Here is a 144,179-nt window from a genome sequence, read left to right on the forward strand (position 1 = left end):
TTCAAGAATCATTGGGTACATTACTTTATAAGTCCAAAAACTGATGTAGCAACTGATGATAGACCCTTTAATTCATGAGGAAGTACAGTATGTAGCATCATCTAACGCTAAGATACAGGAATCTATACTGTATTGGAATGTATTGCCCGGGATTGACCAGGATTCTCCTTTTCTCATCAGCTCTTTGACGATCCGACAAGTTTAAGCAGAATTGTCATAACAGTTCATCTGGTGGGTTTCCTTTATGGGTAAAAGAAACTGGACAAGTAATCACATTTGTGGAGGCCGCAGAGATGCTATTTACCCTCCATAACCTTTAAACATCCTTCTCAGATAGAATGCAATTATATAGTAATGCATTATTCATAATCTAACAACCATTATGGCAACAGAATTATTCTTTTCTTGGGGGGGGTCACAGTTGTTTTCAAAGGAGTAAGTACACACACATCTCCCTTAATTATCTTGCTGTGAATAAGCAGCACAGTAGGAATGTTTGCAATGCAGCATATTGTGTATTATTGTAGGTGGGTGTGGAATAGTATTATGGGCTGTTAAGACTTATTGTCAAATTCAATGAAATGGAAGTAGTGTCATGACACATTATCATTTCAATATGATATATACGACATAGTGTGAGTTAATGGATAAGATCTTACTTGATTATCATTATTCCTGAACATGAAACCATGATTAATATTGTATTGTAAAAATAGCCCAGTAATTCAAATAGGAGTCCCCTCATCGCCTGTTATTATTAAAGACATTAAGGAACGATTTCTTGTTACTTTTTTTATGGAGCTGGGCTCTCCTGGGAATTGATCAAGACTGAGCGGGAAACAAGACCTTTTCACAGCTGATTTATAAATCCCCGGGAAGTGATAAAAAGCTGCACACCAAAGCATTTGGATCCAATTATCATTCATAGAATGGTGTTGTTTCCCAATTAAAAGTTGCTCTGGTCCTCTGATGTAGTTTTGGGGAGCTGTACACAAATTTAGAATGGTTAACTAAAGAAAGAGTTGAAAGACTGTTGGTTACTGTTCTAGTGCCCATATTCAGAAAGCGTCTCAGAGTAGGAGTGCTGATTTAAGTTCAGTTTGGCCTTTTAGATCATAATGATCATGATAATATGGACTGAGGGGACCTAACTGATCATATATCAGTACTCGTACTCTGAGATACTTTATGAATACTGACCCAGAGACTTACCGCAATGGTACTAAGGAGACAACTCCTATGGAACCGGACACATTATACATCATGACACACAACTTGCATATTAATTCACTTATCCAGAATCATTGACCTTTATTTATCAATAAAAATATACACTAGGGAAAATAGTCTCCTTTTTTAAACAACTTCAGGATTTTGGGGGTTTGTTTTTCTCCAAAAATGTTAATACTTTCCCCCACTTCACTTGTCAGAGCCCAGTGTAAAATTACAGTCAATTCCACAACGAAACAAGTTGTATAACTCAAATTAGCTCTGTATTGTTAGGTTAACCTTTAACGGGATTGAAGAGGAGAGATGTTTTACAGGGCTATGGTCTGTTCTGTCTCAGAGAGTTCTGTCTCGAACAGCCTGGACAGTGTGTGACCCTCCGGCTCCCAGTCCTCCAGGTCACTGTAGCTGAGTTCAGGGGGCAGGACCTGGGCCAGCCCCAGAGAGCTGACCGACCCCGTGGGAGAGCCACGGCCCTCGTACGAGTAAGTCTGGAGGGAGTCATAGGGTGGCCCGCTGGTGTCCCTGTCAGCTTCCACCACTTTCTGTCTAATGACATGGTGCATATCCTCTGTATCCAGCAGAACCAGGGATGGGCTCTGGGGCCCACAGGCCACCAGCCAACCCTCTGTCCCAGGCCTTACCTCCCGCCGCAGCCTCCTCCGTTCCGCCCCGGCGGGGTTCCGCAGTGCTGCGATGTCAAACGCCTCTGTGTCCTCCTCGCCCCCGCCCTCGTCGTCGTATGTGACCACGTTCTCCCGGACGTCCTCCTCAGAGATGATTAACGGTTCCTTCTTGCCCTTTTTGCTCCGCAGGATGACAAATAGCACCACGATGGCTGCAGTACAGGACAGAGGAGAGGGGACAAGACCACAACGACTTACAATATGTCATTACAGGCTCAAAATGCACACCCTATTCTCCAATGCATCGATTTGAGAGTGGAATTGTGGCCTTAGCTGCTGGAAACAAATCAGCCAGAGTTACTCCTGCAGCTGGTGTGAAGCTTTTCATTATCTCTACCTCAAGGCAAGAAGGTCTCTCTCTCTCCCCCTCCCCCAGCTCTGGAGTGTGGCTCTAAGCGGCTGACTAAACACATACACGGGCAAGGATATCTCTCCTTTCCCATCTCTATCCCTCCCACTTTCTCCCTTCCTCTTTCTCTTTCCCCCCCTTCTCTCCCATCTTCTCTTTCCTACCATGCCATCTCAACCCGCTCTCTTGTCTCTTACCCAGCAGGATGATGATGCAGAGCAAAATGGCGATGAAGGCCCCGGTGCTCAGGCCTGCTGTGGAGAGGAAGGCCGGGACTCGGCAGGCCTTCACCCTGCTGCTGCCACCTCCTCCTCTCTGGCAGACACACACCCGGAGGTTCAGGGTGGAGGTGCTGCTCAGGACAGGCTCTCCTCCATCCTTCACAACCACAGGAAGTTGGTAGAGATCCTGCTCCGATTGGCTGAACTGACGCCTCCGCGCCATGATGCTGGCAGTGTTGTCTGGAGCAGAATGACAAAATTTAAAATACACTGGATGTATAATTGTATTGACAAAAAGTCCCTATAAGTATTGATACAAACATTACTACAAAATGTAGTGTATTTTCGTCATTTTATCTACTTTTCCAAAATATACCATCTAAAGGAACGTTGCCCTGACCTGTTTTCCCCCTGAAATAACATATGCAACCACAGAGAACAGAAGACCAGTACAACAAATAACTTGCCCTGAGATATGGGGAGTTTTCTCCAACATTGCAGAGGATGCCCATAGTTCCCCATTCATTCCCACTGCTATCTATTAGAAAAGACTGGGGACAGATAGCGACTGCCTCTTCAGGCTTTATTAAAACCGGCCAACAGTATTCTATCCAGCCCAGCACGGCTGTTGCCATAGCTTTTCTCATTCTGGAGAGGCTCTAGCAGATTTTCATTTTCACGGCCCAGAGCCACGCTTTTGTATGCACAATCACGGCCCTCCTCTTCACAATACAGATTCATTTTCCCCCAGGCGCACAGAGCCATGATAAAGCATGTCACTTGGGATGGTAAGAGACAGGGAAAGAGGGGTGGGGGGAGTAGGAGGGGCCAACCTTCTGGATATCAACAAATGTATTCCAACAGAGCGAGCCCATGGGAAGGTGCATAGGAGGAAGCGTTCATTTACATAGGATTCCTATTGGCATGCAGGGGCGCTGGCCCACAAGCTTCAAGTCAAAATTCATTACTGTACCTCCTCGCCCACTGAGAGGAAGCAGGTAAACAAAAAAGACCCAATATATCTCTCCTTCATCCTCCACTTGGGAGACAATAGAATATAAAGCCACCTCCCAGCTTCTTTCTTCCTCCAAATGATTATGATTACAGCAGAGGAAATCATAGATGATTATCTTTCTCTCTAACACATCCTGGAGAGTAAGCTGCTGTAGGTCTGTAAAATTCTACCTCATTCACAAGGCATTTCTGGCAATATCAATCATGACTATCAGTTGGTGAACGTCAGGAAATCATCCAGACTAACCCCAGGGCACTGATTATATATTAAATAATTTTGGAAATCAAAACCTTTCAAAAGCAAAGCATAACAACCACATCTACGAGATTCCACAGCCTGAGGGAGCTAGAGTATCCTACTACCACCCAATCAGTGCACTGATGCAGCAGTGTTCCTTTTAGCTCTAGCTGAGGAGTACTACCTGGTGCTCCTGTGTAAACATAGGCATAATGCACATCAGTGGAAATGTGGTTTCACTGAACAAGCGCCTGAGGGAAAACAGGGCCAGTCGGGGAGGGGATAAAAGCTAAGTGTGAGGCTACACCACCATCGAGAGCACAGAGCGCTGATACAAAACTCAGAGGAAGCTCACTGTCTCTGTCTGGCATCTTTCAGGTTTTTGTCATCCGTCTTGGAAGTCTACCTTAATCTCGAGATTTTCCCTGATCTGCCAATGGAGCTATTGAGCTTTCAGACAAGGAAAAAAATTAAAAAACAGTGTTCTCTCTGAATTCAGCCAAGTAGCTTTAAGCTAAAATAAGGACGAGGAAAATTATTGTCTGTTACCAAGGAAACACCCCTGCAGGTCCTTCGCTTTTATATTAAAATATGTCTCGAGGGAGGAGAAAGTGTAAACGGGGCTGTTAGACAACAAACGCCACTAGATATATTTGTGTTTGTAATGCCACTCCAGAGTATCTGACACAAATATCTGTCCACACCCAGAATCCCTGGTGGTGGTTGAACAAAATGTTGTGCACATTTTTTTAATTGCCACACAAAGCCACAATAGCCAGCCTACCTTCGTTATCCTTCAGGGTGAAATTAGGATTGACTGGAAGGTCAATTGGCAGGGCAAACGAGAATCGGCCATTTGCAAAGTTGTCCTTGTCTGATGGCCTCACTGTCTGGATCACCTGTCAGAGAAGAGGGAGAGGAGTTTGGGGAAGAGAGGGAGAGGGAAATGGGTGTGTGTCTATATGTATGTACAGTATATATATATATATATATATATACTGTATATATATATAGTACCAGTCAAAAGTTTGGACACACACATTCAAGGGTTTTTCTTTATATTTAGTGTTTTCTACATTGTATAGTAAAGACATCAAAGCTATGAAATAACACATATGGAATGATGTTGTAACCAAAAAAAGTGTTAAATCAAAATATATTTTATATTTGAGATTCTTCAAACTAGCCTCCCTTTGCCATGATTACATCTTTGCACATTCTTGGCATTTTCTCAACCAGCTTCATGAGGCAGTCACCTGGAATGCATTTCAATTAACAGGTGTGCTTTGTTAAAAGTTAATTTGTGGAATTTCTTTCCTTCTTAATGCGTTTGAGCAAGTCAGATGTGTTGTGACAGGGTAGGGGTGGTATACAGAAGATAACCCTATTTGGTAAAAGACCAAGTCCATATTATGGCAAGAAAATTTCAAATAAGCAATGAGAAACGACAGTCCATCATTACTTTAAGACATGATGTTCAGCCAATGCGGAACATTTCAAGAACTTGAAAGTTTCTTCAAGTGCAGTCGCAAACACCATCAAAAGCGATGATGAAACTGGTTCTCATGAGGACCGCCACACGAAAGGAAAACCCAGAGTTACCACTGCTGCAGAGGATAAGTTCATTAGAGTTACCAGCCTCAGAAATTGCATCCCAAATAACTGCTTCACAGAGTTCAAGTAACAGACACATCTCAACATCAACTGTTCAGAGGAGACTGCGTGAATCAGGCCTTCATGGTCGAATTACTGCAAAGAAACCACTACTAATGGACACCAATAAGAAGAAGAGACTTGCTTGGGTCAAGAAACATGAGCAATGGACATTAGACCAGTGGAAATCTGTCCTTTGTTCTGATGAGTCCAAATGTGACATTTTTGTGAGATGCAGCAAAGGTGAACGGATGATCTCTGCATGTGTGGTTCCCACCGTGAAGCATGGAGAAGGTGGTGTGATTGTGTGTGGGTGCTTTGCTGGTGACACTGTCTGTGATTTATTTAGAATTCAAGGCACACTTAACCAGCATGGCTGCAACAGCATTCTGCAGCGATACGCCATCCCAGCTGGTTTGTGCTTAGCGTGACTATCATTCGTTTTTTAACAGGACAATGACCCAACACACCTCCAGGCTGTGTAAGGGCTATTTGACCAAGAAGGAGAGTGATAGAGTGCTGCATCACATGACCTGGCCTCCACAATCACCCGACCTCAACCCAATTGAGATGGTTTGGGATGAGTTGGACCGCAGAGTGAAGGAAAAACAGACAACAAGTGCTCAGCATATGTGGGAACTCCTTCAAGACTGTTTGAAAAGCATTCCAGGTGAAGCTGGTTGAGAGAATGCCAAGAGTGTGCAAAGCTGTGCAAAGGGTGGCTACTTTGTAGAATCTCAAATATAAAAAATCTATTTGGATTTGTTTAACACTTTTGGTTACTGCATGATTCCATATGTGTTATTTCATAGTTTTGATGTCTTCATTATTATTCCACAATGTAGAAAATAGTAAAAAAAACTTTTGACTGGTACTGTATATATATATATATATATAATATACATAATATACAGTACCAGTCAAAAATTTGGACACACCTACTCATTCCAGGGTTTTTCTTTATTTTTTATTATTTTCTACATTGTAGAATAATAGTGAAGACATCAAAACTATGAAATATATATATATATATATATATATATATATATATATACACATAGTACATTATGTACTGCTCCACAAGCAGCTAAATATAATAGGAATAAGTTAAGTAAGTCAACTCACAATATACTTTCGTATCATAGTAAAGACTATCTGACTGAACAGGTCTTTAACCCTCCCTCCCTTTCTGTTAGCTATTCCATTAGCACGTGCCATTGTTCCACATGCAGCCTTTTTCCAGACAGGAGTATAGATCTGAGCTAGGGCATATGAACTGTCTCTAACAGCATTGTTCCTGATGTATTGTCAGTTCATAAAAAAGACTGGCTTCCTTCAGCAGGTGACCTGAGTGAAAAACTCTCATATGGACAATTCACGAATTGTAGTGGTTACCAGGTCCATGCACAGATAGGAGTCTACCTGTGCCGATGTAACAGTATTGCTTCCATCCCTCTCCTCGCCCTAACCTGGGCTCGAACCAGGGACCCTCTGCACACAACGACAACAGTCACCCTCAAAGCATCGTTACCCATTGCTCCACAAAAGCCACGGCCCTTGCAGAGCACGGGGAACAACTACTACAAGGTCTCAGAGCAGTTGACGTCGCCGATTGAAACACTATTAGCGCGCACCACCGCTAAATAGCTAGCCATTTCACATCGGTTACACATTTGCCCTCCCACTCGCCAAGTGACCTTTTGGGTGGTGGTATATACGTATATGTGGACACCTGCTCGTCGAACCACTTTGCTGCTACAACAGCCTTCAGTCTTCTGGGAAGGCTTCCCATTAGATGTTGGAATATTGCTGCAGGGACTTGCTTCCATTCAGCCACAAGAGCATTAGAGAGGTCAGGCACTAAATTTGGGTGACTAGGCCTGGCTCGTAGTCGCCGTTCCAATTCATCCCAAAGGTGTTCGATGGGGTTGAGGTCAAGGCTCTGTGCAGGCCACTGCTCCAGAGTCCAATGGTGGTGAGCTTTACACCACTCCAGCCGACGCTTGCATTGCGCATCGTGATCTTAGGCTTGTGTGTGGCTGCTCGTCTATGGAAACTAATTTAATGAAACTCCTGATGAGCAGTTATTGTGCTGAAGTTGCTTCCAGAGGCAGTTTGGAACTTGGTAGTGAACGTTGCAACCCAGGACAAACAATTTTTATGCATTTCAACACTCGGCAGTCCCGTTCTGTGAGCTTTTGTGAACTACCACTTCGCCCGTTGTTCCTTCTAGAAGTTTCGACTTCACAATTACGGCACTTACAGTTGACCTGAGGCAGCTCTAGCAGGGCCAAAATTTGACTAACTGACTTGTTGAAAGGTGGAATCCTATGACGGTGCCACGTTGAAAGTCATTAAGCTCTTCATTAAGTCCATTATACTGCTAATGTTTGTCTATGGAGATGGTATGGCTGTGTGCTTGATTTTATACACCTGTCAGCAATGGGTGTGGCTGAAATAGCCGAATCTACTAATTTGAAGGGGTGTCCACATACTTTTGTATATATAGTGTGTGTTATGAATTGCAGCCTTTTTTTCATTTCAAGCTCCAGCCCTCTGAATGGTCTCTGCACGGCCCTGGTGGCAGTGGTGGAAAAAGTACCCAACTGCCATACTTGAGGAAAAGTACTTTTCAAGTATCAAAAGTAAATGTAATTTCAAATTCATTTTTTATTTTACGGATAGCCAGGGGCACATTCCAACACTCAGACATAATTTACCAAGAAGGAGAGTGATAGAGTGCTGCATCACATGACCTGGCCTCCACAATCACCCGACCTCAACCCAATTGAGATGGTTTGGGATGAGTTGGACCGCAGAGTGAAGGAAAAACAGACAACAAGTGCTCAGCATATGTGGGAACTCCTTCAAGACTGTTTGAAAAGCATTCCAGGTGAAGCTGGTTGAGAGAATGCCAAGAGTGTGCAAAGCTGTGCAAAGGGTGGCTACTTTGTAGAATCTCAAATATAAAAAATCTATTTGGATTTGTTTAACACTTTTGGTTACTGCATGATTCCATATGTGTTATTTCATAGTTTTGATGTCTTCATTATTATTCCACAATGTAGAAAATAGTAAAAAAAACTTTTGACTGGTACTGTATATATATATATATATATAATATACATAATATACAGTACCAGTCAAAAATTTGGACACACCTACTCATTCCAGGGTTTTTCTTTATTTTTTATTATTTTCTACATTGTAGAATAATAGTGAAGACATCAAAACTATGAAATATATATATATATATATATATATATATATATATATACACATAGTACATTATGTACTGCTCCACAAGCAGCTAAATATAATAGGAATAAGTTAAGTAAGTCAACTCACAATATACTTTCGTATCATAGTAAAGACTATCTGACTGAACAGGTCTTTAACCCTCCCTCCCTTTCTGTTAGCTATTCCATTAGCACGTGCCATTGTTCCACATGCAGCCTTTTTCCAGACAGGAGTATAGATCTGAGCTAGGGCATATGAACTGTCTCTAACAGCATTGTTCCTGATGTATTGTCAGTTCATAAAAAAGACTGGCTTCCTTCAGCAGGTGACCTGAGTGAAAAACTCTCATATGGACAATTCACGAATTGTAGTGGTTACCAGGTCCATGCACAGATAGGAGTCTACCTGTGCCGATGTAACAGTATTGCTTCCATCCCTCTCCTCGCCCTAACCTGGGCTCGAACCAGGGACCCTCTGCACACAACGACAACAGTCACCCTCAAAGCATCGTTACCCATTGCTCCACAAAAGCCACGGCCCTTGCAGAGCACGGGGAACAACTACTACAAGGTCTCAGAGCAGTTGACGTCGCCGATTGAAACACTATTAGCGCGCACCACCGCTAAATAGCTAGCCATTTCACATCGGTTACACATTTGCCCTCCCACTCGCCAAGTGACCTTTTGGGTGGTGGTATATACGTATATGTGGACACCTGCTCGTCGAACCACTTTGCTGCTACAACAGCCTTCAGTCTTCTGGGAAGGCTTCCCATTAGATGTTGGAATATTGCTGCAGGGACTTGCTTCCATTCAGCCACAAGAGCATTAGAGAGGTCAGGCACTAAATTTGGGTGACTAGGCCTGGCTCGTAGTCGCCGTTCCAATTCATCCCAAAGGTGTTCGATGGGGTTGAGGTCAAGGCTCTGTGCAGGCCACTGCTCCAGAGTCCAATGGTGGTGAGCTTTACACCACTCCAGCCGACGCTTGCATTGCGCATCGTGATCTTAGGCTTGTGTGTGGCTGCTCGTCTATGGAAACTAATTTAATGAAACTCCTGATGAGCAGTTATTGTGCTGAAGTTGCTTCCAGAGGCAGTTTGGAACTTGGTAGTGAACGTTGCAACCCAGGACAAACAATTTTTATGCATTTCAACACTCGGCAGTCCCGTTCTGTGAGCTTTTGTGAACTACCACTTCGCCCGTTGTTCCTTCTAGAAGTTTCGACTTCACAATTACGGCACTTACAGTTGACCTGAGGCAGCTCTAGCAGGGCCAAAATTTGACTAACTGACTTGTTGAAAGGTGGAATCCTATGACGGTGCCACGTTGAAAGTCATTAAGCTCTTCATTAAGTCCATTATACTGCTAATGTTTGTCTATGGAGATGGTATGGCTGTGTGCTTGATTTTATACACCTGTCAGCAATGGGTGTGGCTGAAATAGCCGAATCTACTAATTTGAAGGGGTGTCCACATACTTTTGTATATATAGTGTGTGTTATGAATTGCAGCCTTTTTTTCATTTCAAGCTCCAGCCCTCTGAATGGTCTCTGCACGGCCCTGGTGGCAGTGGTGGAAAAAGTACCCAACTGCCATACTTGAGGAAAAGTACTTTTCAAGTATCAAAAGTAAATGTAATTTCAAATTCATTTTTTATTTTACGGATAGCCAGGGGCACATTCCAACACTCAGACATAATTTACAAATGAAGCATTTGTTTTTGGTTAATCCGCCAGATCAGAGGCAGTATGGATGACCAGGGATGATCTCTTGACAAGTGTGTGAAATTGATCATTGTCCTGTCCTCTTAAGCATTCGACATGAAACGAGTAAAAAATACATTATTTTCTTTAGGACTGTAGTGAAGTAAAAGTAAAAGTTGTCAAAAAATCAGTTGTAAGTACAGATATCCCCCAAAACTACTTAAGTAGTACTTTAAAGTATTTTTACTTCAGTACTTTACACCACTGCCTGGTGGTTAATCACCTGGCTACTGTACCTACACTCCACTATAGCATTGTCAGTCTATAAGAAGCATTCCTAAACTTTTGGTAGGATACAGTAATACACTAAGCTTTGGAAATACAGAATTAGCTGTCGAGGCAATGATTGTGTGTGGCCCTAAAAAAAGTACAATTAGTTCTCAACTAAATAATAATTGACTTCCTTTCGATGAACATAACAACATATTTTACCATACATCAAGCCAAATTTCCTGAAAGTTACTTTAATTTAATGTAATTTGTTGCAGTTTTGGAAAAAGAGCCTCGGCATCTTAGCATGCATCATCTGTCGCCTTCAGCCAGCTAACTGATTATATGCTGCAGCCTGTTTAGTAATCTTCATTCAAGGGGAAAAATATGAAGAGAGAATGCTATTGCGATGTGAATCTGAGCAGTCGTGGTTTGCTGGACACGGGCCAAATTTGAATGCGAGATGATAAACATTTTCTGCAATCTGGCTCTGTTGCGCTTAATGCAGCTCCTATCTGCTTGTGGAGAAATTGGTACATGCTGAATAATTTATGGGTTCAAGAGGCTGCAAAAGTCTGCAGCACCACAGATAAATCCATTCCTGATGGTGTCAAACACACAACAAAGGCAGAGAGGGTATGTGTGTGTACTGTGTGTGTGTCTGTGCGTGTATGTCTGTGGGAGAATGTGTGTGACTGCATGCATGTGAGTTCGTGATAAGAGGTTTTAAAAGACAACAGTTGAAGAAGGGAGAATATGATCTCACGGGAGAGAAGGTGGGAGAGAGAGGGGGTGTAAAGTGGAAAAGAGCTGAAAAGATGGAGGGAGGTGTGTTTAATGAAAGATACTCACCTGTCCTGCCCTGGAGGTTTCACACACAATGATCTCATCATCTCTTGCTATGTAGGGAGCGTTGTCATTTACATCCAACACCTGGATTGTTATAGGAACATGGCTGACGAGACTCGGATTGTCTGAAAATAACAAACAAAAAAACTGAATAGAACACTTATATTGCATAGCTACTGTCTGTATAAAACACATCTAATAACCCCCTATGTAAAACAAATCTAAAAAGCACATCACAAGCCATAGTTACGTTACAGCCTTATTCTAAAATTGATTAAATAGTTGTTTCCCCTCAATCTACACACAATACCTCATAATGACAAAGCAAAAAAAAAATTGCATTTGTTGCAAATGTTTTCAAAATAAAAAATGTATATTACGTTTACATAAGTATTCAGACCATTTACTCATCTTTGGCAGTGATTATAGCCTCGAGTCTTCTTGGGTATGACGCTACAAACTGGGCACACCTGTATTTGGGAAGTTTCTCACAATCTTCTCTACAGATCCTCTCAAGCTCTGTCATGTCGGATGAGGAGCGTCGCTGCACAGCTATTTTCAGGTCTCTTCAGAGAGGTTAGATTGGGTTCAAGTCCAGGCTTTGGCTGGGCCACTGAGGGACATTGAGACTTGTCCAAAAGCCACTCCTGCGTTGTCTTGTCTATGTGTTTAGGGTCGTTGTCCTGTCCTGAAGGTGAAACGTCGCCCCAGTCTGAGATCGTGAGCGCTCAGGAGAAGGTTTTCATCAAGGATCTCTCTGTACTTTGCTTCATTCATCTTTCCCTTGATCCTGACTAGTCTCCCAGGCCCTGCCGCTAAAAAAACATCCCCACAGCATGATTCTGCCACCACCATGCTTCACTGTAGGAATGGTATTGGCCAGGTGATGAGCAGAGCCTGGTTTCCTCCAGACGTGACACTTGGCATTCAAATACTTCAATCTTGGTTTCATCAGACCAGAGAATCTTGTTTCTCATGGTCTGAGAGTCTTTCAGGTGCAAATTCCAAGCAAGCTGTCATTTTCCTTTTCCTGAGGAGTAGCTTCCATCTGGCCACTACCATAAAGGCCTGATTGGTGGAATGCTGTAGTGACAGTTGTCCTTCTATAAGGTTCTCCCATCTCCACAGAATAACCCTGGTGTTTGTCAGAGTGACCACCTGGGTCCCTTCCTTGACCAAGGGCCTTCTCCCCTGGCCAGCACTAGGAAGAGTCTTGGTGGTTCCAAACTTCTTCCATTTAAGAAAGATGGAGACCACTGTGTTCTTCGGGACCTTCAATAATGCAGACATTTTTTGGTACCTTTCGCCAGATCTGTGCATCTACACAATCCTGTCTCGGAGCGCTACCGACAATTCCTTTGACCTCATGCACTGTCATCTGTGGGACCTTATATAGACACGTGTATGCCTTTCCAAATCATGTCCAATCAATTGAATTTACCACAGGTGGACTCCAATCTAGTTGTAGAAACATCTCAAGGATGATCAATGGAAACAGGATGTACTTGATCTGAACTTCGATTCTCATAGCAAAGGGTCTGAATACTGATTTAGGTCATGTATTTCAGTTTCTTTTTGTTTGTACATTTGCAAACATTTCTAAAAACCTGTTTTCACTTTGTCATTATGGGGTAGTGTGCGTAGAATGATGAGAAAATAATAATATTTAATCCATTTTAGAATAAGGCTGTAACGCAACAAAATGTGGAAAAGTGAAGAGGTCTGAATACTTTGCGAATGGACTGTATATACAGTTGAAGTCGGAAGTTTACATACGCCTTAGCCAAATACATTTATACTCAGTTTTTCACAATTCCTGATATTTAATCAGAGGAAAAATTCCATGTCTTATTTCAGTTAGGATCACCACTTTATTTTAAGAATGTGAAATGTCAGAATAATAGTAGAGAGAATGATTCATTTCAGCTTTTATTTCTTTCATAGCATTCTAGTGGGTCAGAAGTTTACATACACTCAATTAGAAATTAGTAGCATTGCCTGTTAAATTGGTTGACTTGGGTCAAACGTTTTGGGTAGCCTTCCACAAGCTTCCCAGAATACATTGGGTGAATTTTGGCCCATTCCTCCTGACAGAGTTGGTGTAACCGAGTCAGGTTTGTAGGCCTCCTTGCTCTCACACAAAATGTGTTCTTCCCACACATTTTCTATAGGATTGAGGTCATAGCTTTGTGATGGCCACTCCAATACCTTGACTTTGTTGTACTTAAGCCATTTTGCAGCAACTTTGGAAATATGCTTGGGTCATTGTCCATTTGGAAGACCCATTTGTGAGCAAGCTTTAACATCCTGACTGATGTCTTGAGATGTTGCTTCAATATATCCACATAATTTTCCTACCTTATGATTTTGTGAAGTGCACCAGTCCCTCCTGCAGCAAAGCACCCTCACAACATGATGCTGCCACCCCCGTGCTTCACGGTTGGGATGGTGTTCTTCGGCTTGCAATCCTCCCCCTTTTTCCTCCAAACATATGGCCAAACAGTTCTATTTTTGTTTCATTAGACCAGAGGACATTTCTCTAAAAAGTACAATCTTTGTCCACAAGCTACTTGCAATTGCAAACCGTAGTCTGGCTTTTTAATGGCGGTTTTGGAGCAGTGGCTTCTTCCTTGCTGAGCGGCCTTTCAGGTTATGTCAATATAGGACTTGTTTTACTGTGGATATAGATATTTTTTTACCGGTTTACTCCAGCATCTTCACAAGGTCCTATGCTGGTGTTCTGGGATTGATTTGCACTTTTCACAACAAAACTTGTTTATCTCTAGGAGACGGAACACGTCTCCTTCCTGAGCAGTATGACAGCTGCGTGGTCCCATGGTGTTTATACTTTCGTACTATTGTTTGTACAGATGAATGTGGTACCTTTAGGCGTTTTGAAATTGCTCCAAAGGATGAGCCAGACTTTTTCTGAGGTCTTGGCTGAATTATTTTGACTTTCCCATGATGTCATGCAAAGAAGCACTGAGGTTGAAGGTAGGCCTTGAAATACATCCACAGGTACACCTCCAATTGACTCAAAATATGTCAATTAGCCTATCAGAAGCTTTAAAGCCATGACATCATTTTCTGGAATTTTCTAAGCTGTTTAAAGGCACAGTCAACTTAGCGTATGTAAACTTTGGACCCACTGGAATTGTGATACAGTGAATTATAAGTGAAATAATCTGTCTGTAAATAATTGTTGGAAAAAATACTTGTGTCATGCACAAAGTAGATGTCCTTACCGACTTGCCAAAACTATGGTTTGTTAACAAGACATTTGTGGAGTGGTTGAAAAATGAGTTTTAATGACTCCAACCGAAGTGTATGTAAACTTCCGACTTCAACTGTAAATATTTCTGTCCAGTGTTCATGTCAGGCAATTTTAGCGCATGTGATGTTCATCCCTCTTTTGTCAGAGTATCTCTCCATCAATTAAGGTTCCATTCCCACTGAGCCTCCATCCATTGGTATATCTCGTGTTTGTCTGTGTCCTGAGGTTCGCCATGTTACCTGGCGACACTTGAAAGGTGACCCGGTCACTTAACTATACTATACTCCCTTTCATCATTGGATAAGAACCGGCAGCTGCCACTTCACATTCTGTCACTTGTGGATTACATATACACATCTGATCCACTACCACACAGACTTAAGGGTTCCTTGAGGATCAAATCAAATGTTATTTGTGCCGAATTCAAAAGGTGTAGACGTTACAGTGAAATGCTTACTTACAAGCCCTTAAGCCTTTAAGAAAATACAGTTAAGAAAATATGAACTAAATTAACTAAAGTAAAAATAAATAAAGGAACACAATAACATAACAATAACGAGGCTATATACAGGGGGTACCGGTACAGAGTCAATGTGGAGTCTATATACAGGGGGTACCGGTACTGAGTCAATGTGGAGTCTATATACAGGGGTACCGGTACTGAGTCAATGTGGAGTCTATATACAGGGGGTACCGGTACTGAGTCAATGTGGAGTCTATATACAGGGGGTACCGGTACTGAGTCAATGTGGAGTCTATATACAGGGGGTACCGGTACTGAGTCAATGTGGAGTCTATATACAGGGGGTACCGGTACTGAGTCAATGTGGAGTCTATATACAGGGGGTACCGGTACTGAGTCAATGTGGAGGCTATATACAGGGGGTACCGGTACTGAGTCAATGTGGAGGCTATATACAGGGGGTACCGGTACTGAGTCAATGTGGAGTCTATATACAGGGGGTACCGGTACTGAGTCAATGTGGAGGCTATATACAGGGGTACCGGTACTGAGTCAATGTGGAGTCTATATACAGGGGTACCAGTACTGAGTCAATGTGGAGGCTATATACAGGGGGTACCGGTACTGAGTCAATGTGGAGTCTATATACAGGGGGTACCGGTACTGAGTCAATGTGGAGGCTATATACAGGGGGTACCGGTCCTGAGTCAATGTGGAGGCTATATACAGGGGGTACCGGTACTGAGTCAATGTGGAGGCTATATACAGGGGGTACTGGTACTGAGTCAATGTGGAGGCTATATACAGGGTGTACCGGTACTGAGTCAATGTGGAGGCTATATACAGGGGGTACCGGTACTGAGTCAATGTGGAGGCTATATACAGGGGGTACCGGTACTGAGTCAATGTGGAGGCTATATACAGGGGGTACCGGTACTGAGTCAATGTGGAGGCTATATACAGGGGGTACCGGTACTGAGTCAATGTGGAGGCTATATACAGGGGTACCGGTACTGAGTCAATGTGGAGGCCATATACAGGGGCTACCGGTACTGAGTCAATGTGGAGTCTATATACAGGGGGTACCGGTACTGAGTCAATGTGGAGGCTATATACAGGGGGTACTGGTACTGAGTCAATGTGGAGGCTATATACAGGGGGTACTGGTACTGAGTCAATGTGGAGGCTATATACAGGGGGTACCGGTACTGAGTCAATGTGGAGGCTATATACAGGGGGTACCGGTACTGAGTCAATGTGCGGGGTACCGGTACTGAGTCAATGTGCGGGGTACCGGTACTGAGTCAATGTGCGGGGTACAGGTTAGTCGAGGTAATTTGTACATGTTTGATAGGGGTAAAGTGACTACGCATTGATAATAAACAGTGAGTAGCAGCAGTGTAAAAACAAAGGGGGTGGGGGGGGGGGGGGTTCAATGCAAACAGTCTGTGTGGCCATTTTATTAATTGTTCAGCAGTCTTATGGCTTGGGGGTAGAAGCTGTCAGGGATAGGGGGCAGTATTCGGAAGTTCGGATGACTGACATGCCCAAAGTAAACTGCCTGTTACTCAGGCCCAGAAGCTAGGATATGCATAATTGGAAGTATTGGATAGAAAACACTCTAATTCTAAAACTGTTAAAATAATGTCTGTGAGTATAACAGAACTGATGTGGCAGGCAAAAACCTGAGGAGAATCCATCCAGAATTTTTTTGTTGTTGAGGTGACCACCCATTGAAATGCCTGTCTATGGGAAAATCAAAGGAAATCCTGCCAGATTGCAGTTCCCATGGCTTCCACTCAACGGTCTTTAGAAAGGGTTTCACGAGCCTCCCGGGTGGGGCAGTGGTCTAGGGCACTGCATCGCAGTGCTAGCTGTGCCACCAGAGACTCTGGGTTCGAGCCCAGAACTAGGCGCACAATTGGCCTAGTGTCGTCCAGGTTAGGGAGGGTTTGGCTGGTAGGGATATCCTTGACCCATTGCACACTAGTGACTCCTGTGGCCGTCCAGGCGCAGTGCGCGCTAACCAGATCGCCAGGTGCACAGTGTTTCATTGGTGCACATTGGTGCGGCTGGCTTCCAGGTTGGATGCACGCTGTGTTAAGAAGCAATGCGGCTTGGTTGGGTTGTGTTTCGGAGGACGCATGGCTTTCGACCTTCGTCTCTCCCGAGCCCGTACAGGAGTTGTAGTGATGAGACAAGATAGTAACTACTAACAATTGGACACGACGAAATTGGGGAGAAAAGGGGGTAAAAGGGGAAAATGCTTGTTTTTTTTTAAATTAGCTAGAATTTGTAGTTTCTCAAGGTGGCTCTCATTTTGCCTGTGGTGCGCGTGCATGAGGGCTCGCACTTCGTTATTTATATCCGATATTGAACACACTATTCTCCGTCTTAAATTGTATAATTTATTTACATATTAGGGTAAAAGAGGATTGATTAGAAATGTTGTTTGACTTGTTTGGACAAAGTTTATTGGTAACTTTTGGGATTCCTTTGTATGCATTTTGAACGAGTGGAACAGGTGGATTACTGAATCAAGCACGCCAACTAAATAACTTTTTTTGGGTTATAAAGGACTTTATCGAACAAAACTACCATTTGTTTTATAGCTTGGACCCTTGGGATTGCAAACAGATGAAGATCTTCAAAGTTAAGTGATTTATTTTATCGCTATTTCTGACTTTTGTGAAGCCTCTGCTGGTTTGGAAAATGTTTTTAATGCTTTTGTACGCGGGCGCTGTCCTCAGATAATCGCATGGTATGCTTTCGCCGTAAAGCGACAAAGCGGCTGGATTAACAAGAAGTTAAGCTTTTGAATGCTTTTAAATGATGTATGACACTTGAATATTCATGACTGTTCAATATTACACATTTTGTATTTTGAATTTCTCACTCTGCAATTTCACCGGATGTTCTCGAAGTGGGTCGCTAGCGGCAGGTCTAGCCCAAAGAGGTTTTAAGGAGCCTCTTGGACCTAGATTTGGCGCTCTGGTACCGCTTGCCATGCGGTAGCAGAGAAAACAGTCTATGACTTGGGTGACTGGAGTCCTTGACAATTTCTTGGGCCTTCCTCTGACACCGCCTAGTACATAGGTCCTAGATGGCAGGAAAGTTGGCCACACGCACTCCCCTCTATAGCACCTTACGGTCGGATGCCGAGCACTTGCCATGCCAGGCGGTGATGCAACTGGTCAAGGTGCTCTCAATGGTGCAGCTGTAGAACAATTATTTTCAAATTATTTTTGTGTACTCTTCTCCCCCCCCCCCCTTTCTCCCCAATTTCGTGATATTCAATTGGTAGTTGTCCCATCGTTGCTCCCGTACGGACTCGGGAGAGGCGAAACACAACCTGGAAGCCAGCCACACCAATGTGTCGAAGGAAACGCCATACAACCGGCGACACGAGTCAGCGTGCATGCGCCTGCCCTCCACCAGGAGTAATATAACCTAAAACACACGGTTTTGACTTATATCGGCTTGAAAATCTATGGCAAGACTTGAAAATCCCTGTCTAGCAATGATCAACAACCAACTTGACAGAGATTGAAGATTTTTTTTGTACAATCCAGGTGTGCAAAGCTCTTATAGACTTACCCCAGAAAGTACATTTGATATTTCTGTACTTCATTTTTAATAAATTTGCAAACATTTCTATAACCATGTTTTCACTTAATCATTATGAGGTATTGTGTATAGATGGGTGAGAGAAAATCTATTTAATCCAGTTTGAATTCAGGCTGTAACACCACAAAATGTGGAATAAGTCAATAGGTATGAATATTTTTTTGAGGGCACTGTACACTATGAAGGCACTGTACACTATGCACTATATGTATAATGTTTATGTAAGTCATGAATCCCTCATTAACATACACCAGTCTACAGAAAGGTGCGGACTGGTTTTCCCATTAATTATGGTGACTTAACATCATCAGCACAGTGTCAGCTGACATTTATCAGTGGCTAGTTCAGTCCATTAGCTGAACAGTATTGTGCGGAAAAGGGTAAAGTAAAGGGTAATTGCTTAGATAAGCATCAGTGGAAAAAGAGAGGGAAAAGAAAAAATGATTGACCCGACCACCTTCAGCATCACACTATGATGTTACACGCAGCCCCGGCATCAATCCCAGAAGCCACTGCTGGCTGTTCATTTTGGTGAGCCATGTGTTTAATACTGATACATATTATTAAAGTGACATCATTAATGCATTCAAGCAGGGTCATGAGCATATTTATCCTCCATTTTGAAAGCCATGATAAAGTAATGTTATTTGAAAGAGAAATAAGGGAAGATGATCCTCTGTGTATTATGGTACTTACCAACCTCTGATGCCATCACAGTGATGTTGTGCCAGGCCACATCCTCTCTGTCCAGACTCCGGGTGGTTTTGATCACCCCGTTATTCAAACCAATGGTGAAATACACCTGCTCCTCTTCACTGTGGTCTATAAAATACCTAAATGTAGCAGAGGGAACAATTAAAATAGAATGAATTAAGTTATTTGAATTTAATTGAATTCAAAATCAGATGATGCTGTTGTATCTCTCGTTCAAAACATATCTGACTTTCAACATGCATAGGTAGAAGCTTTGTGTAACGTCTGCTTCCAACTCACACCCTCATCCACCTAGATCCCCTGAACGCAGCTCACTTTCCAGCTCACACTCTCAAACACCTAGATCCTCTGAACGCAGCTCACTCTCCAGATCCCAATCACCAGATCACACACCTGTATGTCATTATCACACACTATTTAGTTCAGTTCTTTGCACCCCATCACTGTGAGGTATTGTTTGTTTTGTGACACACATCTTTCGGGGGTGCTGTTTTTCCCGTGATTTACGCCTCCCGTGTATGATCGTTTTTGCCTTCCTCACTAATGACGCCTATTCCTTATTGGATTTCCTGTTATCTACCTATTGCCTCATCTCCCGGACTACGTTACTAGCCTTTTCCCTGCCTGTACTGTTGCCCTTTTGGACCCTCTGTGTATGACCTTCTGCCTCCTCCTGTGGTCCTTTGCAATTAACACCTGCTGCGCCCTGCGTTTGAAACCAGCTCTCTGTCTCCCCTCGTGTTCATTACACTTGGATTCTTGTGATGGTGTTTTAAATGCCCACAAAATGTCAGCCACATGCATGTAATTTACCTTACAGGGCTTTTGGTACTGTCAGGGTCCTGAGCCGTCACAGTGCCGACCTCTGTTCCCACGGGGGAGTTCTCGTATACATCCATGATGTAATAGTCTATGGAAAAGACAGGCGGCTCATCCACGTCTCCAATGATGATCCGGAGGGTGGTGGTGTCTTTGAAGGCGCCCAGGTGGGAGAAGCGTGGGTCCCGGTGTGTGTTCACTCCTTCTATGTGAAGCGTGTGGACTTTCCTCTTCTCATAGTTCAAAGGCTGCGGAGGAAACCGGAAAGCAATCCTCTTTTCAAAGTAGTGCTTTTTTTGTCCCCTTTCTGCTAGTATTTGAGAAGGTACGTGGTAACAATGGGTACTTACTAATAGTATTTAACATTTGGTTACCTCCTGGCATATTTATCAGGCAATTATGTAATTACCATATTATCTGATTTCCCAGGACATCCTTAACTAACCTGTACACATTGACTCAGTACCGGTACTCCCTGTATATCGCCTCGTTATTGTTATTTTATTGTGTTACTTTTTTTTTTTTTTTTACTTTTAATTTAGTAAATATTTTCTTAGCTCTATTTTCTTAACTGCATTGTTGGTTAAGGGCTGTAAGTAAGCATTTCACAGTAAGGTCTACACCCGTTGTATTCAGCGCATGTGACAAATATATTTTTAAACTGATTTGATATCCATCTTTAAAAAAAGGGACTATTACATGAACCATAAGCACAGGTGTTGTTGTTGTGATGGAATGAAGGGGAGCATCAGCACTGCACTGTACTGTACCAGTCTTAGTGATATGATGCCTTCCTTTTGGTCAGCGTCTGTAGTGATGGAGAACATGGCCTTCCCCTCTGCATTGGTTATGCTGTACCTCATCTCTGCATTAACGCCCAAATCTTCATCATTGGCTTTAATTTTTCCCACAGCTTTTCCAATCTGAGCAGACTCTGGAACGTACAGCTGGTAGTTTTCTTTAATGGGAGGAGCACATGAATAAGGAAGAAGTTATTATCTTAGCATGTATGATAAAGCATTTATGAGTAGATGGAGGAATAATTAGCCTACTGTTTATGCATACCAGCTAGCTGTAAATGTGAATAAATTGGTTAATTAATCACATTTCCTGCCTGCTTGCAATTCAAAGATCATCAACACACTACATCATGTTTGTATCACTTATAGCCACACCCACATTAGCAAAACATCTATTATAGGCTACAACTTTAGAAGTAACATTTGGCTGTGCATTACACATCAACAGAATCCCTGATTATATGATTCTACTTACATTACTCACAGTACAAGCATCTTTGTGTTTTAAACTCCTATATAGCGTTCGATATAGCGCTATATAAATATTGTTTTTTATTACAGCAGAGAATCCATCTGTAAGGACAAACAGTGAGGTAGAAAAACAAACAGTAAGACGTCTGTCTACATACTCTGGGGGAATTTAGGAGGATTGTCATTGACGTCTGTCAGTGTGACATTGATGGTGGTGGAGCCTGACAACCCACCCACCGATCCGGCCATGTCTTTGGCTTGGACCACCACAGAGTACCGTTCCCTGGCCTCTCTGTCCATGTTGGATAGGGCTGTCCTGATGACACCTGGGTAATGATAAGACAAGAATGCTCATTATATCACACAAATAACCATAAATAAACATTGTCTGTTAGAGTAGATACTGTATGTATTGATGATAATAACAATAATAATAATTTGGTGGGTGCTTATTATATTTGTCCTGTTTCATACATGTATGAATACGCATGTATGAATTGTAAATTCGTTTTTTGCAGATCCCATCTCTCCCTGAGACACCTCTTGGATAGTGGGGTCACAGCCAGGGTCTAGCAGCTGTGGACAATCAGAGATTTTCTTCCTCAACAGCATTATTCCAATTCCAATCTTGGATGGATAAGATGCCGGTCACTTTCATTCAGGTTGAAGGCAGGAAAAGAAAGTCTGACTTGTTGTACAGGAGAAGGAACATTGATTTCTTCAAATTGAGTATCACTTCACATTAATAAATCAGTCTTAAAGGGTTTCTAAATTCAGCCATAATTACAACCAGCTTTAATACAATGTTCGTCAAAAACCCCTAATGTCTCCATTCCCATGCTTCACCCCTGTGCTGGTTCATTACCTCATTTGATATGCTAACACATAAGCAAGCTTGGCTTACCCCTCTCTGAACTATCAGCTTGCCACCCCCTCCTCTCCTACCTCCTCTCCCTTCAGCTAGACCCGCACCTAAACACCGTGCTCTGGCCAGAGGCACTGCTATGCTGCATTACTCGCTTCACAGCGTTACCAAGGAGAATCCCATCTGCCCTAATCTTACCCTGAAGACTGAACAAGGGCTAGAAGGAAGACAGAACAGATTGACCATGCTGTACATTGTGCACCTGAACAAGAGGAAGGCCAAGGGGACAACAGCCAGGACATAGCTCACTCAGTACTGAAGCAAGGTGTCCTCGGTGGAACATTGGCTGGAACAACCACCACTAAACGGAAGAACACAGGGTCTGACATGCCATAGTTAACTGCGGGTGGTGTCACACTGTGGGGGTTAACTAGTTATTCTGGAACACTCAGGCATTTGTCAGTTATTGGGATCACATGGATTACAGTAAGACGACTCGTCTCAAAGAAGGTTATTTCCCAAGCTTTTTGAGATATGATAACCTTAATTGAAAATACGAGTCAACCCATCCCAACATTGAATCAATGAATGTGTGGATTAACCAATGTAATGTTGGTTCTGTGCCCTATATGTTTATCAGGATAATTAGTACAGTATGTCTTGTCAACGAGTACAGTGACATTCAATGGACAAACAAAGAGCAGGATACGTTTACTCAGAACAGAAAGGAGATAACATTTTAGAGCACCTGCGTGAAATGGCTTCACTCCAATGTATGAATGAGTCCTTATAACTTATTTGATTGTCCTTCACATTTTGTAGCGGTTACATCAGTCTGCTTTTTACCCTATGTATCCACACTTCAAAAGACCAAGGTTAGCCTACAAGTACATACTTATCGACAAGCTCCCAGTCATTTATTGGGTGAACCACCAACGTTTCAGCATCACTGTACCTTCTTCAGGGGTAATGTCATGAATGCTTGAACCAGGTTATGTAGACAATAGTGAGGGGTGTGTCATAGTCATTAGGGTGATGTGAATGAAAACAACATAACTGATAAAAGACAACATTTACAGAATGTTGAATATATTAGGCTATTATCATATTGCAACATAATTAGATATTGTACATAGTAATAGCATCAACTTACATTATTATTTACATACCGATGATTTAATTTAATATACACATTACATATTTCATTGTTTCCATGTCATCTTTGTTACATGCAATCTTTTGGTTCAACCGTAATGCATGATAATTGTTGATGATGCCTATTATGCATTACCCTTCAATCAAAAGATCACATGTTACAAAGATGAAATGAAAACAATGTAGCAGTATGATAACAACAGCCTAATATATTCAACAAGCTGTAAACTATTGTCTTGCTATGGTGATGAGAATGAAAAAAAATGTAACAACGACACACCCCTCATTATTGTCACTGGGTGCACTAATTGCACTGTTTGTCTACATAACCTGGTTCAAGCATTCATGACATTACCCTGAAGAAGCCACAGTGATGCTGAAACGTTTGTCTATAAGTATGTACTTGTAGGCTAACCTTGGTCTTTTTTTATTTAACTAGGCAAGTCAGTTAAGAACAAATTCTTATTTACAATGACGGCCTGCCTCAGCCAAACCCTAACCATGCGGGGCCAATTGTGCGCCGCCCTATTGGACTACCAATCACGGCTGGTTGTGATACAGTCTGGAAACAAACCAGGGTCTGTTGTGATGCCTCTAGCACTGAGATGTAGAGCCTTAGACCGGTGCGCCACTCAGAAGCCCATGTTGGTGGTTTACCCAATAAATTACTGGGAGCTTGTAAAAGAGAGTCGCACACTATAATTTATTTCTATAGCATACAGTTTACTCGTTGTTAGTCAGCACCTCGACCAGCGTTTTTGGGGTGTGCGCCAGCTCATGCTTTTTATCAGTATACTTATACAACCATGAAGGCACTGAAATACAGCCTCCCAAGGCTACAGTTAAATTACTGTATATTGTAACAAAACAAATAAAAACGTTTTTTAGAAAACCTTGCCAATGCTATGGTTTATCTTATGGGCAACAATTCACAGGGTTGTTTTCCTTTCAGAAACAAAAACACTCTGTCGCTGAATTCTCAACAAATGACTTGCTGTTCTTTAATGAATGAATGAATGAACAAATGAATGCATGAATGAATGAATGGTGAGAAAGTGAGAGAAAGAAAAACATGCTAACAGATAGCTCAACCTGCCAGAACAAATGAATACAGAGAAGTGTTCCGCCCCAGAGAATGTCATAGAGATTGCACCAAACACATTGTGGCCACAAACCACCTGCCTGGACAAGTAAGTTCAGCTGTCAACACACCAAAACCACAATAATGCTTAAAAGCCTCTCAGTATTCAGCCAGTGGAAGAAGAAAAAAAATTGTCTGAACATGAATACACTGAATTTAGCCCGACCAAATAACAGAATTCAGCAAATGGATTATACTCCGGTCTCTCTTCATTCTCATTCTGTCCAGGGTAAGGCATTACCATAGAACCAATTTGTTCAGCTTCCATTCTCATTATATGGGAACAATTAGTGCTGGGAATTGCCAGGGACCTCATGATATGATATGATATGATCAACGATTCGGTGCCAATACAATATGTATTGCGATTCTCAGAATTTGAGATATTGTATTGTAATACAATACTGTGAGTTTATATGCGATTCCATGGTCCAAACATATCACTCACCATATGTCTGCTGTAGAGGGACAAGAGAGGGCCATGAGAAAATTCATTTTGATCAGTCACGGAAATAAAAGTGCTGAAAACAAACTGGCTCCCTATTTTTTGTTGTTGAATGTTACCCCCTTTTCGTGGTATCCAATTGTTAGTAGTTATTATCTTGTCTCATCGCTAAAACTCCTGTACGGGCTCGGGAGAGACAAAGGTCGAATGCCATGCGTCCTCCGAAACACAACCCAACCAAGCCGCACTGCTTCTTAACACAGCGTGCATCCAACCCAGAAGCCAGCTGCACCAATGTGTTGGAGATAACACTGTGCACCTGGCGACCTGGTTAGCGTGCACTGCGCCCGGTCCGCCACAGGAGTCGCTAGTGCGCAATGAGACAAGGACATCCCTACCAGCCAAACCCTCCCTAACCCGGACGATGCTAGGCCAATTGTGTGTCTCCCCACGGACCTCCTGGTCACGACCAGCTGCAACAGAGCCTCGGCGCGAACCCAGAGTCTCTGGTGGCACAGCTAGACCACTGCGCCACCCGGGAGTCCTGGCTCCCTTTTAAAAATAAGTTGGAGAACAAGCTATGAAGGAAAAATAAGTTTTGGTGCAGGTACTAGCGCAAAAATAATATTGCGATATTGTCAAAACGATATGATACGATATATCATAATAAATATTATTACGACATGTAAATGTGCTTATTCCCCCCCCCCCATCACTAGGAATAATGTAGTGCCACTGTGACAAGGGATAAAAGGCTGTTAGGGCCATGTTGTTGTGCTGTTTGCTTTCCAATTGACCTTGGGATTCCCCAGTCATTTTCCCTCATTTTCCCTGAACTACATATTATTAGAGAAGACTGACAGTGAAAATGTAAATATCAATCAAATCCAAAAGAACAGCTGGCAATTCCTTCAATTGATCAAAAGTTAAAAGTTGTATAATCCCTGCTCACTTTAAAATGTACACACGTATCAGCCTTTCAGTACGTGGAATGGACGGTATCCCCTGACTGCGTGAAAACAAACAAAAAACCTATCCTACTTAAAAGGCAAACGGGAAAGTTGCTGTCCTCCTTACTGTCTACCAGTGGTGTAAAGTACTACTAAAGTCATTTTTTGGGGTATCTGTAATTTATTTGACTATTTATATTTTTGACATTTATTTTTACTTCACTACATTCTTAAAGAAAATAATATACTTTTTACTCCATACATTTTACCTGACACCCAAAAGTACTCATTACATTTTCAATGCTTACCACGACAGAAAAATGGTCTAATTCACGCATCAAGACAACACATGGTCATCCCTTCTGCCTCTGATCTGGTGGGAGACTGACTAAACACAAAAACATATTTTGTAAATGATGTCTGAGTGTTAGAGTGTGCCCCTGGCAATCCATACATTTTCAAAACAGTAAAATGGTGCGGCCTGCTTTGCTTAATAGAAGGAATTTGAAATTATTTATACTTCTTTAACTTTTGATACTTAAGTATATTTTAGCAATTACATTTAGTTTTGATGCTTAAGTATATTTAGAACCAAATACTTTTACTCAAGTAGTATTTTACTGTGTGACTTAGACTTTTACTTGAGTAACTTTCTATTAAGGTATCTATATTTTTACTCAAGAATGACCATTGGATACTTTTTCCACCACTGCTGTCTATATAACTATATAACAGGAGTATAATGGAGGAAACACCTGTAGTTTACTGTAATTATGTTAGTCAGACCAGGGATGGGTAATCAATGCCATTAAATGCAGGTCTTATTGTGAAATGTTCCTCTGGGTCCTTTATTTACACCAGTCAATATTTCCTGCCAGACTTTTGTTGTCTATTGGAAGATACAGGTAAACTGTTCATGCTGTTTTAGTATCATATCCTCTCAGGCCTTTTATTCAACCTCCTAATCCATGTCAGATTGACTATGCTAACAATCTAGCTTTTTACAGCTGTATAACGGTCGATTATACATAAGAAAGGCTTCATGTTTCATTTGCATGCTCACTACGTCCAAATATTGCTTTTTGTAATGGTTATGATTAGCTATGTCTGAAAAGGAAGCATTTCTGTAAATGTGTGTGTGTGTGTGTGTGTGTGTGTGTGTGTGTGTGTGTGTGTGTGTGTGCATGCATACATAGGTGTGCATGTGTGCTTTTCTGCATGTCAGTGATCACAGGTCAGGAGCTGAACACCTCACTCCCTGATCACAGACAGATGATTGTAGTGTAGAGGCAGCTCTGATTCTGCTCTGATTATGGGCTGAGTGACCGGGTCTCCTGCTGATGGGGCCCCAATAAGCTGCTGGAGAGAGGCAGGAACAGCTGGCATTGCCATGGCTATGGCCCAGTATGCACTGAAGCTGGCATGGCCACAATCCAGCCAGGCTACTTCACATCTATGCCTCAAACCAAATCAGAACCACTCACTCAAGTAGCTAAGCAGTGCAACATGGACATCGATAAAACATACTTTTAAGATGATACAATGACAAAACTAGACCCATCATAGTGGTAATACCAGTGCTTGGTTACATTCATGGCACATGGGGTTGATGGGTGTCAATAGCACTTGAGCATATGTGACGGGAACATGGCTGGGACTATCATCTTGAGTATTGACAGATGGCTTATAATACAGTCTCACTGCCAGATTCACTCTGCCTTCTCAACACACATTGACTGTTGAAGCAAAGAAAATAACTTATGTCTATATGTATTCCTTGTTCTCTTTAGGTGTGCATATCACTGTAACACACACTTATCCAGAGCATCTTAAAGTAGTAAGTGCATCAATGTTTCATACTGGCCCCACATGTGAATCAAACCCACAATCCTTTCATTGCAAGAGCAATGCACTACCAACTGAGCCACATGGGACCCAGGATCAGGATGTACTGCGTACAGACACACACTACAGACACATAAACATTTAGCAATTTCTAATCTAACTATTGTTATTACACAGTCTTAGGGATTCAATTCCTTTGGTCTCCACTAAGTTAGGTAAATCAGCTTTTAGTTTTTTTACACAGTATTTGTGGAACAATCTTCAAAATGTTCTTCAATTTGATGTTTTGGTGCCTCTAGGGCAATTCAGAAAGCTGATTGAGGACCGTATTAGTGACGAATGTGTTTGTTTGTATTTTTGCTTGCATTTCGTATTTGTATTTAGATGGGTGTATTTCTGTATTATCTGTAATTCAGGGCTCATCTGTAAAATAAACATTGATCTCAGTATGTCTACCTGATAAAATAAAGGTGAAATAAAACGTTTTAATATTACATTGACTGGAATCCTTTGAAAAGCATCCTCACAGAATATGTACACTTTATGTACAAAACTATGTGGACACTCCTTCAAATGAGTGGTTTTGGCTATTTCAGCCACACCCATTGCTGACAGGTGTATACAATCGCAAACACAACCATGCAATCTCCATAGACAAACAGTGGCAGTAGACTGGCCTTACTGAAGCATACACTGACATTGAAGACAATTCTGTGCTTCCAATGTTTTGGCAACAGTTTGGGGAAGGGCCTTTCCTGTTTCAGCATGACAATGTTCACAATGCGAGGTCCATACAGAAATATTTTTTTGAGATCGGTGTGGAAGAACTTGACTGGCCTGCACAGAGCCCTGACTTCAACCCTATCGAACACCTTTGGGGTGAATTGGAATGCCAACTGCAAGTCAGGCCTAATCGCCCAACATCAGCGCCAGACCTCACTAATCCTCTCGTGGCTGAATGGAAGCAAGTCCCCGCAGCAACGTTACAACATCTAGTGGAAAGCCTAGATGATGTTATAGCAGCAAAGGTGGGACCAATATTAATGCCCATGATTTTGGAATAACATGTTCAACGAGCAGGTGTCCATATACTTTTGGTAATGTTGTGTATTTGTCAAGGGTGGATGCTTTGTCAAAGTTATTCAAGGCTTTTTTATTTCTCTTATGTCTTCAAAGCAAAGAACAAAATGTCTGAGAGCCTTTATACAATGAGCGGGAGGGGGATTAAGAATTCTAGAATACAGAACAGTTGGCAGGTATCTCTTTTTAAGACCGAGGAACACTATTGCTGTCTTTTTCCCTCGACTATGTAATTTATTGAACACATATAGTACTGCAGCCTTCTCTAAAACTAGACCCAATTTGAGCTTATTGCCTCTGTAATCAGCTGTGTCATTAAACATCATCATGAGGCACTTTGGCCCTTTTCACAGTTTAACAGCCTGATTACAACAATCAACATCTAATAAAACCTATACTGTAGAACAAAGCTATTTTCACTTGGCAGAAGCAATTCACACATGCAGCGTTATATTGCAGTGAATGTTAAGTAGAAGGCAGGCGTCTCACCGGTTTTGGGATCTACAGAGAAGTAAGGCTGTCCCTGTAGTATGCTATACACAATCTTGGCACTGTTCCCATAGGTGGGGTCGTCTGCGTCTGTAGCTGTGAGCTGAAACACTGATGTGCCTGCATGGAAGGAAAGGTTATATCAGTAGTGTATTTCCAAACACAACCCATTTAACTACGACCACACGAACTCACAGACAGTACAAGTACAACGTGCCATGATCACTGTAAAAACTACAATGGCTTACTGTAGCACAACTCACTATATTGTCGTGGTTTTCTTATAGTAAAACTACATGCAAATCTAAAAATACCACAGAGTGTTTCTGTATCGCATAAAGTGAGGCCGAAATCTGTTATCTCCCAATTAATCCAAACCCATTTATCAGGACTGTCAAAATCCATTTACAGAGTTGTGCATTAATGCCTGACTGCCTCTGGATGCAGTAGGGATCTGTAGCAATACTGATGACCCAGCTAATGATGTGACTGCTCTCACAGTCAGGGTACAAAGCCAGCTCCCTACAGCCAGGTGCACCCAGCATTTCAAAAATATGTTGTCAGTATTCTGCCTTACCAACATCGGCCATCTCGGGAACAGCAGCAGCAAATGGGCCATCTGGAAACTTGGGTGCATTGTCGTTGACATCCTGGACCTTGATAATGAATTCGGACTCAGGCTCTAGAGATCTATTGGTGAAACGATCGATGGCCTGGGCATGTAAGACATAATGGCCCTTCTTCTCCCGGTCCAGGCTCTTGCTGGCATGGATGTCCCCTGTGACCTCATTGATGACAAATATAGTGCCAGCGCCCTCTCCCGTCAGCAAGTATCTGACGGAGCCGTCTCCTTTGTCTGAGTTGGAGTGCAGCTGGGAAGGAAATTACAGAAATTTTACACACAGATATAACAATACTCATTTGAACATAGAAAACTATACCCATGGATTTCACCACCATGGTTGACCATGTGTTGGAACCGGTTCAGGGAACAGAACCAAATACCCGGAAAATAAGGACATTTTTCAATGAACAGAAACGGAACCTGGAAGGAAAATGATCTATACTGTTCCGGAACAGAATCATTATGTTAAAAGCATGGGAACCGGTTAATAGCGTTATTTTACATTATATATTTTTTTCTTCTAGTCCCACAACAAAGCAGAACAAAGCTCTCTCTTGTGCTCTCCCCACCCGCAAAATTGCAGTCGCATCTTGCGCCATAGTCCATCATACATGTAATCAACTAGATTAGCTGCTCTGACTGCACTGATTGGTGAAGTAACTTAATAAGCTAAAGGTAAACAACTTGATTTTACAGGTTAAAAAGGAACAGATAGGAACGATATAACAAATACTTTTGGGGGGTTCGTTCTGGCTCAGCACTTTATTCTGCTGGTCGGAACAGTGTAAAGGGAAAAAATGTATAGTGGTTCTGTTCCGAATGAAACGATTGGAAAATAATGTTGGTTGCAACCCCTGGGGTTGAGGTCAATTCTAGTTCAGTCACTTCAGGAGAGGAACAAAAATTGCCCCTTATTTTCCATGAGCATTTCTAATGGTAGTAACTTAACCATAACTTAAAAATAAGTTTACCAGAGGGGTACTGTACCTTCTGTATAAATCTACAGAATGTTAGGGTGTGTTGCACCAACATGGTTTAAATTAATCTAGGATTAGAGCAAATCTAGGATTTGTAAATCTAGGTTTATAATTAATCAGAGATGTGTTGCACCTCTTAATTTTGAATCTGGATCTGTTAAACTATGATTAGTGACATGTTACACCAATATCTATCTAAGGTCTTCGAAAGCCAAGTCAACAAACAGGTCACTGACCATCTCGAATCCCACCGTACCTTCTCCGCTATGCAATCTGGTTTCCGAGCCGGTCACGGGTGCACCTCAGCCACGCTCAAGGTACTAAACGTTATCATAACCGATAAAAGACAGTACTGTGCAGCCGTCTTCATCGACCTGGCCAAGGCTTTCGACTCTGTCAAACACCATATTCTTATCGGCAGACTCAGTAGCCTCGGTTTTTCTAATGACTGCCATGCCTGGTTCACCAACTACTTTGCAGACAGAGTTCAGTGTGTCAAATCGGAGGGCATGATGTCCGGTCCACTGGCAATCTCTATGGGGGTGCCACAGGGTTCAATTCTTGGGCTGACTTTTCTCTGTATATATCAATGATGTTGCTCTTGCTGCGGGCGATTCCCCGATCCACCTCTACGCAGACGACACCATTCTGTATACTTCCGGCCCTTCCTTGGACACTGTGCTATCTAACCTCCAAACGAGCTTCAATGCCATACAACACTCCTTCCGTGGCCTCCAACTGCTCTTAAACGCTAGTAAAACCAAATGCATGCTTTTCAACCGTTCGCTGCCTGCACCCGCACGCCCGACTAGCATCACCCCCCTGGATGGTTCCGACCTAGAATATGTGGACATCTATAAGTACCTAGGTGTCTGGCTAGACTGTAAACTCTCCTTCCAGACTCATATCAAACAACTCCAATCTAAAATCAAATCTAGAGTCGGCTTTCTATTCCGCAACAAAGCCTCCTTCACTCACGCCGCCAAACTGACTATCCTACCAATCCTCGACTTCGGCGATGTCATCTGTAAAATAGCTTCAAATACTCTACTCAGCAAACTGGATGCAGTTTATCACAGTGCCATCCGTTTTGTTACTAAAGCACCTTACACCACCCACCACTGCGACCTGTATGCTCTAGTCGGCTGGCATTCGCTACATATTCGTCGCCAGACCCACTGGCTCCAGGTCATCTACAAGTCCATGCTAGGTAAAGCTCCGCCTTATCTCAGTTCACTGGTCACGATGGCAACACCCACCCGTAGCACGCGCTCCAGCAGGTGTATCTCACTGATCATCCCTAAAGCCAACACCTAATTTGGCCGCCTTTCGTTCCAATTCTCTGCTCCCTGTGACTGGAACGAATTGCAAAAATCGCTGAAGTTGGAGACTTTTATCTCCCTCACCAACTTCAAACATCTGCTATCTGAGCAGCTAACCGATCGCTGCAGCTGTACATAGTCTATCGGTAAATAGCCCACCCAATTTTACCTACCTCATCCCCATAGTGTTTATTTATTTACTTTTCTGCTCTTTTGCACACCAGTATCTCTACCTGTACATGATCATCTGATCATTTATCACTCCAGTGTTAATCTGCAAAATTTTTATTATTCGCCTACCTCCTCATGCCTTTTGCACACAATGTATATAGACTTTCTTTTTTTTCTACTGTGTTATTGACTTGTTAATTGTTTACTCCATGTGTAACTCTGTGTTGTCTGTTCACACTGTTATGCTTTACTTGGCCAGGTCGCAGTTGTAAATGAGAACTTGTTCTCAACTAGCCTACCTGGTCAAATGAAGGTGAAAAAAAAATATATATATATGAAGTATTTTGTGAGTTGAAACGAAGTAGCTAGCCTACTTGACAAATGAGGCCACAAATGTTGCTGTTCCTTGATAAAATAATAACAATGTGATGTTTGAACTACTGCATCGCCATCTTGAAAGGTTCTCATGTGATAGCTGATTTGAAATTTGCCAATGCTAAACAGAAAATAAATGTGTTAGTTAACGTTAGCTACTGTAGCTAGCTAGTTTATAAACCAAGCTAGCTAGCATACAATATTATTAATTATTGTCATTACTTAATGTTATTTTGCCATTTTATTATTTGTCCGCTAACCACATGACCATGGCACGTCAAATAAGTTCATATTTCTCCGCTTATGAAAAAAACTCTTGTCGGAGCTGATGGAGGAATTCAGTAATGAACTGGAGGATAAAAATACTGGATTAAAGAGAAGATGATTCCCCAGCAGTTTTCCACCCTCCATAACCCCTATGATGATGACGGACAACTTGACCCATCAATATTCAGTAAGCTATACTCGGCTTTGTTTCAGGATGGTAACCTGGGGGCTGTGCTTTGGCAAAGTGAGTGGGGTTACATCCTAGTTTATGTGTAGGGGGCTAGGGTATATCGGGAGTATTTCTCCTGTCTTATCCAGTGTCCTGTGTGAATTTAAGTTCTCTCTCTCTCTCTCTCTCTCTCTCTCTCTCTCTCTCTCTCTCTCTCTTTATCGCTCTCTCGCTCTCTCTCCCCCCTGAGGTGCTGACCTGCACCCTCGACAACCACTGTGATTATTACTATTTGACCCTGCTGGTCATCTATGAACATTTGAACATCTTGGCCATGTTCTGTTATGATCTCCACCCGGCACAGGCAGAAGAGGACTGGCCAACCCTCATAGCCTGGTTCCTCTCTAGGTTTCTTCCTAGGTTCTGGCCTTTCTAGGGAGTTTTCCCTAGCCACCGTGCTTCTACACCTGCATTGTTTGTGGTTTTAGGCTGGGTTTATGTACAGCACTTTGTGACATCAGCTGATGTAAGAAGGGCTTTATTAATACATTTGATTGATACTACACTACAATGTTACCATTATCAGGCTCGTTACAGCATGTTGCATAACATCAGCATTCGTACCAAGGCTGGACATATCATAAGCCCCAATTCAATTGTTGTACAAAATGGGCACGTAAATAGCCTACTAATAATGAGTTAATTATCATAAACTCAACAGGATTCAACCTGTCTCTAATTATTCTCAGAGGAACTCTGTTGTTTTGGTCTCTCCACAGAAGATATGCTGCCATTTGATCAGTTAAACCACCTCAAGTGGCAGTTTAGAATTAATCTCCAATGTAAATGTATATAAATATTTTTTACATTCTTTGAGCAACAGGCTTAAAATTAATGAAGTGAAAACTACATTTAGATTAGAGGAACGATTTAATTGAACTAGGATTCATTTAAAACTTTGTTCAACATTTGGTGCAACACGATTAATAGATAAACCTTGATTTAACCCAGTTTAAGAGTTAATCCATGTTGGTGCAACCCACCCTTAGTGTACAAGTAGCCTGCATACCCGACTGTTTTTGCATTCACTTAAATCAAAAGCAGACTGGCAGAATTATTTAAAAAAAATCTCACATAGCTGCATAAATCTATCACTATGCCATTTTAGTGTTCAGAGGTTAAAAAAGAATCTGTTTGTTGTGTAGACATTACTAATTCATACAAATCCTGAATGGGAAAGTCTCTGCTGTACAGCTGATACAGCTCTCCTGCCTCTAGGTCACCAGGCAGCTCGTTAGGGCGCACACCTGTCACCAGCATTAGGAGCATAATGACATTCACCTGGACTCCATCACTTCGTTGATTACCTGCCCTTAATGTGTCACTCCCTTTGGTTTCTTCCCCAGTTGTCATTGTTTCTGCTTTCGTTCCATGTCGGTGTGCTGTTTGTGTTACATTTATTTATTAAATGTATTCAGTGCCTGAAATTGCTTCCCAATTTGCAGTGTACATCGTTACAGAATGACGCCTCAACAAAGGGAAGCATCGGGGAGTGTATTATTTTTTTTTGTCTGGGGTGATGTCGAGTCCGGGTGTTGGAGCTGGACCTACCTGGGAGGCTTCAGCCGGTTTGGAGTGGGTTCGATAGGCTCCCATGCTGAAGCTGGGTGAACAAGTTCCCGTGCCTCAGCCGAGGCAAACGGGGAGGTCTCAGCCGGCTCATCAGGTTCTCTCCTCAGCTGGTTCATCAGGTTTCTGCGCCTCAGCGGAGGCGACCGGTCCGCTCCGGATGCCCGGGATCTCCCTGTGGTTGGTGTCCTGCGGCTGGAGCTGAACGCGCCGGGGAGGGGGTACTGTCATGTATGCTCTCTCTCCGGCGCTCTAGGTCGTCATACTCCCGTGCCTCAGCCGGATCGACAGGTTCCCGCGCCTTAGCAGAGGTGACCAGTCCGCTCCTGATCCCCGGGATCGTCATCTTGGTCGGTGTCCTCCACCCAGACAGAGCCGGGTTTCAGGGAGGGGGTACTGTCATGTGTGCTCCCTCTCCGGCCTCTAGGTCACCAGGCTGCTCGTTACGGCGCACACCTGTCACCAGCGCTAGGCAGATCATGACATTCACCTGGACTCCATCACCTCCTTGATTACCTGCCCTACATGTGTCACTCCTTTTGGTTTCTTCCCCAGTCGTCGTTGTTTCTGTTTCTGTTCCATGTCAGTGCGCTGTTTGTTACGTGTTTGTTTATTTATTAAATGTATTCACTCCCTGAACTTGCTTCCCGACTCGCAGCGTACATCGTTATCTAAAAACAAATCATGCATCATTGTTGTTGTGACATATCACATGCAGCCTATGTTGATGCAAAGAAAATCCACACTCTTTTAGCTAGGCTAAATCATTGGGGTATCATATGATACTGATCTATATAAAAATGCTGTGTCAACTCTGATGTAAAACGTTGAGAACAAGAAGAACAGTGTTTCTAACTGCCTTGACATTTTGATACTGATGTATCCCCCTTCGTAGCCTAGCAGAACAAAGCCAATGCAATGTGTGAACACACAAACGGGTTAATCCAGCTCTATCCAGATTAGTTGTGCTACACCGAGTTGCATCATTGCATATTAAATCTGTTGTTCCTTGTTGACGTGTCATCTGAATATTTCGTGGTTGTGCCTGCGTGCCTGGCACATGGCTTTTTACAGTCTTAAACAAGTCAAGTGGTGTGGAAGGTTGTTTGAGAGAGGTGTAAAACACCCCCCCCCCCCCCCCCATTAACTTTAAAATGGATCTGATAGAATCTCATAAATATAGCAACCAGAGTATGACTTCTCCATTCATATCAATACACCACTTCTTAAGAACATGGGCTGAATTGCAATAATCGCTTGTTATTCACTTGCCCTCATGCATAAAAAAAAAATGCTGGTCTATGGAAACTCCCTCTAGCACATGCCTTCATCAATCCAATGCTTTTACATTTTGGGGGAGTAATGAACAAGTGCACACATCAGGAGGAAGGAGAGATTATTGGGATGCACCCAAGCCTCCATGTTTCCAGACAGCTGTGGTGCTGATGCTGAGGGTGGTTCTGTAAGGATGAAAGTGAACAAACCATTAAAGAAAAGCTGTGAATCCCTTGACAGCACCAACGCTGTTGGAGCTGGCTTGCATCATCTGTATAACAACACAACTGGCCAGCCAACTCAGTTATCCTATTATGAATTCAAGTGTTTGCTCTTTGGCAGAATGCTATTTTCTCTACAGACACTGAGGGGAAATGTCCTGAATGAAGAATAAAGCCAGCAACTGTTGGCAGTTACAACCACAAAGCTGTATTTGATACATTCCTCAGTGTATGGTTTTTATTGCCTCCACCTTCAACCCTTCAGACGCACACACACACACACACACACACACACACACACAGTCTTATACAACGAACCTTGTGGGGACACACAATTCAGTCACGTTCAAAATCCTATTTTAGCTAACCCCTAACCCTAAAGCTAACTCTAACCCGTACCCTTACTGTAAACCGGAAATCTAACCTTAACCCTAACCCAAGCTCCTAACCCTAACCCTAAAACTAACCCTCTGGTCCCCGCAAGTATAGTTAAACACACACACACACACACACGCTGCTCTTAATTCTTGGCAGTGAGTGTGATCCCTTAGCAGAGAGCAATTAGCAAAGACAGTGTTCACCTCCACACCGCCTCCCATGCCTGAAGAGGGTACAAGCAGCAACCCTGTTTGCTACAGAATCATATGGAGGGTGTCCAAGACATAAAGCACCACATTTACAACATGTGCATTAAGTAGTGGACTTTATTGTCCTCTTAGGACACTCCAAAACACAGTGTAATAGGCTACGACACAAGAATAAATGTTATTGCGTAGTACGCAGTAGGTGTAATATACAGTACATAAGAATCCAAGGCCGATATCATTCAGTGGAAGTTGGTGGAACTACTGTGATGATAACCTTGGCTTTCTCAGGAAGGTTGGGCTGGCGCAAGCATTTACACTGGCCCAGAATACTGCTCTCACTCACAGAACACGCTGCCTGCAGTGAGAGAGTAGCATTCATTTATCTTTCGCTATGGTGCCTTTATTCACTAGCAGGGTAATGGGAGTACAGCTCATGACTGATGCTTACCCTAGGCCCTGCATTATCAAAGAGATGAAAGGATAAAAAGAGCCATGGGGGAAAAACCCCAAACAGATAAATAGATAAATAAATATATGGAACTATCCACTTTGGTAATATATCACCAGGGGCCTGGTTGCAGAATGCATGCAGAGCATGATCTGATTTCACGATATGCAAGCAGCCTGTGTGTCTGCTGTCCACTTTTTCCATATGGTGAGTTTTTTGTCACTCTTTGTGTAAGAATGAGTTATTGTGCTTGGTACGCCTTTACTTCATAGAATTTCACATAAGGGAAATGCTAAAAACAGAAACATCCCTTTTTCAGGACCCTGTCTTCCAAAGACAATTCGTAAAAATACAAATAACCTCATAGATCTTCATTGTAAAGGATTTTAACACTGTTTCCTTGCTTGTTCAATGAACCATAAACAATTAATGAACATGCACCTGTGGAACGGTCATTAATACACTAACACCCTACAGACTGTAGGCAATTAAGGTCAGAGGTATGAAAACTTAGGACACTAAAGAGGCCTTTCTACTGACTCTGAAAAACACCAAAATCAAGATGCCCAGGGTCCCTGCTCATCTGTGTGAATGTGCCTTAGGCATGCTGCAAGGGGGCATGGGGACTGCAGATGTGGCCAGGGCAATACATTGTAATATCCGTACTGTTAGACGCCTAAGACAGCGCTACAGGGAGACAGGACGGACAGCTGATTGTCCTTGCTGTGGCAGCCCACGTGTAACAACACCTGCACAGGATCGGTACATCCGAAAATCACACCTGCTGGACAGGTACAGGATGGCAACAACAACTGAATGAGATACACCAGGAATGCACAATACCTCCATCAGTGCTCAGACTGTCCCCAATAGGCTGAGAGAGACTGGACTGAGGGCTTGTAGGCCTGTTGTAAGGCAGGTTCTCACCAGACATCACCAGCAACAATGTCGCGGTTTTGTCTCACCAGGGGTGATGGTTGGATTCGCGTTTATCGTCGAAGGAATGAGCGTCACACCGAGGTCTGTACTCTGGAGCGGGATCAATTTGGAGGTGGAGGGTCTGTCATGGTCTGGGGCAGTGTGTCACAGCATCATCGGACTGAGCTTTTTGTCATTTCAGGCAATCTGAATGCTGTGCGTTGCAGGGAAGACATCCTCCTCCCTCATGTGGTAACCTTCCTGCAGGCTCATCCTGACATGACCCTCCAGCATGACAATGCCACCAGCCATACTGCTCATTCTGTGTGTGATTTCCTGCAAGACTGGAATGTCAGTGTTCTGCCATGGCCAGCAAAAAGCCCGGATCTCAATCCCATTGAGCACATCTGGGACCTGTTGGATTGGAGGGTGAGGTCTAGGGCCATTCCCCACAGAAATGTCTGTGAACTTGCAGGTGCCTTGGTGGAAGAGTGGGGTAACATCTCACAGCAAAAACTGGCAAATCCGGTGCAGTCCACGAGGAGGAGATGCACTGCAGTGCTTAATGCAGCTGGTGGCCACACCAGTTACTGACAGTTCCTTTTGATTTTGACCCCCCCCCTTTGTTCAGGGACACATTGTTCCATTTCTGTTAATCACATGTCTGTGGAACTTGTTCAGTTCATGGCTCAGTTGTTGAATCTTGTTATGTTCATACAAATATTTAAAAAATAAAAAAAAGGTTTGCTGAAAATAAACGCAGTTGACAGTGAGAGGATGTTTCTTGTTTTGCTGAGTTTATATCTACAGGGAGAATAAATAAGCTCAGTTGCTATACTGCAATATTTCACTGTAAAATCCCTCCACTACTACATCCAGTTATAGACTTTCACAGGCATACTGTAGACACTTCCAGTTTTAGAAGCAGTTTTTGGAATAAGAAGTGTGTATGCACAGGGAGGCAATAGCCTAGTTTGCAAACAAAGACTGCATAGCCTACACATTTCTTTTGTAGGATTTCATTGAATTACACAATGATGCCATTTAGAACGCTCTTAAATAATGACACAAAACTGTCTTCCCATACACTGGCAGCTATCCACTCACTAAATTCCCATGGAGCCAAGTTCACTGGTATAGGCTTGTACATAGGCTGATAAACTGACTACGCTCCAAGAACCCGCCGACTGATTAAATCAGGAATCTACCCCCTCTGCTAACCACAAATTACATGAGGCACGCTGATGGAAAGGTCAATTTTTATGCTGCAGCAAGAGCTCACTGACAATAATTGTTTTATACCCAGTCTTGGTATTAGTGAGCCGGGGTGAAAGATTTTATGTAATATTTGTCTCTGAGGTCTGGTAAGGGATATTTAATCATATTATCTAGCTCTACACTCTTAGAAAAAGGTGCAATCTAGAACCAATAAGAGATCTTCAGCTGTCCCCATGGGAGAACCCTTTGAAGAACACTTTTGGGTTCCAGGTAGAACCCTTTTAAGGGTTTTACCTGGAACCAAAAAGTGTTTGCCTATGGGGACAGCCGAAGAACCCTTTTGGAACAATTTATTATTAAGATTGTAGTGAGAGGTGATGGCACTGCTGCCTGAGAGACTTGGTAGTATTAACGCTGTGCAACTATATCAACCATCTCTGGCCTCCGCTGCACCAACACCACCTCTACACGTCAATCCCATTGATTGATAAGAGGTTGGGATTTATGTGGACTGGGGCTGTAACCTTGTTATCTAAATCAGAGGAAAGTGTAGTTTCAACACTCAGTGTGCAGTACATGTCTAGCCTATACAGAGAACAGCTAGGTATATATAGTCTCTGTGATGTAGGAGAAGGTTGTATAGCTAATTAGTCACAGCAGAGCAGAGTTGAGAAAATTCAGATACATGTGGCCATTTTTCATCCTTTCATCATGCTGACACATCTGAAGCCATGAAAAGTATAACAGTTTTCTAGGTCAGGCCCAAATCGGTGCGCCTGACACCTACTACCATACCCCGTTCATTATTTTCCAAGATGGCATAGCACTTCAGATGTCTTTGTCTTTGTCTTGTCGTGCCCCATGTATATATATATTTTTTCTTTGTATATATTTCGGATATATATTTTTATATTTTGAACCTCAATTTCAACATACTCTCCTGCAACCCGCCTCATCCAATGTGGTATGGATCTGCTATTTTCAATACTTTAGAACCCCCAACAGAACTACTTGCTAGAAGTGCTTGCGGTCATCAGCTAACCATAGCCCCGTCAACTCCTGCCAGTCTGCACAGCGTGATTCAACCCAGAGCATACCGGACTGCTTTTTCTTCACATCTCCGGATTCCTACTGCAAGCTCTGAACCTTTTCACCTGGACCATCGCAGCTAGCTAGCTGCTGTCCGAGTGGCTACCCCTGGCTAACGTCTCTGTCCCGAAGCAAGCAGCAGTTAACCTGGAACTAGCCTCGTGCTAGGCCCATCTCCCGGCTAGCTGAAGAGGTCCATCAGCCACTCCTTGGGCTACAATACCTATATTGCCAAATTTGCCTGGATCCCTTTGACTGCCCACACGGAGCCCCGCCGATCCATCACGACTTGTTTAAACAGGCTCCTCCGTCGCGACGTCCCCTGAAGGCCCAACCACTAGCCTGCTAGCCGTGGTCCGCTAGCGGTCTAGAGCATATCGGACTGTTACCTGAAGAGGTCCATCAGTCAATTTCTTGGGCTACAATACCTATTTTTCCAATTGGCCTGGACCCTTTTACTGCCTACACGGAGCCCTGCCGATCCATCACGACTGGTCTGCTGACGTAATCGTCCAAGGGTGCTACAACAGACTCATCCGTCGCGACATCCCCCTGCTAGCCCCGGCCCGCTAGCTGTCTGAATCGCCGTGTCTCCAGCTCACCTAGCTTCCCACTGGTCCCTATGATCACTCGGCTACGTATGCCTCTCCCTAATGTCAATATGCCTTGTCTATTGCTGTTTTGGTTTGTGATTATTGTCTTATTTCACTGTAGAGCCTCCAGCCCTGGTTAATATGCCTTAGCTAGCCCTTTTGTTCCACCTCCCAGACATGTGGTGACCTCACCTAGATTAAATGATCTCTAGAGACTAAACCTCTCTCATCATCACTCAATGCCTAGGTTTTCACATCCTACCATACCATTGTCTGTACAATATGCCTTGAATCTATTCCTTCATGCCCAGAAACCTGCTCCTTTTACTCTCTGTTCCGAATGCACTAGACGACCAGTTCTTATAGCCTTTAGTCGTACCCTTATCCTCCTCCTCCTCTGTTCCTCTGGGGATGTAGAGGCTAATCCAGACCTTGCAGTGCCTAGCTCCACTCCCATTCTCCAGGCTCTCTCATGTGTTGACTTCTGTAACTGTAAAAGCCTTGGTTTCATGCATGTTAACATCAGAAGCCTCCTCCCTAAGTTCTTTAGCACACCCTGCCAACCCGAATGTCCTAGCCATGTCTGAATCCTGGCTTAGGGAGGCCACCAAAAATCCTGAGATTTCCACCCAACTACAACATTTTTCATCAAGATAGAACTGCCAAAGGGGGCGGAGTTGAAATCTACTGCAGAAATAGCCTGCAGAGTTCTGTCACACTATCCAAGTCTGTGCCCAAACAATTCAAGCTTCTAATTCTAAAAATCCACCTTTCCAAAAACAGGTCTCTCGCCGTTTCCACTTGTTATAGATCACCTTCTGCCCCCAGCTGTGCCCTGGATACCATATGTGAATTGATTGCCCCCCATCGATCTTCAGAGCTCGTACTTTTAGGTGACCTAAACTGGGACATGCTTAACACCCCGGCCGTCCTACAATCTAAGCTTGATGCCCTCAATCTCACACAAAATATCAATGAACCTACCAGGTACAACCCCAAATCCGTAAACACGGGCATCCTCATAGATATCATCCTGACCAACCGGCCCTCTAAATACACCTCTGCTGTCTTCAACCAGGATCTCAGAGATCTCTGCTTCATTACCTGCGTCCGTAATGGGTCTGCGGTCAAATGACCACCCCTCATCACTGTCAAACGCTACCTAAAACACTTCAGCGAGCAGGCCTTTCTAATCGACCTGGCCCGGATATACTGGAAGGATATTGACCTCATTTAATCAGTATGGGATGCCTGGTTATTCTTTAAAATTGCTTTCCTCACCATCTTAAATAAGCATGCTCCATCCAAAAAGTGTAGAACCAGGAACAGATATAGCTCTTGGTTCACTTCAGACCTGACTGCCCTTTACCAGCACAAAAACATCCTGTGGCGTTCTGCATTAGCATCGAATAGCACCCGCGATATGCAACTTTTCAGGGAAGATTGGAACCAATATACACAGGCAGTTAGGAAAGCAAAGGCTAGCTTTTTTAAACGAAAACATGCATTGTGTAGCACAAACTACACAAAAGTTTTGGGACATTGTAAAGTCCATAGAGAATAAGAGCACCTCCTCCCAACTGCTCACTGCACTGAGGCTAGGAAACACTGTCACCACCGATAAATCCCCGATAATTGAGAATTTCAAGAAGCATTTTTCTACGGCTGGCCATGCTTTCCACCTGGCTACCCCTACCCCGGTCAACAGCCATGCACCCCCCACAGCAACTTGCCCATGCCTCCCCCATTTCTCCTTCACCCAAATCCAGATAGCTGATGTTCTGAAAGAGTTGCAAAATCTGGACTCCTACAAATCAGCTGGGCTAGAGAATCTGGCACCTCTCTTTCTAAAATTATCCGCCGCAATTGTTGCAACCCCTATTACTAGCATGTTCAACCTCTCTTTCGTATCGGCGGAGATCCCAAAGATTGGAAAGCTGCCGCGGTCATCCCCCTCTTTAAAGGGGGAGACACCTTAGACCCAAACTGTTATAGACGTATATTCATCCTGCCCTGCCTTTCTAAAATCTTCAAAAAATCTTCAAAAGCCAAGTTAATAAACAGATCACCGACTATTTCGAATCCCACCGTACCTTCTCCACTATGCAATCTGGTTTCCAAACTGGTCAGTGGTGCACCTCAGCCATGCTCAAGGTCCTAAACGATATCATAACAGCCATCGATAAAAGACAATACTGTGTAGCCGTATTTTTTATTTTTTATTTTTTTTATTTTACCTTTATTTAACCAGGTAGGCAAGTTGAGAACAAGTTCTCATTTACAATTGCGACCTGGCCAAGATAAAGCAAAGCAGTTCGACAGATACAACAACACAGAGTTACACATGGAGTAAAACAAACATACAGTCAATAATAAAGTATAAACAAGTCTATATACAATGTGAGCAAATGAGGTGAGAAGGGAGGTAAAGGCAAAAAAAGGCCTTGGTGGCAAGGTAAATACAATATAGCAAGTAAAACACTGGAATGGTAGTTTTGCAATGGAAGAATGTGCAAAGTAGAAATAAAAATAATGGGGTGCAAAGGAGAAAAATAAATAAATTAATTAAATACAGTTGGGAAAGAGGTAGTTGATAGGGCTAAATTATAGGTGGGCTATGTACAGGTGCAGTAATCTGTGAGCTGCTCTGACAGTTGGTGCTTAAAGCTAGTGAGGGAGATATTCATCGACCTGGCCAAGGCTTTCGACTCTGTCAATCAACACATTCTTATTGGCAGACTCAACAGCCTTGGTTTCTCAAATGACTGCCATGCATGGTTCACCAACTACTTCTCAGACAGAAATCAGTGTGTCAAACCGAAGGTCTTGATGTCCGGACCTCTGGCCGTCTCTATGGGGATGCCACAGGGTTCAATTCTCTGGCCGACTCTTTTCTCTGTATACATCAATGATGTCGCTCTTGCTGCTGGTGATTCTCTGATCCACCTTTACCCAGGCGACACCATTCTGTATACTTCGTGCCCTTTTTCGGACACTGTGTTAACTAACTAACTTCAATGCCATACAACTCTCCTTCCGTGGCCTCCAACTGCTCTTAAATGCAAGTAAAACTAAATGCATGCACTTCAACCGATCGCTGCCTGCACCTGCCCGCCTGTCCAGCATCACTACTCTGGACGGTTCTGGCTTATGTGGACAACTACAAATACATAGGTGTCTGGTTAGACTGTAAACTCTCCTTCTATACTCACATTAAGCATCTCCAATAAAAAATGTAATCTAGAATCGGCTTCCTATTTCGCAACAAAGCATCCTTCACTCATGCTGCCAAACATACCCTCATAAACTGACTATCCTAACGATCCTTGACCTCGGCGATGTCATTTACAAAATATCTTCCAACACTCTACTCAGCAAATTGGATGCAGTCTATCACAGTGCCATTCGTTTTGTCTCTAAAGCCCCACCACTGCGACCTGTATGCTCTCGTTGGCTGGCCCTCGCTTCATATTCATCACCAAACCCACTGGCTCCAGGTCATCTATAAGTCTTTGCTAGGTAAATCCCTGCCTTATCTCAGCTCACTGGTCACGATAGCAGCATCCACCCGTAGCACGCGCTCCAGCAGGTATATTTCACTGGTCAGCCCCAAAGCCAATTCCTCCTTTGGCTGCCTTTCCTTCCAGTTCTCTGCTGCCAATGACTGGCACGAATTGCAAAACTCATTGAAGCTGGAGACTCATATCTCCCTCACTAACTTTAAGCATCAGCTGTCAGAGCAGCTCACAGATCATTACACCTGTACATTGCCCAGCTGTAAATTGCCCATACAACTACCTCATCCCCATATTTTTTTATTTTTTTGGTCCTTCGCACCTACTTGCACATTCATCTTCTGCACATCTATCACTCAAGTGTTTAATTGCTAAATTGTAATTACTTCGCCACTACAGCCTATTTATTGCCTTACCTCCCTAATCTTAGCTCATTTGCTCACACTGTATATAGATTTTTTCTATTGTGTTATTGACTGTACGTTTGTTTATACCATGTGTAACTGTGTTGTTGTTTTTGTCTCACTGCTTTGCTTTATCTTGTCCAGGTCGCAGTTGTAAATGAGAACTTGTTCTTAACTGGCCTCCCTGGTTAAATAAAGGTGAAATAAAAAATAAAGAAATGCACTTCAATCTTTTGTCTTGCATATTTACCCCCTGAATGGCACACATAAAAAATCCATGTGTCAATTGTCTCAAGGCTTAAAAATCCTTTGGTAACCTGTCTCTTTCTCTTCATCTACACTGATTGAAGTGGATTTAACAAGTGGCCTCAATAAGGGATAATAGCTTTAACCTGGATTCACCTGGTCAGTCTATGTCATGGAAAGGACAGGTGTTCTTCATGTTTTGTATACTTAGCGTGCCGACAAGAATCAAGCTCATAAATGTAGGCCTATGTGCTGTTGAAAATGGCTACTTGATACTCTATTACCTGCTGTTTTCCTCATGGCCAAATCAATACCAAGAGAGGTGCCATCTTAGTGGAAGAAGAACACACAATTCAACTATCACAGCATCTTTGAGGAGAGTGAATCACGCACTCAACCCCGCCCCCCCCTCCCTCAGGGGATGTGTGTGTGTGTGAGCCATCTCTTACCAGCCTTTCACTTCCCACATCTCTCACAAGCCCCATTTTAACCCTCACCTTTGGTACATACTGTAGTGTCAATGTCATACAATGTCAGTTTCACAGTGGATTACAACTTGTGCATTTCAAGAAGCCTCTGCTACACAATATCAAAAGATCTGGCTCCTGTGGTAAGCTGTATCATAAGTCAGTTAGGTAACACTGCTTTCAGCTCATAATGTTGCCATGTTTAGATATTCAATAAGAACGAATTATCCTGACCATGACCATACAAACAATTGATCAAATGTATCCCCCAAAAATGTATTCTTCATTCAAATTCATACAGAAAATGATTAATTTAGATACCTTCTTCAGGTTGTATCGTCATGTAATAGGTTAACCAATTTGGGTTATTTATCATATAAAGTAGAAATATATATATACATTTGCTGAAAATAAGCTGAAAATCTTTTCCAAAAGAAAGAAAAGTGCTCTAAACCTTTGTAAACGTACGGCTCTAATAACCTGGTACAAAATTGCTCTCAAATGACTGTTACTGTGCACTCCCAGGCGCAGTGACAATCATCAACTTTGTATCATGCAAAAACACCTACAGACTGCAATATGTAGGCCTACTGTTTTCTTCTCAGCATGCAAATACCTCACATCAAAAGAACGCCATTAAAAGTGAACATGAATAGCGTACCTTTCCAACATGCTGTGCTTCCGGTCCAATATGTTCCTCTAAAACGAAGAACTGGTTCCATATCCAGCCCCTCTTGGGCCGGTGGTGCACGTCTCTCTCGCCGTCTGGGTGTTTGGTTTGGTTACTTTGTGCTCTGACGTTGGGCCTGAGCTGGGACGTCCCATAGCTCTTCTGGATAAAGCACAGGCAGATCAGCAAAGGGCAGAGGCATGCTGTAGTAGCAGGAATTCTCATGGTAGAGAACGTATGCTTCTCTAAGTCCTCCACTGTACCTTAGGCACACAGTGTACCCAGAGGCCACAAAGACGTCTCAATAGTAAGACAGTACTAGGTGTAGATAAGACCAGTCCAGGTTTCTCTTAAATTCCATGGTTTGTTTCAGTCTGTCCATTAGGGAGTAGAACCAAGGTCCGTTTCCATGTCGGATGGAGGCGGAGGGGAGAGGCCGGTTGTTAATTTGCTAAGAGGATCCTCAGAAGATTTCACCAGTGGTCTTGTCTGAGCAGGTTGCCATGCTGTTTCCCCTTGAAAGATAAGAAGAAAGAACATTAAGGAAACACAGATAATGAGTCATGTTTTTCTTTCTGTGAAATCCCCCTATGCAATTTGATGGAACGGGTACTCTGAAATTACACGTTGACTCATTTTTAAAAGCACAATGTTCTTTCCTGATGAAAACTGTCATTTTGACTTGATTTCTGAGAGGCAATTTCCGCTGGGTGCATGAATTGAGTATTTCCGTCCGCTTCGGATGCAAACCAGAGTATTCAAAACTACATTGCTGAGTCTGAGCTCAAAAGGCTAAGCCGTCTCTGACATACCTCACAACTGAAAGACATTCAATTTAACATGGTTTTATGAAAGCAGGAGAGCCATAACTGTATCTCCATAGGCCAGAAGAGCATTTTGGGGACATTATTTTGTGCGTTCTTTGTCAGAGTCTATCACAATGATAAGCTGCTTTTGATCATGTGATTCTCACAGTCTATTACACTGTTACAGAACGTGTGTCACTTGGTAAACACCCTCACACAAGCATAGCTGTGGTTCTATCCTCCAGTTTCTGTCAATATTGTACTTGAAACACTTGAATAATTCCGTTGTTTGGATATTCTATGAGAAAACAATAAAAAACCTTCAATCACTGTTTTTAAAAAGGATATTGCCATGGCATGTGAGAAGACATCTGCTACTCAGGAAAGCAGTGAAGGCTGGTGGTAAGAGCTATAGGAGGACAGGCTCATTGTAATGGCTGGAATGGAATAAATGTAATGGAATCAAACATGTGGTTTCATATGTTTAATGTGTTTGATACCGTTCCATTAATTCCATTACAGCCATTACAGCCTCCTATAAATCCTCCCACCAGCCTCCACTGCAGCAAAGCATTTAGTGTTTTCCTTTCCTTTTGACAAGACCAATATCTCAATATACAGTAAACATATTTGTCATACAAAAGAGCCGAAACTCTGAGTGATGTTTCAAATGTTTATTCAGCAAAGATGAACCAGCTGAATACATCCATTTTATACAGTGCAGTGTCCACTTTCACTCTTAGCTCTCGCCCTCTCCCTTCCACAAAGGTCCCAGACCTCCGGGAGGTATGTCAAATGTTATCTGTTCACAAAAAAAGGAGGAGAGAGTAGTGGCGTTGAGAGTGTCGAGCACAAAACTCTGAGTCACGTGCAAAAAAAACTTGGAGATAATTGGTTACAGTAATCAAATTCAACATATCACAACAGCTTGAGTGTAGAGTTTCAATAAACCGGTAGACCATACTTGGCTAAGCTTCCAGGTGACGAACTTAACCATTACATCAGTGTTGTTGACATGAGACCACAGATACAAGTAGCTTGTTAGAGGCTGGAGAATACAACAGGTCCTTCTCTCTCGACCTTGGAGGAAACCCTCCCTAACTTAGACTCAATGGATTCTTAACAAGATTGAATTCATTTCAGAAACCAACTGCAAGATGACCCCATATTCTATGATAACACCACCCTTGGCAGTAAAACTTAATATTACCTCTGAATAATGAAACAAATCTGAACAAATATAATTAATTACCCACGCCGAATTAGAATTACAACCCTTGATAAATTCATAAGGAAATCATTTTTCATCCATAAAGGAATTCAAGGAATAATCAAATAGACTAGATAGAGGTTTCTCTCACACCTCTCATATGCTGTTGTGAGTAATGCACCCGCCCCTCCCTTTGCGATTTATTTATCGTTCAGGGGCAGCGCTCTGTCTCTCCGTCTTGCCTGTCCAAAGAGAAATTAAAACTATTGCTAAATTATCCAACCCAAATTTAGAATGACAGTCCCTTATCCCCGTGCACAACATCTCAATCTCCTTATATACATCTGGTATTCCCTGAGCGGGGGCTTTGCACAGCGCTTGTTTTAAATTGACACTCTGGTCTCCAGTCTACTGGGTCACGTCCCTGCTTCCCCCCTTCTGTCAAAACATTCAACCTCGTAGCCATTGACGAGAATGACTGAATAAAACTACGGATGTAGCCAAATACTGTAGACCCAGTTCTTAATTTAACTGTCACACAGCCGAAATTGATGAACCCCATGAAAGGGTGCTTCACGTTGAATTTATCATTCGATTTAGCCCTAACAGACACTGGCAGAACATACATTTACAGAAAGGGAAGCATTTATCCTGCTAACGTTAGAATAAACCTGATTTATTTTACATTTCTAGCATTCTTTTTTCTCAGTATGGTCCCCATTTGTTCTTGTCTTATACTGTTGTGAGTGGTATCAGTATCTCAATGCATTTTTTAAAGTCTAGATTACTATACATTTTCCAGTGTGAGGAAGCCCACAATCAACCCAATACCCCAGATAAACTATTTTGGCAATCCCAAATCAATTAAGGGCACTGTTGAGCCCCTTCCCCCAACACTCATTCTTCTGGTATCTCTAACTTTTCTTCTTCTGATAGCTTTAAAGTTCATTTTCACAATGGCACACATGTAACTCATGCCTGTTGAAGTGGGTGGCCCTTGATGATGTCCCAACCAGTATCTGGGGGATAGTCAGATTTTCCCAACCAGACGAATCGCTCACCTTAGCCGCCACAACCATCCTTTAATGTCAATTCTGTCTCACCCATTTTTTTATTAGTGCCCCAGCAGCATGAGAGAAGTTTAGAAGTGATCTCTCTCCATGTGCTCGGTCTCAGGACTCATGCCGCACTCCTGATAGAAAAGGCAGTTGATATATGACTGAATGCTGTACACAGGTTGCTGGCTCGGTCTCAGGTAGAAGTGTTGAGGGACAGGGCTGCAGTGGACGCCATTGCCACCATTACTTCAGCCGGTTATAAGGGGTGGGGCTCACACTGATTTCAGTCAAATTATCCCTTCCATGCATCAAGATACCATCCAGAGTCACAATCGCCATAACCTCGAGAGAAGAAAGACCAGAACAACAGTTAAGGGCATTTCTGATTCAAGAATTCATGACAGGCTATTCACTGTATGACTAATTATTACATTTTCCAACATTATTAATACAAAAGAGAATACTAAAACACTTTTGAAACTATTTTGCAGGTTGGCTTATACTTCCCTATCATATTTGGCGATCTCACCGGGGAGTTACAGGGTCAGGGATTTAGAGGGCTCACCCTTGGGGAGAAATCTCAACAGTACCCCAGACCCAATCTGGTGAGTTTTGTATTGAAGCAAATACAGTAAACAAAACAAACAAAACAACAGCAATACACTTCTTCATAATGATCAGCATGTACATATTATATTTAAATTTCACCCAGTGTCTATAATCTTTTTAGTGAGGGTGATCAGGACTCCCTAGAATGTCAGAACAGAGGCCCACAACATTAAATTAGTTTGTTCTTTCCCTGGACTTCAGACTCATTGTTACAAACATACTCTCTACCAGGTATTATTTTCTACATTGTAGAATAATAGTGAAGACATCAAAACTATGAATGAACACATATGGAATCATCTAGTAACCAAAAAAGTGTTAAACAAATCAAAATCTATTTTATATTTGCCTTGATGACAGTTTTGCACACTATTGGCATTCTCTCAACCAGCTTCATGGAGTAGTCACCTGGCATGCATTTCAATTAACAGGTGTGCATTGTTAAAGTTGTTTTGTGGAATATCTTTCCTTCTTAATGCATTTGAGCCAATCACTGTTTTAGTGAAGAGATAGGGGGGTATACAGAAGATAGCCCTATTTGGTAAAATATCAAGTCCACATTATGGCAAGAACATCTCAAATAAGCGAAGAGAAATGACAGTCCATTATTACTTTAAGACATGAAGCTCAGTCAATCAGGAAAATGTCAAGAACTTTGAACATTTCTTCAAGTGCAGTTGCAAAGAAACATCAAGCGCTATGTTGAAACTGGCTCTCATGAGGACCGCCACAGGAAAGGAAGAGCCAGAGTTACCTCTGCGGCAGAGGATAAGTTCATTCCAGTTACCAGCCTCAGAAATTGCAACCCAAATAAATTCTTCACAGAGTTCAAGTAACAGACACATCTCAACATCAACTGTTCAGTGGAGATTGCGTGAATCATACCTTCATGGTCGAATTGCTGCAAAGAAACCACTAGAAACAAGAGACATGCTTGGGCCAAGAAACACGAGCAATGGACATTAGACCGGTGGAAATCTGTCCTTTGGTCTGATAAGTAGGTGAACGGATGATCTCTGCATGTATGGTTCCCACCATGAAGCAGGGGAGGTGGTGTGATAGGGTGGGGGGTGCTTTTCTGGTGACGGTGTCAGGGATTTATTAAGAATTCAATGTACACTTAACCAGCATGGTTACCACAGCCATCCCATCTGGTTTGATCTTAGTGGGACCATCATTTGTTTTTCAACAGGACAATGACCCAACACACCTCCAGGTTGAGTAAGGGCTATTTGATCAAGAAGAAGAGTGATGGTGCTGCATCAGATGACCTGGCCTCCACAATCACCCGACCTCAATCAAATTGAGATGGTTGGGATTATTTGGACAGCAGAGTGAAGGAAAAGCAGTCAAAAATTGCTCAGCATATGTGGGAACTCCTTCAAAACTGTTGAAAAAGCTTTCCAGGTTATGCTGGTTGAGAGAATGCCAAGAGTGTGCAAAGCTGTCATCATGGCAAAGGTTGCCTACTTTGAATAATCGAAAATCAAAAATAGTAAAAATAAAGAAAAACCCTGGAATGAGTAGGTGTGTCCAAACCTTTGACGTGGTACCATATGTGCAACCAAAATTCAGTCACAATATACTAGAGCATTGTATTTGTGTGTCCTTTAAGGTGCATCCTTTCTCACCCGTGAATAACCTACTAAAACCAAATAAAAAGACCACACACAACAAATCAGACATGGTATTAACACTACTAACAAATATTCATATTTGTAGATGGGTGTGTGGATGCAGTTGTGGGTGGGGGGATAAAACGTAGGGGCAATAAACAAACAAATGGCATTTCTTAATTTGGGAGCTCCCTTAACGGACGGATTCGGTTACCTTTACACTTGTAGAATTTCAATAACTGCTCTCACAAGGCAGCAGGCTTCAGGAAGTATTTCAAAGGGAGAGATACAGAATCATTGTTAAACTCTTGATAGGGGACACCCCATCCTCTCTTGGAATAGAGACGAAACATTTTGTTAGTTTTCCCTATGCTAAATCTTAAATCAGTCCTAAAAATGTAAAATCAGTCCTAAAAATGCAGTATTAGGTACTACTCGGCCTATGTACAGTACATTCCTCTATTTTCCAATCGAGCTTATTGAATCTTGGCAGGAAGCCTTTATTAAACCCACTCTGTTTTGTTTCACAGCCCTTTTATTTGGATCTTCTTCATTTCAATTTTGGATAAAGTTTCATGTAATAGGAACATATTATTTTACATGAAATGACTGTCTTATTTAAATCACTGGTGTTACTCCAACTCTATCTAATTAGAGAAATAATAATAATAATTATTATTCAATTATTCAATTATTCATGCCTCTGTTCCAATTGTTCTACTGTCACTTATAGCATGTTTATGTTCACAACACAAAGGGCACATTTTATCTTTAACTCAAACACCAGATGTGCCGGGGTGGAGGAATAATGGTGAGCTTGGATTTAATATCAGTCCCTAAACTCAATCCCTCTGTTCACTGAGGAGCATATCAAACAATAGAACGCAGAAGATGTCAACACTCGTATTTATCATGTGACCTTGTATTGAGAACCTTAGCTTCAAATTGCTAAAATATTGTATCATTAGAGTGCTGGCTGAAAGCTACATACTATTATGGCAATACTCATTACAATACCATGAATATTTCCATTTTACTTTCCATGTCCTTCCTTTCTACTCACAATACACTTTCTTCATGTTACTTTCACTAGTCTATTTGTCTGGTTCCTTCAACTCGGACTCTTCCACTCTTCCCAAAATGAAAGCTCTCTCTCAATCACTATCACCCAGGACATTTCTCTTCCACTCTAACACTTGTTTAACTATGTGAACAAAGATGTTTTAATCACAGGGAGGCAACTGTCCCCCCTTTAACTCTAAAGTTTTTACTGCATATATGCATTACCAGTCTCCGTTGGATATTCACCATTTGCGTCTCACTCATTAATGTCTATTATTTTGAGATGAATATGTTATGTAACCCAATTATAAAATACATCAGCCAGATACCAATGCTAACCAAATTCAAATGTATTGTATCGATTGAACTACTCTTTGCAGCTTTCTGCATCGTTTCCCATTTTGGTTTAAGTCTCTTTTAACTCTTGGGTGAAGTGGTGTGTTATTTTAATTGAGGACTGTTGTCTAACAACAACAACAAAACATCTCAAAAATCTACTTCTCAAAGGTTTAATGTATAGGTTGAATGAACTGAATAGTCACTACATCTACACTATGTCTCTCATTCCCATCATATTCGTAAATTGGAACCCACATTCTTTACTCCTTTTTCTAAAACTATTATACTTTCATTTCAAATTGTGGGTTATATTGTGCTGGTTTTATAGTGTATCCTTTGATAATACTTTGATTGTCGCTCACTAATGGTGTTTCTTGATTCATTAATTAATTTAGGAATATTTTGTATATGCACAATATTTTCTCCTCCGGTTAGATACAATTCCCACTCCAGAACCATACGCTGTTAAGTACTAAACAAACAGGCTACTTCACCCACCTGTCCACAACGGCACATGCCAAAACCACCTCCTACATTTTTATGTAGGGATCTACACTGAGTGAACAAAATACCAGGAACACTTTCTCTTTCCATGACATAGACTGAACAGGTGATTCTAGGTAAAAGCTATGATCCCTTATTGATGTCACCTGTTAAATCCACTTCAATCAGTATAGATGAAAGGGAGGAGACAGGTTAAAGAAGGATTTTTAAGCCATGAGACACTTGAGACATGGATTGTGTGTGTGCCATTCAGAGGGAGAATGCGCAAGACTGAATATTTATGATGCCTCCACCAGTCTCACACACCTGTGATTTTTCTAAATGGCCATACTGAATTCGCTTACACATTTGAAACTTAACTCTTAGCAGATACTTTGATTCAGCAGTCTCAAGGCTCACAACGGGTTTATAGTGGAGTTATATTTGCATATTATATTGTGTATATACCTCACATGTACCTCAAGTATGTGTTATGATTATGTGTTTAGATGACTAAGATTAAAGGATGGTCATGAGAACGGAATTCAAGTGTATTAGTTAGTTACAAGGCCATATAGACATTAACAAATAATTATTCTCGGCATACAGCAGGGTCACCCTTCCCAGCAGTCAAATGACCTAGTGGCCCCATGGGTGGAATGTAATAAATATTTTTCATAATTTCATAATTAATCAACATTATAAAAAAACAAAACGCTGAAAATCTTCTGTGATGTACACTGAGCAAAAATATAAATGCAACATATAAAGTGTTGGTCCCATGTTTCATAAGCTGAAATAACATATGTTCCATATGCATAAAAATGTATTTCTCTCAAATTTTGTGCACACATCTGTTTACATCCCTGTTAGTGATCATTTCTTCTTTGCCAATATAATCCATCCACCTGACAGGTGTGGAATATCAAGGAGCTAATTAAACAGCATGATCATTACACAGGTGCACCTTGTGCCGGGGACAATAAAAGGCCACTCTAAAATGTGCAGTTGTCACACAACGCTACCACAGATGTCTCAAGTTTCGAGGTAGTGTGCAATTGGCAGGCTGACTGCAGGAATGTCCACAAGAGCTGTTGCCAGAGAATTTAGTGTTCCTTTCTCAACAATAACCTGTCTCCAACGTAAGACCTTTAAACAGGTCCACATTCACAAGGCCGCAGGGCCAGACGGATTACCAAGATGTGTACCCCGAGCATTCGCTGACCAACTAGCAAGTGTCTTCACGGACATTTTCAACCTCTCCCTGTCTGAGTCTGTAATGCCAACATGTTTCAAGCAGACCACCATAGTCCCTGTGCCCAAGAACACTAAGGTAACCTGCCTAACTGACTACCGACCCGTAGCACTCACGTCTGTAGCCATGAAGTGCTTTGAAAGGCTGGTCATGGGTCACATCAACATGCCCTTTTTTTATACCGGGACAAAAGGAACACCTATGTGAGAATGCTTCATTGACTATAGCTTAGCATTCAACACCATAGTGCCCTTAAAGCTTATCACTAAGCTAAGGACCCTGGTACTAAACACCTGCCTATGCAACTGGATCCTGGACTTACTGACGGGCCACCCAAGAGTGGTAAGGGTATGTAACAACACATCCGCCACGCTGATCCTCAATACGGGGGCCCCTCAGGGATGTGTGCTCAGTCCCCTCCTGCACTCCCTGTTCACTCATGAATGCACGGCCAGGCATGACCAACACCATCATTAAGTTTGCCGATGACACAACAGTGGTAGGCCTGATCACCGACAACGATGAGACAGCCTATAGGCAGCCTATAGGCTGATCCTCAACACTGGGGCCCCACAAGGTTGCGTTCTGAGCCCTCTCCTGTACTCCCTGTTCACCCACGACTGCGTGGCCACGCACGCCTCCAACTCAATCATCAAGTTTGCGGACGACACAACAGTGGTAGGCTTGATTACCAACAACGATGAGACGGCCTACAGGGAGGAGGTGAGGGCCCTCGGAGTGTGGTGTCAGGAAAACAACCTCACACTCAACGTCAACAAAACTAAGGAGATGATTGTGGACTTCAGGAAACAGCAGAGGGAACACCCCCCTATCCACATCGATGGAACAGTAGTGGAGAGGGTAGCAAGTTTTAAGTTCCTCGGCATACACATCACAGACAAACTGAATTGGTCCACTCACACAGACAGCATCGTGAAGAAGGCGCAGCAGCGCCTCTTCAACCTCAGGAGGCTGAAGAAATTCGGCTTGTCACCAAAAGCACTCACAAACTTCTACAGATGCACAATCGAGAGCATCCTGGCGGGCTGTATCACCGCCTGGTATGGCAACTGCACCGCCCTCAACCGTAAGGCTCTCCAGAGGGTAGTGAGGTCTGCACAACGCATCACCGGGGGCAAACTACCTGCCCTCCAGGACACCTACACCACCCGATGTCACAGGAAGGCCATAAAGATCATCAAGGACATCAACCACCCGAGCCACTGCCTGTTCACCCCGCTATCATCCAGAAGGCGAGGTCAGTACAGGTGCATCAAAGCTGGGACCGAGAGACTGAAAAACAGCTTCTATCTCAAGGCCATCAGACTGTTAAACAGCCACCACTAACACTGAGTGGCTGCTGCCAACACACTGACACTGACTCAACTCCAGCCACTTTAATAATGGGAATTGATGGGAAATGATGTAAATATATCACTAGCCACTTTAAACAATGCTACCTTATATAAATGTTACTTACCCTACATTATTCATCTCATATGCATACGTATATACTGTACTCTATATCATCGACGGTATCCTTATGTAATACATGTATCACTAGCCACTTTATACTATACTATGCCACTTTGTTTACATACTCATCTCATTTGTACATACTGTACCCGATACCATCTACTGTATCTTGCCTATGCTGCTCTGTACCATCACTCATTCATATATCCTTATGTACATATTCTTTATCCCCTTACACTGTGTACAAGACAGCAGTTTTGGAATTGTTAGTTAGATTACTTGTTATTACTGCATTGTCGGAACTAGAAGCACAAGCATTTCGCTACACTCGCATTAACATCTGCTAACCATGTGTATGTGACAAATAAAATTTGATTTGATTTGATTTAGGAGGAAGGACAACAACCTCAACATGATCAAGACAAAGGAGATGATTGTGGACTACAGGAAAAGGAGGACTGAGCACGCCCCATTCTCAGAGAGAGCCTTGCGGCCTCCGACCGCAAGGCACTACAGAGGGTAGTGCGTACGGCTCAGTACATCACTGGGTCCAAGCTTCCTATCTTCAAGGTCCTCTATACCAAGCAGTGTCAGAAGAAGGCCCAAAAAAATTCAGCTATCCTAGTCATAGACTTTTCTCTCTGCTACCGCACAGCAAGCGGTACCGGAGCGCCAAGTCTACAGTAGGTCCAAGTAGGCTTCTAAACAGCTTCTACCCACAAGCCATAAGTCTTCTGAACATGTAATCAAATGGCTACCCAGACTATTTGCATTGCCCCCCCACCCCCTATTTTACACTGCTGCTACTCTCTGTTATTATCTATGCATAGTCACTTTAATAACTCTACCTACATGTACATCTTGCCTCAATTACCTCAACTAACCGGTGCCCCCGCACATTGACTCTGTACTGGTGCCCCCTGTATATAGCCTCCTCATTGTTATTTTACTGCTGCTCTTTAATTATTTGTTACTTTTATTATTTTTTTAGTGCTATTTTTCTTAAAACTGCATGGTTTGTTAAGGGCTTGTAAGTAAGCATGTCACAGTAAGGTCTACCTATTCAGCGCATGTGAGAAAGAACATTTTGTTTGATTTTCAGATTTGTAGATTTTGGCAGTACATCCAACCAGCTTCACAACTGCAGACCACGCGTATGGTGTCGTGTGGGTGAGCGGCATGCTGACGTCAATGTTGTGAACAGAGTGCCCAATGGTGGCAGTGGGGTTATGGTATGGGCAGGTATAATCTATGAACAAATAAAATGCTATTGTTTTCATTGATGGCAATTTGAATGCACAGAGATACTATGACGAGATCCTGAGGCCCATTGTCGTGCCATTCATCCGCCGCCATCACCTCATGTTTCAACATGATATGCATGGCCCCATGTCGCAAGGATCTGTTCACAACTCCTGGAAGCTGGAAATGTCCCAGTTCTTCTGCATACCTGCATACTCTGCATGGCCTGCATACTCACCAGACATGTCACCCATTGAGCATGTTTGGGATGCTCTGGATCAAAGCGTACGACAGTGTGTTCCAGTTCCCGCCGATATCCAGCACCTTCCCACAGCCATTCAAGAGGATTGGACAATATTCCACATGCCACAATCAACATCCTGACCAACTCTAAGCGAGGAGATGTGTCACGTGTCATGAAGAGTTCCGGAAGACATAATGCATAATAGTTTTTTTTATTAAGCCACAAATTACGGCATGCCATGTAAAGGCACGGTGACGAACACCAAACAAACACGTATACAAAACACAGGTTGAATGAGGAGTACGACGAATAAATACACACGCGCACAATGATTAACACACGGGACGAGACCCGTAATCATCTGCGCGATCCACAAGGGCATGAAAGCCCAAAACACACAGCACAGGTACTCACATGAACCAACGGACATTGTAACAATAATTGACAAGACCATGGTGAACAAAGGGCACATATATACAAACACAATCAGTGGGAATAGGGGCCAGGTGTGCGCAATGAAAGTTCCGTAGGGACCCGTGATAAGATGTTGCACTGCATGAGGCAAATGAAATTCATAGATGATGGCCTAATTCATTCATTTCAATTGGCTGATTTCCTTAAGAACTGTAACTCAGTAAAATCTTAGAAATTATTGCATGTTGCGTTGATATTTCTATTCAGTACAATTAAAGTATAATATTGGGATGCAAACTCAAAATGTAATACATTCCAATAAATTCTGACATGGTACAGGTATCTTATGTTTTTAAGCCCATAAAAATGTGTGTGAAGTGTATAATTTTGTTTCAAAGTAGATATGTTTGAGACCACCAAAAAAACACTCTGTGTGACCCTAATTTAGCCCACTGCAGTACAATATTAACTTACAAGACAAAGAATGAACAAAGAAATGCCTACTAGGCCAAAGGCCTAGAAGCCTAGGAAATGAGAATTGATCATACAACCTTCCTCCATGGACTGGAAACAGGATAAAATAAACAACAAAGGCATTTAATTCCATTTATAGCATCTGACGGTGTAACCTTTCAACCCAAAACCAACCACCATAATCTGACCGTCAAGGCCCAATCTCCACAGGGTGCCACAGCATCTAAGAGCTTGTGTGGGGATGAGACCAATGTAAATTAGACAGAATTTCTGAGAGGACCATAAAAACTCTTTGCATAGAGTTATTTAGAGTTCAACGTGTACAGATACACATTAACACAGAGATCAGAGATCAGACATCCATATAGATAGTATCGGAGTTATCCTCATTGAGCAAGATTCAGGTAGATACCAAACATGGATACTATAACACTCAGGCTATCACTCAATAGTCAGTCCTCTGAATACTGTAAAAAATAGATACATTTTGGCCCCTCAGAGGGGGAAGGGCAGACTAGACCTTGGGCATTGTCCTGTGCTTTCCTTGTGTTCCTGGACCATTTGCCATGAAGCTCCAGGTGACAGAGAGCACATAAATTAGGGCCGAGCATACAGTTGGTAAGACTTGGTAAGAAACAGAATTGGTAACAAACAAGCTTACCTTTATTTTTTGCCCAGCCTCTTCTAGTACCGATTATTCTCCAAAATCTGTTCCTTAAGTGTGAATTCCGGTTCGGGACGCCAATTGACAAGACCAATACCTCAATACGCAATAAACATATTTATCATTCAAAGGAGCCCAAACTCAGAGTGAAGTTGCAAATGTTTACTCAGCGAAGATGTACCAGCTGAATGCATACATTTAATACAGCACAGTGTCCACTTATAACCTTAGCTCTAACTCCTCCCTTCCACAAAGATGTACTTCAATACTTTTCCATCACTCAGGATTTCCCCGTGCTCCTCTTTTCATATCTCAGGACTTCTTATCAGTCAGGAGACACTGAGTTATTTGAAATACACATTATTAGTCCACTACAGTCCATACACAAAGAGCTTAAACCTAATTCTACTTTCAGTCTGTTAATACTAAGATGATATAATGATACAAAACAGTAATGATATAAAACGGTAATATAAAACAGTAATTTACAATCTATCACTTTTCTTAGGGCTTGATTGGTAACTCAACTTTGCTATTTTCGGAAGCATTTCCAAAAACCTTCCAAATAAATCAGCCCACCTGTCAGCAGAGTACCAGCCATCCAACAATAAACAATTTGCAAGTGATAAATGTTTCATGTGAGGTGTCATAGAGGCTTGTCTGAGGATGCTATTGTCATGTCTTCCTTGTTTCTCTGTCTGCATTGCAATAAGCCAAATGAACTCTGAGATGTCAAAGATAAATAAAAACAGATTGTGTGACCATCCTTTGAAATGATTTATGGCTTAGCAAGTATTTGGATATTCTTTTTTGAAAATATTAACTCATTCATAGACCTTTAGCGCCTATTGACGATAGTATCTTCTGACCAGGGGAGTTTTGTTGAGTCCCGACGCTGATTCGGAATGTTAAAACGCATCACTTGCGGAATGTTTTTGGAAACATAATGAACGTATCTTTCATATCAGTGAGAAATCCTTTTCAAAAGGTTAAATGACTACACACCTTTTATAGGGTTAGTATTCCCACACGGCCATATCTCCATGTTACACTGCTTGTTTACAGAAGACAGAAGAAATAAATAAGTGGCCACCTTAGATAATTAGTTAAGTAACGTGCTCCAAACACCTGTGTGTAAGTGTAACAGGGGACTTATAGTAAGTGTCTGTTTTTCATTTGGAAGATTATTTCTTACTGATGTGAAATATAAGAGGTATATCAGCATATGTTTTGAAAACTGTTTAGCAAGCGATGATTATTGCTGTTTTTAAACATTAAAAACAGCGTCAAGATTGTAATTCAACGCAGCCAGACATGGGCGAACCGAACCTCTGAAAACCCTACGGATAAGAAGGGTTATGAGTAGATTGTGTTGAAAAACGTTTCTTAAACGGAAGCAAATGGGAATGAAACGGGGATAAACATACCTGAATTTGTACAACAGAAACATTTGTTTGCAACTGTTGGACTAATGATTACACCCTAGATCAGCTAGATGCAGGCAAGAGTGTGTACGGCGGTATTGAATGTGTCACTGTCTGTCACCTTGATTACTCACATTTTTCCTCTCGACCTGTGCACCTACGTTGTAAACTTCATTCATAGGTTAGGTTGTAGCAACCTCATAATGGGTATAGGGAAAATTAGAGTATCATGTAATAGCCTGAATCTATCTGTGTTGCATTGAGCTGGTTGAATGGAATATAAATGATAGTCGCCCAATATGCTTTAATAGAAATGAGGCCATGCTCATTAGAAAAATGATCATCCTCCCTTGTCTTAAATGGCACCGACCGCCACTGATTTCTATGTTACTTGGTTATACTATACCAAGCACGGAAATCACAGTATCTGTGTATTGCAAATACTGCATTCATACATTTTGTAGATACAGCTTTTAATTTTCTAATCATTAACTACAGAAAACATTTCATTTCAACTTGGCACACCATTAGGTTGATGTACATATCAATCAATAATTCTCTATGTGTGCGGCTTCATGTGTCAAGAGTGGGCACAGTATGGGCACAGTATCACCTGAATTGCTCCACTATCTCTTCTTATGTGATTATTTACGTTCGTCAACATCCACAATCATAGATCTTCTGAAATCAAGGTAGCATTTGCTCTGTGAGATTATAGCCATGGGAAATTATTGCTATAAGCAGTAGGTTCACGTAGGATATTCACTCTATCGCTATATCCCTCAACATGGTTTTATTTATTAAGAATGACAGCAGAAATGCATGTAGCTATAAATAACAGTCAGTGAGATATAGTGGATATTGCTCTGCAGGTTTTCTCTCTATAGTAAATTTCAAAGGAAATATATAACTTATACCATGAAAACACCCACATCTGTGTTGTACGGTATAGCTAAACATGCTTCCAGGCTATCAGCGTATAAGTCAAATATCCAATGTTTCCAAGGTAAATTGATTGTCCGTGTATGAAATACAAGTTAAGGGTGTTACAACTATTTGTTCTGGGTAGTTGAGGGCCACTCAACAAATTAACAATTGATAAATATTTCACGTTGCTAATTATAATGCTAATTGGAGAGAAAAACTTTGTGGATCTTGAGACCACATCTGAGGCCGTAGCTTAGACCCGTGCATATGCCTCCCCTTCCCTCCTACACTATGTTTAGGAGTCATGTTGGTAAAACTTATGTTACATAATTAGCCATGCTGTACAGTTTAGCCAAGCTGTAGCCTGGCTCTAGCAAGCTTGCTTGCCGGCTAAATTAGCTTTTAGCTTGAAACCTGTGAAAATTGTGCTTTTAGCATGCAACGTAATCTTACCCTAGAATTAACATAATGCCAAACCAGCACAATACAGTTAGATTTATGCTAGAGAAATTCAATTACCGGTCACTGCACTACAGTATCTATGTCTTTTGAGAAGGCTGGCCTTACACTTCACTATCAAGTCACTAGCTAACACAGCTTTGGGCATGTCCCTCAACAATAGGCTACTGGGGGATACACCAGATAGCTAGGCTTAAACCTCACATTCATAAACTCAACATGCTACTTCTATGCTACCAAGCTTGGACCCTTGCATTGCTGGAAGTCCAGGAGTAGGCTAGCTGAGACTTCTCAAATCCACAACATATACATCACATCTCAATGGAATTGAGTGGCGATAAGTTTTGGCGGTTCCAGCCCTCCGTTGAATTTCATAATCCTAATGAGGCCCTCGAGCCAAAAGGTTTGCCCACGCCTGCTGTCAGTGCAGCTTTATTCACATTTACATTTTATATCATGAAGTCTATACTACAGGTCTTTTCGACACCAAGGTCTGTCATGTTCTGTTCATCAGGCCATTTGCTAACAAATCTGCTAACAACTGCACTCAGTCAAGACACAATTTCTAAAATGCTACATCCTGCTTGGTGTTTGATAACAATGACATTTATGTCGACAACGCATTAGCTATCTTTACTGACAATACATACACTATATATACAAAAGTATGTGGACACCCCTTCAAATGAGTGGATTCGGCTATTTCAGCCACACTGGTTGCTGCCAGGTGTATAAAATCGAGCACACAGCCATGTAATCTCCATAGACAAACTTTGGCAGAAGAATGGTCTCACAGAAGAGCTCACTGACTTTCAACATGACACCGTCATAGGATGCCACCTTTCCAACAAGCCAGTTTGTCAAATTTCTGCCCTGCTAGAGCTTCCTCGGTCAACTGTAAGTGCTGTTATTGTGAATTGGAAACGTCTAGGACCGGCAACGGCTCAGCCGTAAAGTGGTAGGCCACACATGTTCACAGAACGGGACTGCCGGGTGCTGAAGCACCTAAAAATCCCATAGATTTTTGCAACACTCACTACCGAATTCCAAACTGCCTCTGGAAGCAACATCAGCGCAAGAACTGTTCGTCAGGAGCTTCATGAAATGGATTTCCATAGCCGAGCAGACAAACACAAGTCTAAGATCACCATGCGCAATGCCAAGCGTCGGCTAGATTGCTATAAAAGCTTGCCGCCATTGGACTGTGGAGCAGTGGAAACACGTTCTCTGGATTGATGAATAACGCTTCACCTTCTGGCAGTCCGATGGACGAATCTGGGTTTGGCTGATGCCAGCAGAACGCTACTTGCCGCAATGCATAGTTCCAACGGTAAAGTTTGGTGGATAAGAAATAATGGTCTGGGGCTGTTTTTCGTGGTTCGGGCTAAGCCTCTTAGTTCCAGTGAAGGGAAATCTTAATGCTACAGCGTACAATGCCATTCTAGATGATTCTGTGCTTACAGCTTTGTGGCAACAGTTTGGAGAAGGCCATTTTCTGTTTCAGCATGACAATGCCCCAATGCACAAAGCGAGGTACTGTACATACAGAAATGGTTTGTTGAGATCGGTGTGGACAGAGCCTTGACCTCAACCCCATCGAACACATTTGGGATGGATTGTAACGCCGACTGTGAGCCAGGTCTAATCGTTTAACATCAGTGCCCAACCTCACTAATGCTCTTGTGGCTGAATGGAAGCAAGTCCCCGCAGCAATGTTCCAACATCTAGTGGAAAGCCTTCCAGAAGAGTGGAGGCTGTTATAGCAGCAAAGGGGGGACCAACTTCATATTAATGGCCATGTTTTTGGAATGAGATGTTTGAAAAACAGGTATCCACATACTTTTGGTCATGTAGTGTAGCAGGTTACAGTGAGAGTAAAACATAATGGGACCACCATGAGTTCCCCACATAATGGTCAATGGGATTAGCTCAGACATGTTTTTCATAAGACTCAACTCCCAGTGTTTGAGATCTGCAAAACCTAGCAGGTGGTTTTTGCTCTCCACAAAGAGTCTCACGTGACTTTACTTCCGGTAGAGGAAAGGAGGAAAGGCCACCCCTTGTTGTGTTTTAGTAAGGATCAGGAGACGATGGTGAGAATGATTGCTCATTACTGATTATAGGATTAGCGGTGGCCAGAGAATGACTCAAGGGAGGGATTGACGTGAGTCTGGCACATTGAAATCCCCACTGCATAAAGAATTAGTGAAGAGGTATCTAGCTAGCCCATTTAGTTTTAAACCTCCCCCTCTGGATCAAATGGAACTCAGGAGAATTGCTTTGGCATTTCAAATGGAGGGAATTATGCATACATTTAGCATGGATCTCTCTAATCATAAAGTAATGAGCAGCAGCTGACAAATGCACTGCATTACATTTTAGAATAGAATTATATACAAATCAGCACTTGCAGAAACTACAGTTCTTCCTCTACATATTAGGTAGACATTGTTTGCAGAAACACCACATATTTTCCAGTTCTTTAGCCAGCTACACCTAGTGAGGCACTAACATACAGTAGCTAATTGCTAGACTGCAGTGAACTGAAATTGTTTCTACAGGATTTCAGTCTCTTGTTTAGTTCCATCTTAGAGCTGGAGCTATGAGTGGCTACGAGAGGTCCAATTGTAATTTGATAGAAATGTACATTGGTGATAATAAAAAGAACAACACTGCTCATTAAAGCTCAAACAATAAAACCCATTTAACATGTGTCGTCAGGGCTTTCGCACTCCCCTGGACGTATAGAGAGGCTCTAAAGCAGCGTGAATAAAACATAAATTAACTCGCGCTTTTTCACAGAAGCAGTGCTCACCACAGACAAAAGCAGCTTCAGAAGATCCAACAGCAGAGGTAGTAGCAGCACAAACAGTGGCCCCCATCTGTCTACTGCTGCTCAGTGGTGTCATCTCCCAGTCCGCCAGGTTGCTGCCTCATTTGCCTGCTGCAGCTCTTGGGTGGGGCTCTACAGTAAGTGGCTGACTAAACTGTGGCTCACACACACACACACACACACACACACACACAGGCATGGAGACGCACACAGATGCTCTCTGTCTCTCTCTATCACACATGCATATGTCAGATGTTGCTCACCCTTAAATCTTCCCCAAATTGGATACCAGCCCTTTCTGTGTGTATTTAATTTGTATTTGAGAGTTTACATGGACTTTTTTTTTACTTAGCATGATTTACCTTGGTTTGCTGTGCTGCTCTTCCTTGTTATCTTAATTGATTTGTTATAGACTCCTCCCCCTCTGACTCCCTGCATGCTTTCCTCTAATCTCTCGGTCACCTGCACAGGACTGGACCATGGGCTGGGTGCCACAGATGCTTGATGATAATGGATGATGAGGAACGACTGCCAAATGGCTACCGATGAACAAACAAACGTACCAGCGGCAGATGAGCAACTGACGTATGGTTGGCGTGAATGCTTGTGTGAATGGTGTGAACCAGATATTGTTTTATTAAACACTTAACCTGTATAATATTACCTGTGTGGCGGGCTGGGATCTCAAATAAACCTGTTTTTGACACTTGGCGTAGTCAGCAGGATCCCAGCACCCCACACATTCATACACATTACACACACACTTTTAATTTACTGCTGCTACTCTGTTCTTTATTTTACTTGTATTATTTATCCTGATTCCTAATGTCTTACCCTGCCTTCATGTGCATATCTACCTCAAACACCTTGTACCTCTGCACATTGATCTGGTACTGGTACCCCCTGTTCATTATATAGCTTCATTCTTGTGTATTTCATTTTATTCTTATTTTACATATTTTATTTTTAAACTGCATTGTTGGGAAGGGCTCGTAAACAAAGTTACCAGTTGTATTCGGCGCATGTGTAAAATAACATTTGATTCAGTATTTGATTTGATTTAGGTTTCTAGATGCCTGGTAGCAGTATTTTAGGCCTAAGCAAAAGTAATTTTAGGCGTATTTTAGTGGAGGGAAATGTCGGAGGTGCCAACCAGTTATTTGTCCGGGGGTGTCCTCGGATGGAGCCACAGTGTTTCCTGACCCCTCCTGTCTCAGCCTCCAGTATTTATGCTGCAGTAGTTTATGTGTCGGGGGGCTAGGGTCAGTTTGTTATATCTGGAGTACTTCTCCTGTCCTATCCGGTGTCCTGTGTGAATTTAAGTATGCTCTCTCTAATTCTCTCTTTCTCTCTTTCTTTCTCTCTCTCGGAGGACCTGAGCCCTAGGACCATGCCCCAGGACTACCTGACATGATGACTCCTTGCTTTCCCCAGTCCACCTGGCCGTGCTGCTGCTCCAGTTTCAACTGTTCTGCCTGTGAGTATTATTATTTGACCATGCTGGTCATTTATGAACATTTGAACATCTTGGCCATGTTCTGTTACAATCGCCACCCGGCACAGCCAGAAGAGGACTGGCCACCCCACATAGCCTGGTTCCTCTCTAGGTTTCTTCCTAGGTTTTGGCCTTTCTAGGGAGTTTTTCCTAACCACCGTGCTTCTACACCTGCATTGCTTGCTGTTTGGGGTTTTAGGCTGGGTTTCTGTACAGCACTTTGAGAGATCAGCTGATGTACGAAGGGCTATATATGTACATTTGATTTGATTTCAATCAACATTTTTTGTGTGATATTCTTAGTTTCAATTGCAGTAACTATTGTGCTTAATTGTACTTTGTGTGATAACTTTAGTTTCCTTTTCTCTAACTTTGTGTTTCCCTAATTTATTTATTTACTTCTCCTTTTTGTCTGGTCTCCTGGAGACTGACTTAACCCTGGCCTGGCGCACCTGTGTGCAATCACTTTAACAAGCAATAGACTGCTGAAAAGGGAGCAGAGAGCTCAGTTCCAAAGGAGCTACTACTGTGGAAACACAACTGCCTCAGAGCTGCAGCTGCTGCCACGGTGCTCTTCTCCCACCATTACAGCCGCCTGGACCCAGAGGGAGAGCACAGAGCTGGACCGAAGGATGTGCTACGATGCAGAGATGCTGCTGCAAAGTATGTCACCTTTCAGATGAGTGAGACTGAATAGTAAGGCGAGAATGGCCTACTCCTCTTCCACTCATCTGTGTGTTTAGTATCCATTGAAGTGGCGGGCTGCCGAATTCAGCATTGGTGTGGCAGTCGGGCAGCAGTGGCAATGCCCAAATGGACCTGTACCGAGCCACGACTACAATGCCGCCTACCAGGACAAATAGACTTTGATTGTATTATCTGTTGGCCTTTGTCTTGTAAATGTTTTGGGTGGTTCTGTGTTGTGTTGCCTGTAATATAATGTGAATGTCCAGTCAGTACTTTTCAAGTTAAGTTATTTTAATGCACGCCTCACCAGAATGCCTCAACAAAGCTGCTCTACGAAATCCCAAAACACTGTTGCGTAATACTGACAATTCCCCCTTTAACTTTAACACACTTTTTTTTACTTTTAACACCTTCTACAAGTTAGTGTAACCATAATGAAAACAACCATACTTCAGAATAGCGATAAACAGAAACAATGTTACAGTAAAGGTTTTGAAAGAACACTAAAGCAACGCAATATTTCACATGTACGTTATCACCACTACAACCCCCCCCCCCGACAGTCTATTGACCTGTAGTTTCTCTTTTCAATGTTCCTTGGTGTCTATAGTTGTTCTTTACAGGTACAGTCTGACAACTGGTTTGTTAACCCTACCAGACCTGGTAAGTAACCGTTCTTGACCACTAGTCTGTGCTGTCACTCAAGGTCTCTTGTTGACCATTGTCTGAAAGTACACTATTTTCTGTTCTTTCAGGAGAGGCAGGTGTAATGCCTTTAGTTGGGCTAGGCACTGCCTGGAGGTGGCAATTGTTACGCAAGTGTTCCTCCTTTCTGCATCTCGACAACGTAAGACCTGGGTTTGGTGCTTTCACCTGTTACCTTTGTAGGTGTAGTCCACTCTTTTTGATGATCGAGCTTAGTAAGCATGGTTTCTCCCGGCAGTAGCAACTGTAATGGTCTTGCCCTGTGACGCTGGTTGTAGTAGAGGGCTTGTTCCCTCTTTTCTGCTGCACCCTTTAGCCTGATGTGTTTTTTTTGTTGGGCCACTTAGGTTGCAGGTTTCTCTCCAAGGTTGGGAGTGTCATTCTGATTTTTCTACCGATGAGAAGCTATGCTGGGCTCGCTCCCGTTGTTGTGCATGGGGTTGACCTGTAGCACATGAGGAACCAGTGGATCTTTCTGCAAGAGAATCCTATTTGCGGTCTGCACTGCCATTTCTGCATGACCGTCACCCTGAGGGTTGTGTGGGCTAGAAGTAATGTGCTTAAAGTCAAGCTGCTTTGCCATTTCTTGGAACTCGGAACTAGAGAATTGGGGCCCATTATCACAAAGTACCTCATCTGCAATGCCATACCTTTCAAAGGTTCCTTTCAGCTTCAGGGCGACCTGTGTGCTGTGGTTGTAGGTGTGTGTAGTATTGTAGTAGTCGGAGATTATCGGATAGTTTTGTTTGTTATGCTCACATAGATCCAGAGCAATTAATTTCCATACCTGCCACGGAGTGACGTTGAGATTAGTGGCTCCTTTTGCTGTGCCTTTCTAAGCTCACAAAAAGACAGGACCTTTTTCTTTATCCCTGAGATCCCTGGCCCCCTTACTGAGACGTTGGCCCTCTCTTTGCATTTAGTCACAACCTTGATGTCCAATGTGTATTCTATCAAGAATGTTTACTGTCTGTGGTACTAGTATGTGGTTCCCCCTTGTGACCATACCATTGTACTCTGACAGTTCACTTTTCACTGGGAAAAACGGACTGTCTGGGGTTTTACTCACATGTTCAGGACAGCCTGACCTGATGTCCTTGATCTCTATCATCTGCTGCGGTGGCAACTCTGATGCTCTCCGTGTGTGTGTCTGTGTAGCAGGTATGTTGATTATGGCTGCGACGTAACACTCCACTTCCGTATGTGTGTCTGTTTTATTTTCTGTGAGTGTCAACAGACTTCATTACAGTGTCCGCCAAAACCAAAATGTTGACTGACGCGTACTCCACTGTGGGTTGGAACCTCATAAGCTGCAAGAGTAGTCTCTGGCACCGTAAAGGTCCATTATCCAAGTCTTGCTGTTCATTAGTGGGACCAAGGGCTTGTGGTCTGATACAAGCTTGAAGTCATCCAGGCCGTACAGATGTTTCTTGAACTTCACACAGGCCCAAGCACTCACCAAGCACTCTTTTTCAATCTGCGTGTATCTGGTTTCTGCCCCCGTGAGCTGCTTGTGGCAGTACACACTGGGTTCCAGTCCTCTCATTGGAGCTGAAGTAGTAGAACACCTAGCCCAAAGATGCTTGCATCTGCCGAGACTTCGGTGGCTCTGTTGTCATACAACGTCAGAACATCAGTTCTTTGAGGCGCTGGATGGCTGCCTGCTGTGCGTGATCCCAAGTCCAAACTGTCTTTGACCTCAGGAGCTCATGCAGTGGTTGACCTACTATGGAAAGGATGGGGATATACTTCCCTAGTTAACCATAACTCTCTTCAGCTCTTACACATTCTCTGGTGGGGCTTGGGGCAAGTTGCCTTTTTTTTTAACTTTATTTAACATTTTCCAACAAGAAAGAACTGCCAAAGGGGGCGGAGTTAGCCTGCAGAGTTCTGTCATACTATCCAGGTCTGTGCCCAAACAATTCAAGCTTCTACTTCTAATAATAATACACCTTTCCAGAAACAAGTTTCTCACTGTTGCTACTTGTTATAGACCCCCTTCAGCCCCCAGCTGTGCCCTGGACACCATATGTGAATTGATTGCTCCCCATCGATCGTCAGAGTTCGTGCTGTTAGGTGACCTAAACTGGGACATGCTTAACACCCCAGCCGTCCTACAATCTAAGCTAGATGCCCTCAAATTATCAAGGAACCTTCCAGGTACAACACTAATCCGTAACCATGGGCACCCTCATAGATATCCTCCTGACCAACTTGCCCTCTAAATACACCTCTGCTGTCTTCAACCAGGATCTCAGCGATCACTACCTCATTGCCTGCATGCGGAATGGGTCCGTGGTCAAACAACCACCCCTCATCACTGTCAAACGCTCCTAAAACACTTCAGCGAGCAGGCCTTTCTAATCGACCTGGCCCGTCGGGTATCCTGGAAGCATATTGACCTCATCCCATCAGTAGAGAATGCCTGGTTGCTCTTCCAAGGTGCTTTCCTCTCTATCTTAAGTAAAATGTAGAACCATGAACAGATGTAGCCCTTGGTTCACTCCAGACCTGACTGCACTTGACAAACACAAAAACATCCTGTGGCGTTCTGCATTAGCATCGAATAGCCTGTGCGATATGCAACTTTTCAGGATGTCCGGAACCAATATACCCAGTCAGTTAGGAAAGCTAAGGCTAGCTTATTCAAACAGAAATTTGCTTCCTGTAGCACTGATTCCAAAATGTTTTGGGACACTGTAAAGTTCATGGAGAAGCTGCCCACTGAGCTGTGGATAGGAAACACTGTCACCACCGATAAATCTACGATAATCGATCATTTCAATAAGCATTTTCCACGCCTGGCCATGCTTTCCACCTGGCAACCTCTACCCCGGCCAAAATCTCAGCACCCCGGCCTGGCTAGGCCACTCCAGGACCTTGAGATGCTTCTTACGGAGCCACTCCTTAGTTGCCCTGGCTGTGTGTTTCTGGTCGTTGTCATGCTGGAAGACCCAGCCACGACCCATCTTCAATGCTCTTACTGAGGGAAGGAGGTTGTTGGCCAAGATCTCGTGATACATGGCCCCATCCATTCTCCTCTCAAAACGGTGCAGTCGTCCTGTCCCCTTTGCAGAATAGCATCCCCAAAGAATGATGTTTCCACCTCCATGCTTCACGGTTGGGATGGTGTTCTTGGGGTTGTACTCATCCTTCTTCTTCCTCCAAACACGGAGAGTAGAGTTTAGACCAAAAAGCTCTGTTTTTGTCTTACGAGACCACATGACGTTCTGCCATTCCTCCTCTGGATCATCCAGATGGTCATTGGCAAACTTCAGACGGGCCTGGACATGCGCTGGCTTGAGCAGGGGGACCTTGCGTGCGCTGCAGGATTTTCATCCATGACGGCGTAGTGTGTTACTAATGGTTTTCTTTGAGACTGTGGTCCCAGCTCTCTTCAGGTCATTGATCAGGTCCTGCCGTGTAGTTCTGGGCTGATCCCTCACCTTCCTCATGATCATTGATGCCCCACGAGGTGAGATCTTGCATGGAGCCCCAGACCGAGGGTGATTGACCGTCATCTTGAACTTCTTCCATTTTCGAATAATTGCGCCAACAGTTGTTGCCTTCTCACCAAGCTGCTTGCCTATTGTCCTGTAGCCCATCCGTCTGTTCCAGCGTAAATTTTTCATTTTCAGGTGATGCACCACTGAGAAATTGCACTGTCCGTTGGTCATCACTCCTACCGGCATTGCTAACGGATGCCAAAAAATATGCTTAGTTGTAATATTCTGTAACTTCACTAACCAATTTTGTGGCACATTCTTTCCCAATATCTGGTTTTCTGACACTTGTTGCATGTTGACTTGAAAGCTAGACATCTTTCCTGCTTTTTATGTTGCATTTTCCAACACAGGGTTGCATTTTCCTTCTGCACGCTCTGTGTCCCTTAAATCTCTGTTTTCATTCCATTTTATGCGCCATTTTGCGTTCTTGTGCCCCCTTGTGATCTCCTGCACATCACGCAGCTTCTCCCTGCCTGCTTAGTTGCATGCTAACTTCCTCTGACGGACTTCTTGTACAATAGTTGCTAACGTGAGATCTGAAGTTTGAGACGGTCCTTTATCCAGTATGCCGACGACAATTCGGTCCCGAATATATGCTCATCTCTATTCGCACCAGTCACAATGCTCTGAAGGCATGTAAAGGGCTCTGATAAATGCCTCTGTACTCTTTGATTAAAAACAGGCACGTCCTTGAATAACATCCTGTTTGTGGGGAAAAAAAGTAGTAATTATATTTCCTCATGCCAATTTCAAAGTCTTCTTTCTCATCCTCCGATGCAAAGATTAATGATTTGAAAATGTTCTTTGCCTCGCTGCCCATGGAATATGAGGGAACTGACCTGTGCATCACCATCTTCCTGATCCAACTTGGACCTTGTTTCCATTCTGTCGGCTTATCAAAGCTAAGGTTTTGCGGTGGGTCAAACTTAGCCATAGTCAACTTTCTTAGTAGGATGTGAGCCTGTCATCCCGCTTCTGACACCATGTAATATAATGTGAATGTCCAGTCAGGAGTACCTTTCTAGGTAAGTTGTTTTAATGCCTCACCAGAATACCTCAAGATAACTGACAAACTGCTTTATGACATCTCGTAACACTGTTGTGAATACTATGACATTGCCCTGAATATTATATACAGTAATTTCATTTCAACAAAAACCTTGTATGTGTGGTGGCCTGGGACATTTTAAAACCTGATTGGCACATACAGTCATCTCAGCATTTTCCTTAAATGTTTTACTCTCGCACACAATCTTTTTTTTCTTCTCTCTATCAGCTGCGTAAGGGACAAACTCAACGCAGAGGGCTGAATTCGCTTTAAGTCGAGTGTCGCTCCTAAAGGAATCCTAATAAATAATATAAGAGTGAGGGAAAAGTGATGTGACATTAAACACAAAGGCTAGGAAGTGTTGCGCCTACTATTGTGGAAGCAAGCAGACACATTTGTGTGATACAACAAAGGGTTTATGGGTGGAAAGAGGTTTACATGCTAGAGCCCCAAAGTCATTAAACCTTCAGTTGACTCATGCCATCCATCACTGATCCCAATCATCATTGATTATGACAAACAAATCGGTCAATCTGTGCGGCCCTCTGGCATTCAGCATCCTGATGAGGCCCTCGAGCCAAAAGGTTTACCCAACCCTGCTGTAACTGCAGCTTTATATTTTTAAGTTTATACTGTAGGTCTTCAAGACCAAGGTTTGTCATGCTCTGTTCATCTGGCCATTTGCTAATACATCTAACAATTGCAATCAAGAAACACTTTCTTAAATGCTATGTCCTGCTTGGCAATAATGATATTTTGGTAGACAATGCATTCGCTATCTTTACTAGAACACACACTGACACTGGTTATAGTGGGAGTAAAACATTATGGGACCACCATGGATCCACCACGATGGTCAAATGGGATTTACCCAGAAATGTCTTTCATAAAACTCATCTCCCAGGGTTTGAGAACTACAAAACCTAGCAGGGGATTTTTGCTCCCCACAAATAATCTCATTTGACTTTGCTTCCGGTTTCCTCTTCCCTCTGTGGAGACTGGAGGGAGAGGAGAGGAAAGAAAGAAAGAAAGACCACCCCTTGTTTTAGTAAGGCTCAGGAGCTGAGGGTGAGAATGAATGCTCATTACAGGATTAGGAGAGTCCAGAGAATGACTCAAGGGAAGAATTGATGTGGGTCTGGCACATTGACATCTCCACTGCATGAGGCATTAGTGAAGAGGTATCTAGCTAGCGGAGACGGGCTGTCCCAGTGAGTCTTAAACCTCCCCTCTGTAGATTAAACGGAATTCAGGAGAATTGCTTTGGCATTTCAATGGAGGGAATTATACATACATTTAGCATGGATCTCTCTAATCAAAAAGTAATGAGCAGCAGCTGACAAATGCATCTTAAAATAGCAGCTTACATACACGCTTATAAATTCTATACAAATCAGCACTTGCAGAAACTACAATTCTTCCTCTACACGTTAAGTGGATATTTTGTGCAGAACCGCCATCTTTTCCAGGTCTTTTGCCAGCTACACCTTCTGAGGCACTAACAAAGTCAATTGCTAGACTGCAGTGAATTGATCATGGAGCAGTGAAATTGTTTCCACAGGGTTCCACTCTCCTGTTCAGTTCCATCTTAGAGCTGGAGCAATGAGTGAGGAGAAGTCCAATGGTAATGTGATAGATACCTTGGTGATAATAAAAAGGACACCACTGCTCATTAAAGCTCAAACAATAAAACCATTGAAAATGTGGCGTCAGGGCTCTTGCTTAAGCACACCCCTGGCCGTATAGAGAGGCTCTAAAGCAGCGTGAATAAAACAAATTAACTTGCACTTATTCACAGAAGCAGTGCTCACCACAGGCGAAAGCAGCTTCAGAGGATCCAACAGCAGAGGCAGCAGGAGTAGAAGCACAAACAGTAGCAGATGTGAAGGCTATGACAACAGAGATGGATTGAAAGTGCTGAACAATTTCCCTTTACCTTTCCTCTCCAAACAGATGATAAGGTATGTGAACAGTGAGCTGTGATCAGACTCTCCCTCTTCATTTTGCTTCCCACCCCATCTGTCAACTGCTGCTCCCAATCCACCTCAGTGGAGTCATCTCCCCAATCCGCCAGGTTGCTGCCTTACTTGTCTGCAGCAGCTCTGGAGTGGGCTTCTGATTGGCTGACTAAACACACACACTCTCTCTCTCTCTCTCTCTCTCTCTCTCTCTCTCTCTCTCTCTCTCTCTCTCTCTCTCTCTCTCTCTCTCTCTCTCTCTCTCACTCTACATCTGCTGCATCAGTGACTAAGGTGGAACAAGCTCAAAGCAGAGGGTTGAATATAGGTGAGTGTTGCTCCTAAAGGAATCCTAATGAATAATATAAGACTGAGAGTGAATGGGAGGGAGGGAAGAGTGATGTGCAGCAAAGATCGTGAAGCCCCTCCAGACCATAGGGCATTTTTAACTGAGATGAAAGCGAATGTGTCGGCACATAAAAAAATACAGGGGAGGGAGGGTTGCGCATAGTATCATGGAAGAAAGCAAAGAGTTGAGAATGTGATAAAACAAAGGGCTTATGGGAGGAAAACTAGGTTTACATACCAGAGCCCCAAAGTCATCAAACCTTCACAGTTGACTCCCATGCCATCCATCATCTATGCCCGGTATCCACCCACATCTTCAAAGGATAGGGAGGTGATTTATCTTTTCAGACTCATTTATTTATTTACCTCTGCCAACATTATGAGTGGCCCTGTTGGTGGGCCCCAGGTTGAGTTATGTAACACTGTTGGGGAGACCGGGGTTGGTTGTCACACTGTTTACTCTTGTGTGTATTTCTCAGCACCAGTATAACTTACAAGACTATTTTTAATATTAGGAGAAATACCAAGGTCCTGGGTTGGAATGGGGAACATTTTGATCCTCATATCTTATTCCAACATGGCGTTATAAGCCATCAAATACAATCTGTCCACTTGTGACAACCAGCCCAATCGCGGGGTTGGATGTCACACAGTGCATTGTTGGTTGTCACAATGTTTATTGTGACTTTTGTCACAGGAAATTAATCAATATAGCATACAATGTTTTAGAAATAGCTTTTCTCTGACAAAAAACAGCATTTTATGCAGTGAGAATACAATTGTGTGTACTGTATGTGTGTGTGTTTGTACACACACATACTCTTCAACAAACATAATTGTTCATGGATACTCCCATAATTCAAAGATTTACAAAGAAAATACAGAGATTTTTATTTTTACCTTCACCTATGAAAAACATACACTGAGTGTCCAAAACATTAAGGATGCCTGCTCTTTCCATGACACAGACTGACCAGGTAAATCCAGTTGAAAGCTATGATCCCTTATTGATGTCACTTGTTAAATCCACTTCAGTCAGTGTAGATTAAGGGGAGGAGACAGGTTAAATAAGGATTTTTGTGTCTGTGCCACTCAACATTAGGAAGGTGTCCTTAAATTCCCCTCACCTCAATGTTTTGTCATGCTGACATGAAGAGTTATTTTAAAGAATTCACAGATTTTAATTATGCTAGAAAATATTTGATCCACGATGATGAGGCGTTAGGCTATAACTGCAACATATAATTGAATGAGAGGGTTATACTATTGGGAGGCCCTTTTTAAAAGCATTTTCAATGTATGGGGATACTGCATGGCATCTACATCAGCATATCACAAAGCATGATCGCTCATCAAATAAATCAATGATTAATGCAAACTGGTTTAGCAAAGCCCTTGAGACAGTAATTCCTTTAAAATGAGTGGACCTGACAAGGTCCCATTATCCAATATCTTAATTCGGCATCAGTGTTACATGGTGTCAGGGAGACTTTTGCCTAAGAGGAAGACATCAATTACATTAACTGACTTAAATATCACAATTTCAAATCATTTGTATTTGACGAGCCAAGTTACAGAAATTATGAAAAGAGAGAGTGTATGTAATATCTTCCAAATGGAACATTGGAACTATACTACGTGATATTTGCACTGTGTGGCCCATAGTTTTCCTCATCTCATAGTCAGCAACAACAACAAAAACTCCTGGCTTTGGTAATTATATGCAATACGCCTGTGTATCCATACCATGGCTCATGTCTTCTTTGTCTAAGCTTTGACAAGGGCTTTAGTAATTTAAATGAATGCATTACAATGGGTTTAGTGATGAAAGCTTTCCCCCGTGCTCATTTTCCATCCAGAAATGCACTTTCTTTCCAGGCAGCTAGGCAGCTGGCAATTTAGAAGAGGAGGGCATGCACATGGTAGAGCCTTCTCTTATCTTTTGAAATTGTGAATAAATGTCACATTGCAATTCCACAGTTGGGCATTAGTCAAAGATGACGAATGGGCACTGATACTCGTCATTTATTTTCATGGCTGTGGTAGTGGTGGTGTGTGACTGAGATTACAAAAGGGGTGGCATTAATCTCGGTGAGGCAGTCACTTTAGTGGGCCAGAACTACTGCAAGGTCAACATCATGGGACGCTCAAGCATGCAGGGGTTCAAGAAAGCACAAGCTGGGCTCTGATATAGGGGGGCAACCAGAAAATCATATCTACTATATTGAGTTCATGGTAAAGCACTTATAACTGTTATTTGAATGGCAAACTTGAGCAGGGCAATGTATTATTACATCTTGGAACTCTATTTGATTCTCTACACAGTTTAGAGAAGGGTAACTCATTTTCCTCTCCCTGTCATACTAACACATCTCTGGCTAAACATTTACTACGGTATCTTAGAACATCATCTATCTGACGGGTCATTGTCATGTTAAAATCGTTCCAATTTACCCTTCCCATGAGGTAGGTTGTCGTCTGAGATAATTTCTCTCTCTCTATTTCAAGCTAAACTAGGAAACCGCATCAGGCATTTGATGGAAACTTCTTTTAAAGTTTCTTTCTTCTCCTCCACTGACTCTGAGCACTTGAGTGAGCCACTTACATCACATAGAGTTCCCATCATAACTTCCCTCTCTTTCTTCTTCACTCAACTTCATATGCTTCATACTTCTCCTTGCACATAAAAGTGTGCTCGCTCTAGGTTTCTCCTCAGGAGCTACCAACGTATAACCCTTCCGAATCCACCAAACTGCTCTCAACATTTGGGGACTGTTATATTATTTCCAATTTCCTGTCACCCTACATTCCCTCATCCTCTGACACTGGGGTGTCAGATAAATTAGGAATGGAGGAATGGAGCCTTACAGAGACTTGACAGTCTTCTATCTCATCAGCTTGTTATTTCTGTGGCCACATTTTCATCGCTGTCTGGGATCACCGGTATAGGTCCATCAAATATTCCTGTGGACATTCTCAGTGACAGGGCGCCTTTCTGAGTAAGTGATAGAGTGGCTAAAGAGCAGATAACTGGCAGGCGGCATCAGCATCAATCTGTTGTTATTCTGACTGGGTGCCTGGGAAGCTGTGGGTGTAGTGGTGCTGAAGCAAGGGAGTTATTTTTTTCTCTTCATGTTGCTCTGTTCTCAATGTGTTCTCACACAATGACCTGATGTCTGTTTGGTTTTGTTAGAGTTTTTTTGTTGCAGTTTGATGGGTGGCTGTGTTAGTTTAGTTAGGCCTGTCTAAAAACATGAGTACTAATCCACATCATTCTAGTAAAAATCATTCTACTAGATGTGTCAAGAAGTGCCATAGGGAGACGAGTCATAGTTTTGGGACTATGTGAATGGAATATAATCATGTGTCCCTCTATACACATGCATGTTCATGCTAGTAACCGACACACAATTCGACAATGAAGCTTTCCTTGAAACATCCAAGTCGAATATGATGCACTATGCATTCAAGTTGCACACAGTATCTATTCTTAGACTACACCACTGTTGGTTCATCCTGGGGAATGGGGAATGTGTGTTACATAAACACCATTTTGGAATGTTGCTGAAATGACCAGATCGGTTTGGGATTGTCTGTTGTGTAAATGTTACCTCTGCAAATGTTTTACTTTTGCTGAGCACACTCCTGGTAGGCCATAATTGCCTGGAATACTCTGGAGAGCATGCCTTAATATTATATAGGAATGCCAGTGGAGCTGCCAAAGCTGGACAGAAACAGGGCAGCCAAAGTAACAGGTCATATACCAACTACAGCAGTACGATAAATCACATTAAGTACAAAATTGCATATGTTGCTATCTGTCAATATCAAAATGGTCTTCCAATTTTGGTAACATATCCCATAACAGCACATAATAGTTATCAACTGTATGGCAGACCTTTCATGTTATGACTGATAAGTCTGACAATTATCCACACGTCATGATGTTAACATGAAAGTGTTATGAAAGTGTCTAGCAATTATCCCCAATGCAATTACCTTTGGTCATTAGGATTTGGGGCTTGAGTACAATGCCAGTCTGAGCCTCATCACACATAGTCATTACTCAACTGCAGACCCTGATGAGACAGTGCTGTAAAGATGGATGTCTGCATATCAGCATACTGTAATATTGAGATGTCCACGTTTGTGCCTTAGCCTACCCTCTCCTGAAGGACAGCTTCTGAACTACTTTGTGAGCTAAATGACAGTGGAATTGTCCCCATTATAAACATATTAAAAGAACAGCTGCTGTTCATTAAGGGATACTTTGGGATTTTGGCAATGAATCCTTGTATCTACTTCCCCAGAGTCAGATAAACTAGTGGATGCCATTTTTATTTCTCTGTGTCCAGTATGAAGGAAGTTAGAGGTAGTTTTACGAGCCAATGCTAACTAGCGTTAGCGCAATGACTGGAAGTCTATGGGTATCTGCTAGAAACTACCTCTAACGTTCTTCATACTGGACACAGAGACATAAATATTGTATCCACTAGTTCAGCTGGGGCAGTAGATAAAGAGCGTCATTGCCAAAATCCCAAAGAAACCCTTTAACAGAAAGACAGCTGCTTGATGGGTTCTGGAGAGAAGATGGGACTCTACTGAGAGACAGCTGATAAAAGGTAAGATTGAACCAAACCTGATAAGATGGGAGATGAAAGCTGTTGAGCTGCTAATCTCCCAAAATGTGCTAAACTAGTTTATTATGGTGGGCATTTCTCTGGACTGCCAGTCAGTTGGTAGAGTTCCTCCTCAGATGTCAGAGGGAGATTTACACTCTAAGCTGTCATGCTGAGAAGCTGCAACTGAAGTCAAATAAAAACCACATGTGATCAAACCCACAGCACTTTTAATGGTGGACAACTTCATTAACAGTCAGTTAGGTCAGGCCAGAGAATCATCACTCGAGGCTGGTTTGAGTAGGTGTTAGACTGTTATATGATGCCTGTGTCCCAAATGGCACCCAATTCCTTATAAAGTGCACTACTTTTGGCCACATTACAGATGGTGTAATATCCCTGCATTATTCTACAGTACATTCTCCACATGATTTGAGATCCTGTTGTCTGTCTGAGGTATACCAGAGATACTGGATACAATTATGAGATGCTTGTGTCTCCACCATAACAATGAGATTCATTGTCCACAGAGCGGAACAGCGGGCTGTCAAACTGGTGGATACATCTTGTTATTTGAATACTTTTTTGAATATTCAATGAGGGGTGTTGACATCAACCGTCTGTATTCAATGGAGAGTGAGATGCTAGCCTCATGAATATGCATAGACTTCAACAGGGACAACTCCGATATAAAGTGTTTTATCTTTAAGGTTTCTGGGATGTCACGTGTTCTACTTATATCAGTACACTAGTAACAACCTAATCATCATGAAACTTCCATTAGATCAAATAAGCCTCACATGTCAAAATAGAAATATACATTTTTATCTTGACTAAATTCAACTCTCTCTTATTGCCCCCCATATAAAAACTCAGCTGAACAGTGAATGATCTGCTTAACGTGGACAGATTTTGGGCAGAGTAAAAACCCTCACGCTTCGCCTCTTCCTCTCTGGGTATACTGCCTTATGCGGTGTGAAAAGCGATTCACAAGCCAGCTGCAGCTGTCAGTGCTGGTGCATCCAGTCTAAGAGCCTCAACAGACAGAGGAGCACTCCATACCTGTTTGGAATAGAGGTTATTGATGCCCCAATGAGTCATACCTAGCTGTACAATTAACACTTAAGATACACTTTATTCTGAGGTCAAGTATTTCCAGGATATTGCTGAGAAACTAAGTAAGCATAATTAAATGTTGCCTGTATATGTTCACCAATTATTTTGTGTTTTCACACTGTGAATGAAGGTGCACACATGCATGCATTATAATGAAATACATAAGAGTGTAGTACACCACCCTGCCAATACACACACATGCCTGGTCGCACGCATGTGCACACACACACACACACACACACACACACACACACACACACACACACCACACACACACACACACACCCCTATCGACAGCCTCAGAACCTTGAAGTTATCCAGACATGCTAACTGAAACTGAATTAAGTGAGCTATCTGCCCTTACCCTCTGATGTTTCTTTTTGATGTGCTCCTCACTAGTCTGTCAGTTCATGTAAATGGCTGTTTTCACTTCAATTGCTTCATCACTAAAGACCCTCATTGTACACAGCATTTCTAAATACTTCTTACTGCCTCTTCTGAATTCCTCTCTTACATGTTATTGTCGGTCTTCTCCACCGCATCCTCCGTACATTCCATGCCTATCCGATGTATATGACAATAAAACATATTTTTTCCCCTCTCAATGTCTCTTATAAGACAACACAACAAAAGCCATCCCTTATGAGTGAAAATTCCGTCAGCCGGAAATAGCTCTCTTGACAGTCCCACAAAAAACATTCTTTAAAAGTAACTGAAAACAACATTTTCTATCAACTAGAAAATCTCAGGAGTGTTCCGCCCTACCTGTTTCACTTTCATTGAAATCTCATGGCTCCATCTCAAAGGCGCGTGACTCAGGTACAGAAACCACAGGCAGAGAGAGGAATGCAATGCACACGCTGCATTCAGGATGCTATAAAGAATGAACAAATCCAGAGCTCCAGTCACCCACGAGACCTAGGGATGTGCATTGTCCTCATTTGATCACCGCCACAAACAGGAAAAAATGTCCATTACAAGGAAATGTTTAAATATACAGAGGAAAAGAAGAGTATGACAGCACATGACTCTGGCAGTCTGCTCTCTCCCCCTCTTGCTCTTGGTTCTCCTCTTTCTCACTCTCTTTCTTTCTCGGTCCCCCCTCTCTCCTCTCTATTGCTCTATTTTTCTCTCTCTGTCCCTCTCTCTATCCCCCCCCCCCCCCCATCTCTCTCACACACACACACTCAGACTCTGCTGTGCTCTTGCACTCCCACTACTGTTGTGTAATCAATTGGGTTTGATGGAAAATACGTTTTTTTTTTTTTATCGCTTTGGTGCAATTTTCACAAGTATGTGGTACATTTTCACAACTCAGTTCAAACTGTAAACAGATCATCAAAAAGGTAGTTGACTAAGTACAACACACAAAACATAGTCATCTAGAAATACTGTACATGTTTCACATTGCCATACATGTTCATATGAAGTAATTGCCTTTCACAATGCAATGCTCACATTTCTTTTCATTTGACTCTCTTCTCTTTTGTTAAAGGCATTTTACTATTACTTAAGCCCACTGCCGTTAATTGATGATCACTTAAACGTTTGGTAAACCTAGAGATTTGACATGTCAACTGCTTTGTCTACTACAAACTTGGAGAACTACACTGAACACAAATATAAACTCAACATGTAACGTTTTGGTCCCATTGTAGCGGTCGTCGATGGTGGAAGAAGAAGAGGATATGGTATGTGTCCATATCTTTTAATAAAGAACTTGAGCACAGAACAAAAACAATAAACCGGCAACCGAAAACAGTTCTGGCTGGTGCAGACACAGAACAGAAAACAGAAAATAATCACCCACGAAACACAATAGAAAACAGGCTACCTAAATATGGTTCTCAATCAGGGACAACGATTTACAGCTGCCTCTGATTGAGAACCATACCAGGCCAAACACAGAAATAGAAAATCATAGAAAAACTAACATAGACAACCTACCCAACTCACGTCCTGACCATACTAAAACAAAGACATAACAAAATAACTAAGGTCAGAACGTGACACCCATATGTCAAATTTTCCATATACAAAAAAAAGCTTATTTTACATGTTAGTGAGCATTTCTCCTTTGCCAAGAGAATCCATTAAACAGCATGATCCTTACACAGGTGAACCTTGTACTGGGAACAATAAAAGGCCACTCTAAAATGTTCAGTTTTGTCACACAACACAATGACAACAATCACAGTTTCAACTGTGCCGGGCAGATGGCAGTCATGGCAATGTGTGGGTGGATGGTTTGCTGGTGTCAACGTTGTGAACAGAGTTCCCAATGGTGGTGGTGGGGTTATGGTATGGGTAGGCATAAGCTACGGACAACAAACACAATTGCATTATATCAATGACAATTTAAATGCACAGAGATACGGTGATGAGATCCTGAGGACCATTGTCGTGCCTTTCATTTCCCGGCCATAACCTCATGTTGCATGGCCCCATGTTACAAGGATCTGTACAGAATTCCTGGAAGCTGAACATTTTCCATTTCTTCCTTGGCCTGCATACTCACCAGTCACCCATTGAGCGTGTTTGGGATGTTCTGGATCGAAGTGTACGACAGCGTGTTCCAGTTCCCGCAACTTCGCACAGCGATTGAAGAGGAGTGGGACAACATTCCACCTGCCAAAGTCAAAAGCCTGATCACTTCTACGCAAAGGAGATGTGTCGCGCTGCATGAGGCAAATGGTGGTTACACCACATACTGACTGGTTTTCTGATCTGCGCACCTACCTTATATTTTTATTTAAAAAATCCCAATTTTCTCCCTAATTGGTAGTTACAGTCTTGTCCCATCGCTGCAACTCCCCTACAGACTCGTGAGAGGCGAAGGTCGAGAGCCGCACCAATGAGTCGGAGGAAACATTGTCCAGATGGCGACCGTAGTTAGCTTGCAGGTTCCTGGCCCACCACTTAGAGTTGATAGAGCACGATGGGACAAGGAAATCCCGGCCAAACCCTCCCCTAACCCGGACGACGCTAGGGCAATTGTGCGCAGCCTCATGGGTCTCCCGGTCATGGCCGGCTGTGACACGCCCTGGGATCGATCCCAGGTCTGTAGTGACGCCTCAAGCAATGCGATGCAGTGCCTTACACCACTGTGCCACTCGGGAGGCTCACCCTACCTTTTCTTTTAAGGTAAAAATGACCAATCCTGTTAAATCCATAGATAGGGCTTATTGAATTTATTTCAATAGACTGATTTTCTTAAATGGACTGTAACTCAGTAAAATATTTGAAATTGTTCCATGTTGCGTTTATATTTTTTGTTCAGTGTACCTAATGAAAAGGTATGTCTGTAAAGTAGAAACATAAAAGTATAATGTACAGTACCAGTCATAAATGTGTGTCCAAACTTTTGACTGGTGCTGCAGGTCAGACATGGCTTTTCCCCAGGTGCATGAACAATGAAGATATTTACTGCAATTCTGATGCAAACTAGTGCCTGCTAAACATTGTTTCTTTCATTTCTTTCACTTGATTACACTGTGAAAGATTATAACACCTTTTGATCACACCTGGAATAGATGTTATGGAAATGTGATGTTCACTCCTTTTTTATGAGTAGTGCCTAATGTGAAAACAGTGTGATGTATTGTAGTTAATAGTACTGGAGCATACTACATGTTTTGCTATTGGATTAAATGGTTTTTTTAAATGAGAAGATGTAATATCATTATGTTGTGTATTTGTGATTAAACCAATGTACTCATTATGTTTCACATTAAACAAATATTTTGGATCAAAGGTTGTGTGGTGAAAGATGTCTACAAACAAAATGAACGCACAATGAAAGGGTTTGAATGTAAGACTGTCTGCGTTACAAGTGTTACCTATTTGTACTAAGAGTATTTTTTTTATTCATCACATACTTGTGAAAATTGTACCAAAGCGAATAATAAAACTGTAATAGGACTCAATTTAACAAGAAAATCAATATGAGGCTGCTGCTACTGTACTGATTGGATTACATTACACCAATCAGACATTTGGCAGAGAAATTTGGCAACCCCCCACCCCCAAAAAACCTGCAGCATGTATACCATTGAGACCGCCCAAATTGATGCATATGAGCATCTAAAAAAATCTATTTAAAATGCAAAGGGTGTGAAGGGGACTGACTGGTACCATCCTTAGGAAATACTGTAGTCCTCCTTAGGGAAAATAGTCTTGAAATTCTTCACCATTTGATACAAAACAGAATGTAACTCCCCACTGTGTGCCTTCAGGTCATGTAGAAATTTAGACAAATATAACAATAAGCCCATGCAAACATTGATGCGTCTCACGTTCTTCATAATTGTTTACCCATGAACAAGCTAAAGGTGGCTGAAAACAGCAGGAGTAAAACACATTACTATGACTGTCTCCGGTTTGTTTTCGCTTGGTCTGACTTCCTCTGCTACCTCCATGAATACATTATGAATCAAAAGAAGGCACAGCAATCCATTTTCTAAATCCTGTTTCTCAAACTGAGTTTTTTAAAATAATTTGCCCTTTTTTGTCTCGACAAAGTACATTACTTTCCCCTGGAAGCTAAAACTACGAATGATATACTTCACTTGGGAAGAAGAATAGGGAAAGGACTTTAATGGGGGTATAGGCTACTGTGTATGTGTACTGTAGCATATGCCCATCTAAAAGCACTTCAATCAATGTCTTGTCTGGGTCATTATTTTTGTTCAAAAATCTAATACAGTAGAGTAACAGGATTTGACCTGAATCATTATTACATGAAACCTCTGAAAATAACCTTGAAGGAGTATTGAAGAGTTCTTCAGTTTATAATAGTATTAACAATAAAAAATAATAATACTTACAGCACTAAGACATTATGCAACTGTTAATATATTTAAGGCTACAGTATTTCCAGATATTTTATCAGAGAGTGAATTATCCATGTGGAAATGAAGTATTAAAAAGTAGGAACCCCAAGAGATACACAGATCCCCCCCCCCCCCCCCCCCAATTAACCTTATATCTCATACATTGAGTCAACATGCAACAATCATCTTCACAAGATAACTGAGACAATCAGATGTCAAGATTCAGCCCCTGCTTTCCATAATTATTCTTATTGAGCTAGTTAAAGTAGTTAAAAGAAGAATTCTGATTTTGTGCTCGTTATGCATTGGAAATGACAGTTTGCCAACAAGTGGACAAAATAAGTGGTTTTGTGGAGAAAGAGAAAGAAAGCACACACGTAATTAACATCTTGGAGGATTCATCAAAGAGGAACTTTTTATGATCTATCTATTTCAACATAGAGAAGGGAATTCCTCAGAAAATGCCATTTCAACTGCCTGAGTAAAACAGGTCTTTCTAGACCTCTGCTGGTGGTATAGTGTTGAGGAAAAAGAGATTTTCTTAAATAGCCACAATGAATGTCTTTGCACGGAATTAGGATGGCCAATAAAGGCCCCAGCATGTGAGCAAGGAACATAATATTGTGTAGTGGGGGGGGTATCGGTAGTTTAGCAGCCTGATGATGATGTCTTCATCCATGTTCTCACTTCCAGAGGTGTGGCTGCCTCTGGCCTGGGGGTTACTGCTGTATATGTGAATAACATAACAATGATTTAGTATGATGACATGTTGATTAGGGTCAACGTGTATGTCATGTTGCTCTCTGGGAGTAGAATAAATTCGCTGTGTGTGGATATTGGATATGTTGAGCCACACACTTACAAATCATCCATATTGTTTTTACCAGTACAATAAAAAAGGAATTACCGTAAATCTTTTTATGTCACCTTCAAGATGCGACAATAAACTGATTGTACAAAACATTAGGAACACCTTCTCTTTCCATGACATAGACTGGCCAGGTGAATCAAGGTGAAAGCTATGATCCCGTATTGATGTCACTTGTTAAATCCACGAATCAGTGTAGATGAAGGGGAGGAGATGGGTTAAAGAACGATTTTTAAACCTTGAGACAATTGAGACATGGATTGTGTACGTACGTGTGTCATTCAGAGGGTGAATAGGCAAGACAAAAGATTTAAGTTCCTTTGAATGGGGTATGGTAGTAAGTGCCAGGCACACAGGTTTGAGTGTGTCAAGAACTGCAACACTGCTGGGTTTTTCACACTCAACAGTTTCCTTTGTGTATCAAGAATGGTCCACCACTCAAAGGACATCCAGCCAACTTGACACAACTGTGGGAAGCATTAGAGCCAACATGGGTCAGCAATCCTGTGGAGCGCTTTTGACTCCTTGTAGTCCATGCACAGACTAATTGAGGCTGTTCTGAGGGCTTAAGAGGGTGCAACTTAATATTAGGAAGGTGTTCCTAATGTTTTGTACACTCAGTGTAGGTTCACAACCTATTTGCTTACTTCAACAAATAAAACACACGCTAAAACAATTAACTGTTTATCACTTGCCTACTCAAGGATTGTGTGTTTAGTATTATAACAATGTAGGAGATAAAAGGAAACATGTTCTTTGTTAATGTATGCATTTAGGTAGATCAACATAGGCCTACATTGAAATATGTTAAACATATTGTAGATGAACAAATCAAATAATGCTCTGAAACGGTCTGAGCTTACCCTGCTGACTTGCTGTAAAGTAAATGTATACATCCGACTGCTTAATGCAGTTTGTGTGTGGTTAAGTCGAAAGCTTGTATTTCTCCAGATAGTCTCATCCTCATGGTCTTCAACAAGAATTGCATTACAATAAAAGATGCCACTGCAGTTGACATTTAAAAATCACTTGACATTTAATTTGACAAGAATAGAAGGGGATGAAAACGTGTAGCTCCTCACTGATGCACAAGACAAACAAGTCCCATTGGTTGGGTCTTGTTTTCGATGGAAACAATTTGCCTATTGTGATTAGCAGTACCGTCAATTCGAGCTCGGTCATCAGAATCCAAGGATAAGAGTTTTTCACAATTGCATGCTTTTGAAGGTTTATTGTCTAATGGCCAAGTTTAGCACAATTGTGTAAGTGCAGCTGGCCTATGTGAGGATGGTTGAGAGGGACTCTTTTAAATATACTTTTTTTTAAAGACATTTTGTAGATTCTGGATATTCGGGCAAACTTTTTAGTTACATACAAACAGAGCAGTTCCTGAGGCACTTAGAGAGGGTTATCAAGTTTATTTTAATAAAACATTTCAAATGTTCTGTCTTCTAAATAAACAACAATAACAGCCACCACAAAATATGATTAAAACTGAACGGAAAGGCTTGATTTTATTCCCATTGTCTTTAAAAACAAATCTACCATAAAAGTAAGACATTAGTCTTTTCTGCTTGTCTTGTCCTCACAAGTACTCTCGGCTCTCCTCCACTTCCGCCACGGGAGGATCTGTTTTGTCTTTGTCTAATATCCCTGCTACAGTTTTAAAGGGTGGCCCCCACTCGCTGAAGTATTTGAAGTCTTCTCCTCCGTCTGCCATCCACGACTCGATGGAGCTTAGCGACTCGCCCACCGACCCATCCCCCTCGTAGGCATACGTGACCAGTGAGTCATACGGCGGAGCAGAGAAACCCAGGTGGTTCTCCTGGAGACGCTGGTGGATGTAGTCCCTGATGATGTCTGCGCTGCCCTCTGTGGTGGGGGATGACTCATTGATCTCAGTTTGGGCGGTGACCTCTGACCCTGTGCCCCTGCGGAGCATTTTTTCCTTGATGGCTTTGGTGTTCCTCAGAGTGCCCATGTCGAAGGCGTGGGTGTCCTCCTCGCCGCCCCCCTCATCATCGTAGTGGATCACGTTGTCCCGGATGTCCTCCTTGGATGACATCAACGTCTCCCTCTTCTTCTGCCGTCTCAGGCCGACATAGAGTGCAAAGATCGCTACAACATAAAAGAACCAAGCACACACACACAGTGTGTTATCTTTTACATACATAGATGTACTGCAGTGAAAATATACATTGACGTGCATTTCAAGAGCCTTTCAAGGTACTGTAGGAGGGTATGGGAAGAGAGACAGTGGGATGTCATGTGTTAGGAGCCATTAGCTAATTTCCTTATTTCTCCAGACATGCTATCTGTCACTATTGTAGTACTGAGACAGGATGAAAGGCTGTTTCACCTGGCTTTCATCTCCCTCTCCCTCCCCTTTTCCTCTTTCCCAATGGCAGACAGTAGAGACTACAGCACAGCAGCCTACTCCATACTAATGAAGTGCTCACTGTGTTATGCAACAGCAAGAGATACTTTAGTAGGAAAAAGTAGGGGGGAATGGCCAGACCAAGAAAAATGAGCTAAATCGACCTATAAGTATGATTATGATTATGGGACTGTTTCAAGGGCCATTTTTCAAATTGTGACATCAATTTAATGAAGTTACTGTACGTTAGGACTTCAGCTCCCCCTAGTGTAAAATGATACACTTTAACATTCTGATTAATTGCATTTACAGAGTTTATACTGTAGTTGGAAATAAATACTTGGGGTAATCATTATTACTCTCATTCTCAAGGTGTCAGATGAAAAGTTCAGAAATACTCTGCCTCTGCACCAGGATCGCAGTCTGAATGATAGACAGGACTTACCCAGGAGTATGACCATGCACAGTAAAATGGCCATCACTGCCCAGGTGCTGAGGCCCATTGGTAGGAAGACTGCCTCTGCCGTGCAGGACAGGAGTGACCCTTCAGTCACACAGGCACACACTCGGACAGTGAGGGTGCCGGTGCTGCTCTGGGCTGGATACCCATTGTCCTCCACCACCACAGGTATCACGTAGTACTCCTGGACCCGCCTCTGGAACCCTACACGCTTGGTCACTATCCCCGCCGTGTTGTCTGGAAACCAAATGACACAATCCTTAACCCTACATGTCTCAAATCAATCAATAAATCCATCCTGGAACCCTAGACATCTGGTCACTATTCCCGCAGTGTTGTCTGGAAACCAAATGACAACTATTAACCCAACATGGCTGAAACCCCACACGTCCATTAACGATTAACTCTAAATATCTGACTGAAATCCTATACGTCTGTCTGGTCACGATCCCCCCAGTGTTGTCTGAAAACCAAATGAGAGACCATCAGAGAGTGTTCACTTGTAATACAACTGAGAGTACATACATGCAGTACTTCCTTAGTTCTTATTTAATCCTCTTCGTTCCAGGAGGAATATAGGGGCCTGTACTAAAGATCTACAACGCTGCCGGTCTTGGGCTACATGCATTTGCTGATGTCTAAGCCCGACCTTTATCAAGCCCAATGTTTCTTCAGGGGAGATGTATAATTGTCACTTTTACCGCTTTTGGTTTTTGGCTTATTTGAAATAAGGTGAAGGTGTGTACTTAGAATGTACAACAGAAACCAAATAGAGCCAGCAGCACAATGCACGGCTCTGAGAAACAAACACAGGCCTGCCGTTTTTACGGCTATACAGAGATGAAGTGTCGAGATGTGCCCTGCCTCCTCTCCTCTCCAGCACCAGGATAGTGGTTGTGAACTGACTCTGTACAGCCTTCCCTCTGCCTGGATGGACAAAGATCTCACTTGACAAGTAGGAGCCATTAAAGCACACCTTGTGCCTGTTTTCTGCGATTGCCTTGAGCGCTGCTGTCCCTCTGAATCAAGCCAGATATTTATGCGTTATTGTGTTAGAAAAATACTAACAGAGGTTGGTGAGATGGTAAGGCTCTAGGGCAGGGGTGTCAAACTCATCTTGCCCCGGTGTGCCGCATTCGGACTTCAGTGAGGCCTTTCCTCTACATAAAATGAAAATAATTGTTCTCCATCCATCGTTCTGGGAATTTTCTATGTCTAGCTTTCATTCTGGTGATTATTAGCGAGCTGGGCACAATCTACAAATTGTTTGTTTCAATTGATTTTAGTCATTTTAAAGTATACTGACTTCATTTGATTTTTCACTCAAACCACACGCGGGCCTGATTGGACACCCTCGTGGGCCGGATGTTTGCACCCTGGTATCAGTGGCGTAGTGCAGTTTCGAAAAAAATAAAATGTCAAGCTATTTTACGCATTTTGCCATGAGGCTGAGAGAAAATATTGTTGTTTTAGAGATCATTTCCTAGGGGGGTGGGGGGCTTGTGGGGGCTGCAGTGCCTGACATCCCCTGGGTCGTGACAAAAACTCTAAACAATACCAATTGTTTGTGGATATTGTAGGGAGCTAGTATCAAGGAAAAAGATTTGGAGTGAGTCACTGGCACTGCATCATAATAGATAGTCCCTGTATAATATTATTGTATAAAGAAACTTTCTATAAAAATATCCTTATTGAACATGCCTCTCTCTCTCTCTCTCTCTCTCTCTCTCTCTCTCTCTCTCTCTTTCTTTTCCTGGAGGGAAAAAATGTGGCTTACTTCCAAAGTCTCGCACGGTGAAATTCCTGTTTCTGATTTCCCTAGGGGACTTGAAGAAGAACCTCTGTCCAACAGCAGGAAGATCCTTGTCCGTAGCACTGATGGTCTGAATTACCTGGCAAAGCACAAAGAGCTTTCAACTTTAGGCGTAGAACCAAGTAGAGAAACTATTTATCACAATTATTCTCTTTCATTCTCTCTCACACGCACCGGCACTCCACGCACGCACACAGTCTTTCTCACAGTGGAACTGTACTTGCCTGGCCTACTTCTGCATTTTCACAGACAAAAGTGTCAAAGGGAACGGCAAGCTCCGGAGGGAACTCGTTGACATCCAGCACATTGACTGTGACTGTGACCTTGTTGGATAGGAGAGGGTTGTCTGCAGGATCAAAGAAAACAGTAATCATACAACACATAATAAATACACCATGCACATAGTGGACCTCAGTGAGCATCACAAATGAGTGAGCATTGCAAAAGCCCTTTCTCTTATCATGTCTGAACTGCTTTTTAAAACAATCAGTATTGTGGTTTATTGGGCACATGTTAATTCTAGCTTGATAAAATATGCAACAGTGACACTCTCTGTTTGCATTTGGATTTGCATGCCTCATTCAATCAATATGAAATTGACAATGAAATAACACAACACTTAAAAGCCATAGATTTTTTTTTTTATTAATAGAAAAACAAATGGCAGCACAGACAAATTATAAGATATTAATAATATGTGTTGATAGTATTGGGTGATTTGCTTATCAGGCTAATTATTTTTTTCCAATTGAAAAGCTTCCCATATAAAAAGCCGCCCTTCCAGTGGAGAAATAGCATTAGTTCATACAGTATAATCTGTCAGTCTGCATTACTTTGAGTATAAGTCAATTCCACTAGATGGTGCCAAAAGAATGGAACATTGTGTGTGTGGGTGAACTACTGCAAACTCCATCCAAGTTATTTGCTCCAGAGAAGTCTTAGAGAATTGCTGATCTAGGAGCATGGCCCCCCTCTTGTTCATGATGATTTAAAAGGGAAAAAATGATCTTAGATCAACAGTTCTACTGTGAGAGGCTTTGTGAATACGGCCGCGGTGCACTCGGTTTGTATTCAGACCCCTTTTTCCACATTTTGTTACGTTACAGCCTTATTCCGAAATTTATTAAATTGTTGTTTTTCCTCATCAATCTATACATAACACCCCATAATGGCAAAGCAAAAACAGTTTTGAGAAATGTTTGAAAATGTATTAAAAGTAAAAAACTGAAATATCACATTAACATAAGTATTTAGACACTTTTCTCAGTACATTGTTGAAGCACCTTTGATAGAGATTACAGCCTAAAGTCTTCTTGGGTATGATGCTACAGATTTGGCACACCTGTATTTGGGGAGTTTCTCCCATTCTTCTCTGCAGATCCTCTCAAGCTCTGTCAGGTTGGATGGGGAGGTTGGATGCTGCACTGTAACGATTTCCTTCTTCCTCTGACGAGGAGTATGAAATATCGGACCAATGTGCAGCATGGTAAGTGTCCAAAATATATTTAAACTGAACACAGAATACAAAAGAACAAGAGAAATAAATGAAAACGGAAACAGTTCTGTATGGTAAAACACAAACACAGAAAACAACTACCCACAAATCATAGTGGATAACAGGCTGCCTAAGTATGGTTCTCAATCAGAGACAACGATAAACAGCTGCCTCTGATTGGGAGGCAAACTAAAATAGAAACATAAAACACAAGACCAAACTAAAATAGAAACTTAAAAAGGAACTAAGGCCAGGACGTGACAGTACCCCCGCAAAAGGTGCAGACTCCGGCCGCAAAACCTAACCTAACCAAAACCGGCTCCGGCTGCTCCTGACTGACGGGCGGCTCCGGCTGCTCCTGACTGACGGGCGGATCTGGAAGCTCTGGACAGGAGGGCGGCTCTGGCAGCTCCGGACAGGAGGGCGGCTCAGGCAGTTCCGGGCAGGAGGGTGGCTCTGGCAGCTCCGGACAGGAGGGAGAACCTGGAGGGAGGAGTCGGAGAGACAGCCTGGTGCGTGGGGCTGCCACTGCATCCACCAGGCTGGGGAGACCTACAGGAGGCCTGGTGCGTGGAGGAGGCACCGGAAGGACCGGGTTGTGGGGGAGCACTGGAGCCCTGGTGCGCAGCCTCGGCACCACTCCTCCAGGCTGGATGACCACTTTAGCCCGGACCCTCCAGAGTGCAGGCACAGGTTGAACTGGGCTGTGGGGGAGCACTGGAGCTCTGGTGCATACCACTTGCACCTCTTCCTTAGGCTCAATGCCCACATTCGCCCGGCACGTGCGGAGCGCAGGCATAGGGCGAACTGCACCTTCCCAGTGCCCCGGAGACACAGCACGCAGAGCCGGCGCAGGATACCCTGGGCCGAAATGTCGTAACGGAGACCAAACATGCTGGGCCGGCACAATCGCCCTGTCTGGATGCCCACTCTCGCATGACACTTGCGGGGGGCTGCGATGTAGCGCACCGGGCTATATATGCGCACTAGGGACACCGTGCGCTTCACCGCATAACACGGTGCCTGCCCGGTCACTCTCTCGCCACGGTAAGCACGGGGAGTTGGCTCAGGTCTCCTACCTGACTTTGCCAATCTTCCCGTGTGCCCTCCCCAACATTGCCTGTTGTGCTGCCTTACCTCATATCGCTGCCGCTCAGCTTTCGCTGCCTCCAGTTCTTCTTTAGGGCGGCGATATTCCCCAGCCTGTGCCCAGGGTCCCTTGCCGTCCAATATCTCCTCCCAAGTCTAGGAGTCCAGAACCCTCTGCTCCTGGTTACCACGCTGCTTGGTCCGTTGGTGGTGGTTAGTTCTGTAACGATTTCCTTCTTCCTCTGACGAGGAGTTTGAAATATCGGACCAATGCGCGGCGTGGTAAGTGTCCATAATATATTTATTAAACTGAACACAGAATACAAAAGAGCAAGATAAATAAATGAAAACCGAAACAGTTCTGTATGGTAAAACACAGGCACAGAAAACAACTACCCACAAATCATAATGGGAAAACAGGCTGCCTAAGTATGGTACTCAATCAGAGACAATGATAAACAGCTGCCTCTGATTGGGAACCATACCAGGCCAAACTCATAAATACAAAAACATAGAACACATAGAATGCCCACCCCAACTCACGCCCTGACCAAACTGAAATAGAGACATAAAAAAGGAACTAAGGTCAGGACGTGACATGCACAGCTATTTTCAGGTCTCTCCAGAGATGTTCGGTCGGGTTCAAGACTAGGTTCTGGCTGGGCCACTCAATTCAGAGACTTGTCCTGAAGTCACTCCTGTGTTGTCTTGGCTGTGTGTTTAGGGTAGTTGTCCTGTTAGAAGATGAACCTTCGCCCCAGTCTGAGATCCTGAGCACTCTGTAGCAAGTTTCCATCAAGGATACCTCTGTACTTTGCTCCGTTCATCTTTCCCTCGATCCTGACTAGTCTCCCAATCCCTGCCACTGATAAATATCCCCCAGCATGATGCTGCCACCACTAGGCTTAAGGATGATGCCAGGTTTCCTCCAGATGTGACGCTTGGCATTCAGGCTAAAGACTTTAATCTTGGTTTCATCAGACCAGAGAATCTTGTTTCTCATGGTCTGAGAGTCCTTTAGGTGCCTTTTGGCAAACTCCAAGTGGGCATTCGTATGCCTTTTACTGAGGACTGGCTTCCGTCTGGCCACTCTACCATAAAGGCCTGATTGGTGGAGTGCTGCAGAGATGGTTGTCCTTCTAGAAGGTTCTCCCAACTCCACAGAGGAACTCTAGAGCTCTGTCACAGTGAACATTCGGTTCTTGGTCACCTCCCTTAGCAAGGCCCTTCTCCCCCAATTGCTAAGTTTGGCCGGGCAGCCAGCCAGCTCTAGGAAGAGTCTTGATGGTTCCAAACTTCTCCCATTTAAGAATTATGGAGGCCACTGTGTTCTTGGGACCTTCAATGCTTCAGAAATCTTTTGGTACCCTTCCCCAGATCTGTGCCTCGACACAATCCTATCTCTGAGCACTACGGACAATTCCTTCAACCTCATGGCTTGGTTTATGCTCTGACATGAACTGTCAATTGTGAGACCTTCTATAGACAGGTGTGTGTCTTTCCAAATCAGGTTCAATCAATTGAATTTACCACAGGTGGACTCCAATCAAGTGTAGAAACATCTCAAGAATGATCAATGGAAACAGGATGCATCTGAGCTCAATTGCGTGTTTCATAGCAAAGGGTGTGTAGATTGACGAGAAATAATGAATATTTAAGACATTTTAGAATTAAGGCTGTAACGTAATGAAATGTGGGAAAGTCAAGGGGTCTAATTACTTTCCAAATGCATTGTATATTAACCAGAGGAGGCTGGTGGAAGGAGTTATAGGCGGACTGGCTCATTGTAATGGCTGGAATGGAATAAATTAATGTTACCAAACACATCAAGCACATGGAAACAACGTGTTTGACTCCATTCCATTCATTCCAGTCCAGCCATTACAGTGAGCCTGTCCTCCTATAGCTCCTCCAACCAGCCTCCTCTAATATTAATATATATTATATACATATTAACTCTTTGTCCCAATACTTACTAACTTTAGTGGCCACTACAGAGATATTGTGCTGCCTATTACTCTCTCTGTCCAACATCTCGTTGGTGGAGATGGTCCCTTCCACAGTATCAATGTCAAAGCAGCTGTCCACAGGCCTCTTCCACTCAATAGAGTACCTACAAAACATGCAGAAAACATATAATAAACATATACATATGATTCCCTCAACCTCACATGGCATCTCTCAATCAAGACTTATTTTTGCCATACCTTTTCTACGTAATAGATCTATAGCGATAGATCCATATTTTATTGGTCCCCAAGGAGAAATGTCAGAAAGACCAATCAAATAAAGACCAAGGCTATGACAGCAAACATTACACAGACGAATAATCATTTTCTTTTCATGTAGAGACTAAGGATTTGTCCCAAATATCATCATATTCCCTATCCCCAGGGCCTGGTCAAAGGAAGTGCCCTACATAGGGAATAGGATGTATTTTGGGATGCAGCCTGGTTGTGTTCTGATCAGCGTTTGAGTACCTTTAAGTGTTCCATATCCCAAAAGGACGATGACAAATGTAATGCTCTAAAATATTAAGCAGCCATCACGAAGACTGCCGTTCCAGCAAGGTGAATTACTTCCATTTGTAGTAAGCCATGACATATTCATAGACAACAAAAAACACACAGCTGGGCTACAAACTATTTGGATGGTCTTGTGCAAGACATGTCCTGCGTCTCACATTCCCGCTCTCAACACTAACAGAGTGGAAGTCAACTGTACTTGAAAAACATTTGAAAGATGACGATAAACAACAGGCCAAATGTGATAGTAGATCAGTGTTCATGTATACCTCTGAAGAGCAGAGCGACAGGTGGGTCTTAAGATGTCAGAGATAGGTGCCCAAATGTAAAGTAACTCAGCCCATGATGGACCCATTTCTCAACCCCAGCCGTGATGGAGCTCACCCTTAAGTAAACATACAGTAGGCAAATAACACTTATTAAATACAGTACCAGTCAAAAGTTTGGACACACCTACTCATTCAAGGGTTTTTCTTTATTTTGACTATATTCTACATTGTAGAATAATAGTGAAGACATTACACCTATGAAATAACACACATGGAATCATGTAGTAACCAACAATTGTTAAACAAATCAAAATATGTTTTATAACTGAGATACTTCAAAGTAGCCACACTTTTATGGTTACTACATAACTCCATATGTGTTATTTCATAGTTTTGATGTCTTCACTATTAGTCTACAATGTAGAAAATAGTCAAAACCAAGAAAAATCCTTGAATGAGTAGGTGTGTCCAAACTTTTGACTGGTACTGTATATATAATGTATAAATGTATGCATGATGACGAACCTAACTGCACTGCTGCTTGCGTCTAGGTCCTGTGCAGTAACTGATCCAATAATTGTGCCCACAGGAGTATCCTCATACACATCTATGGTGTAAGAGGTCTTAGTGAACACAGGGGGTTCGTTCACATCCAGCACATTGACCTTGACTGTGGTGGTGTCTTTGAAAGGGCCCAGGTGGAGGAACCGGGGGTCCAGGTGAGCGTTGGAGGCCTCCACTTTAAAGGTGTACGACCTTTTGTTTTCGTAGTCGAGATGCTGAAACATAATGAGTGAAGGAGTAATCAGCAAAGTGAAATGCATTTATTATTCAGAAATATCAATCAACATAGAATGATTGAATTAACACCTTCAAAAAAGCGAACATTTTACACGAACACTGAATATACTGTGCAATGGTCAAATACAAAGTTTAGGGGGACATACTTGTCTTGGTTCAGTTTGTTAACACCTCTGTTCGGTTTATGCTCAACAGAGACGGAAGTCAAGCACTTTGATATGGAAATGTCACCATTAACTGCACCAACCAAGATTGATTAATCTAAAATTAACCAAAAGGTTTGGTTTCCATGTGCTTTTTCCAAAAGAGATTCATGTTTTTCAGTGTCTCAGCTTTTAAGCCATTTGAGACATGAAAAGTGAGTGCTTAGGTTTTGAAAGATTTTCAGGAAGAGACTTTGAGAACAGCTTTCTAACCCTATGTTACAGTCTTACATTATCTCAGCTGGGTTCCTAGTTTGTGCTTACAGCCAAACAGTTCTCACTGTCAACACACACACACACAGCAGTCCCTGTCTGAGGCACATGCATGCAAACATCTGGTCATCTGTGAAAATGGCAGCCACCCTGCTGACTAGATAACAACCAGACAGACAACAGGAGTGGGCCGGTGATGCAGGAGCACAGGCACCACAGCATGTGTGCCATCCCATCCTAAAAGCACCGTTCAGTGTTACATGCAGGGAACATAATTCCTGCAACACTGCATAAATGTAAATTAGCAGGGAAAATATGAATGATCTGGAAATTGAACCCACCCTTTGTTAGTTTGGGCCTATATCCTGCTACTCTACCTTCCACCACAAATCCGCAACCTAGTGGAATGTCTTATCATCCGCACAGAGGTGTCAATTACAGTATTTGTGCGAGGAAGCTCCTGCTGTTTTCACTTGCCCTCCTGTGTGCCTGACGCACCTCCCTTGCCTCATCATCTAGGAGATCAATGGGATAGCAAAGTGCCTCAACCTACTACTTAAAATGAGAGGGGAGACTTCTTTTTAAATTCACTGATAATCCACATGGTAGTAATATACCAGAGCTCAGCTTGGAAAGAGATCATATTATCTCAAATCAATCAAAAGTGGTTGATAGTCTAACGTATAAAGGTTGGAACCTTCCAGATAATAACTACTGGAGTCTTGAAGCATATCTTAGATTAGGTTGCGCTTTCAGACCGAAACTAAATCCAGCAAACTGTCCAATGTAGAAAGACCCCGATATCTTGACACACAAATACATGTTGAGGGCATTCAAATCCCACAGGCAGTTTACCTACCATTTCACTATAATCTTTTATTTTGACGGAGCCGATTATCCCTTGAACCCATTATTCCAAATCCTCTTATCACACTGTGGCAAACGTTGGCTGAGCCCTCCCTAAGTCAGAGACGGGAGTAAAATAACATGTCTCAGCAATTTTCTATACTTTCCTCCAACACCTGGGCTTTCACAGTGGGTGGTCAGGTGCTGTTTTAGCAAATGTTCACAAGTCAGGTATATGGTTTGTCATTTTGGGCTACTTGTCAGGACCTTGTAGATGTCTCACAGTTAGAGGGTGGGAGCAATAGACAGAGCAATAAGACAGATGGCTGTGATACAAAGATCTACAAAACGATGGCCCTATAATAATTTCAATTTCAGAAGACAACGAAGCATTTACATATAATTCCCACTATGTATTTGCAAGAAAGTGCCGAATGCTTTGAAGTTTCATTGTCACACAAATGCAAGTGGCACTTCGGGAGACATCTATCTATCAAAGGACGTCCTCCAGAAACAGAAAGACACAGTATTTGCGACGTAACTCGCACAGCTGCAAGATACAGACCCCATCTGTGAACAAGTAATAATATCATCCCAGAACAAACGAGAGGTGCAGTCAAACCCAGTACAAAAGCTTTTTTTTTTCCCAACTATCCATTTATGTGAAGATAAGAGTTTGGAAGTCTGTGGGTTACTGAGAGAAGAGCTGCTGCAAAGACGATGTCTAAAGGGGTTCCTGCTTGTCACATCCCATCAGGAGGTGTGTTTTCTGATCCTAGCCTTGGAGGCATTTATTTATTCATGTCAGCTAAATCCAAAAACATTGCCCACTGGGCACACACTGGTTGAATCAACACTGTTTCCACATAATTTCAATGAAAGGACGTTGAACCAATGTGGAATAGACATTGACATGACGTCAGTGCCCAGTGGGTGGGCACTTTCCTGCAAAAAATATCACAAAACATTTTTAGACTTCCAGAAAATAGGGATCATCAAGTTCTCCATACTTCCTCCTGGTTAGGTTCTGAGGGTGGTTTGTAGCTGTGATAAGAGGAGGTATGCAGAAACAATCTATTAATATTCCAAGGCCCAAGTAGTCCATTATTTTAATTATCTATGTGAACTGCATTGCTCATGATCTATCATAACTGATCTGAAATTCTCATGGAAGGAAATTGAGAAACTGTCCCATAACCAAGAGCAATGGATATCATTTCTGGACCTACAGTATCCTCATCACAGAGAAAAAGGGTGCAAGTTAAATTAAGTGACTGGTGAAGGGTTGTGAATTCCTACTTTTCTAAGGACTATGATTCCCTCCTGACTGTGCCCGTTGTAGGTGATGTCAAACATGTTGCCTTCATCACCAGGAACTATAGAATATTCCACCTCTGCATTCTTCCCAGAGTCCAGGTCATGAGCTCTGACCTTCCCTACTGCTGAGCCCACAGACGATGATTCTGGGACCCTGAGGTGGAGAATACCTGCCAGAAAATAAAGACGGACAAGAAGGTTTAAAATACAACCTGTTATTGGCTGATTTTTGTATGTGTCAAGTCCCGGCGGTAGTGTTAAGTAAGGACAACAGACTCACATTATCCTCTGTGCAGTTATCTCTTCTCTGGTCATTTTAAACAATTGATTATGTATAGACAGTGCATAACCTCATTATAATTGATTTACACTGATTAACATGAATTAATCATTAGATTAAATTGCCTAGAGATATAAGGTGACATTCAGCACACACAATTTACACAGGCATTCAACTTTCATACTAGTTAGACTTACTAGATTTATTGGCTAACAGCAAACAAAACCGTTGTCATTTAAATGCAATGTGGCACACTTTTTGAAAACCTGGGGGGGTTGTCGTTGACGTCGCTGAGGGTGACGTTGATGGTGGTTGTTCCGGCTAGTCCCCCCAGCTGCCCGCCCATATCCTTGGCCTGAATAAGGACCTGGTACAGCTCCTTCATTTCACGGTCCATGTTGGGTAAAGCAGTCCTTATCACCCCTGTTCGAGGTCACAGAAACAAACAGGGAAGATGTAAGTGTGTGTGAGGGAGAGAAACAAGAGAGAGAGAGAGAGAGAGAGAGAGAGAGAGAGCGAGAGAGAGGCAGAGAGAGAGAGAGAGGGAACACAGGGGTAGAAAGAGAAATGAGTTGTGACTATAAGAGATCGTATCCACTTTGATGTTACTGGGGGGAATTAAGAAGAGGTGGATTTTGTGTAAATAGTGAATAGTGTTTGATCAGGAGTCAGTCCATGGTACAGGTACAACAGGGTCACAAGTTGCCACTGACAATGAGTAAAAAGGTAAAGGAATTGCACTGTGTTGTCAAGCAGGGTGTTTCCCTATACTCTCAGTCCAACTTTATCTGCAAAAAAGGCTATCTCAGTGTACACTACATATACAAAAGTATGTGGACACCCCTTCAAATTAGTAGATTTGGCTATTTCAGCCACACCCGTTGCTGACAGGTGTATAAAACCGAGCACACAGCCATGCAATCTTCATAGTCAAACATTGGCTGTAGAATGGGCTTACTGAAGAGCTCAGCGACTTTCAAAGTGGCACCGTCATAGGATGCCAAATTTCTGCCCTGCTAGAGCTGCCCTGGTAAACTGTAAGTGCTGTTCTTGTGAAGTGGAAACATTTAGTAGCAATAACGGCTCAGCGGGCCACAGAAGATCACAGAACGGGACTGCCAAGTGCTAAAGCGCGTAGCGTGTACAAATCATCTGTCCTCTTTGCAACACTCACTACTGAGTTCCAAACTGCCTCTGGAATGATGAACAGCACAAACACAGTTCATTGGGAGCTTCATGAAATGGGTTTCCATGGCCAAGCTGCCGCACACAAGCCTAAGATTACCATGCACAATGTCAAGCATCGGCTGGAGTGGTGTAAAGCTTGCCGCCATTGTACTCTGGAGCAGTGGAAACTCGTTCCCTGGAGTGATGAATCACTCAGTGTATAAGAACTTGACAGGCCTGCACAATGCCCTGACATCAACTCTTTCGAACACCTTTGGGTTGAATTGGAACGCCGACTGCGAGCCAGGTTTAACTGCCCAACATAAGTGCCCGACCTCACTAACACTCTTGTGGTTGAATGGAATCAAGTCCCTGCAGCAATGTTCCAACATCTAGTGGAAAGCCTTTCTAGAAGAGTGGAGGCTGTTATAGCTGCAAATGGGGGACCAACTCCATATTAATGCCCATGAATTTGGAACGAGATGTTCGACGAACCGGTACTTTTGGCCATGTAGTGTATCTACAAAAATCAAATACATAAAAATAAGATATTGCAGTGGTCAGGGCTCTAAAGTGTGACCAATTTGGTCGAACATGTTTGTATATTGCTGTGCAACCTGGAGTTTTAATTTGGTTACACCAGTGGTACAGCTTTACATTTTGCCATTGTAAAAGCCAGTCACATAAAAGCCAGTCACATTTGGTTTTCAAATCTCTCCATGTGACATTGTGGATGTGCCTTGATTTGAACTGTGTTGTGATCTCACCAGTTTTGGAGTCGACTGAAAAGTAAGGCTGTCCATGTAGGATACTGTACACGATCCGTGCACTATTCCCATAGGTGGGGTCGTCAGTATCGGTGGCAGTCACCTGCATAACAAAAGTACCTGTGTGTCAGACAAAGGGGAGGAAATTGTTAGAAATACTGTTCTTTTTGTGACTTCAAGCATTACGCTTTAAGAATATCCGTATGGTTTTGGAGTTATCAAGAAAAACGTAACGACATAATCAGACACATTCCGACATGCAATGTAACCTACGTAGACTATAGGATTTCTGATGTCATTCAAAGCAAGACAATTTAGCTGGACTTTTTGGATGAATGCTGGTGTCTGAATCTTTCACATGGTTTAAACTTTATGAGAATTAAGAGATTTATGGTGTTATAAACCTCACCTCACAGGGGCCTAGCCGCTCCATCCCTAATTTAACCTTCTTATGTAGATCAATGTGTAGGCCTTGTCTATTAATTTCACCCTGTAGGCTAAATAATGTATTTAACATTGACACTTTTCTAAGACCTTACCCAATCATTTACAGCACAGTGTTTTGTTAAATTACATGGTTTCAGTACGCTACTATCACCGAAATGCCAGTGTTGTTTTGTGTCATACTGACGTTTAGCCATTTCGCTCCTTAGAATGTGTTTCTTTCATTATTCCATGTCATTCATCTGTTGCATTTTCCTGTGTGTGCAGTGTTCATGAGCTCATGAACACTTGGAAACACCTGTGATGTATATGTTGTCTTTACTGAATCTCATTTTTCTTTTGTTTGTGTTCTCTCACTTCCATTGACTGGTCATGTGCTCTCTGTATTGGTGCCAGTGTTTGCGGCGATAGGGGCACGAATGTTAAATACCTGTGTGTAACGTTTTGTTGGGTTTCGCTGGTTATGGGCAGAGCCTGGTACCCCACCTGTGCTCAGTGATCGAAGGTTGTTGAATCTACTTAGGCCTTGGATTTGATATGAATTCAGGGGAGTCATTTGAGGTCTAGTTAAAAGTAGTACATCGTTAGCAATGTTGTTGAGTTGACTTAATGTTTTGTTATTCAACCCCGTCGCAGCCCAGTTTAGGTCTTTAAACAACGTCTCATTTCATTATCTTCAGCATGCGATGCAAGCATTTAGAATATGGTGCGGTTTGTTCGAGATGACCAACACTGGGCGAGTCCACTGCAATTTACTGTGAATGAATGTTGCTGGCTTTCAATGTGTGTTTTTGCGGCAAATAGTGTACTTCATTCCCTTCAACTGCAAAAACATTTACAACAGAAAACATCAAGGCCATCTGCCTGCAATGACATAAAACCAACCTATGCCGGTCTCAATCATATGATTCTATGAAGATGAAATCGTAGACAGTATAACTAGGCCTGTACTGTAGTCCTAAAGGATACCTGTCAAATATCATAGTGTAGCGCACTGTCCAACATTGTCACAGTAGCTTTACCCCATATGGATTTGTACAAGCCAAAAAATACAGTATAGGTGCCTTTCTTACCTCCTGGTGACATCTCTGGGACACTGGCTGTATATGGACCCTCTAAAAACTTTGGTTCATTGTCATTTATGTCTTGAACTTTTATGATGAATTCAGACTCAGGCTCCAGAGGCCTGCCTGTGTGCATGTCCATAGCCTGAGCTCGTAATGTGTAGTAAGACTTCTCCTCTCTGTCCAAACCCATCAAGGCATGGATGTCGCCCGTCGTCTGGTCTATGGTGAAGATGGTGCCTGCTCCTTCTCCTGAGAGAGTGTACTTCACCTCACTGTCATCCCTGTCCAGGTCTGTGTGAAGCTTAATAGAGAAAACATGTTGTATTTGTAAATTAATCAAAGTATGTATATATGTACTAGGCCTAGTTATTTATGTGACTTTAGTTGTATTCACATTTCCCCAACCTTCTCCATGAGCTAGATTTCAGCCATGTCACAACTGTGTTGTACCTCTGTTATACAACATTATGTTATTCAAGTAAGTGAGGAATCTCAGGGTACTTTACTACTCTAAAAAAAATGGTCTGTCCTCGGTTGCAACACTCACTATCGAGTTCCCAAATGACTCTAGAAGCAAAGTCAGCACAAGAACTGTTCGCCGGGAGCTTCATGAAATGGGTTTCCATGGTCAACAGCCGCACACAAGCCTAAGATCACCATGTGCAATGCCAAGCGTCAGCGGGAGTGGTGTAAAGCTGGCTGACATTGGACTATGGAGCAGTCTGGTTTTGGTGGATCCAGGAGAATGCTACCTGCCCGAATGCCTGCCCGAATGCATAGTGCCAAATGTAAAGTTTGGTGGAGGAGAAATAATGGTCTAGGGCTGTTTTTCATGGTTTGGACTAGGCCCCTTTGTTCCAGTGAAGGAAAATCTTAATGCTACAGCATACAATGACATTCTAGATGATTCTCAAATAAAATGTTATTTGTCACATGCGCCGAATACAACAAGTGTAGACTTTACCGTGAAATGCTTACTTACAAGCCCTTAACCAACAGTGCAGTTCAGAAGAAGAAAAGATTTAGACTAAAATAAAAAGTACTAATAAAAGTAACACAATAATAATAACAATAACGAGGCTATATACAGTGGGCACCAATACAGAGCCAGTGTGTGGGGGTACAAGCTAGTTGAGGTAATCTGTACATGAAGGTGGGGGCAAAGTGACTTTGCATACAGTAGGTAACAAACAGCGAGTGTACAAAAGAGGGGGGGGGGGGAAATCACAGTAATTTGTCCGGTGGCGATGTTCTGAATTGTTCAGCAGTCTCATGGCTTGAGGGTAGAAGCTGTTGAGGAGCCTTTTGGTCCTAGACTTGGCGCTCCGGTACCGCTTGCCATGCGGTAGCAGAGAAGACAGTCTATGACTTGGGTGACTGGAGTCTCTGACAATTTTATGGGCTTTCCGCCTATTATTTAAGTCCTGGATCGCAGGAATCTTGGCCCCAGTGATGTATTGGGCCGTTCGCACTACCCTCTGTAGCTCCTTACGGTCAGATGCCGAGCAGTTGCCATACCAGGTGGTGATGCAACCGGACAGGATGCTCTCGATGGTGCAGCTGTAGAGCCTTTTGAGGATCTGGGGACCAATGACAAATCTTTTCAGTCTCCTGAGGGGGAAAAGGTTTTGTCATGCCCTCTTCGCGACTGTCTTGGTATGTTTGGACCATGATAGTTCGTTGGTGATGTGGACACCAAGGAACTTGAAACTCTCGACCCGCTCCACTACAGCCCCATCGATGTTAATCGGGGCCTGATCAGCCCTCCTTTTGTGCTTCCAACTTTGTGACATCAGTTTGGGGAAGGCCCTTTCCTGTTTCAGCATGACAATGCCCCTGTGCACAAAGCGAGGTCCATACAGAGATAAAACATCGGTGTGGAAAAACTTGACTGGCCAGCACTTAGCCCTGACCTCAACCCTATCTAACACTTTTGGGATGAATTGGAATGTCGACTGCGAGCCAGGCCTAATCGCCTAACATCAGTGCCCAACCTCATTAATGCTCTTGTGGCTGAATGGAAGCAAGTCCCCGCAGCAATGTTCCAACATCTAGTGGAAAGCCTTCCCAGAAGAGTGGAGACTGTTATAACAGCAAAGGGGGGACCGAGTCCATATTATTGCCCATGAGTTTGGAATGAGATGTTTGACTAGTAGGTGTCAACATACTTTTAGTCATGTAGTGTATTTACAGACTTGGCCTACTGCCATTATCAGTTTAATATTTAATTATTAGTGTGCATTTAAATATACTCATTGTAAAGGAGCATGAAAGATGCAATGCATTGTGCCAGTATCCAGCACATACAGTTGAAGTCGGAAGTTTACATACACCGTTTTTAAAACCACCCCACAAACTTCTTGTTAACAAACTATAGTTTTGGCAAGTCAGTTAGGACATCTACTTTGTGCATGACACAAGTAAGTTGTCCAACAATTGTTTACAGACAGATTATTTCACTTAAAATTCACTGTATCACAATTCCAGTGGGTCAGAAGTTTACATACACTAAGTTGACTGTGCCTTTAAACAGCTTGGAAGATTCCAGAAAAGATGTCATGGCTTTAGAAGCTTCTGATAGGCTAATTGATATCATTTGAGTCAATTGGAGGTGTACCTGTGGATGTATTTCAAGGCCTACCTTCAAACTCAGTACCTCTTTGCTTGATGTCATGGGAAAATCAAAAGAAATCAGCCAAGACCTCAGAAAAAAATGTGTTGACCTCCACAAGTCTGGTTCATCCTTGGGAGCAATTTCCAAACGCCTGAAGGTACTATGTTCATCTGTACAAACAATTGTACGCAAGTTTACACATCATGGGACCACACAGCCGTTATATCGCTCAGGAAGGAGACGCGTTCTATCTCCTAGAGATGAACGTACTTTGGTGGGAAAAGTGCAAATCAATCCCAGAATAACAGCAAAGGACCTTGTGAAGATGCTGGAGGAAACCAGTACAAAAGTATCTATATCCACCGTAAAACGAGTCCTATATCAACATAACCTGAAAGGCCGCTCAGCAAGGAAGAAGCCACTGCTCCAAAACTGACATAAAAAAAGCCAGAGTACGGTTTGCAAATGCACATTGGGACAAAGATCGTACTTTTTGGAGAAATGTCCTCTGGTTTGGTGAAACAAAAATACAACTGTTAGGACATAATGACTTTTGTTATGTTTGGAGGAAAAATGGGGAGGCTTGCAAGCCAAAGATCATCATCCCAACCGTGAAGCACGGGGGTGGCAGCATCATGTTGTGGGGGTGCTTTGCTGCAGGAGCGTCTGGTGCACTTCACAAAATAGATGGCATCATGAGGCAGGAAATTTATGTGGATATATTGAAGCAACATCTCAAGACATATGTCAGGGAATTTTTACTCAGATTAAATGTCAGGAATTGTGAACAACTGAGTTTAAATGTATTTGGATAAGGTGTATGTAAACTTCCGACTTCAGCTGTAAGCCCAAACATGGATTTTACTTTAGGTGAATGACGGAAACTGCAGGAAGCAGTGCTAAAGCTAGAATAGGGATTAAAGTTCTCTGTTAGTGTTTTGACTTTGATTTTAATTTACATTGCATGGAGTATGTGACATTCCTGCATTTCTAACAACTGCATACTAGAGAATAGAGAATACTTGTCATATTCCATAATCAAGTAGAATTGCTGTTACCTCTTGACAGAAGGAAATGCAACCTGTATTCAAAGTTTTAAAATGATCTAAAGTTTGTAATTTCCACTTTAAAATATCAGACTTGGTTTGCCCTAACAAAAAATGTATCAACCCCTACAAACAATGTCTGTTAATTATAATCCACATAATAATTCACATTTCCTGTTGCTGCAGGATCATTGTCCTGCTGTAGCAAATGAAGATCCTATATCTGTAGCATATAATCCATGAGCCACAACAACAGAGCAATAAAATTCCCCACTCTTTTCGCTATGTACTGCATTACTTCTGACCAGGGCCCATAGGGATCTGGTCAAAAGTAATGCACTATATAGGGAATAGAGTGCCATTTGATTATTATAGGGAATAGAGTGCCATTTGGGACATAACCACTGTGATTCAGTTTCAGCATGCAGAGGACCATAAAACCTTTTCCATGAGATGAATGGTTTATTTAGAAAGTCACTGAATTGAATGTAATTAAATCAGAGGGCGAAATCTCAAGACACATTTGCTCATCACATTCTTTTATGTGCATTTACTGTCTGATGTACCTAACACATTCAGCAGGCGGAACACGATTTTTTGACGGTGAGTTTGGATATAATGAGTTTTAAAGTGAATCAAAAATTGAGGCCATTTGTGGTAAAAACAATGAGATCTCCACAGGAACAATGTCTGGCTTAAAATAAATCGGGAGGAAATACATATTTGAATAGAATTATTAAAAGTATCCATCCAGTGCTTTTTTTGCAGAGGAATAGCTTGTGCCCTGAGTACAAATCAGTGCTGGGATGGAGAAACTGTCTGGCAGTAGCGCGGTTATAGAATAGAATGTGGTGTTGATATTTAGCCGAATCCATACAATCTGATGCATGATGTGGTTATTTGAGTGTCTGAAAGTCACGCACAGGGGCACCTGTAAGATAAATGAATGTGTCATTGTAAAAGGTTATCCAGCAATAAGGAATAGGGGGCAAGGGGGTGATATATTCTCCTTCAAAAGGGCATGAGAGGTGTGCTCTTTTCCTGATTAAAACAAATGATGATCAGTTTATCATCTCCTGCAGCAATGGATAGTCATGGACATGGGCGGAGCTTTTGTTTTAGAAGTGCGGGGGACATATATTTTTTGAGTTATTATTTAAAAAATTATCCAGTCGGAAAAACACTCCAAACAGCCTACCCGACCGCTCGGAAGCGTACGCATGGTCCTAAAGCACACGGTTGCCTTGTTTTGTATCACATTCCAATTATAAAACTGGGGGGGGGACAAAAATGCAATTTCAGAATGTGAAAGTTGCCCCCTGGTCATGGAGGCCAGTGGCGCTGCATGCATATACAAAATGCTAAATGATATGATAACTGGAGTAAAATGTTGTAGTTTAACCTGAGAAGTGGCTGTCCTTGAGAGACTCAACCAGCATGCTATAATGATCATAAGCACCACAGACAATTTAACCCAGGGATTTAGACTAGAGAGAAGCTTAGTGTGTTTTGGCTGAGACCAGACTAGCCCACTAGCCCTGTCTTCCTTGCAGATGGCCTTTGCTCAGTATGGGGGCCAGAAGTAGATTGTTTAATTGTACAGAGTACGGTTGCACATAGTCTTCCTCTAAAGCTTGCTGAACGTCAGATCCAGGAGCATAAGGTAAGCTAGTGTTTAAATGTGGCTCTTTCACTCTGCTGGTCAGCTGTGTCTGTGTCTGCCTCTACGCTTGCATAATGCATGGGGACAAACCCAGCAGAGGAGCTTTCAGCAATGTGGAACAGTGGTGCAGTCATTTTATTTTTTAAATGTTCACACAAAGGTGTTATGGAAGAATATGCTTGTTTTCCTGTTTTGCTAGCAAAGCTGTGGTCATTTACCTGTTGGTAAAGTTGTCCATTTTGAATCTGTTTATAAATAATAGTATTGCCTCGCTAAATCTCATTACAAAGGTGATATTTAGAAACAATAACCACAGCAGTGGCTGAGAAAAGTCTTCATGTGCAAATTATCATTATATACAACAATATGCCTCCATAGAGTTATGGATGCCATTAGACAGCGCTCCCTAGCTGAATGCGAATCCATGGGAGAATTTCAATTGCATACTCCTTGCGTCCTCTTGTCTCGCATCCTTCTCAAACCCATTGGTCTCTCTCCCCTCTGACCTTCTCCTCCAATGGGTTTAGAGAAGAATGCTAGGCAAGAGAAGTATGCAATTAGGATTCTCCCAATGACCTGGCAGTCACACTGTTTCCAAGCCAGATTTGATCTATGTTCCCATTTCCAAAAATATAGCTCACAGTGATAATCAAGGTCCTGATCCTTCACACTGTCCCCTATTAACTGGCAGCAGATTAATCTGTGGTCTCGGGGCTGGCCATGCACGGCTCGATGCTGTCGTCCTCATTCTCAACACAAAAACTGCGTATGTCCCAAATGGCACCCTTTTCCATGTATGGTGCACTGTTTTTGACATGAGCCCTATGGCCGCCCTGGTCTAAGGGAGTGTGCTATGTAGGAAATAGGGTGCCATTTGGGGGACACACACTGTGAGGAGTGAATCACTCAGTAATTTTAAAGCAGCAGCGGTAGCATCAGTTTGACAATGTGTCCCATCCCTCCTTTCTCAGCCAACGGAAACACATCCAGCGGGACCGTGAGTACTGAGAAAGGCCGTAGTAGATTGCCTTGGCATCAGCAGCTGACAAGTCAATCTAAAACATTATCCCATTTGAGCTGGAAGTGCCAGATTCCAGGATGGTTCTTAATGCCTCTTGAAATTTGATTTAGAATGGCACAAAACACTCTTTAACCTCCTTTGTGTGTGGATAATTAGAGATGATACTGAGAAAATTGCAAAAGTCACAGCCAGAACTGATCAAGCAGCCCAAGCAATTAGATGTGATTTGTGTCGTGCTGCTTATTGGTATATTCTTTAAGTCTTAAAGAACAGATGCCCAAGCGTTTGAACTCCTCTTCTGTTTGATTTCTTACCTCAAACTCTCATCAGAGGAGTGAAGGCAGAGGTTAAACAGAGGTGTACAGTTGAAGTCGGAAGTTTACATACACCTTAGCCAAATACATTTAAACTAATTTTTTCACAATTATTGAAATTTAATCCTGGTAAAATTCCCTTTCTTAGGTCAGTTAAGATCACCACTTTATTTTAAGAATGTGAAATGTCAGAATAATAGTAGAGAGAATTATTTATTTCAGCTTTTATTTCTTTCATCACATTCCCAGTGGGTCAGAAGTTTACATACACTCAATTAGTATTTGGTAGCATTGCCTTTAAATTGTTTAACTTGGGTCAAACGTTTTGGAAGGTCTTACACAAGCTTCTCATAATATGTTTGGTGAATTTTGGCGCATTCCTCCTGACAGAGCTGGTGTAACTGAGTCAGGTTTATAGGTCTCCTTGCTCGTACACACTTTTTCAGTTCTGCCCACACATTTTCTATAGGATTGAGGTCAGGGCTTTGTGATGCCACTCCAATACCTTTACTTTGTTGTCCTTAAGCCATCTTGCCACAAATTTGGAAGTATGCTTGGGGTCATTGTCCATTTGGAAGACCCATTTGCGACCAAGCCTTAACTTCCTGACTGATGTCTTGAGATGTTGCTTCAATACATCCACATAATTTTCCTTGCTCATGAGGCTATCTATTTTGTGAAGTGCACCAGTCCCTCCTGCAGCAAAGCACTCCCACAACATGATGCTCCAACCCCCGTGCTTCACGGTTAGGATGGTGTTCTTCAGCTTGCAATCCTCCCCGTTTTTCCTCCAAACATAATGATGGTTATTATGGCCAAACAGTTCTATATTTGTTTCATCAGACCAGAGGACATTTCTCCAAAAAGTACGATCTTTGTTCCCATGTGCATTTGCAAACCATACTCTGGCTTTTTCATGGTGGTTTTGGAGCAGTGGCTTCTTCCTTGCTGAGCAGCCATTCAGGTTATGTCGATATAGGACTCGATTTACTGTGGATATAGATACTTTTGTATCGGTTTTCTCCAGCATCTTCACAAGGTCCTTTGCTGTTGTTCTGGGATTGATTTGCACTTTTCGCACCAAAGTATGTTCATCTCTAGGAGACAGAACGCGTCTCCTTCCTGAGCGGTATGACGGCTGTGTGGTCCCATATTGTTTATAATTGCGTACTATTGTTTGTACAGATGAACATGGTACCTTCAGGCGTTTGGAAATTGCTCTCAAGGACGAACCAGACTTGTGGAGGTCTACAAAAGGTCTTGGCTGAATTATTTTGATTTTCCCATGATGTCAAGCAAAGATGCACTGAGTTTGAAGGTAGGCCTTGAAATTCATCCACTGATACACCTCCAATTGACTCAAATGATGTCAATTAGCCTATCAGAAGCTTCTAAAGACATTACATCATTTTTTAAAATCTTCCAAGCTGTTTAAAGGCACAGTCATCTTAGTGTATGTAAACTTCTGACCCACTGGAATTGTGATATAGTGAATTATAAGTGAAATAATATGTCTGTAAACAATTGTTGGAAAACTTACTTGTGTCATGCACAAAATAGATCCTAACTGACTTGCCAAAACTATAGTTTGCTAACAAGAAATTTGTGGAGTGTTTGGAAAATTAGTTTTAATGACTCCAACCTAAGTGTATGTAAACTTTTGACTTCAACTGTATTATGATCAGTGTTAGAGTACCAGAACCCTAAAATGGTGCCTTACCTTTCCAACGTACTGTGGTTCAGATCCCATATATTCCTCCAGTACAAAGAACTGGTTCCACACCCATCCTCGCTTTACCCTCTGAACCCCTGACGCCCCAAGTCTCCTCAGTCCCAGTCCTGCCATGCCCCTCAGGTGGTGCTCTCTTCCTATCCTGCTTTGGGGTGGAGAGTGAAGGGGAGCCAGGAAGCCTTTGTCCAAGAGAAACCAAAAGACCAGCAGGAGACCGTTCCTTGTGATCATTGGCAATCTGGGCAGTGGAGGATCTCTGTTGAATTTCAGTGAGAGACTGTGAGTTAGACAATAACAGCTGGGTTGTAGACCCAAGGTAGAAGGGGATTGGGGGGATGTTGTGGTGACATTGTTAGATTTGCCTCCAGGATCTTTGGTTTCTCACTCAACTAGTCCTCATTGACCTTAGTCTGCTGGTGGAAAGAGGAGTGACATGGTCTTACTTTACACTGCAGTTGAAGTAGTTACAAGGTAACATGGAAAGTAGTCTCCTCCACCAACAGACTCTCTCTGTCAAACCTGTCTCTTAGTCTATGCGGTAATAGAGCCTAGGACGAGGCTACGTAATACATTGTAATACATTTTTATAAGCAGCAGTACTTCAAACAGTCCTATCTCATAACTGCCCGATCAGCAACTCATCAACATTGTTTAACAAAATGTGTTCAGGCTGTGTCTACTCCAATTTATTTCATAATTGAGGTCATAATACACTTTATATGTTTGTCTAGTCAAGCTTGACAGTATCTTACTGGAGGGATTTTACGGATCATGATTCAGTGAAAACGAAACATGAGCAAATTGGTCCTCAGGAGTGCATTTAACTCTGCAAGTCAGGCAATGTGAATTTAGTGGAGCAGGAGCAAACATCAAACACAGTCGCACACACAGAGGAAAGGTAGATCAGATAAAAGAAAGAGACTCCCTAAGCACGATTACATACACACAAGAATACAATTATTGTGCATAGTCAGATTAACATAAAAGTGTGTTTAAAGTGTTTACATGCTTCGCAAAAATAATGATTTCCCTTTTCATCTTGTTTACATGGACTCGTCTGAAATCAGGCTAGCTGATGGAACTTTTGTTAATGCAGAAAACCAGCAATCAAAATAAACCTCCTACCATAGTGGCCATGTTATTTTTGCAAAACCTATTTGATTCTGAGTTCGGACATTTAAAGTTTGTATGTGAAAACATTTTGTAAGATGATGCATACTTTCAGTTTTTCCGAACTTACTTCACTCTCGCATAAGAGGAAGCCTTGCACTACTGGTGCTGGCACATGCCCAGATCAAATACACAGCAGGGAACGCCGATTAAGCGGTGTATTTGATCTGCGCATGTCTTAGTAATTCAAAAGATTGCTCAGAAAGCCAGGTGTTTTAATCGGCATATGCTTACTTCGATTGATCTGGAGGACGCAGTGCAAAAGCTAGATGTCAAGGATTCAGGTTCTCTGTTAGTGGTTTGAATTTGTAATTTACTTTGCATGGAGTATGTGACATTCCTGCATATCTAACAACAACTGCATACTAGAGAATAGAGAACACTTTTCATATTGCATAATCAAGTAGAATTCCTGTCACCTCTCCACTTACATACAGATGTTGGATCTTAATTTGATCACTCTTTTGTTGATGAGAATTTTCCTGCACGGCAGGAAATTCAAACTTGTGGTGTATTCAAAAAGGGTTCTAAAGTTTGTAATTTCCACCTAAAAATGTCAGACCTGATTTGCCCCAACATAAAATGTATCAACCACCCTGCAAAAAAAGTATACATGAGTTATAATCCACATAATAATTCACAATTCCTACTGCTGCAGGATTATTTTCCTGCTGTAGCAAACTGGCTCAAATTAAAATCCTCATAGACACCCTCATAGACATTATACACTAGTGTTAGTTGTTTACAGTGCAGTGTCTGCATGCATAGTACTGAATGATAAGTACTGTATAGGCCCACATTCACTGATCCCGCCCCTCATCCCTCTTTACTTCAATCCTTCCCCCTACAAATCTGCTTCAACAGACCGGTTTATTTTTAGCATCAGGTTTATACAAATTTACAGTACAGTTTCTCTCCTTCATTGTGCTCCCAATCTGAATGCATTCTTCCTGTGTTGTCTGTTGAAAGGCGATGGTAGGCTACAGTCCTTGGTTGATAGGTTATTGTGCATCCATTGCTGTATTCTCTGAGGGCTAAACCCCCGCCATTCTTATCCCAAGATTGAACAAAATGTCCTTGTGTCCTGTCGCACTCGACTATTCCATATCCCAGTTTCCTAAGTTTAGTGGTCACCGAATGACGACCACAAAAAAAATTGGGGAGGTATATATCCTAGTGGTTAGAGCGTTGGCCCAGTAACCAAAAGGTTGCTGGATCGAATCCCTGAGCTGACAAGGTAAAAATCTGTCGTTCTGCCCCTGAACATGGCAGTTACCCCACTGATCCCCGGTAGGCCGTCATTGTAAATGAGAATTTGTTCTTAACTGATTTGCCTGGTTAAATAAAATAAAAACGGACTGATAACATGTGTTGGATGACCTTGTTGAATATAGTACCTGCATCCATATTACTTTTTTTTTATTGTTGTGTCCTATAAACTATTGTTTGTCCTAATCAGCAGGCCATCATCAGTCATCAGTGTTATTTTACAGTTAATGTGAGATGTGTCCTGTAGTGTCTGCCCTCGGAGCAGAAGGCCTTATGGGAACAGACTAGTTTGTGTATTGCGGGAGCCTGCACTGCGCTAATACTGGCCAACGAGGGCTCAACCAACCCCCTTTACTGCACAAACATGTGACTTAACAGAAAGCCACCCCTAATCCAACAGAATTATCCTTAAACTCCCAGACAATGTCAGGCTGAGTTAGATTGAGGTCTCCAGAACTGTTGGTTGAGAGATGTGTTGAGAGATCCAACAGCATCCCTTGAGAAAGGCAGAAGCCAACATTTTTGTGCTGGGTGAACTATATTGAATTTAATACATGTAAAATACTACAGTAAGCAATTACAGACTTGTAGTTTTTGTATGTGCATCCTTTCTCTACATTGAGAGATGTGTTAAAACTTTTAGATAAAAACGAAGAACAAGTTTGCAACGACAGGCGTACAAGGACGCAGACAATTACAAAGCTTAAACTATCACTCACAATAGCTCTTTTCTAGGAGACATCGTTGTGCTGTATAACACAATTTCATGTCATTTTGTTGCTGCATCAATATTCCGAGACAAAGGAAATGGTTTTGCTTGATTGCAATCTTGTTACATAAGAGCTCGTTTGTCATATGATGTAGATTCCAATATGAACCAGCATAGCCTAGACGAACAGTGTTTTCGGTAGTGCACCAACATATGAACCTCAGGCTTATATGTACTGTACAGTAACCTCTGAGCATAATCATATCTTTAAGTCATGGCCAAAGGCACAAACATCACCAGAAACATGAAGGGATGGTCTGAGATGCCCTTATGGTACATTAATAATTTAGGGATTATGCTGAATGTTCAATGTTTTATAGAATATGGCCAATTATCTTTATGATTTGACCAACTTTATTTTGTGTGGATATGTTAGTCAATTAACTCCATTACATACTGTATGCATAGAGCTGACGCAAGTCATAAAGAAATACACACATCATGTGTCGGTGATGTCTGTGCTAAAAAACGGCCTTTGCAAAAAAGTAAATAAATACATATTTTTTATGAAAAGTCGAGAGTCAGATATTCCCCAGCTAGCACATAACGTTACGAGAACCATATGTTTCTTAGAGCTTGGTGAGAGAGTGGTTGTCCTATGATTATTTTGCATACAACCTTCAAACAAATTTCTGGGAATGATGCAGGATAGTTGCTTGGCTTTGGAACATTCTCAGCCCATCTATGGAACTTGACAAAGAAACATTATTTTCTTGGTATTTAATTACTTTAACAGAACGTTTCCTAAAAGTTAAAACATGGTTACACTTAATTTCAATGTTGATAATGTTCTAGGAACGTTCTCCAACTGGTTTGACATTGAGAATGTTCTCAAATAGTTCAGAGAAAGTTATGAAACAATGTTCTTGAACCAACTTTATGTTGGTTTCTGCAGGTTTCCTCATGGTTCAATTTAAAGTCATGTTCTCAGAACGTTAAGAAAATGTTCCCTAAAACCACAAGAAACATTAATAACATTCAAAGAACGTTTTAAGATTGTCCTTTAAAAACATATACATTCTGTTCTCAGCGTCAACAAAACTTGTTACGTGTGTTCAGGTGTGTTGGCCTCGCCCACTAATTGGCCACACCTGATCTTAATGTTTCCTTTGAAATAGAGTTTGTTTGAATAGACAAAAATTAGCAGCTTTGTATGAGTAAAAGAAACATAGGATGCTAGCTGCATCCTGGTGGCGCAGTGGACTAATCCCATGGGGAGAAAATAAAAAAATAATAAGTTCAAATCTCACCGATATCGTGCCACAATAAAAAAAATGTGTTTGCATGATTTAATGCGTAAGCAAATGAATTGTCCTGTCTGTGCTTGGAGTTCAAAACAGTTAAAATAAGCTAGCATTATTGAAATATTCAGTTAAAATGTTAATTTCTGTTCTCAGAACGTTAATAAAACCTCCCTGGAAAACATCCAGGGAACCATAGTAAAACGTCCTCAGAACTTCCCTGCAACGTAACAAAAAAATATGTTTGCTAGAACAGGGAAAATGTTCACTTCCATTCTCAGGACATTTAAAAAATGTTAAGTTTTACATGTCAGGAAACATTTCACTTTGTTCCCAGAATTAATGGGAAACCATAAACTTACGTTCCTACAACTTCCAAAGAACTAAATGTGCTAGCAGGGTCTATTGTAGCCTACTCTCATATTTTATTAATGCAGTGAAGGCAAGAACCAATGCTTGGGAATATAGTGTGTTCATACATCTTAATCAGTGGCGGCTGCTGAGGGGAGGACGGCTCATAATGTCTGGAACGTTGCAATTGGAATGGCATCAAACCAGGAGGTTGATGTATTTGATACCATTCCACCTATTCCGCTCCAGCAATTACCACGAGCCCGTCCTCCCCAATTAAGGTTCCACCAACCTCCTGTGATCTTAATGTTGCTTGACCCCAGGAAGAATAGATGTTGCCTTGGCAGCAGCTAATGGGGATCCTTAATAAATACAAATAAATAGAAAGTAAAGATAAAAGATACAAACTCAGGTTGGCATTTTTCGTCATGAATGTTGTTCTGGAGTCAGCTCTGCAGAGTGGATGCAAGCTGGCATAGCCACAAAGTCATAAAATCTGATTTTAAACATAACCTTAACCCTAACCATAACCACACTGCTAACCATGATCTTAAATTAAGACCAAAAAGCACATTTTTGTTTTCATGAATTTTTATAATATTGCCAATTTAGACTTTGCAGTTGGCCTATCTAAGGGGAAATGGCTCAGTTCTGCCTCCAAGACAAGACTCATGACAATAAACGTCAATCTGCGCTAAAAACAGCAGAGAACAGAAAGAAACTGAAGCAGTTGTCTTCTTTGCATATACAGATGAAGGATCCTATTTTGATAACCCTGTTGCAGGAGAACTTTCCTGCAATGCCGGAAATGTAAAACTTTTAGTGGATTTGAGGTTTAAAAAGGCTTTCAAAAAAATGTAGCAACCTTACAGAAATGTGGATGAATTATAATCCAAATACAGTTTACATTTCCTGTTGCTGCTGGATTATTTTACTGCTGTAGAAAAATGGGTCAAATTAATATCCTACATCTGCATTTGTGTTTACCATTTAAATACACACAGAGAGAATACCAGCTTAATATGGAATTCAGTGCACTCTATTTGAATACCTGCACCATTTGCATCAATTTCATCCAGTGCAGATCACTGAGCTCAATACCATTGACTGACCTGCTGCATGTTTTCCCTTCAAATGCAATAAATCTCTAAATGAATCCATGTAGGCACACTCCATGTGAGCTAGATAGAGTTAGTAGGCTGTATGTCCTATAGTGATATGGACAGAATTGATTTGCTACTGTACAGGTAATTTCTTATTTAATTACTTTCATATCTTTTCTTTATATATCTTATCTTCGTAAAGATCAAATATTTAGTTCAATTATTATTTTAATGAAACAGTGAAATTAATTGGAACTCTCTTAAACTAAACATCAACCTTCAGCATCTACCCCAGTGGGTATAACTACTCCACTTCTCTGTTGCCTAATAAAAATAAATGATCCTAAAAAAACAACAACAAAACAACTAAGGACACTAACAGTGACACATACCTTGACTGTCTCTCCCAGGCTCTCCGGCTGGTGCGCTTTAAAACCAGATTAATCCAAATGTCTGATGGCAAAAGCAATGCAACTCCCTTGCGAGCAAAGAACACATTCAGACTTACAGCCCTTCAAAACACACACACACACACACACACACACACACACACACACTCTCTCTCTCTCTCTCTCTCTCTCTATTTCTCTCTCTCTCTCTCTCACTCTTTCTTCTCACTATCTCGCAGCAGATGAGTGTGGAGGAGAGATGAAAAATTAGAGATTGAGTATCAGCTGTATGTAGTACTATTGTGTTCAGGAGTGCTCAGCAGTGCACAGAGCGTCAAGCCAAGCTGCAAGCCCAGCACTCTGATATGGTCCTGTTCCGTGTGTTGTGAATATAGTTGAAGTGGGTGTCAGAGAGTCTCGATCCCCTAAGGTCCCCATGCTGGTCTGGAATCGTCCTCCCACCTCTAGTTTCCTGCATTAGTAGAGGGGAGGAACCCACTCCCTGCTGGAGCCAGCCAGTGATGTGCTCTGTTGTGTTCATAATTTGAGGAGCTTGCTAGAGCCATGAGACTTTGATGGTAAAGACTCAATTACTGACACAAGGGTTGATGAGGCGCTGTCATGTAGGGGGTGTGTGTGTATGTGTGTGTGTGTGCATGTGCGCGCGTGTGTGTGTGTGTGTGCGCGTGTGACTAAAGTGGGCTACAGGCTCGTTAAGAAATTAAATGTTACATATTCTAGTCTTCAGAAATTGATAGATTAGAGAAACTCTCATATGAATGCACTTTATCAATTTTTTTATAGAAAAGCTCCAGTTCTCAATGTTTTAAAATAGCTTTTGATGTATGATGTCCTTCATTATGGGCTGACCTATTTTGGATTCCACATTTTTCTCTCATCATTTCCTCCTTGTCTAGCTCTGGCCCTCATTCGTTGGTTGGTTCTCTGAGAGCTGTTTTCTCCAAAATCAGGGAAGAGATAATGAAAAAAATGCTTTCGTTTGTAAATAGTGTAATTTCTAAACGGCTCAGCAAGGCATGTCATCTCACACACTGTAGCCTATGACAAGCAGCCACAAAGATAACATAAAAGATTACCCAACAGCGGAGTTTAAGGTAAAAAACAATTGTAAGCAGGGTAATGAAAACAACTTAACAAAGTAATTCCATGAAAATAGAATTGGTCAATAAATCACAAAAATTACATGAACTGTATAAAACTGTAAATGCACTGAAGGGGCTAAATGTCATGTTTTGTTTGAATACTGAGCCTCCCAAACAAGAGTTTAAATGGTTTACAGTTTAGAGAGAGAGTGATGTGGGTGGATTATGGGTTAGGATGCTGACAGAAAAGAGGGATTTAAACCCTAGCTCAGTTCCTACAGTAATGGAACGAAAGTACTTTAGCATACATGGCTGGGAAGCAATTAAGACAGAGCACACAACCACCAGATCACAAATGGCACCCTATTCCCAATGTAGCACAGTACTTTTGACCATGGCCCATATGACTCTGGTCAAAGTCAGTGCACTATATAGGGAATAGGGTGCCATTTGGGATGTAATCAGAGGGTGTAAGGGGTCTGTTCAGCTCTCCCAGTGGCATGGTATCTGTGTATTTTGTGCCATCGCAGACAGACAAAGATATTATGTTTTCCCTGCTCTCTTAGAAGTAGTAGTAGAATACATGGTCTTGTCCATCATTAAGCCAATTTACAGGCCCACTGCAGTCAAAAACATAATTTTTCTGTCTTTTATATATACACTCACCGGATAGTTTATTAGGTGCACCCATCTAATACCGGGTCAGATACCCCTTTGCCTCCAGAATCCCAAATTCTTTGGGGCATGGATTAAACAAGGTGTCGGAAACATCCGTTGAAAACATTCCCCACACCAGTACACCACCGCCACCACCGTGTACCAGGCAGGATGGGTCCATGGACTCATGCTGCTTACGCCAAATCTTGACTCTGTTATCAGCATGACTCAACAGGGACCCGGATTTGACGGACCAGGCAATGTTTCCCACTCCTCAATTGCCCAGTATTGGTGATTGCACGCCCACTGGAGCAGCTTCTTCTTTTTTTAGCTCATAGGAGTCGAACCCGGTGTGGTCGTCTGCTGCAATAGCCGTGACAAGGATCAACGAGTTGTGCGTTCCGAGATGCCGTTCTGAACACCCCTGTTGTGCTGCACTGTTATTTGTCTGTTTGTGGCCTGCCTGCTAGCTTGCACAACTCTTGCCATTCTCCTTTGACCACACTCATAAAAGTGCTGTTTTCGCCCACAGGACTGCCGCTGACTGGATTATTTTTGTTTGTCGCACCATTCTCGGTAAACCCTTGACACTGTCGTGCGTGAAAAGCCCAGGAGAGCAGCCGTTTCTGAGATACTGGATCCGGCAGGCCTGGGACTGACGTTCATACAACGCTCACTTTTGCCCATTCTAACGTTCAATAGAACAGTAACTGAATGCCTCAATGACCCCTCTGCCTGCTTTATACAGCAAGCCACGGCCACATGACTGTCTGTTGGAGGGATCCATTTTCGTGAACGGGTTGGTGTACCTAATAAACTGTAAGATGAGTGTATTTCCACACTATGAGGTTGGGATAATACTGTGAAATTGGGAAAGTGATGATAATGCCCTTTTAGTGTAAGAGCTGTTTGAAAATACTGCCTGAAATTTCAGCCTGTTTTGTTGATGTGGAAATTTTTCCTACCTGGTGACATCACCAGACGGTCAATTAGTTAATAGATGAATAAGAAAGAGAGTTCCAAACCTTTTTGCAAATAACAGCTAGTTTTCAGTTTCCCCCTTCCCACTCTGACCACTGCCAGACAGTCCTAGTACAAATCTTACTTCAGAAATGGCTATTTTCTAAGAAGCAATTTTTGTTTCTTTTTGAAAATTTTAATTAGAAACAGTCACAGTAAGGTACTTAATTGTTCCCAGACATGATTTGATAAAAACTGCTACATTGGACCTTTAAAAACTCCCCACAGACTAAGCCACTGTAACTGGCAGTAGTGGTGTGTAGCACACTTTGATAATAACATTGCATGATAGCGTTTCTCTGTGAGTCTGACCCTCTGCCTTTCTCCTAACGTGGTCTTAATTTGATTGTTGTTCATGGAGTAATGTGAATCCCCTGCCTGCTCTGATCAACCCCTGTCCAGATGGCATGGTGTTCCCCCTGAGAAACACAATTTAATCCTCCTAACACATGGTGGGCTGAGTCGTGCTCTCTCCCTGTGTGTGTGTGTGTGTGTGTGTGTGTGTGTGTGTGTGTGTGTGTGTGTGTGTGTGTGTGTGTGTGTGTGTGTGTGTGTGTGTGTGTGTGTATTTGTAAACAGGATAATCAGAGAGGGTGGAGAGATACTGTAGATATAACAGGTCTGGCAAGCAACCTTGTGGGAGTAGTTGTGACTGTACTTTTGCAGATTTTTAAATTACATTGCCAAAACCTGTAATGAAGAATTTGTGTACTGTTGATACATTCTGAAAAGGAAGAATCATATGTTCTGATAAACTGAGGTAGCTGCAAAACACTCCCCACACCCTCCTTGGGATGTGACAAGCTACCGTACTGCTTATAAGCCCCAGCACACACTTTGACCATATAATGCAGATCATTTATTTCCTTTTCCGTGTTACACTTTGCAGTCAGAACAAATAAAACAGGCATCTCATTACAGGTTAAAGTAGCTCCAGATGCCTGATAAAGGATTTGCTGCTTTGCCTTAAGGAAATACAGAAGCTTAGAGGCCCAACAAAAATGTAAACTGCTTATGTCCCCTACTGTACCAATTGTGGATTTGCGTGCCATTGTGACAGATGGGGGGTGGATGCCACTAAAGTGAAGATAATCCAATGCAATACAAAGGAATTGTGCAAAGATGCTATGAGATTTCATGAAATCACAAGGGAATTGAATTGTACAGTTGCCGATGTGCCGTGTCTCTGACAAACAATGAGGTCTGAGAGCACTGGCCCATGTGGCTGTTTTTAAACTCATATTGTCTGTCAGCTCTTCTGACGTGTGAAGAGACTAAATCCCCAACATGCAGTAGGGTAGGAGCTTCCAGAGTGTGATTTTATGCATTTCCTAGATATGGAAGTGACTATTATGTATTTCCTGGGAGAACAACCGTTCCCATTGTTATGATTTTTCTCCATGTGTTTTTCCATCTTCCCCTTGACCTAAGATGGCAGATCAGTAAAAGCTTTCACTCTTGTTTACCAGGCAGTAGCCTATAGAATATAGTGCAATTCTGAGTATTATGGAAATAGTAGAATGCTGAATCTGTTCCCACTATTCTCTTATACCTTGGTTTTGCTATGACAATCTTTACTTTACACAAGAGGAGGCTGGTGGGAGGAACGGTGGAACGGTGTCAAACACATCAAACATATGGAAACCACATGTTGACTCCGTTCCATTAAATCCATTCCAGTCATTTCAATGAGCCCTTCTCCCTATAGCTCCTCCCACCATCCTCCTCTGCTTTACATGTATTACTTGGGAAGTGATGGCACGTAGTCTAGGCCAGTCAGTACCTCCCCTGAGGTCAAAATAGTTAGAAATTGTCCTTGAGGGGGAAGAAGATTTTTCCTGATATTGTTTCTGCCCAACCACTTGGAATAGATTGGAATGTTGGTCTCATTGGATCCTTCCACTAGCGTTTCATTGTAAACTTAAACAGAACCGAAAGGTCTCTTGTGTTCTTCAAAGGTGTAGAGGTACTGAACATGTCCTCCGAGATTCCAAAGGAAAATATGAGAGGAGAATAGAGGGCAGAATCCTTTTTTAGATTCTGCATGATATTATAGAGCAGAGGCTTAGATTCATACAGGTCTGTCCGTGTTCGAACCAACAGGCTATTCTATTCATAGTCCCTGTGCCTCTGGCTGACCACAAATGAGGGCGACATATCAGATACTAAGAGGCATTCTGCAACGGCTATCAAATTAAATCATGGTCAGCCACACACATTTAATTTGTCCTGTCTCTCACTTCCACAGACTGTAATGAGGTCTCAGAGAATAGGCTACAAACTGATTTGGTTATCCTTCCGAAAATAATATTGCAATATTTCAATCTAATGATTAATCATCCTTTTTCATCCTTTTTCCCCCAGGAGAAAGCATATTTACTCTGCCACAGTACCTTTAATATTACCAGGTCAGAAATGGACTAAAATAGATTGTTATGTTATTGTTAACACTATATAATCTATAGAATACTGTATAATATAGTCAGTGATATTATCATTCTTATTCATCCTTATAAGAGACTGGATAGTGGCTTCTAAGGGCTGCATATAAACAAAGCATGTCCTCAGCTTGTACAGGAGAGTGAGACCTCAGAGGGTCTAGCCCCTGGCAAGGTCAGTCAGAACAGGTTAATGACTAAGTAGAGTAGCACCCTCTCTAACAGGGTGGTTAATCTACCATGACAGGGTGGACACAAATCAAGCCCTAATGTGCTCAACGATGCAGACGGCAACGTCCCTAACGTAATTACATGGAATGTGTGTAAACTTGTTGTTTCTCCTAGCTAAAATCAGCTTTAAGTTCGGCTAAAATATGTTGAGGATTTATGCATATTCTTAAGGGCTTAGACGGATTCCCTACACATGCAAAGCATTATTTTCCCGTCCAGTTGACATCAAAATGGAAATGAACATACTTTTTGGGCATAAACAGTACAGTATCTGGATTGTGTCATATCAGGCTCCTGCAACATTGCACCCTGGCCAGCTTATAGCTTCCTGCTAAGACTCATGATTGTCTTCCATCATGTGGATATTTAGGCACAAAGAAAATGATGTTGTAAAATGCATTTGCACTTATTTTCCCTCTCTGGAGATTGGTATGGACTCCTCAAATTCTATTTCCTCCAAAGGGAAGGTGGTGCGTTCAGAATGTAAGATTTGATTGATGAATTCATAAATTCCCATGAGTAAAAAAAGGCTACGCATGTAATTAAATAATGATGGACACTACACCCACCAAGGTCAGGGTTTGTTTCGCATCTCAGCGGGCTTGTTTCTCAGTTGAAAACGTACACCTGTATTACTTGTTTAAAACTCCCTGTAGGCACTTACTGTGCATCTATATATAAATATAGTAATACTACAGTATTTATACCATAGTATACTACACAATATGCCTCCCTCAATAAACCAATACAATATCTCACATTGTATACAGTACTATAATAGTCAGCCAGTGTTCAATGTTTTGGCCTGGTCAAATCATTAAGCTTTTTCGCTTGTTTACATAAAAATAGACTAGAGTAAATTGTTTTGTAGTTAGTCGTAATTCAGAAATAAAATGGACTATACAATTACTCTATAGAGTAATTGTTTTTTTTCTCCATGAAGCCCACAGTTTCTTCTTAGTGGAATGACCAAAACAAAGCTTTCTCCTGACAAATACCCAATTAACTTTACTTTACACATTACTTCTATTCTTTAATAAGGTCTAGAGGGCTTTTTCCATGAGATAGTATCTGCTGTGTTGATACAGTTGCCTCCTGCTTCAGTCATTTGTCACACGGTAAGGGTAGTTTGCTAGTATAACATATGGACCTATACATTCCTACTATATAGTGCACTTGTCGTCAGGTTTTTCAGATGAACAAATATACAGTTTAGGCTATAAATATATATATTTTGTTAAATATGTGAGTGTTTTTCAGCTGTTCAAATGGATTACCTGGAAAACCATATCTCCCGATTCCTAGAATAATCTCAAAATGTTGTGTTGCTTTAGTAAGCCTGCTGTAACTTTGGGGATTGACTTTCAGTTAACCCTGTTGATCTCTGCAGTGCTTTCAGGGGATCTACTGTACTGTATTCCTACCAACCACATGTCAACCTGTTACTGTCATTAATTTACTATAATGAGTTGGGTTACTACAGTTCATGGATTACTAGGACATGGGTCCAGAGTTGAAGCCATAGCAGGGCCAGAGGATTGAACACTCGGACACCCAGGATGGCTTCACATATATTTTTCAACAAAAAAAAGAAATACATGTTTGTTGTTTGCATTGTCTCCTGAATAATCAGAAATGCCGATAAATGCAGTAGGAGGTACTAGGGATCTAAGTGTAAATGCCCCCGAAGCCGGTGTTTGGAGGATATATTTGCAGTGTTGTTAACACTTTGTATTAAAGTCAAGGGCCGGCAAAACATGCTAATATATCCTCCAAACACCGGCTTCTCGGGCATTATCACTTTTATCCAAAGGGTTATCAACATATTTAAATAATGATTGACATACAGTATTTTAATTAAAAACATTATTTGTATGAATTTATTCATACTATTTCATCTTCCACAAGATATAGTCCCAAAACAAATCTAGGGTTGCTACCAAATCCAGCTGGTCATTCGTTCTATAGGTTCAGATGCTAGAGACGCGACCCAGTCGTTCAGTCTTTTTGTTCTGTATCTATGGACGCGACCCAGTAACTCGTTCTAAATGTTCCATTGCCATACTGGCTGGCAATGTTCTTATTCCTTGCTTGCTAGCTAGCCAACTACGGCTAACTTACAATCACGTCAAAAAGTGCAGCCAGGATAACAGCAAAGTAGCTACATTTGCATTTGTATAAGCTGTTTTCTAGTGACATTTATTTGGATACATCCATAACAATGAGCCAACGAGGCACAATTTTGCCTGGCATAGAAAATGTTCTCGCTCATCAGGACACTGTTGTTCAGGGGAGCTAGCCAACAACAAAGCTAACACAATCACTTCAAACTGAAGCTGGAAAGACTGGAAATTAGCTGCACTTGTTTCATTTTACCTTTTTTCAATTGCCATTTATTTGTATATATCCCTTCAAATGATGCCAGCTGATTCATGATTTCGACGGCTGAGAAATGATGTCTGCCTGTCTGTCTCGTCCTGACTCCCGACACGTTCATTACTATGGGACAGCTGGAGATCGAATTTGAATATTGAAACAATGCTGCAAATATCATATAGACAGACAGCAAGGTTTATACAAATCTCCTCTGTGGAAAACTAGTTAGTTAGTCTAAAAGAAATGTGAGATAAGGTCTAGATGCTTTTTAGAGTGGAGATCAGGTTTATAAAGTGCCTGGCTGGGCTGATGAGACAGTGGATTGCGCAGTCAGTGGATTGCGCAGTTTTTCCTCCTGGAACAGAGGAAAAAGACATTGTAATGTTATAGATTTAGCTGGTGGTAACTTGTGGAATAGACTCCCCCTGGAATGCGGTTTTAACCAATCAGCATTCAGGATTAGACCCAGCAATCATATGGTACCTCTACCCTCCCCACACAAGTACTACTAGCTAGTTAACAGTGGGCAAATTGTTTTGACCCTCTACAATTCTTTGCTAATGCGAGATAGTGCTAGCTAGCTAGTCACAAGTTCTGGCAAACCAAAGTTCAAAGGGCTTTTTCAAAAGCCACGGATGGAGGATGAAGACCCCAGAGTTCAATCTGTCTAGTCATTAGCCAATGAGGAGGCTAGCATGGCTACTGCTTCAACTTCCACAGCCCAGCTTAGTCACTTCAAGCCCTACCTTGTTACGGTGAGCATGTCATCACAAATCTACCTGCAGATTTGTCTGCAGTTGACAAACCACACACGCAACCAAAAATGTGAGTGTGCCCAATTAAAGTGATCAATGAAAAATCACAGTGTTTCTCATGGAAGTGGAAAGGACAGTTTTATTGGCTGGAATGCAGTTTGACAAGGGACGCTGTTTTTGGTCAAATGTGTAGACATTTCCTAGAGGGCACTATGGAAGGCTAATTTGTTAGAGACAGATATAAGGATTGGAAGCACCTTCGTGATGAAAAAGAGGTTCTGGACATTGTTATGCTGTGCGCTAAACAGGACATAGCACTACATCGACATAGGGCGAGTGAAGAGGCCATTAATAAGGGCAACTTTGGGGATTTTGAAAAATGTATATCCAAATGTATATCCAAACCGCCTTGATTCGGTCTTACGTTGCTAAATTTGAAATTGTGTTTTTTACATTGGATAAAAGAAGAGACACAGAGCTACAAAATGGTATATCATACAATGCATTTGAGGAATGATGGAAAAGTAATTCTGCTTTGAAAGTTGATAAACTTGTAACTTCACATTTGAGAAAATAGCCTTTGAATGTTTTGGTACATACTGGAGAGCTCTTCTTTGTCTACACCCATTCAGAATTGTTCACACCATCTTTTAAGCTTTAGGCCCATTGTTCACACCCTCTTAAGCTTTAGGCCCACCCATTTCTTTAAGGGTTGATCCAAGCGTTCTGTCCTAACAACAACAGTCAAGCACTCAAGATAACTGGCTAACGTGAGAGGACCGTTCACTGACCATTTTACTCATCCTAGCAGAGCTGGTTAGGATGTGTTTATGTTATCCAGAGCATTGATGACTGCAACTGTGCTGCTGGCAACAATTTAGGCTTTTTTGCCAATGTTTACTGACACCGGCCATATTCAACAGGTGTTGAGCGTTCGTAAATTCGTCAGTTATTCTGTGCTTTGGCACACTCAGATGAGAGTGCTCTGAAATTGGTGTAGATAGCCAGAGAGAATTTACCAGCTATGTTTATCAACAGTTGTCACAGTGACATTCTATTGAAATGGTTACTTGCATAGTGGAGTCTTTTGTTAAGACATGTAGTTAGCTAGCTAGATAAACAATGAACCATAATCCCAACTCATGACGTTACTACCCTGCATGAATCTACAGGTAGCTAACCAACCAGGTTCAATGTTAGCTAGCTAACATTAGGCTATAACTAGCAAAGCAAATGGCTCTGAGATACAAATAATAAGATCATACACGTTACGTTAGCTAGCTGGCTAACAGTACACTAACTTGAAATAAAAACGACTTTCTGTCCAAATTTGAAATTTGTAACATCTGAAAATGTAGCTAGCTAGACTATCTTACCCGTGCTCTGAAATCAGAGTAGATAGACAGAGCGAATTTACCAGCTATGTCTATCAACAGTCGTCACAGTGACATTCTATTAAAATTGTTACTTGCACAGTGGAGTCTTTTGTTAAGCCTCTCCCTGTCACACAGATGCCACAGTTGCCCTTAGTTTGATGATGTAATCCAGAGACACGTGTTTTCTCCACCTCCATAGCTATCATACTCTAATTCCACTGATTTCAAAATTCGGTCCTCCAGAAAGTGGAGAGCAACACTTATGCAGTTCTACTACGCGATAAAAAAAATTAAAAGCAGCGTTAGACAGGATTACCTACACATACTGACCAGCTCAAATAGACAGAAGCATGCTAGAAGGCAGACCAATCCGAACTCATCTCTCGGCGTGTCCAGCCCACTCATTATCTCAGCCAATCATGGCTAGCGGGAAGGTTGCTGTTTTTTCTGTGGCTAAACCAACTAGGCTTGTAATTTAACAGTTTTGTTCATATTTACAGATGGCATACAAGTCTGTTATTAAGGCACATGAAAGTTCACGTTCCAAAAGGTATTTCTGGTTAAATAAAATTAAGCTTACATCAAATGGCTCTCCGTTGAAGTAGTGACCTGCGACATACGCCTAGTTTCTTGAAACGAGTCACAAATATGATCAAAAAACTCTAAATTGTCTAGAGCAGCTGCCCAAAAACGCTAGACTAATGAGTCCAGATACTCAAAAGGAGCTGTTTGAGTCTGCAGCCTCGCTCACTGTTGGCCCAATGTGATCACTATCATATCTCTGTTGAGGATGCTGAATTATCCGTATTTATTCAGAAACTGCGTCGGAAAGTGGGGGAGGTCAGGAATTCCCGTCCCTTATTGAAGTTTTGGACAGCTGCAGCTGCAACATTTTCCCTAACATCAATAGACTACTAAGGGCCATCATCACCCTTCTTATGACTTCATATAGTATTTAGAGACGTCTCCACAGACAGGCCAAATAAAAACGTTCATCAGATCTTGAATGCTGACTGCACATCTCAACAATCTAGCCCTGTTTTCCTTTGAAAGGGAAGTCAGTGACTCTTCGGACTATAATGAAATAATCTCCATCTTCAACACCAACACCAATCCTAGGCGTCGACTCCTTGTGCTGTAATACGTGAAAGGTAAACCTGAATACTGTTTATTTATGATTCTGCCTAATGTTTTCATGTCTGCCTTGGTAGGCCTACTGTATATTTGATGTGAGCTACTGTATTCATACCCACTGTGATATTAGGCTATGTATGAGGAGTTCAGCCTAGCATGCTGACCACAAGTTTCGCGTTACGTGCGCGAGAGATGCTAAATAAATGTACACGTGTTATTCAATAATTTAATCTAAACTGTGTGTCAATGAGCGCCTGCGTAGCCACGTGTGTGATTGAAAGATTAACTGAGGTCCACACTCCAGTCCAGTTGGTGGTGGTAATACACTTAAAATTGGTTGCCAACTGTGGTGGAAATTCTAATCAACAATGAGGAGAGACAAGGTCAATCACCAATCAGGATATTACTTTATTCAGAACGTATTAATAAGGTAAGCATAGAGCAATTGTTTCTATAATGATAAGGCTGGTCGGCACTTCCAACACTTCCAACTGTTGTGGCAAGTAGCTCTGACATACAACGAATACAAATATATTTTATAGAAAGATACGTCCTTTTAGTCTTCTTGCCAAACAACAGATGTATGGAATGGGTCACTTGATATATGAGAAAGGAGTATCCCGCAGCCAGATAGAATTTGCTATGAAGACTTTTCTTATTGTTTAGTCTGGCCCCTAAGACAAAGCTCCGATCTCGTTCCTGGTACTTCATAGCACAGAGACACCAATTCATTCAATGGCATAAATCAATTGTCAACTCCAGATACTCCCATCTCAAGTAAAACCCCTTCTTGACCACATGCCTGGAGAAGCTCACTGAGGAGAGTGAGCCTCTAGGTCATACACTACTCCAGGATAGGTGCAACATCAGAGATGACATACAATGGTTCCAGACACTACCCCACACATCTTTGGTCAGACATAATCTCTCCAAACAAGGGAGTGACTAGCGCATAGACATTGTGGAAAGAAGTAAGTGGTTCCCCATTAATCATGCCATCCCTTCACATGGTTTAGAATAGGTAAAGACACATTCACATATGAAGATAATTTTCTCTTCTCTTTCTGATATTCTGCATGGCACCATAGACATGTGGAAGACACGCCCGACTTCTCCCCTCTCTGGGCCCCAGGTGACAGAGCCCCAGCTGAGGGAAGAAGTGCAACTGCCAACACCAGAGTCCGAAGGGATACATTTTAATAACAAACATATCATGTAAGCATATTATGCAGATAAGACATCTTAATTATCTATGTTACCTAAATAATTCTGATTCTTCCACCACACAACTGCCATATAAAGTCCAAAGAAGAAAAAGAAGAAGACTGAAGGAGGAGAGATTACTAGAAACGAACTAGGTTTACCCTTTAATCTGTGGATTAATTGTCGGAGGACCTTGTGCATTTCAGGTAAAATAACAACCCAATGTTTATATCCCAGGACAAATTAGCTAGCAACAGTAAGCTAGCCATTTAAATTGCCATGAATGTTTAATGTGTTTCGACCTGTCTCCAAATTAATATAGTTGGTTCAGAGTTCGTTTTGATATTTCAACCTACGCGTCCTGATCGTGTCTGGTGTTGATGGACAAAATCAACATGTGCGCGATGGCGCACGTGGGCGCACACACGCTCGTGCCTGGTCTAGTCAGCATGTTATTCTAATCACAGGATACCCTATCATTTTAGAGGGTTTGGGATGAGCTGGACTGCAGGGTGAAGGAAAAGCAGCCAACAAGGGCTCAACATATGTGGGAACTCCTTCGAGACTGTTGGAAAAGCATTCCTCATAAAGTTGGTTGAGAGAATTCCAAGATTGTGCAAAGGTGTCATCAAGGCTACTTTGAAGAATCTCAAATAACACTTTTTGGTTACTACATAATTCCACATGTGTTATTTCATAGTTTTGATGTATTCACTATTATTGTACAATGTAGAAAATAGTCAAAATAAAGAAAAACCCTTGAATAAGTAGGTGTGTCCAAACTTTTGACTGGTACTGTAAGTATTCCCACCCCTGAGTCAATACTTTGTAGAAGCACCTTTGGTAATGATTACAGCTGAGTCTTTCTGGGTACGTCTCTAAGAGCTTCCAACACCTGGATTGTGCTACATTTGCACATCATTTTTTTTAAATCCATCAAGCTCTGTCAAATTTGTTGTTGATCATTGCTAGACAACCATTTTCAGGTCTTGCCATACATTTTGATGTAGATTCAAGTCAAAACTGTAAGCCACTCAAGTGTAGATTTGGCCTTGTAGCGGCCGTCGTCGGTGGAAGAAGGTGAGGACCAAGGTGCAGCGTGCTATGTGTCCATATTTACTAAATGAACACGGAAATAACAAAATAACAAAGAGAAACGACCGAAAACAGAAAACAATCACCCACGAAACACAATAGAAAGCAGGTTACCTAAATATGGTTCTCAATCAGGGACAACGATTGACAGCTGTCTCTGATTGAGAACCATATCAGGCCAAACACAGAAATAGCAAATCATAGAAAAACGAACATAGACAACCCACCCAACTCACGCCCTGACCATACTAAAACAAAGACATAACAAAAGAACTAAGGTCAGAACGTGACAGTCCTGCTGAAAGGGGAATTCATCTTCCAGTGTCCAGTGGAAAGCAGACTGAACCAGGTTTCTTTTTTATCCTGAAACACTTCCCAGTCCTTAATGATTATAAGCATACCCATAATATGATGCAGCCACCACTATGCTTGAAAATATGGAGAGTGTGTCACGCTGGTATAAAGGATCGGGAGACAGGTGCAAAAATGCGTAATGTTTTTTTTTATTGACCCAAATTACAGCGTGCCATGCACGGGGACGAAGACCAAACAAACACGTATACAAAATACAGGGTTGAACCCAAACAAAAGAGCGAGGAGTACCTCAAATAAATACACGGGACGAGACCCGTAACATACACCCACACAATGATTCCACATGGGATGAAGCCCGTAATCATCTGCATAATACAAGTGGCACAAAAACCCAAACAACACAGCACAGGTACTCACACTAACAACGGACATTGTACCAATAATTGACAAGACAATGGAGAAACAAAGGGCACATTTGTACAATTACTAATCAGGGGAGAATATGGGGACCAGGTGTGCGTAATTACACAGTTCAGTTCCTAGAGGCCGATGACTTAGACCTCCGAAACTGTTGCACAGAATGAGCAACAGTACCGGAGGGATCCGTGACAGAGTGGTACTCAGGAATGTCTCGTAATGGTTTTGCCCCAAACATAACCCTTTGTATTCGGGACAGTATTAATTGAGTGGCTTGTTGGAAACAGGATGCATGTTTGGGAATATTTGTATTGGGTAAAGGCTTCCTTCTTTTCTCAGTTAGGTTAGTATTGTGGAGTAACTAAAATGTTGTTGATCCCTCCTCAGTTTTCTCCTACCACAGCCATTAAACTCTGTAACTATTTTAAAGTCACCATTGGTCTCATGGTGATATCCCTGAGCGTTTCCTTCCTCTTTGGCAACTGAGTTAGGTAGGATGCCGGTGTCTTTGTAGTGACTGGGTGTATTGATAAACCATTCAAATTGTAATGAATAACTTTTCCATGATCATAGGGATATTCAATGTCTGTTTTTTTTAACCATTTACCGATAGGTGCTCTTCTTTGCGAGGCATTAGAAAACCTCCCTGGTCTTTGTGGTTGAATCTGTGTTTGAAATTCACTGCTCAAGAGAGGGAGAGATAATTGTATGTGTGGGGTATGGAGATGAGGTAGTTATTCAACAATAATGTTAAACACTATTATTGCACACAGAGTCCATGCAACTTATTATGTGACTTGTTTTAAGCACATTTTTACTCCTGAACTTATTTATGCTTGCCATAATAAAGGGGTTGAATAATTAATATATCTAAAGACATTTCAGCATTACATTTTTTAGTAATTTGTAAAAAATGTGAAAAACATAATTCCACTTTGACGTTAGTGTCACGACTTCTGCCGAAGTCGTTGCCTCTCCTTGTTCGGGCGGTGCTCGGCGTTCGACGTCACCGGTCTTCTAGCCATCATTGATCCATTTTTCATTTTCCATTGGTTTTGTCTTGTCTTCCCACACACCTGTTTTCAATCCCATTCATTACCTGTTGTGTATTTAACCCTCTGTTTCCCCTCATGTCTTTGTCAGAGATTGTTTATTGTCAGTGTAGTGTTGTTTGTATAGGTGCGCGACTGGTCTTCGTACCCATATTTGTTTATATTCATTTTTTCTATTTAGTGTTATGGAGCATGTACTTGGACATTTATTAAAAGACTCCATTTTACACTCCGTTTGACTCTCCTGCGCCTGACTTCCCTGCCACCTATACACATATATCTGACAGTTAGGGGGTATTGTGTGTATGCCATTGACAAAATGTAAATGTAATCCATAAAACATGTTGCGACTCTAGGGGCAGTAATTTCATTTTTGGAAAAAAAACATTCCCGTTTTAAACGGGATATTTTGTCAGGACAAGATGCTAGAATATGCATATAATTGACAGCTTTGGATAGAAAACACTCTAACGTTTCCAAAACTGTAAAGATATTGTCTGTGAGTATAACAGAACTGATGTGGCAGGTGAAAGCCCGAGAAAAATCCAATCCGGAAGTGCCCCATATTTTGAAAGCGCTGCGTTCCAATGAGTCCCTATTGAGCTGTGAATGTGCTATCAACCAGCTTATGCTTTCTACGTATTCCCCAAGGTGTCTACAGCATTGTGACGTAGTTTTACGCATTTATGTTGAAGAATAGCCGTAGGCGGCTACATTGCGTAAGTGGTCACATGATGGCTCCCAGGGTGACTCTCGCGTAAAATACAGAGGTAACCATTACTCCAATCGGTCCTACTGAAAAACGAATTGTCCCGACGGATATATTATCGAATAGATATTAGAAAAACACCTTGAGGATTGATTATAAACAACGTTTGCCATGTTTCTGTCTATATTATGGAGCTAATTTGGAATATTTTTCGCTGTTTTCGTGAGTACAATTACCCGCCGATTTCTCAGCCAAACGTGAAGAACAAACGGAGCTATTTCGCCTACAAAAATAATATTTTGGGAAAAAATGTACTTTGGCTATCTACCTAGGAGTCTCGTGAGTGAAAACATGCGAAGTTCATCAAAGGTAAACAATTTAATTTGATTGCTTTTCTGATTTTCGTGACAAGATTGCCTACTGCTAGCAAGGCATAATGCTATGCTAGTCTATGATAAACTTACATAAATGCTTGTCTAGCTTTGGTTGTAAAGCATATTTTGAAAATCTGAGATGACAGGGTGATTAACAAAAGGCTAAGCTGTGTTCCAATATATTTCACTTGTGATTTTCATGAATAGGAAGATTTTCTAGGAAGATTTATGTCCGTTGCGTTATGCTAATTAGTGTCAGGCGATGATTACCCTCCTGGACCTGGGATGGGGAGTCACAAGAAGTGACAACAAAATGTGGAAAAAGTCAAGGGGTGTGAATACTTTCTGAAGGCACTGTATACCCACTTATTTTCTGTGGGCATTGCATATACTCACTTGGAGTTATATGCCGTACTGTATCAATTGTGTTGTACAAAAGAGATACTATGCAAAAAGTAGCCTACACAGACACAAATCATGTGAAATATTTAGCAGTATGGGTACCATATAATAGTGGCTTGGCCGGCGCTGGCTGAGCCCGCGAAAGTTGGATAAAAGCATCCGGACAGCTCAGCACTCTGCTCTGTTCTCTGACTCCTGATATTCACATTCACAATGAGAGTTGTGCATCTATTAAAATTTCTCATGAGTTCTACAGTTTAGCATATTTATTTAACTTCTCAACTTCTTTAGATTCAGTCTATGGGTTTAGACCAGGACCCTGACTTGATCTGGTAGCAATCACAATTTCACCTATAGACACAAAATCACGTGGTAAAGTTATAACCCATAAATCTCCTTTAGCAAAATGCACAATAAAGAGATGAATCATCAGCGACTAGCGTCTAAGCCTTCAGCTGCTGTGAAGTGCAGGAACTCCTCGAGTATCCCATTCTCATGTAACGCACCACCATAAAATTCTGTTACGTTTCTTACCTCTGCGTTTAAAAAAAAAAAAATATTTCACCTTTATTTAACCAGGTAGGCAAGTTGAGAACAAGTTCTCATTTACAATCGCGACCTGGCCAAGATAAAGCAAAGCAGTTCGACACATACAACAACACAGAGTTACACTTGGAGTAAAACAAACATACAGTCAATAATACAGTAGAAAAATAAGTCTATATACAATGTGAGCAAGTAAGGTGAGTTAAGGGAGGTAAAGGCAAAAAAAAAAAGCCATGGTGGCAAAGTAAATACAATATAGCAAGTAAAACACTGGAATGGTTCATTTGCAGGGGAATAATGTGCAAAGTAGAGATATAAATAATGGGGTGCAAAGGAGCAAAATAAATAAATAAATACAGTAGGGGAAGTGGTAGTTGTTTGGGCTAAATTATAGATAGGCTATGTACAGGTGCAGTAATCTGTGAGCTGCTCTGGTTATCTAGTCCCTTAGCCTAACATATCAGCCATAAGCGCAAGGCCTATTCATTCTGGATATAATGGTGGATTTTGAATTGTACAAAATCATTTCACAAAGGGCGCCTTTTATTTGCCAGGCAGGCCTTTTGGGAATTTATTGGCAAAATTAGAATAAATACACTTCTCCATGAACAACGACTACACCACTGATGTCTGGGTATTTTTGCCGTATTTCTTTGAGGAATATGTTGTCCCAGTCACTTTTACTCAGGCCCAGGCACATGGTAATTTCTGCCTACGACTCTGCATGTTCCCTTCATGATTAGGATGGATCTGAATTTCAAACGGTCACGTAGTGTTTACAATCTCAAAATGTAAGCATCATTGTCTTCCTTGAAATTACAGTAACTAGTTGAATTATGAGTTCATTATAATAAAAAGTATGTTTCATATGAATGTCATCTCACCTGAGGTGTTAGATGCAGAGGAAGTCTAACTATTGGGTCACAGTTTTCCTGTTAGTCTTGTTACTTCTCTCTCTCTCTCTCTCTCTCTCTCTCTCTCTCTCTCTCTCTCTCTCTCTCTCTCTCTCTCTCTCTCTCTCTCTCTCTCTCTCTCTCTCTCTCTCTCTCTCTCTCTCTCTCTCTCTCTCTCTCTCTCTGCAACATTTAACAGAGCTGGGGCAGAAAGAGCAGGTGTGGACAGAAACTTGATTTTTAAAACAGGAAGTCTGTATTTTATCTCTGGGTTCTAGACTCAGAAAACACTATGCAGCTCGACTCGACTCAACTTGTATTTACCAATTCAGGAAGATTATGATTTCTGACAGCTATACAGCATGCAAACTACATGGACAACCATTATGTACTTTTACACAGATCACGAATCACAAGCCCTTATGAAATTCACGTATGATTCACCAAATAGGCATGAATATAATGCCATTTTAGAACGTGGGCATATGTTTTGATAAGCAATTTTTTTATTTTATTTTTTGTGACAGAAAAAAGTACTGTCTTAAAATATTCTGACTTAACATGTATTATGCTGTACATTGCTAGACATAGTGGAAATAACTCAGTCAGAGTCAGATTGTGACCTTGATGACAGCTGTGTGGTTCTGCCAGTGTTTAGAGCTTTGAAGAGGCACACAGTCTATTTATCTCTCGTTTTGTCATTCTGCTGAATCCATACTAATGGTTCTTCCATGACCTCCACTGCCATCTGTTGTTATACAGCTACTTTGGATAGAGCAGTACATTAATCGCACTGGATAATTTGCAAATGGCCCTCATCTACAGTTAATGGGTGGGGATTCACACCACACAGTGCAAAGGCAAATTACGGTAATTAACTACTGAGTACTGGTTTTCATATGCTCGGCAGAATGAGCAAATAATTGATCGAGGTAGTATAAAATAAGGAAAACTACCGTTGTTCCTAACATGTCACCATGTACAAAAACCTGCCACCATTTACAATAACATATCACCATACACCAAAAACCTGTCCATGGGAGTTCAGAATAAATTATCCCCCTTGTCTTTCTAAGCCAGAGCAGATATAACATATGATCTATCACTGGATTTATCTATTAGGTTAATCATTTATTTGTTATAAATGTGTTACAGGGTTCAATTCAAGCCGATGAAACAGGTTGAAGTTTTCAACAGCACAGTGCGACTGAGAATTGACTTTAAAGATACAGTGCACTCGGTAAGTATTCAGACCTTGACTTTTTCCAGACTTTGATATGTTACAGCCTTATTCTAAAATGCATTAAACTACTGCTTTTCCTCATCAATCTACACACAATACCCCATAATGACAAAGCAAAAACAGGTTTTTAGACATTTTTGCAAATTTATTTAAAAAAACTGAAACACCTTATTTACACAAGTATTCACACCCTTTGCTATGAGACTCAAAATTGAGCTCAGGAGCATCCTGTTTCCATTGATCATCCTTGACATGTTTCCACAACTTGATTGGAGTCCACCTGTGGTAAATTCAATTTATTGGACATTATTTTGGGAAAGGCACTCACCTTTCTATATAAGGTCCCATAGCTGACAGTGCATGTCAGAGCAAAAATCAAGCCATGAGGTCAAAGGAATTGTCCGTAGAGCTCCGAGGCAGGATTGTGTCGAAGCACAGATCTAGGGAAGGGTACCAAAACATTTTTGCAGCGTTGAAGTTCCCCAAGAACACAGTGGCCTCCATCATTTTTAAATGGAAGAAATTTGGAACTCCCAAGACTCTTTCTAGAGCCTTCCGCCCAGCCAAACTGAGCAATCGGAGGAGAAGGGCCTGGTCAGGGAGGTGACCAAGAACATGATGGTCACTCTGACAGAGCTCCAGAGTTCATCTGTGGAGATGGGAGAAACTTCCAGAAGGACAAACATCTCTGCAGCACTCCACCAATCAGGCCTTTATGGTAGAGTGGCCAGACAGAAACCACCCCTCAGTAAAAAGCACATGACAGCCTGCTTGAAAAGGCTTCTAAAGACTCTCAGACCATGTGAAACAAGATTTTCTGGCCTGATGAAACCAAGATTGAACTCTTCGGGCCTTTGGCCTGAATGCCAATCGTCACGTTTGGAGGAACCTGGCACCATCGCTATGGTGAAGCATGGTGATAGCAGCATCATGCTGTGGGGATGTTTTTCAGCTGCATGGACTGGGAGACTAGTCAGGATCGAGGGAAAGATGAAGGGAGCAAAGTACAGAGAGATCTTTGATGAAACCTGCTCCAGACGGCTCAGGATCTCAGACTTGGGCGAAGGTTCACCTTCCAAACAGGACAACAACCCTAAGCACACAGCCAAAACAACGCAGGAGTGGCTTCGGGGCAAGTCTCTGAATGTCCTTGAGTGGCCCAGCCAGAGCCCGAAATTGAACCTGATCTAACATCTCTGGAGAGACCTGAAAATAGCTGCGCAGCGACGCTCCCCATCCAACCTGGCAGAGTTTGAGAGGATCTGCAGAGAAGAATGGGGAAACTCCCCAAATACAGGTGTGCCAAGCTTGTAGTGTCATATCCAAGAGTCGAGGCTGTAATCGCTGCCAAAGGTGCTTCAACAAGAACTGAGTAAAAGGTCTGAATACTTATGTAAATGTTATATCTATTTTTATAAATGTATCAATATTTTTATCAAAAATCTTAACAGTTTTTGCATTGTTATTATCGGGTATAGTTTGTCGATTAACGAGAATGAAAAACGACTTAATCAGTTTTAGAGTAAGACTGTAAGGTAACAAAATGTGGAAAATATCAAGGGGTCTGAATGCTATCCGATTGCACTGTAGATTTTCCACGTGCACAAAGTGACACTGAACAATGTCACCACATCCTTAGGCATGGAGCAGAAACTGCTGCTGGGCCAATGTGTGACTTGTGACACTTGACTGTATGATACCGACCCACTAGGATGAGACATGTTTTATATCTTCGGTGAGGCATGATGACAACCTTTAACATGATCACTGAAAGCATATTATTCTCTCAGACAGATTGTCGGTTGAGTGCAGAACTGCCATTAGTCTTGACGGTACTGTCCTGACATTAGTTTTCATGACATAGATAGTTGACATTGAAAGCTTAAATGGTTAAAGGTAGGTTACTTATCCTGTAGGGTCTCATTCCCAGTATTGTCAACCTGTTGAATTCAATGTTGAAATATCTGATCGAATGATACAGAAATATCTGAATCAGGAAATGCTTACTTAATACTTAATGCAAAGTATCTAATACTTCATGCAATGCACTGCATGCAAACTATTTCAATCGGGAAAGACTTATTGTGTAGTTGTTTTCCTAGTATGTATAGTTTCATGACAGAACTTAATCCCTATATGTACAGTGAATAAAATCACACTGAAAAAACAATTTGAGAGGTTTATACTGTATTTGTAACGTTTCTATTTCTATGTTAGTCTGTGCCCTAGTGTTCGCTTGTGAATGGCTCACCATGCCTGTTACACCTAAATGAGAAAGAGGACATTTATTTCTAAACCTCTGGGTGGCGCCATGTGGCTTTATTGAAGTTAACCCTAAATCAAATGCATCTGAATGTGTAAAACCACTTTAGAGCCACTGTAAAGAACCCCATTAAAACAAATGAGACTTCGATCATAACAGATGCATCATATTCTTCAGCGATCATTAAACGTAGCCAACTACACGCACCTCTCCACTTTAAGGTAGATTGAATGACAAAGATTTGCCAGTGTGTGAGGGGCTGGTGGTGCCACTTGATGGAGCCCCAGACCTTTCCTGCATGCTACCCACCATTCATCCATCCCTGATCTCTCGTTCTGGATGGCAGTCACAACTAGCAACATCTGAAATATACACACTGTATCCTCTTTATGAACAGTCTCGTAAAGTACAGACTGAAGCAGATTGACTGTCTTCCTGGAGGACTCACTAACACGCTGTGGTTCTTATAGGTCCAATGCAGATTTTTAAATTTTTTTTTTTTATCTCAATAGCAAATCATTTCTGGGACTGTTTCCAATTAAAATGGTAAAAAAATGAAACAAAAATGGATTCTTAGCAAAGATCATTTTTTCAAGCAAGAATTTAGCTATTTTTGCTATGTAGAACAAATAAAGGTTCTTAGGCTTTCCCCATAGAATAACCATTTGAAGAACCCTTTTTGTTCCAAGTAGAACCCTTTGGGATCCCCTTTTTTCTAAGACTGTAGTAGTGTCTGTGAGTAGTCTGAGTGGGGAGGGGAAAACTAGCTGTTATTGGCAGAGATGTTTGGAACTCTATTTTTACCACCTTGTGATGTCACCAGGCAGGCCAAAACTCCATCTCACCAAAACAGGCTGACATTTCAGGTGGTCTTTTCAAACAGATCTTACACTAACAGGGCATTAACATAATTTTCACAATTTCACAGTATTGTTCCAAGCTCTTGGTGTGGAAATATACTGTATATAAAACACAGGAAATCACGTTTTTGACTGCACTGTGTTTTTAAATATAACAACTCCCATAATTTATTACATTTAGCATCAGATAAGTCATCAGAGAAAATTTAAGCAATTGGCAGGTGGATACCAACACTTAACCTTCAGAATGTCCATAGGTCATTTGTGAAGCTGAAGATAGGAAATAAAGTAGATGGCTTTCAATTCATATTACGATTGGTAGATAATATGGCATGGACATTGTAATGAAGGCACGTGCTTGCCGGCCATGGTGTATCGATCATTTGTGTTACATGTTAGATGTAAAAATATGTTGATTGTCTCTGCTCCATCAATACTGCAATCTAATGTGTTTGATATGGATGTTGATGCTGTGTTTCACTTAGAAAGCTTTGTGACCTACACATTCATTTCCCATTAACCCCCCCCCACCCCCTTAAAAACAAGGACTAATGATAGACAAAGACGGTTGTCTCATTGTAAAGCAAATTGTTTTGCTGATGATCTCTTCTGTCATGAGTCAAAGTGTGACTAATAGCCAACTACAGACATGATTTACTGTATCTGTGTTGTCAATACATGTGACAATAGCACTGAGAGGGTGTGCGTGTCTGTGTCTGTCTGTCTGTCTGCATTGATAACTGTAAAACAGTAATACTTTAATGACTAATATGAGATTGCTCTTCTGAATAGTACTCATGTGAATTATGGCTGTATACTGTGGTTTACATTAAGGAGGATTGGGCTACAGTAGGGTGTCAGTGAAAGTTCAGAAAGACTCAAAGCATTACTCATGATGATCGTACTTGTAGAATTACTAGTACTTTACAGCATGTCACTCCTAATTAGCTTTGTTGTATTGTATTAAGTCAAACCATGCTATCGAATAACATGATATTTTATTGTCTTGTGGATGACATTATCCCACAGTAAAGATTTTGATAACCAGCTACTTCCTCCCTCCCCTCCCATCCACTGGCACATGGCCCAGAGAGAAGCTTAGGATCGTCCGTAGAGCTCTGCACATTTACAATGCTCACAACTAATTATAAATGTGGCTCAGCTTAGGCTTGTGTCCCAAATGGCACCCTATATGGGCCCTGGTCAGAAGTAGTGCACTATGCAGTGAATAGGGTGTCATTTGGGATTCAAATTTAGGTCTGTTCTCAGTAAAAGCCCTGAGTAAGCCTAACATCTCTAACACAAAGGCAGTGACTGACCCATTGAAGTGTCTCACACAGCTGGCTGGTGTGTTTACGGACATATTCAATCTCTCCCTATCCAAGTCTGCTGTCCCCACACGCTTCAAGGTGGCCACCATTGTTCCTGTACCCAAGAAGGCAAAGGTAACTGCAATAAATGACTGAATAAATTGCCCCGTAACACTCACTTCTGTCATCATGAAGTGTTTTGAGAGACTAGTCAAGGATCATATCACTTCCAACTTACCTGTCACCCTAGACCCACTTAAATGTGCGTTCTGCCCCAATATGTCCACAGACAATGCAATCGCCATCACACTGCACACTACCCTATCCCACCTGGACAAGAGAAATACCTAAGTAAGAATGCTGTTCGTTGACTACAGCTCAGCATTCAACACCATAGTACCCTCCAAGCTCATCATTAAGCTTGAGGCCCATGGTCTCAACCCCGCCCTGTGCAATTGGGTCCTGGACTTCCTGACGGGGTGAAGGTAGGAAATAGCATCTCCACTTCGCTGATGATCAACACTGGGGCCCCACAAGGGTGCGTTCTCAGCCCCCTCTTGTACTCCTTGTTCATCCATGACTGCGTGGCCATGCACGCCTCCAACTCAATCATCAAGTTGCAGACGACTCAACAGCAGTAGGCTTAATTACCAACATCGACGAGACAGCCTATAGGGAAGAGGTGAGGGCTCGCAGAGTGTGGTGTCAAGAAGACAACCTCTCACTCAACATCAACAAAACAAAGGAGATGATTGTGGACTTCAGGAAACATCAGAGAGAGCACCCCCTATTCACATCTATGGGACAGCAGTGGAGAAGCTGGAAAGTTGGAGTACACATCACAGACAAACTGAAATGGTCCACCCACACAGACAGTGTGGTGAAGAAGGCGCAACCGCGACTCTTCAACCTCAGGAGGCTGAAGAAATGTTGCTTGTCACCTAAAACCTTTAAACTTTTACAGATGCACAATTGAGAGCATCCTGTCGGGCTGCATCACCGTCTGGTACGGAAAATGCACCCCCCATAACCACAGGGTTCTCCAGTGGGTGGTGCTTTTGTCACGACTTCCGCCGAAGTCGGCTCCTCTCCTTGTTCGGGCGGCATTCGGCGGTCGAAGTCACCGGCTTTCTAGCCATCGCCGCTCCATTTTCCATTGTTCCATTTGTTTTGTCTTGTTCCCTGCACACCTGGTTTTCATTCCCTAATCACACTGCATGTATTTATTCCTCTGTTCCCCTCCATGTCTTTGTGTGAAATTGTTTTGTGTTCCGTGTTTTATGTGACGCGCTAGGCTGGTTTTCATTGTACCGTGGCTATTCCACGTAGTATGTTTCTTTGTAAACATTTAGCATTTGTGACTGTTTTGCGCTTTGCACTTTTGCCTATTTGTGCTGGAGGTTTTACGCAGCTGCGTTCATCTGCTGTTTGCTCCTGCCTAAATAAAGTGTGCGCCTGTTCACAACTCTCTGCTCTCATGCACCTGACTTCTCTGCTGCCAATGACTGGAATGAACTACAAAAATCTCTGAAACTGGAAACACTTATCTCCCTCACTAGCTTTAAGCACCAGCTGTCAGAGCAGCTCACAGATTACTGCACCTGTACATAGCCCATCTATAATTTAGCCCAAACAACTACCTCTCCCCCTACTGTATTTATTTATTTTGCTCCTTTCCACCCCATTATTTATATCTCTACCTTGCACATTCTTCCACTGCAAATCTACCATTCCAGTGTTTTACTTGCTATATTGTATTTACTTTGCCACCATGGCCTTTTTTCTTTTTGCCTTTACCTCCTTTATCTCACCTCATTTTCTCACATTGTATATATACTTATTTTTCTACTGTATTATTGACTGTATGTTTGTTTTACTCCATGTGTAACTCTGTGTTGTTGTATGTGTCGAACTGCTTTGCTTTATCTTGGCCAGGTCGCATTTGTAAATGAGAACTTGTTCTCAACTTGCCTACCTGGTTAAATAAAGGTGAAATAAAAAAATAAAAATGAAATCTCATATGTACAGTATATACTATATT

The 144,179-nt window shown here is 42.1% G+C and overlaps 2 protein-coding genes across 3 annotated transcripts; both read right to left on the reverse strand.

Moving 5' to 3' along the window:
* Nucleotides 1-1,282: 1,282 nt before the first annotated feature.
* On the reverse strand, nt 1,283-82,030 carry LOC110508701 (cadherin-18-like). 2 transcript variants are annotated; one of them, XM_021589429.3, is made up of 12 exons: nt 81,617-82,030; nt 46,766-47,289; nt 30,166-30,460; nt 29,589-29,708; nt 21,777-21,944; nt 21,118-21,305; nt 20,342-20,595; nt 19,511-19,647; nt 11,454-11,575; nt 4,520-4,634; nt 2,460-2,723; nt 1,283-2,065 (listed from the first exon to the last, which is right to left on the reverse strand). In XM_021589429.3, the coding sequence occupies exons 2-12, from the start codon at nt 46,997-46,999 to the stop codon at nt 1,539-1,541; spliced, it is 2,424 nt and encodes an 807-aa protein (XP_021445104.3). In that variant the 5' UTR covers nt 47,000-47,289; nt 81,617-82,030; the 3' UTR covers nt 1,283-1,538. The 2 variants fall into 2 exon arrangements, with proteins under 2 accessions (XP_021445104.3, XP_090081417.1); XM_090225291.1 differs by lacking the exon at nt 81,617-82,030 and adding an exon at nt 74,747-74,921.
* Nucleotides 82,031-87,954: 5,924 nt separating this feature from the next.
* Nucleotides 87,955-118,896, reverse strand: LOC110508702 (cadherin-12). The gene is made up of 12 exons (XM_021589430.3): nt 118,370-118,896; nt 112,063-112,330; nt 103,691-103,985; nt 102,174-102,293; nt 100,495-100,662; nt 99,942-100,129; nt 97,105-97,358; nt 95,762-95,898; nt 91,426-91,547; nt 91,166-91,280; nt 89,374-89,625; nt 87,955-88,669 (listed from the first exon to the last, which is right to left on the reverse strand). Exons 2-12 carry the CDS (start codon nt 112,303-112,305, stop codon nt 88,137-88,139), a joined length of 2,427 nt encoding a protein of 808 aa, XP_021445105.2. The 5' UTR covers nt 112,306-112,330; nt 118,370-118,896; the 3' UTR covers nt 87,955-88,136.
* Between the last annotated feature and the right edge of the window lie 25,283 nt (nt 118,897-144,179).

This window comes from Oncorhynchus mykiss, chromosome 28 (assembly GCF_057628025.1).
Source record: "Oncorhynchus mykiss isolate SJ-2025 chromosome 28, ASM5762802v1, whole genome shotgun sequence".
Classification (NCBI taxonomy): Eukaryota; Metazoa; Chordata; class Actinopteri; order Salmoniformes; family Salmonidae; genus Oncorhynchus; species Oncorhynchus mykiss.

Coding starts and splice junctions, on each gene's coding strand:
- LOC110508702 (XM_021589430.3), bottom strand. CDS start 112,305: ATGATCACAAGGAACGGTCTCCTGCTGGTCTTTTGGTTTCTCTTGGAC. Junction 100,130..100,494: donor CCCCCCCAGGTTTTCAAAAA/GTGTGCCACATT, acceptor ATTTTCTGGCAG/GTATTCTCCACCTCAGGGTC. Junction 88,670..89,373: donor GTGCATGGTCATACTCCTGG/GTAAGTCCTGTC, acceptor TTTATGTTGTAG/CGATCTTTGCACTCTATGTC.
- LOC110508701 (XM_021589429.3), bottom strand. CDS start 46,999: ATGAGAATTCCTGCTACTACAGCATGCCTCTGCCCTTTGCTGATCTGC. Junction 29,709..30,165: donor TCCCGAGATGGCCGATGTTG/GTAAGGCAGAAT, acceptor CCTTCCATGCAG/GCACATCAGTGTTTCAGCTC. Junction 4,635..11,453: donor AAACCTCCAGGGCAGGACAG/GTGAGTATCTTT, acceptor CTTCTCTGACAG/GTGATCCAGACAGTGAGGCC.